The 127074-nt window shown below is 44.2% G+C and overlaps 1 protein-coding gene across 2 annotated transcripts; it reads left to right on the top strand.

Moving 5' to 3' along the window:
* The first annotated feature begins 6778 nt into the window (after window positions 1-6778).
* On the top strand, window positions 6779-112662 carry CYBC1 (cytochrome b-245 chaperone 1). Of its 2 annotated transcripts, none has more exons than XM_069200290.1 (7): window positions 6779-6914; window positions 39209-39313; window positions 60564-60605; window positions 63784-63857; window positions 102155-102251; window positions 103967-104111; window positions 107649-112662. In XM_069200290.1, exons 2-7 carry the CDS (start codon window positions 39229-39231, stop codon window positions 107776-107778), a joined length of 573 nt encoding a protein of 190 aa, XP_069056391.1. In that variant the 5' UTR covers window positions 6779-6914; window positions 39209-39228; the 3' UTR covers window positions 107779-112662. The 2 variants fall into 2 exon arrangements, with proteins under 2 accessions (XP_069056391.1, XP_069056393.1); XM_069200292.1 differs by lacking the exon at window positions 6779-6914 and adding an exon at window positions 35557-35643 and having other exon boundaries at window positions 107649-107913.
* The last annotated feature ends 14412 nt before the right edge of the window (window positions 112663-127074 follow it).

Raw genomic sequence — 127074 nt, 5'->3', positions numbered from 1 at the left:
TAAGATGAATATTAATAAACCAGGTAATGACAGTTCCACACATTAACATTTGTGTGGTGTATGTTTTTATCAGTAAAACGGTATGTCTTTGCAAATGTAATGTTCATTTCAGTTGAAGATGTGTTGCCTGTAATGCAGTGTGCTACCACACTATTCATACTCCACTTGATGTCACTCCACTCTACTCTGGATCACTCTATGCCACTGCAATCTACTCTGTACCATTCCATTCTGCACCTCTCTACTCTATACCACTCTGCTCTATGCCAATGCACTCTACCCCACTCTAATCTAGGCCACTCCACTCTGCACCACTGTAGACTATGTCAATGCACTCTATACCACTCTACTATACACCACTGTACTTTACTGCAGCACTCTACTCTATGCCACTCTATTCTACTCTGCACCGCTGCACTCAACACCACTACTTTCTACATCACTCTACACCACTGCACTCTATGACCTCCCTTTGCACTGCAACACTGCACATTACACCACTCTATTCTACTCTGCACCACTGTACTCTATGCCACTCTATGTGACTGCACTCTACGACAATGCACTCTACTCTACACCACTGCCCTTTATGACACTCTACTCTGCAACAGTGCACACTTTGCCAGTGAACTCTACACCACTGTACTCTGCACCACTGCACTCTACTCACCACCGCTCAACTCTGTGCCACTATACTGCACTCTTCACCAATGCACTCTATGTCATTTCGCTCCACACCCCTCTATGCTGCATCACTGCACTCTATGCCACTCTATCTTGCAGCACTCCACTCTACCATGCACCACATCATCCTACGACACAGCACTCTGCACCACTGCACTCTGTACCACTGTAATCTATGCTGTACCACTCAACTCTGTGGCTGTAATCTTCACCACTAGAGTAGTGCACTCTACTCTAAAACAGTGCACTCTACACCAATGCACTCTACCCCACTTTACTTAAAAACAATGCACTCTATGCCAATCTACTCTGCACCACTGTACTCTGCACCACTTCACTCTAGATCACTCTATGACATTTCACTCTACGACATTACACTCCATAATACTCAGTTTCGACACTCTACTCCATTAAACTTTACTCCACTCTGTGCCACTATACAACACTTTGTGACTATCTACACAATTGCCTCTACAGCGCCCCATGCCACTTTACTCCACACTATTCTATGACATACTACTCCACTCTATGCCACTCCATGACATTCTATTCCACTTCAATCTATGATACTCTACTCCACTCCACTCTGACTCTCCATGCAACTGCACTATACCACAATGTACTATGCTCAATGACACCCTATTCAGCTCTCTCTATGGCACTCCACATTACTTTACTCCACTCTATGCCACTCCACTCTTCTTTTTCACATGGAGGAGCAGTGGAATGTGCACCATAAGTGTGCATGATGGTTTAGCCAGCCGTCTTGGGCCGGCCAAACAGACATGCGCACTTAGTATTTCCCCATCCAGCTGTATTGCACAGCCAGGTGGAGAACATGAACAGGCTCACACTCCCTGTCTGAGTGCCCTACTCAAGATACTCAGACCAATCACGATGCTGCTGTCACACTGGTGACAGCAGCATTTTGATTGGCTTAGGGGCGTCTGGAAACCTGTGTGCTTCCGTGCTGCCATGACTCAGGAAGAGAATAGGACGGAGGAGAGACTGCAGCCATACACAGATAAAGGGTTCTTTTTTTTTTCATCCCTGTAGGAAAGTACCATCTTGCCTGGCATGTTACCCCCATTTTTCACTGTATATATGTTGTTTTAGTTGTATGTGTCACTGGGACCCTGTTCACCAGGGCCCCAGTGCTCATAAGTGTGCCTGAATGTGTTACCTGTGTAGTGACTAACTGTCTCACTGAGGCTCTGCTAATCAGAACCTCAGTGGTTATGCTCTCTCATTTCTTTCAAATTGTCACTGACAGGCTAGTGACCAATTTTTCCAATTTACATTGGCTTACTGGAACACCCTTATAATTCCCTAGTATATGGTACTGAGGTACCCAGGGTATTGGGGTTCCAGGAGATCCCTATGGGCTGCAGCATTTCTTTTGCCACCCATAGGGAGCTCTGACAAATCTTACACAGGCCTGCCACTGCAGCCTGAGTGAAATAACATCCACGTTATTTCACAGCCATTTTACACTGCACTTAAGTAACTTATAAGTCACCTATATGTCTAACCTTTACCTAGTAAAGGTTGGGTGCTAAGTTACTTAGTGTGAGGGCACCCTGGCACTAGCCAAGGTGCCCCCACATTGTTCAGGGCCAATTCCCCGGACTTTGTGAGTGCGGGGACACCATTACACGCGTGCACTACATATAGGTCACTACCTATATGTAGCTTCACAATGGTAACTCCGAATATGGCCATGTAATATGTCTATGATCATGGAATTGCCCCCTCTATACCATCCTGGCATAGTTGGCACAATCCCATGATCCCAGTGGTCTGTAGCACAGACCCTGGTACTGCCAAACTGCTTTTCCCGGGGTTTCACTGCAGCTGCTGCTGCTGCCAACCCCTCAGACAGGCAGCTGCCCTCCAGGGGTCCAGCCAGACCTGGCCCAGGATGGCAGAACAAAGGACTTCCTCTGAGAGAGGGTGTGACACCCTCTCCCTTTGGAAAATGGTGTGAAGGCAGGGGAGGAGTAGCCTCCCCAGCCTCTGGAAATGCTTTCTTGGGCACAGATGTGCCCAATTCTGCATAAGCCAGTCTACACCGGTTCAGGGACCCCTTAGCCCTGCTCTGGCGCGAAACTGGACAAAGGAAAGGGGAGTGACCACTCCCCTGACCTGTACCTCCCCTGGGAGGTGCCCAGAGCTCCTCCAGTGTGCTCCAGACCTCTGCCATCTTGGAAACAGAGGTGCTGCTGGCACACTGGACTGCTCTGAGTGGCCAGTGCCCCCAGGTGACGTCAGAGACTCCTTGTGATAGGCTCCTTCAGGTGTTGCTAGCCTATCCTCTCTCCTAGGTAGTCAAACCCTCTTTTCTGGCTATTTAGGGTCTCTGTCTCTTGGGATTCCTTAGATAACGAATGCAAGAGCTCATCCGAGTTCCTCTGCATCTCTCTCTTCACCTTCTGCCAAGGAATCGACTGCTGACCGCGCTGGAAGCCTGCAAACCTGCAACATAGTAGCAAAGACGACTACTGCAACTCTGTAACGCTGATCCTGCCGCCTTCTCGACTGTTTTCCTGGTGGTGCATGCTGTGGGGGTAGTCTGCCTCCTCTCTGCACTAGAAGCTCCGAAGAAATCTCCCGTGGGTCGACGGAATCTTCCCCCTGCAACCGCAGGCACCAAAAAGCTGCATTACCGGTCCCTTGGGTCTCCTCTCAGCACGACGAGCGAGGTCCCTTGAATCCAGCAACTCTGTCCAAGTGACTCCCACAGTCCAGTGACTGTTCAGTCCAAGTTTGGTGGAGGTAAGTCCTTGCCTCACCTCGCTAGACTGCATTGCTGGGAACCGCGACTTTTGCAGCTACTCCGGCCCCTGTGCACTTCCGGCGGAAATCCTTCGTGCACAGCCAAGCCTGGGTCCACGGCACTCTAACCTGCATTGCACAACTTTCTAAGTTGGTCTCCGGCGACGTGGGACTCCTTTGTGCGACTTCGGGTAAGCACCGTTTCACGCATCCTCGTAGTGCCTGTTTCTGGCACTTCTCCGGGTGCTACCTGCTGCTAAGAGGGCTCCTTGTCTTGCTCGACGTCCCCTCTACCTTCTGGTCCAATTTGCGACCTCCTGGTCCCTCCTGGGCCGCAGCAGGTTTGCAGCTAGCAAGGCTTGTTGGCGTTCTTTCGGCGGGAAAACACTTCTGCACGACTCTACAAGGCGAGAGGGATCCGTCCTCCAAAGGGGAAGTCTCTAGCCCTTTGCGTTCCTGCAGAAACCGCAGCTTCTTCAGTCCAGTCAAAGCTTCTTTGCACCCGCAGCTGGCATTTCCAGGGCATCTGCCCATCTCCGACTTGCTTGTGACTTTTGGACTTGGTCCCCTTGTTCCACAGGTACCCCAGATTGGAAATCCAGCGTTGTTGCATTGTTGGTTTGTGTCTTTCCTGCCTTATTCCCCTATCACGACTTCTTTGTCCTTTGGGGAACTTTAGTGCACTTTGCACTCACTTTTCAGGGTCTTGGGGTGGGCTATTTTTCTAACCCTCACTATTTTCTAATAGTCCCAGCGACCCTCTACAAGGTCACATAGGTTTGGGGTCCATTCGTGGTTCGCATTCCACTTCTGGAGTATATGGTTTGTGTTGCCCCTATCCCTATGTGTCTCCATTGCATCCTATTGTAACTATACATTGTTTGCACTGTTTTCTAAGACTATACTGCATATTTCTGGTATTGTGTATATATATCTTGTGTATATTTCCTATCCTCTCACTGAGGGTACACTCTGAGATACTTTGGCATATTGTCATAAAAATAAAGTACCTTTATTTTTAGTATAACTGTGTATTGTGTTTTCTTATGATATTGTGCATATGACACTAAGTGGTACTGTAGTAGCTTCACACGTCTCCTAGTTCAGCCTAAGCTGCTCTGCTAAGCTACCATTATCTATCAGCCTAAGCTGCTAGACACCCTATACACTAATAAGGGATAACTGGGCCTGGTGCAAGGTGCAAGTACCCCTAGGTACTCACTACAAGCCAGTCCAGCCTCCTACAATCCCCCTGCCTCACCACCCCCATTTCTTAGCAGTCACCAGTGGCTTTCGGGCAAAAATAAAAGCATCAAGATAACTCTGGTGATTAATGTACCTGTGGGAGAGAGGTAGGGGTTTTGTCTTGTGGCAGTTTTGACTCATCTAAGGTAGCACAGATGGTTAATATGCCTGCTGCAAAGAATGTGTATCATGCAAAGAACAGTATTTTATGTGCCTAGCACAGTGGGTTACTACTTTTGTCACAGAGATTCCTTTGTTACTGTGCAGGTCATAAGTTACAATCAAAATCTGGCACAGTGAGCTATGAACTGCCATCAGAGAGCTCCATGCAAACTGCATGGCACAAATTAGAAAGTTATTTTTAGTTTTCCCAGTCTTTCATGTTTCTTTTGCTGTTAATAAAGGTTTGCTTGTGTAGAAATATATTCTTATTATTAAAGTCAAAGCTAACCATTGTGTTACGTTCTGAATGCCGAGTTTGTGCTTCTCCTCCACACCAAGCACTCTCAGAAAATGCCCACCAGTGTGGATGACATGTGAATCCTATACCTTGTAGTCTCCTGTAAAGTGCTCCAACACCTTACACTGATATAAGAGGTGCTATTAAATAAATGAATTATATGTGACAGAGAGGCTTTTGAGAGATGAGAGGCCCTCATGGTTTACTTCCTCCCCCAACACATATTTATGTGAAAAAGCCTTTTCAGATCTTACGTACCTAAAAAATAAATACAAAAATCGCTTGGGAAATGTAGAATCTGACCTGAGGATTCAGCTTTCCTAAATAAGACCAAACATTGAAAAGTTAGTCACCTGAGATTCAGCGCCAACCTTCCCATTAAACGTTTTCGATTCTTGGATATTTTTTCAATATAAAATAATTAGATCTTTAGTAATTTGAGTATTTGTGTGGTGTGAACTTGCATGTGTATTTTTTGTGAATTACTGTTTTAATGTTTGAAATTTAAATTATACAAATAGCTTGGGGGTCCCCAGCTTCCTATAGTGATTCAGTGGAGGTCCTCAGGAGTCACAAGGTTGGGAATCACTGACTTAGTGTGAGCATTCTGTAATTTTAAGGTATTAAAATAAAGCAGAGCAAAGAAAAGCAATGTTCCATTTGTTGCTTTAAACAGCTCCTTTAATTATGTTCCATGTCCTGACCTGCCTTTCACCTTGGCTGCTGTCTCTCACAGAAGGCAAGTCAAAACTGAACTGTAATAACCTTATAATAGTTGCGTTCTGACGTATTTTCTTTACAATCAGTGACTTGATGCATCAGAAGTAGCCGATTGTATAGAAATTAATGACTGCTGTTTATACAGGGATCACAGAATCCCATGTATTAAATAGTCTGTAACACCAAGAGCTTCTTCAGTGTAAATGCTCCCAGTTTTGACTGATGTGGAGCTGACTTGCCCAACTTTGCAGAGGAGCATAAGTGTTATTAGAACTACAGTTCCAGAGCACAGTTTACTATTATTGTGCCTGATTGCTTTTGATATCTCTAGTGTGGTTTCAGTTTGCATGAGGTCAGAAGCATGATCAGTGGGGGCACAAAAGGTATGTTCTTCCTTTTCTCCCTCCTACCGTTATTTGCTTGGTGCATGAAGATGTAACGTTATCAACATGTTTTTTACACATTTGGTCTAAATACTTTGTGAATGTAAATGACAATAAAACATACTTTCAAACTAACAACATGCTTTTCTCCCTATTTCAAGTCCAAACTATATGATTGGGTACATTTATCGGAGCCTGCATTTCGCAAACAATTGTCGCTTTGTTAGGGTCAATTGAGAAGTCCCCAAGGTTGTCACTGTCCACCCTACTCCCCCCAAATGTACTGTCTCCTACGCCCCTGCTTGTCGGGTGTATCTGTCCAGTGAACCTCTACAATCTAGTCATCACAGGGTGCACGCCTTTTTCAGCTCATTTAATTTCTGGTTATTGTGTTATTTTAGAGACATTCGCTTCTTTCGAGCGACGAGTATAGAGGTGGAGAGTGTTCAGTCTTTCTTCTCTCTCTCTCTCTCTCTGTTGTACTCATGCAACAGACGCTCTAGCTTCCTGCAGTCTCGATGGTGTGAGAAGAGGAAGTCATTCACTTGAGGCATCATTCCTCCATCACTAGAGCATTACTCCTGGCAAACTGTGGGTGTGCATACTGTATTTGCAGAGAAAAGAGTTGGAGTCTTCCCGGGAAACAGGTACAGTGATTTAGTCCCACTTCACCCCGACACGGAGCGCATCCTCATGCATAACCGAATACCCACTTCCGCAGGTAAAGGTTCCCCCCAAAATTTGTCAGGAAGGCTTTGGGTTATGCTTTTCTTAGCTGCTTTTTTTTTTAACTTCTCAAACACAGCAGCCAAAAAAAAAGCTAGAATTGTTTTAGTCTCTCCAACTCAGCACAGCTCCCTAATCTCTAAACATCGCTTCTGTGACGCCCAGGACATTCCAGCCACATCCATTTTTTTGTTTCATTCATCGTCAGCACATCCTCCTAAACCTCAGCAAAGCTCATTCCGGACTTTTTAAAGGCCCTTGTCTCCTAGCACAGCCGGTATCATCAACATATTATTGGTTTTATCCAGAACAGCCAACTCCAGCAGCCACATTTGGCATATTTTCCAGCCCTCCCACCCCCCTTTTTAGCTTTCTAACCATCCGAGTTAATCTCCGCTTCAACCTGGCAGTCTCTCCCAACACCCCTCGCCCCATACCGCCCCCTCCTCCTCTGGATTTCGGTTAGAGCAACGCCCAGCCGCCCTCGGCTCTTGCTGTGCATCTGGAAGCTGATGCGGCGCTTCCGCATTTTGAGTCGATCAACTGAGAGGAAATGTGACCTCCACTACGTACTCCTCATCAACTACGCTGGGTAATAAGAGGTGAAGCTGGGGCAGTAGTGTAAGAAATGGTGCCTCACGTATTGTGAAGAAACAGCCTTTATTGCAGGAGAAACGACCCCAGCGATGAACAAAAAGTCAAGCCCATCTGTCTCATCGCCACGCCTGCTCTCCCCCCTCTCTCAACATGCCACCCCAGCCCGTTTATCCCCGCTCTCTTGCGACAACAGTCCCCGCATTCTACATTGCCCGTCACGACAAGTAGTACCTTATTTTTTATAGCTTGAAACGTAGTTTTCAGCCTGCTAACGCTTAATATGCAGTCTGCCATTTTTTTGTGATATGCCTTGCGAAAATTGGAGATGATCGCCTTCCTTTTGTACAATGAATGTTATAAATAAAGGAGCGATACAGAACAGGGAAGTATTCCTGCCCTCTGTGATGCAGTAACAGGGAAGAATTATTCGCAGGAAATGTGCACTATAATATACACGAAAGGCCGATGCAGAGTTATAACATTTGTTACGGGCATTTGTTTCGAGCGTTTCTATTACTTGCCCTGTTACGCAGCACATTTGAAATGTGGGGACCCGTTACTCGTTGAACGGTTTCAAAGCTGTATATGTGCAATACGTGTGGTTGCATTGAATGTGTGTTTTTTAATAGGAATTAATCGCATTTGAACGCCTCATCAGGGGTAGTAAGCGCTGTATACATTCTTTGTATAATGGATGGCCAGTTTAGGACTGACTTTTGCATTGTTTGATGTGGCCGATACTAAGTAGCTTCTCCCATAGATCTACGCAAGTTGTCTGTAGTTATGCGTTTGCAAAATAACACAGCAATTCGTTTCGTTCTGCTGACGTGTATGGTTCTACGGTACTCGGCTGTGGCGCTCGCTGAAGGATCCTCGCTAGCCTATTTGTGACTTTGATGTAATGTTGTGGATTTGGTATTGTAACATTAACTTTTGCTGAATTATTGGTAGCTTGTTAAGGAGGGGATATCGGTCTGCTGTTGAGGGTGCTATGCTTAGCCTACTCTGTGGCGTGGATCTGTGTTTTATGTGTGTCTAATGTGGAAAAATTAGGAATACATATGTGGGTTTGATAAATAGCCTTTTGAGAGGGTATGGGGTGTGATGTTGAGGTGGCAACACTTAGCCAACTACATGCAAGCAGTATAGTAGAGTTATGCTTTACGGGAAACATTTTCTTAAAATATGGGTTTATCACACTAGCAAAAAATACACCACGAGCTCCATATTGTGCAGATTTCTACTTAAATTGTTTCTAGCTCAAAAGGACTAAAAGTTACTACAAAAACCGCCACATATGGTCCCATCCAGTGAAAGACAATTTACTAAGGTTAGCTGGTCACATTTTCTTATAATTGCTGTCGTCAGGTGTTAAACTTGTAGTAATGAGGTAAACCTCTCATCTAGACAGCATTAATGTTTATTAAAATTACACAATAGCCAAATGTACTGCATTATACCATTTAGTTTGTTATTTCTTGTTACATTAATGACTCCACCCTGCATAATGTGGCTCTCCATTGCTGCATAATTTTTCTGGCTCGAGCTGTTTAGCTTGGAGCTGTAATGTGAATGTCCTAGGAAGGGTGTGTCCAGGACCACTGCAAATATGGGATGCTGATGCCGCAGCGTTTCCTCATCCATCACCTGCCTCATCATCCATCACCTGCTGTTTAACATTGCTTCTTGAGTTGTCGTGCAGTGGCAGGCCCTTTGCAAAAGCTAAGTGACAACCATTCAGTTGATTATTTCTATATTCAGGGTTTAAACTGATACTTATGAGGTGAAACCGTTTCCCAGATATGTCTAAAAATGACAAAAAAATAACTAATACTGCAACAAAATGTGCTGCATTGGCCTGCATAATCTGCCTTTTCTTGCTGCATAATAGTCAACTCTGCCACATAACACGGTCACTCCTGTAACAAAATTCCAGAGCCCCCGGGTGTAGCTAATCTGTTTTGTTGGGGTAGGGCAAAGCACACATTTTTCTTTATGTGATGTGCAGCTGAACTAGAGGGTTTAGCCAGCCATAAAGTGTATGAGACCCTTGGCTTTGTTAATATTTGTCTGTTTAGTAGGTCAATCAGACGTTGTTGGCAAATTCAAAAGTGCGTGGTAAGGTGAGTGAAAGGTTTTCGACTGAGATCTGGTGAGTCCCTTGTGCACCAGGACAGACCCACTGATCAGTTGAGAGTAAAATTTGCAGGTCAAATTTTGCTTGCGAATTAGGGGAACTGAGAAAGAAGGAGTAGCTATTAGAGCAAAAGCCGTCAGTAAAAAATCAGTACAGTTTCTGAAGCGACTGTGTTACCCTACAAACTGACAAATTAGGTTTTGGATTTTGTTGAAGCGCTCTCTTTAATTTTGCATTAGTTTTGTGTAAGTCTGAGTTTAGGAGGACAAGCCGCAAGACTTTGTCAGCCACTGTACGTGTGAGTTTGACGTCATTGGAGCCGCGCTGGGCTAGGTTGGTTAGTGAGAAGGGTCGCACCTGGATTGGCTGAAAACCGTGAGGCGCAATTGGTTGAGAAGGTAGACAAAGAGGATTTTGGGATTAAAAGTCTCATCCTGATTTATTGAAAACTAGCATAACTTTGCAAAGATGACATTTTTCAACGCTTTAAAGAATGCCCTAAAAGGAGAGGCGTATATTCCAGCGACAATAGGAGAAGCCACTCTACCAGAAGGTACACCTGTCTTTGTTGTATTCAAAGAGCAGGGTGCTGCATCATGCCTTTGGTTAAAACAGTGGTGCAAAGCGACAAGAAAAAGATGGGAGTTTAGCGTTTCCTACCCATGGGATATTTAATTTGAGAATTTTGGAGAACTTGAGGATGGTAATGTACGATTTGAAACCCCTCCCTAGCCCAGCACCGCTTGAAGCATTAGCAGTTTGGGAACTACTAGCTTGACAGCAACAGCAGTTAAAATTTGTGAGACGAAAGAGAAAGGCTGAAAAGACTCAAGCGGAGGCTATTTGGGATTGTGACCAGAAATTCTGGATGTCTGAGACTCAACAGCGAATCAAACTGTTTCTTGCAATCACAGAAGATAATGAAAACAGGGAAAGGAAAGCTACCAGAAATCAGGACCCAGGCCCTTCCAAGGGTAAGGAGCAGAAATCAGCAGAAACCAGAAAGTCTTTGATTCTCAATGAGGACTCTGATGAGTTCATTTTACAGTTATTGAGGAATCCTCCTCCACCACATGAGAAGGGTTCAAGCACTAATATAAACCCTTCAGCACCAACACCAGGTGAGCCAACCCAGAGTCAGATACAGAGTCGAGCACTCCCAGAAATTACCCAGATGTACCCATTGTAGATACTGCAACAAACTTAATAGTGCCAACATGACAGGTTTACCCAAACCCAGCATTGGTTCAGACAGAACAAACTCCTCAATTAGTTCCTTCAGTGCAGAGACAAACGATTCAAAGGTATACTCCCATAACAGGAACGTAGACAGATATATCTGTGCTGATGAGCCAGAATACGGGAATGATGCACCCACGAGAACCAAATGTCAGACCAAGTCCAGATGGAGTGTCAGTACCCGTTACTATTGGTCCAGTCATACCAGTTTGCCCAGGGAAATAGCGAGACTAGGAGTCAGAGAGTAATAAGCAAGAACCTAACAGGAGAAAGACTGGATGTGAATACTGGATAAGTGTCCCACATGAGACTGACCCTTGATGGAGCAGGACCTTTAATAGACTTAAGTCTTTACAGAGCTCCCCCAAATACTGAGGCAGGGTCATACATACGTTCTAATTTGAGCTTAGTGACACCAAAGACTCCTAACCTTACAACAGTTGCCAAATGTTAAGCCCAACCACATTTCATTGCAAGGTTTGACAGCCCAACAATTAGCTGAATGGCAGGAAAAGCTGAGTAGCACTCAAGGTGCTTCTGGAGGAGAGAATTGCTGAAACAGTATAGACTTTTGATGGAAGATGAGGAATTAATTGAAGGAACAATGGGAGCAAATAGACTTGAGTCATATACAGAGGACGAGCTGCGTTACTTGTGCCCAATAGTTACAAACAGAGCCGGAATAGTACACCAAAAATTGGTAGACATAGCAGATAAATATGATATGGATCTGGAGAAAATTAAACATTTGAAGAGAAGCTACAGGCTAGAATATGATGCAAAGGACTATGAACACAGGAGAACCTCAGGAATGAAAACGCACCTTAAAGAATTTCTTCAAAGCATTCAGACATGGGGAGCGTTAGACAAATGGTAAGGCAGATGGGTCAAAAAAAGAGGGATAAAAGGAAAAGAGACTCTGAAACTTCCCCTGCAAACATGCAGCAGTCTGAGGAGGCAGTAAAAATATTACCAATGGGAGAAATTACAGGAGGGAACTTTGTACATGTCCCTTGGAGCAGAAGTGACATTTTGTCATTTATTAATGACTACCCAGATTGAGAGAGAAACCTGTAGAATGGTACCCACAAATGGATAGGTTCGTAAAGCTTGCAAAGTGCCTATGCGAAGACTTAAACAATTTGTTAGAGATAGCAGTCCCTGCAGACTTGTGAGTTTTTGAAGCAACATCACAAAACAAAATAAAATGATGGGCGGAGTGTTGAAACTTTTCAAACACTCACTCCCAGTCACAGATCTGGGTTTAATCCATCGTTATTTTGCTCGCCACATCACCCCAGTTTGGACCAAGCCATATGCAAATCAGTCTTGACCCTGTTCCCCAGGGGAACAGTCCAGCCCGAACTGCTAGTCCAGATCCTCCCTGGACAGGAAACAAGCATCCTGGGACCGGTTTCAGGATATCACCCTTCATCAGCCAGGCTAGCTTGAATCCAGTGGCGCAGCGAGCAAGGGACCCAGGTCTGGGCATACCCCTGCCACTTAGGGCGCACAAAGCCACATCACAAAACAAAATAAAGTTGAGTTTTTGAAAACAAGGATTTCACCCAAAAACATTGATTGGAAGCGCAAGGGGAGGATAGCCCAGGAAGCCAAGGAGGCTATACGTGCGTACTACGAGAGATTGTTGGAGGTGTTTGAACATTACAGTTGTACAGAAACAGTTAAGCAGAAAGACATGATTCATTTTGTATTCAAATTTGTCGAAGGACTGAGACCTGAAATTAGTCAGATGATTAAGAGCCATTTGATTTTTTGGCAAGCAAAACCGATTGATGACATGTTGCAGTATGCAAAATACTGTAGTGATGTAATTGAGTTGAAGCAGAGAAAGTTCAAAGTAAAGGCAATGGTGATGCAAATTAAAGTGACACAGACAGGGTTACAGGGAATTTTTCTGCTTCAGCAGCAACAAGGAAACATACCATTTCAAAACCAGGGCAGAGGTAGAGGTCATGATAGAATGGGAAGTGTGAATCGTGGTCCTGATTTATACACAGTAGTAGTGCAAGGCAAGGTGCAGGGAATTAAAAGAATGTTGCCATTTCACGTTTGCGGGGGCCTCGGGCATTGGAAACGGGAGTGCCCGATGGTAAGTCAGGGAGGTGTTGTTCAGCAAATGAATGATGTCGATTCTTTCCAAAACATGAGAGGGCCAAGGATGAGAAGCCAAAATCAAAATTTTCAAACCACTGTGAATCCGATGCAAGGTTTTCAGCCTATGTTTTGAAGTCTTCCGTTTCAGCGCTGGGAGGCCTTCGGGTAGCCATGCGCTATATAAGACCTAATGACATAACATAACATATGCAGCCCATGCATCTACCACAATTTAAGATGCCCCAGACACAGCAGATGCAACCTCAAGTTGAAATGGTGCCTCGACAACAAATTCAAATACCTCAAGCCACTATGGAGCAGCAGCAAGTAATGCTTTCTCACCTGGCCATAGGTCAAAAGGTTAAACCAGAGTAATAATACTGTACACCAATTCCCCCTACACAGTGAGAATGGAATAAACGATGAGTGGATGAGTGAGAGTTCGGATGAGGAGGAATGCGTGTTGGCTGCCTCACTAGAGGTAGATCAGAAAGGTCCCCAATGTTAAAGAAAAAGTGTTAGGTCACAAAGTCTCATTTTTGGTTGACACTGGAGCTTCATGTTCTACAGTGAGGTCAGCAGACGTCCCAAATCTACCTCTTTGAAGGAAAACAGTTCAGATTGTAGGAGTTGCAAAAATTGGCATTTTCAGGGGATTGCACACATTTGTAGTCTGTGACTTGAGCCCTCTGTCCCTACTGGGAAGGGATTTGTTATGCAAAACAAAATGTTCAATTACTTGCTCAAATGATGGCACTGAGATTCAGGCAAACAGTTATTATGAAGATGACCCAATTCCTGAAATAAATTGTGACACCGTGAATGAAGAATATTCTCTGATCAGCTTTTTTTCTAGTTTTCACTGTGAGAGATCTTCCTTCCGATTTATAGGGAACTGTTATGACAAAGGTGTGGGATTTTTCAGGAAAAGACATTGGTCTGATTAAAGGGATTGAGCCAGTTAGTTTCAATCAAGCCAAATGAAGTTTTCCCCCATATTCCGCAGTACCCCATGACAAAAGAGACAATTGAAGGTTTGGCACCACTAATTGCAGAATGTTTAGATAAATGAGTTTTGAAAGAAGTGCTGAGCAGTCCATGTAACTCGCCGATAATGGGATTGTGTAAACCATGTGGAAACTTTTGAATTGTTCAAGATTTAAAAAAAGTAAATGACATCATGGTTAAATGTTGTCCAGTGGTATCCAATCCCGCAGTAATCATGTTTCAGATCCCATGCGATGCTGAATGGTTCACTGTGGTGGACCTGTCACAAGCATTCATTTCTGTTCTCTTCATGTGGATAGACAATTCCTCTTCTGTTTCAAATTCTTAAATCTAGTCTACTATTGGTGTAGGATCCCACAAGGGTTCTCAGAGTCACCTTCCGTTTTCAATCAGATCCTGAAAAATAATTTTGAGTCACTGGAAATGCCTTGCCAATCGACACTGGTGCAGTACATTGATGATTTGCTTATCGCATCCAAAACAAAGGAGGGGTGCAAGTACAACACAATTGCCTTACTGAATCACTATGGGGAAAATGGTCACAAAGTGTTCCCAGCAAAATTACAGTACTGCCAGAAAGAGGGTAAGTATTTGGGTCACCTTATCGAAAAAGGAATTCGGAAAACATCCAGAGAAAGGGCTGCATATTACAGATGAATCCCCCAACTACTAAGAGAGATGTTAGGATGTTCTTGGGAATGGTGAGCTACTGTCGCCAATGGATCCCACATTTTTCAGTTATTTCAAAGCCATTACAGACTCTGACTCACAAAAAGGTCACTGATCCTCTAATGTTAGACTAAGGCTGTATGAAGGCCTTTAAAGATTTGAGAGAGAGCCTGTGTCGAGCCCCAGATTTGGGTATGTCTGATTACACAAAACCCTTCATGTTGTTTTGTCATGAGCATGATGCATGTTCTTTGTCTATCTTGACTCAAACACATTGCGGTATAAATCGCCCAGTAGCGTATTTTTCAGCTACTTTGGACCCAGTTGCATCAACATTACCAGGCTGTCTGAGGTCTGTAGCATCAGTTGAACAGAGCCTCACTCAGAGTGAGAGCATTGTGATTGGAAATCCATTAACAATTAGGTTCCCACACTCCATTGAAGTATGAGACCGCGATCCTGGGGTCTCCAAATGTATCAATCAAAATATGTACAGTGCTTAACCCAGCAACATTGCTTCCAAATGAAGAAATTGATAAAATGAATGATATTGAACATGACTGTTTAGAAGTAACTGAATTGTGCACAAAATCACGACCCAACATTAGAGATACTTGTTTGGAAGAGAATTATCAGATTGTCTTTGTTGATGGTTCCTGCCTGAGAGATAACATGGACGTATTGAGAGCAGGATATGCTATATGTATTATCTCTGGTATAGTGGCATTGCTGGTAGCTCTTACTAGAGTGTTCCATGTTTCCGCACAGCTTAAGGTCATCATTTATACGGACAGTCAATACGGATTCGGAATAATCCACGACTTCGGCCAATTGTGGTCACAGAGAGGTTTCCTGACCTCTTCTGGTTCATCATTGAGAAATGAGAGAATTCTTGATCTGATGCAAGCCCTCCAGTTACCCGAAAAGATTGCTGTGGTGAAATGCAGTGCACATCTGAGATCGCAAGATTTTGTTTCAATGGGAAATGGATATGCGGATCGATTAACAAGGTTTCGCTCATTGAACTGTATATCGTTACAAGAAAAATGGGAACTGCTATCTGATGTCAATGAAATTTACACAAATTAAGCATTGCATGTTATAGGCACTATGGATGAATTAAAAACATTACAGGACAATGCGTCTAGGGATGAGAGTCGGGAATGGCTCAAGATGAAATGTGTTCAGAGGGAAGACAGTGTTTGGGTATCATGAGAGGGAAAGGTGGTCCTGCAAAATAGTTTGCTGACTCAAATAGCTAGATATTTTCAATGGCAAGCACTTGGCAAGGGATGCTACAGTCCGTACTTTTAAGCAGTTTTGGTTCAATCTGAAGTTTAGACAAGTTGCCAAACCAATTTGCCACAGGTGTGGTGTTTGCCAGCAGATGAATGTAGGAAAAGGAACAGTAGTCAATATGGTCCACATTGGAAAAGCTGGAGGTCCGTTAAGCAGAATGCAGATGATTTCATTGAGATGCCTGCGTGTGGAGGATTGTGATATGGTGACTCTGTGTATCTTTAGTCATTGGATTGAAGCTTATCCTACATGAAGAAATGACAGCCTCACATTAGCATAATTACTGCTTAGGGACTTGATACCATGTTTTGGGTTTTCGGTCTCTTTAGAATCCGATAGAGGAAGTCACTTCAACAATTAAGTAATCAAATTGCTATGTTCAGCTTTAAACATTGAGCAAAAACTGCACTATCCACATGTGTTAAAATGACGTAGCAAAAAATAAGCTACAGAACGTGCTGCAGAGAGAGCTACATAATACTGCATAACTGGCCTTTCCTGCTACACAATTTAGTAAACATTGTGGATAATTATCCACTACCACAAAATTCAACTGATCCGGGTTATGGGGATCTTCATCCACCAGTACTTCCAACTAAATAGCCTTTCGCTCCGTTTCACTCAGAACCCTCCGTTTCGCTCAGAACCCACTGAGATCATCTGCGGCGTACCTCAAGGCTCATCACTCAGCCCGACACTCTTCAATGTCTACATGAACCCCCTCGCTAACATCGTACGCAAGCACGACATCATCATCACCTCCTACGCCGACGACACCCAACTTATACTCTCCCTCACCAAGGACCCCGCCAGCGCCAAGACCAACCTACAAGAGGGTATGAAGGACGTCGCAGATTGGATGAGGCTCAGCCGCCTAAAGCTGAACTCTGAAAAAACTGAAGTCCTCATCCTCGGCAACACCCCGTCCGCCTGGGACGACTCCTGGTGGCCCACGGCCCTCGGCACCGCACCGACCCCCGCAGACCACGCCCGCAACCTCGGCTTCATCTTGGACCCCCTTCTCACCATGACCAAGCAAGTCAACGCCGTGTCCTCCGCCTGCTTCCTCACCCTCCGCTTGCTCCGCAAGATCTTCCGCTGGATCCCCGCCGACACCAGAAAAACCGTGACCCACGCCCTCATCACGAGCCGCCTGGACTACGGCAACACCCTCTACGCTGGGACCACCGCCAAACTCCAAAATCGCCTGCAACGCATTCAAAACGCCTCAGCCCGCCTCATCCTCGACGTACCCCGCAACAGCCACATCTCCGCACACCTGAGACACCTGCATTGGCTCCCAGTCAGCAAAAGGATCACCTTCCGACTTCTCACCCACGCACACAAAGCCCTCCACGACAAGGGACCGGAATACCTCAACAGACGGCTCAACTTCTACGTCCCCACCCGCCCCCTCCGCTCCTCTGGCCTCGCACTCGCCGCCGTCCCTCGCATCCGACGCTCCACGGCGGATGGGAGATCTTTCTCCTTCCTGGCGGCCAAGACCTGGAACTCCCTCCCCACCAGCCTCAGGACCACCCAGGACCACTCCGCTTTCCGGAGACTCCTAAAGACCTGGCTGTTCGAGCAGCGATAACCACCCCCTTTGTCCCTAGCGCCTTGAGACCCGCACGGGTGAGTAGCGCGCTTTATAAATGCTAATGATTTGATTTGATTTGATTTCCGCATGTGGCCAATGTCCCATTAAAGTAGCTAACTTTGCTGTGTTGGGTATCTGATTTGGCACAAAATCGGCATTCAAGCCACGTGTGAAAGCACAAATCAAAATAAACAAAAAAATACAAGCTCTCTGTGCCAGGGTTAGTTCCAAAGTAAAGACACAAAAAAAATACTAAGAAAGAGTAGAAGAAAAAATATTGCTTAGAATGGGTAATTACATACATTTAGGCAATACCGAGTCTGTGACATTCCTAGTGGACTATATATGAGTGGGTTCAGCACCTGCTCCAGAGAGGTGCACATAAACCGCAAAGACGGAGGATTCAAATCCTGATCAGATCAAACATCCTTTAATTACACTCCTCGAGACAATTCAGTTTGTAGTCCGAGGTATGAAAAATGGTCAATGACAATATTTTATAAACATCACCATCCTGTGAGCTAGACTGACAATACAGAAGGATTTGTCATTTGTTACGCGAAAGCTTCAGTTGTCTGACCACACATATTTAAGTACCTATACTGGTCCATTATTTGTCAAATGGGAACTATGGTTTTCTATAGGTTTTTGGACTCTGTAGTTTTTTGAAGTAGTGCTCAGTAATGCATTCTCTGTCCGGCCCCATGGACTTCAAGTGTAAATATTTCCGGGCACCCCATTTCAGGCGTTTTAAGAGCATATAAAGATGTGTTGGAAAATAAGCTAGGCCGCATCAGAAATAGAGACACCAAGTTCAGCTCACAAGGAAATAAAGCTGTGCTACATATGCAGACTGTGCTGAAATATCAAAATAAAATTCAAGTACAAGACTTTAATTTCACCATTCCCCGAACTGGATATAAAAGAACACTACACACACATCAAAACAATACAAGGTATGTGCAAAAAATCACGACGAAATAAAAGAAGTTCCTCAATACAGATTCAAATGAAATCAAGTTTCCGCACATTCCGGATTTTCTGAATTATTCTCTCACATCCACATTTCTCTCTAAAGTGCAGATTAATGCGATACCAATGAAATTTTGTTCTTCGAGATGGCGCATTAACGTTCTAAGGATTTACAGTTTTATGTTATGCAAATTTATATGGCACAAGATTCACTAATCCTATGTCATCTTGGTGCTGTTGGGAGTGTTGGAGAGCCGACTAAAGTCCCCAATTTGAGTGTTTTCTCAACTGAGCATGGGGGCAGGGAGGATCTTCCATCTTTCACCAAATACTTTCCAGTACAAAGTAGGTCATTTTTGGCCTTTGGGTTGTACTACAGAGGACTGGGGTACGTTACTGCTCTTCCAGCCCATGGACATCAATTCACCAAAATGCCAGGGGTAGCAGCAGTGACATCACATACCCTTTGACCTCTATGACATCATAGTAAGAGACACCAGATGACTTTTGATCTAAAACTTCCTAGGAATAGAGGTCACTTGACCTTAAGCCTGATGACAATAATTGATATTGCTGCAGCTCCACAATGACCACATTTTCACTATAACACTGCAAAAACAAATGTCTGTTTTAGACACCAACTATACTAGGGTGCTGGCATGATATGGCAGGGGAACTTTACATGATTCTCTTAGCTTTAAATGAAATATGTGTTAGTCTGAAGAGTATATAGCACCAGAAAACAAAGACCACCACTAAGAACCTAAATTATTTATACCACAAAAAGTTATGATTTAATAGTTCACCTAATACATACTTAATAATAACTATGTTATCGTCATAAAAGATTCCTTATTGTTAATACATTTTGATTTATGATCATTTGCAAGGCGTCACTCATGCAAAGTACAGATGTGACTGTTTTATTCAACAATTTTTTCATGTATTCATAGTACAGAAACATGAGAAGAAATTAAATTTTATAAAACATATTTTAGTCCTTCTTTAATTAGAACAGTTTGCATTGCATTTCTGAATTTTATTTACAAAACAAAGTGTAATGTCCCTGTGTATCCTACAGACTGTAAATAGTGTGCATCGAAACACTGTTTACTTTCTGTTCTTGCAGTGATGGCTGATGATCTTTGAAGTGGTTGGGCATAACACTTTCCCTGAAAGAGTTGTGAGAGAGCAAAGCAAGTAAGTCACACCTCTTCTATATTCAAATAGTACATCTTAAATCAGAACTTTCACATGCATTTGCTAAAAAGCAAGGCCATATGATCCGCATCCTCTCAAAGTGCACTTATTAAATATTCAAGCCCTTTCACGGTGTGACAGGCCTATGCAACCTGATGCTCTCCGTGACTTGATCCATTTTTAACACACGGGGACACTCAAAGCACATTAAAACAAATTTGTTTCATTGTGCTAGGACCAGCATTTCGCCATGGGTGCCCCCTATGGCCAAAAATGACAAATGTGGTAGTGCCACACTTTTGCCATTAGTGGCATCCATGTACCACGGGTGACCCTAAAGTAATAAATTACCCCTAGCATGTTAGAGCGAGTATTTTGTCACGATTGTTCTCCTTTATGATAAAAATGAACTCCAACCTACCATCCCCGGCCAGCATTGTGCTAAGGTTGTCCCTATGCAAAGATTTCCCTCCAGTATGCCAGTATTTTCCCACAGGTACCTCATGTCAAGTATTACAGTGGCAGTGTTTTGTCACAGGTGCCTGCTAATGCCTCTAGTATGGCAGCACCATCATTTTGCCATGGGTGCCTTTATCAACCAAGAATTGCATGTTAGGGCTAAAAGTAGACTCACAGGCTGAACATCACATTCTCACTCAATCACACAAACTCACAGTAACACATTTAGACTTGTGGAGACTTCATTGCACTCCATAACGGTGTTCTGCAAAGGTGGAGTTTTTCCCATACCTCAATAAATCGTCCTAGTGTGAGTGGATCTCAACCCTGGAACTACAGTTATGGTCTTTAAGTTTCAGTGTTATGTGCAGCTGGCTTTTCTTTTAATAATGCAGTGAGAGTATATAGAGAGTTCTACAGTTTCATGTGCTGGGGGTTGGATTACAGTACACGTGCAGGCCCAGAGGAGCCTTAAATGCAGTGTTGGGACAAAAAGTGCATCCCAGTTTGACAAGCATGTTCAGCAAACTGGTATACAAACAACTCGACAAAGAGGCTGAGGGGCGCCAATATGGAAACCTTTGACAAGATGAATGGTGGGTACGCAAGGAGCTCACAGTGCTGTGCCAGGTGTTGGGGGTGTAGGGTCCTTTACACAAAAGCATGATCAGAAGATTTTACACAATGATTGTTTAAAGCTGCTGGATTCACACACATTCTTTTAAAGTAAAGGGCTGCAGTGTGCAGGCTGAAAGAGGGGGATGAGAATTCTGGTGCAGTGCTGGGTGAGGCTAGTACCCCTGTGGGAGTCCCAGCAAGACACCCCCTGAATTTAATTGCAAGCATGTTTTATTGTCTACCTATTTACATAGCCTTGGTATTTTTGCAATGTCTTAGCATTTGCATGTAGATATATACATAGATCATGGCAAAAAAGCATTGCCTGGCGCCTTATTCGGGCTATTCTGAATTCTATAAATTATGTCTCCTTTTTCGGAAGTAGGTGGTTCTGTGTTCTCTGTGTGGTGCAAATCTGCAAGCATACAGTTTGAGAGGGTGGAAGAGCTCCAGCGTGTCAGGCCTTGTTTATTTTCAGGTCTAAACGTGTTACTGTGAGTTTATTTTCTTCAGGCTCATTTAGTAAGCGGACGCGCTAAGGGGTCGATGGACCTTTTGACTCCGTTAAGATGTTTACGCCCTAAGCCAATACATTACATCAATATCATAAAATAAACAGTAGAAATTCTTTGGAGTCAGTAAATTTCACACAGCATGACCCATTTGGTCACAAATAACGACACCTTTAGTATCAGTTAGAAATGTTATTTCCCTAGATTAACAATGCTAGTATCACATAAATCATGCTCAAAACAAGATGATAAATATATAAGAACAACACTGGTTGACCGAATCTTCTAAATAATCTCAATTTAACTAATGCATTGATAACTAAGTCTTCTAAAGCCAAAGTACAAATACAATACAATAACATGCATTTGATTTCTGCAATTCAATGACATAAGAAAGCAATGTAGGGGAGTAGAGGAAAACCTCACTAACTCCAGATTAACATCAGCATGTTGGGCTTCATGCAAAAAGGTTTCAGGTAACACAAATTTGGAAAACATCTATCTATAGGTCTATCAAAAAGCAGTAGTTGGTACCTAGAAACAAAAGACAAAACAACAACAAAGACATTTGCAAATATCAGTATACCTTTCCTTATGGATCAGCAAGCTGTGTTGGCCTTGGTCTGTCTAACATCAGCATCAGGGCATGAAAGGGGACGGGTAAAGGTTCAAAATCAGAGACTCTAAGCTCTCCAAACCATTAGAAAGAAATATCTAGGACAGACAGCAAAAAGGCGCTGCTAGCTCTAAGCATTGAGCGCAAAGGTGAGCACCAGCATGGAGCATAAGAAAAGTGAACTATGATGGCAAATACCAGAATGACTGGCAAGTGTCAAAAGAATGAAGTGTCAAAGACTAACTGAGAACTCCAAAAGCAGTGCGGTTAAGTTAAAGTTGTCCCACATTGTCACTGGTCAAAGAATCGTGCAATAGCCTTTAGTCCAATAAAAATTATTTTCCAAACATAATATATCACTAAACAGTCTTTCACAGGTTGATGATTGGCTCCTTTTCTTTTACGTACATCGTTCGACATATCAAGAATCAATTTTTACATCCTTCCGTCTGTGCATCCATTGTTAGTTCCTAAGAACACTGCTTTCCCATACGCTTTGAGTTAACATTTGTAACAATTTGAGAATATTCAGGTTTACACACAAGAACCCGGTCAACCTTCAGTTAGAACAATACATCTTTATTATTCAGCAAACATGAGATCATTCTTATACTGACATTACATTTTTCAGGGTGAGGCCGTGCATTATCAAGGCCTAGACCTCAGTAACTTGAGGCCTACAGTTAAAATAAGCAAATACATAGCATTTATTCATAAGTATGATACATTACTGCATTTTAACCTTCATATAAGCTCAGAATAAACATTAATACGTTTTTAATAAAACATTTTCATATTATATAGTGGCCATTCAAGTGGGTACATTTCAAGTTGCATGTTATTTTCTATTTTAAATCTTTTTCTATGCAAAGTCAAAATACATAAGTACATGAAATGATTTCAGCGCTCACAATCCCTCCTCTGATGACTAAATATGTCATCACACTTGCATTTTCCCCAAATACATTTATTTATTTTACTATGTAATTGTTTAACTTCTGTTTCTTTTACATGTTTATTTGTCCCTTTTTCCTTAACCAATCTTTTCATTCTAATTTCTTCCCTCTTCCGATTCTTTTTCATTCTTTTCATTTTAATCACATTATACAATTTACGTATTCCCCATATTCAAATTACGCAAATCACAATAATTAAAATCACTTGTATTATTTTCAATATCATCCCTTTGCCCAGGTTGCCAAGCCGATTTCTCACAGAAGCAATGCCTTTGTCAACATTTTCCCATAAAGTTGGTTCAGTTAGTTCTTTTAAGTCAGCTTTTTCTTTGGTTAGATTGTTATTAAAACCTCTAATTTCTTTACTATTATCTTGTATATACAAGCAACAATGTTGCGGACTAAGCAATTTACAAACACCGCCCTCTTTTGCTAAAAGGATGTCTAACGCAAGGCGGTTCTGAAGAGTCGTAGCTTTTGACGCAGCCATCTCTGTATCCACTAGGATAATGGCTCATGAAAAATCTGTCAGCATGTTATCCACAACAGCAGACATCTTTAAAATTTTAATAGAATTCAGAACAACTGCCACTAAAGGAATTATTGCTCCAAACATGTCTCCATCAATGCCAGAAACTGATTCTCGCTTTTGTCTTTCATGATCTAACTCAGTAATTTTAGGTAATTTGTTCAAGTCTTCGAGTTGGTACATTTTTGGGTAAACTATCCCTAAGTAACATGTGCCATACCATCCTCTAGGAAGACGGTAATAGGCATTTGGCCCACAGATGTAATAAACTCCTGGTACTGCAAGATCCTGTCTAACATGAATGTCCATTTATATTGAAACAGAAACACATGCATACATTCACTCGTTCCCACAAACACTTTGTCAACTCTTGATTGAGGCAAATATATACACAAAGCTTTCCTACATGTTGCACATCTTCAGCTAATTTCCCTTGTTTTGTTATGTAACTAAATGCATGATCATTTCCTGGTGTTCTTAAAACTAACCCTTTATCTACCTTCGCCTTTAATGCCCTTCTTTTATCTTCTGTGTGATCTAAGAAGCTCGTTTCTACTGGTGTCAGCAAGCATGTTAAATTATTACAGTGGGCAAATGCAGTCTCAAAGGTTAATGTAGGTTCAAAGACGTCTCTAACTATTACTATGTTATTGTCCTTAGCTATTTTATTCAGATCCCTAATTATGGGAACAAACAAAAACACAACATCGTAGTTGGAGTAGAAATACTGGATTGTACTCCTGGTTATAAAATCTAGTTAATAACAAAATACAACTTATGCCATATGTGAGAGGCAAGCTATGATAGGTTACTCCTTCCTCGATAGAGGCAGGAATGTGCGTGCAAACACAATCTCTCTCATCCATCGTCTTAACATACTCAATAACCAATAGAAAACATTAGAGGAAAGTTCTCCTTGTGTGTCATCTGCCTGTAAATATTTCTCATCTAACTTAAACTTATCTATTTCTGTGAGTACAGTAGTTGTTTATAAAGCTGAAGTACGGTTGGCCTCACTTATCAAAAACAACCAAACCTTCAATCAATATCAAACATAATATCATGCATACTGTGGCCAAACCAATACCCATATATTTACAGCACCTATTCTTCCTACTCTGCTGGTTGTGGTTACTCATGTTCTGTAAAGAATTAGAAAGTAGAAGCAAAGACAAATTTACAGTTATGCAGCAAAACTCAAAAAACAAAGAAAAATCTTCAGAAACTTTGGTAATTATTTACAGTTTTCAAACTTTCTTCCAAGACCCTCGGCAAAAAATAATAATCAGTAATGTTCGTCAAAACTGGTTTAGTAGCTTTTCAAATCAGGTTATCCAAAGTCTTCTCCGGTAAATTTCAACAGTCTCTTTTTCTCCTTTTCTCAGAGTTATAGGAATTTTCAACAGTTCAGTTTCATTGGGTTCCTTCAAGTGTCAAAATATCACGATCACAACAAAAATTATTTCTGCCACTCACTGGTAGTTACATATGCCCATTCAGGACCTCCATACCTTTGATTTGCAACTCTTTATTTTCCGCTTTCGATCACCACTTAATTCTCCATCGCTCAAGTCCTCTTTTCTAGTGGTGTCAACTTCTTCGATAGTTGTCACTGTGATTGCTTTCTTTACTTTTGGCTGTGAATCTGGCCACTTGTCTCCTTTCAATGGCCTTCTTGTCAATGCTCTTTTTAGTATCTGTCTTGCAAAATCTTCTTTTGACATTCCCGCAACCAGTTCCGGAGGAGTCAAATAGTTTTGGCTTTGATCTGCCTCAACTCCTTCCCGGCTGGGGTTAGTCGTTTGTTGAGTCAGACTTTCAAGACCATCTGCTTCTGAGAGGGCCCTCTTCTGACCAGACTTTCTTATTCCCTCAGTTGAGGTGGGTTCATATTCACTCTCCCGTATCACTTCCACTTCGTCTCTTGCAGGAGTGGGTATGCTGGATATGGGTTGCTCAGGCACCGTCTCTAATTTGTTTTCTCCTCTCTCCAACCCTGGAGTGCAGTTGGACGTTGTTGATATTCTCAACAACTCTTTTTTGTGGTCTGAAGGACTTGGTACTTTCTGAGTGTGGCTGGCGTGGATCCAGTTCAGAAGTCCAGCACACTTTACAGCTGTCATTGTGATCAACACTATTTGGTAGGGGCCTTTCCACCGAGAATCCAAGCACAACTTCCTCACGTGCCTTCTGATCACAACCCAGCCACCTGCTCTCAGGTTGTGTCCTTGGTCTTGGACGGTTGCAGTGTGGTAGCTTCCACCTGATGAGAGAAAGAGCGAACCACAATGCTATGCAAAAACACGTATTTCTCGAGGAATAAACGTTTACAGGTCCCACTGAAAATCAATGAAAGATTTTCATCTTGCATTGGGCCCATATAATCCATTTTATTACCAGCGGCGGCTGGTGTGTGGGGGGTGGGATGGGTGAGGCCCCACCATTCAGGAGATGTGAGGAGGAAGGTGGGAGGACGTGAGCAACTTAGTTAAATGATGACTGCTCTGCTCTGCTCCATATCAAAAGATACAGAAGAGTTTCTGTTTCCTGGAGTGTAACTGGGCATGCAGGCGTGAGTGTTTCCCTCACCCTTGATAGATAACCGAGGGCAATTACATGGGGGTCAGGGCGTGGCTTATTTTTTTTACGTCACATGATTTTGGCTGTCACTGAGCGCTGACACTGTGGCCCAGAGGGCGTAGTGACGCTGTCACAAAGCGCATGAGGGGTCATAGAGAGCAGGGAGCTAACAGTATTAAGGTGGGTGTGGCTGGAATTCGTAGGCTGCATATGGGTGTTGTCGCCTCCCTTCATTATGTATTACTCAAATATTGGAATTGCGATGGGCTTGAGAGGATTGTTAGGTAAAACTCACATAGAGAGTTTCCTAATCTTCTTCTTTATTAAATATGTTTCTATCAAGTAAAGGCTACCACAACTGCTCTCTAACTGGCAACGAACCTCCTCTCAAAGTCAGAACATTCTAACCAGCGAGTAACCTTCCCTGTTACCTCATTCAATCCTACATGACACAGTAACCTTATAATTACAGTTATGCATTTTAGTTATAGTCATAACAAGGATTCATTGCCACTCTCGACTTTCATGGTGTACTTCAATCACTAGGTTGGCTAATGCTCAGTTGGTGAGTGTTTTCTGTTCTTCGTATGTGCCTGCTTTCATTTTTTTTATTTTTTATTATAAACCCTTGGCTTGAGGATTACCGGACCATTAACATTTGCTTCAAACTCTCTGCGCTGCAAGATAGCCGTGCAAATCATGGTAATGCATGCCAGTCAGCCCTCCACTGCTGCAGGGAGCACGATGCGAGGGGGGAAACTCTGCTCTGTGACTCGCAGTGGGTAATGCAGTAGTTTCACCCGATGTTTTGTGCTCTATGCACTATGAAGTTAGAGAGACGAGAGCCTGCTTTACAACGGAATGCTTGAAAGAAGCAGAAGAGGGCCCAAAGGCATTCCACTAATTGTGGTCAATGTGGGAAATTAAAGTAGAGCCGAGCACTAGCTGAGCCCTGAAGTGTGTTTACAGTCTAGAAAAACTGGATTTAGTAGGCGTGCACAATTCAACAAACACAGGACTGGTGTTGTGCGTAAATGCTTAAACATATTTGTTTTCCTGAACCCCACTACAATGTTATTAGGATAAGGGTGGTTCGGGACTGCATGCCCTGGTTACATATTACACCCATGTCAGACAACAGCAAATTACAATGAAAAAATATAGCCTGATTTTTGTGGAGTTTTCTGTACAAAACGCTACTTCTCGTACACACACACACACTTAGAAATCCTCGTTAAAAATGATAGTTCTTAAACATTCCTGCGCCCATGCCCCAACAACAATGCTTTTACTGATTTAAGAGGTAAGGCCACCGTGTCCAACACGTCCATGTGGCCTAGTTTCTTTTGAAACATGACACAACATTATTTTAATTAAGTATAAGATGCTCCTGTTAAAAGCATATCTTGACCTTGTGTGTATTAAGGTGCACTCTTATGTGATAATGACCAAAAAGGAAACTTGCTGAAATTAAATATTTGCCTGGCATGGCACAGTTTGGTCAAGCAAGGAAGCCGGGATTTGTTTCAGGATTTATGCTTTCATATTCTGCAGTTAGACCTTGGGACCATATGGTTGTCCGACTCATACTGTGAAAGTTGGAAATAACTTTTATGCCCCACCACTTTAAAAAAAATCATCAGACTCCACTGCTTATTACCACTGTTCGTAACAACCTTGAAAGTAAATAGTTTGTATAAAAATACAGTCTTGCACTCTGCATAAATCCAGTCGACATTGCCCACTCCATGTGATGCCTCTTTTATTATGCTTATACCAGTTATGTTTTAAAATTGGCCTACCGTTTTCTTACTGCCTTCTAACTACACGATTCACCTTTTTGAAATTCATCCTTCCTTTAAAAATCTGCCTTGCAGAACAGTATTTTACACTAGGCATCTGACTTGTAGACACTGTAAGATTCAAGATGTCAGACCCTTAAAAAGAGAAGTATCTCCCAGCTGTAAAAACGTTTTGTTTTTTAAGAATGGGATTTTAGCTGTTTTTTTCAATGCTATTTATTATATTACACGGTTTTACAGATTAATAACAATATATTCAGTCAACAAAAAAAATATAAAATGTTTAGGATTTTCTGTATTTTCAGTTTTTTAGTGCCACGCCCACAGCTTTAATTGTCTCGTGGGCTTGCCTTTTAAAATCCTCTTGCTTTTATAAGCGAAAGGCATGCATATCATGCCTTTTCCGGTGTTCAGCCCTCTTCGAGCGCACTGGCCAACTACTGAAAGGTTACGAGGTGAGATGTTTTCAGTCTGGTTTCTGCACTAATTTATCTTTTTAAGTTCCACCCAGTGCAGTCGTGCTGTTTTACATTGCGCAATCACGCTCGTTTTTTGTTTTCATTTTCAGCGTGTTCGCGCTACGTTTTACATAGCACGATCACACACTTTTTTTTTTTTTCATTTTTCTTTCAATTTGTGTGGCAAGAAAAGTCTAGTTAGGAGTTTACAACACATAGCTCTAACTCGAGCAAATGCGAGACCCTTTGCATTGCAATTGCTTGTTATTAACGGCTGCTTTGAGTACAACGTCAGTGAGATTACATCAATTTGCATGAACAATGAGGCAACACATTTTCAGCACAAAGAAGCTACTGATATTTCCATCCTGTTATATTTACATGTTCAAATGTGGGATTTTTGTATGCAGCAGACAAAAACCAGTGTACATTCATGAATTGTTAGCACTAGCACTGCCTGGGCAAAGATGCAGCTCCTATAATTCAAGTTTAATACATGAATACAGCACACAGTATCTGCAAGGTAACAAGCTGCAGTGTCAACCACTCTGCACAGTGTGTGACAGGTTTTGTAGCAATTTGGTCCATTTGAGCTGGGAATATAATTATTTTGTTGAATTCTGTAAATGATGCACTAGAGGTTGGATTTTGTGGCAAGGGCAGTAAATAATATTCTTTCAGAAAATGCCGCGGCTGCACAAACACAGTTTTCCATTGGCCTGATTCACACCCTGGAGTAACTAATAGCTTAGCGTCCACATTAGGATGGTTGTGACCCGTGAAGTGGTCAATTGCAGTAATAGATTTAGGAATTCTTCAAGTGAGAGTGTGTCTGTATTGGCCCGTAAGGTGGCTACTGTTCTTGGTAGCAGCAGCACGAGTGTTTTATCTCATGGGCACGGTGGTCTTGTCAATGAACATCATGGAACTTGTGACGGGGGAGCATCAGGGAGTTGGGAAGAGGGAAGGATGGAAGTGCCCAACCCAGTGTTGGTAACTTTGTCATATAATTGTCAAAAAAGCACACAGATTTATGTGACAACTGTGTCTGTCTTTCCTCACTCACCGTTCCTCCTGTATTCTCCTTACTTCATTCCCATTCTCAGGCCTGCCACCACTTCCGCTTACTATCTGATCTGTCCAGCCCCAGTCCTAAATTGAGCAGACCGCCGGCAATATTCCGGGCCTTGCCATTCACCAAAGAACTCTTCAACCATTCCTTGATCCTATCCACCCTTCTTCATGTTGAATGTAGTCTCCTTCATTGCTACCATTAGCAGATCCTTCGTCTCCGGCCAACTCTTGCTCATATTGCTATTCTTCAAAATACCTGCTCCCTCTTCTTTCTGAATTAGCTTAATAATGAACAACATCTTTCAACACTGTGGCTCTTTCTGTGCTGTTTTTAATTTGCCATTGTGGGTTTTGAACCTGGCATGTTCTCCTGTGCACCTGCTTCTCCGTATTCTGGTGTCTAGCTGAACCTTCTCTTTAACTTTACCTGTGACGTCCCTCAACTCTCATCCGCAGTTCCCTCCTCTTCAGACTCTGCTCCATCTCTTTGTTTCTTTTCTCCCATTACGGCTGTGCTGACGACACACACATCTTGTATTTCTTGCCCTAGTTTCACCATTTATCCTCTGTTTCACACCTCAGGCTACCTTACAACTATCTGTCACTTGTTGGTTTTCTGTTCTCTCATACCAAGCACCCCCAACACGTAGGTCACCCCAGGCTGCTGTACAACTATATGTAACTTGTTGGTTTTCTGTCTCTCACATCAAGCACCCACAAAACGGAAGTCTTGTACATTCCTGCATCTTCAGCCTCTTCCATCTTGCCTGGCCTATTTCTCTCTCCTCCCAATATGGTCTCCCTATCTCACATGGCCAGAAACTTTGAATGCGGGGCACTTTCTTACCAGCAAAGCATGTGCGGATCTCCCTTTTGCACCCTAAAACTGTATGACCTCACTGGGAGCTCACGTGTAGCATCCTGTGCCTCTTATTTGTTCCAACAAGCTGTGTATGAAACTCTCTCTAGTTCTTTGTGTTTTATGACTTGTGTAAGTTTATCCTCTCCATGGTGGCCGACTCAGTTTTGTACTTGTGTGACTTGTTACTGTGAGCCCATGCACATCTTGATACTATGAGCTTGCCTTTTTAAAAAAATATATGTATTTATTTATTTATTCTTTGTCCTCATCGCCTTTAAAAAGCTAGATACTAGGCCTTAAAGTCGGCCAAGCTTATCCTAAGCCTATCTGAGTTGGCTTCCCTCTAGCCATATCTCTCTTAGTGTATGCAAAAAAGCCCCTTAGGGCAATCAGAGAAGGTCTTCCAGATGGGTCACAGGAGGAACTCTATCAGCCTCCAAATGGTGTAATCATTGGACCCCCCTGCTTTTCATGGAAGATCTAAACTCTACCAAGACTTGCTGCATCTATTATAGGTTGCCCAAATGTAGACTTTTTTCAACAAAGCATAGCTTGTCACATCCACTAGTTTTCTTCACCAGGAAGCACACTCACACACTTTTAGGGGGAGCACATCCGTCCATTTTTTTTTTTTTACTTATTATATGTGTTGCCAAAACCATCAAATAGAAAACTCGTTTCTTCAGATTTTGCCCTCTTTCTGCACCACTCTTCACACCATAAAGAATAGTGAAGGGGCTTACCTAAATCTCAATGCACAATGCTACAGTGATTACTCGCACCCTCCTAGAAACCCTTCAAAGCTTGGCAGAGTACAAGCATGTGCAGATCGTTTGCATTTATAAGGCCACACTTCTGACATGCATGCTACCGGGTTTCAGCCTATTTTGACACCTTCTTGGGTGTCCAGTAAGCTCTGAGTAATGTTAAAAAGATGGTTCCATTTGATCAAGGCCGGGGTGACAGTGACATGTAACAGCTCGAAATAATGCGTGCCATAATGACCCCCCACATCCTCCTTTAGCAAGCTATTCGCCCATTTCATCCAGGCAGGGGTAACTCCCTTATCCCCTGCCTCGTGTAGCAGCTTGTACCACTTTGTCACTTCTTTCCTTAGTATCCTGCTACTATGCAGGTCCCTTTACAACCTGGGTTTATAAAGATTTCATCCTGCCTTAATGAAGTATTCCATGAAACAAGCTGCATGCAATTTTGATAGCCTGCCCCATTATTCTGCCCCTAGGCTCACTCCATGATTTTAAGCCAACCTGATCAGTTATTCCAACAAACACAGTGGGGTACTTAAGGCATTGTTTAGACAACGAGAGGTGCCTGGTGACTTCCATATTGGTGCCTTGCCAGAATAGTATGCAATTGACCTTTTTTTCTGATCCTGATCTAAAGCCTTGCTCCACTATTTAGAACTTTCAGCCTTACCTTTTAAAGGATTTTGTGGCACCAAACTTACATAAGAAGTCATTAGGACTATTTAGCTCATTGTTATTGTCAGAAACAGCTGCCCCACATTAACGTCCTCTGGAGTCCCAAGTAGCACCCTAAAGGTTTTTAACTGTGCTGCTTAGCAGTATAGTTGGAAATCTGTGACATGAAGCCCTCCCTTCTTCAGCTTGTGTCTCAACTTTTTCACAAGCTATCCTCACTCATTTTCCATCCCAGTTGAAGCTAGTAATATCCCCTTGGGCTTTCCGTAGTGACCCTGGATCAAACCATAATGGGATATCACTAAATATAAACATTAACTTGGGAAGAATGCACAGCTCATAACCTGCAAAGGACTCAAAATAACTAACTGAATCTTGAAAGATACAGATCACACCCTCTGGCTGGGAAGTAAAAAAGACTAAATTGTCCGTATATAATGCAACTTTTTTCTGATATTTACCATATACTAAGGGAGCTATATTTTTTCAGACGAAACAGCCTTTAACAGGGCTCAGCAAACGGATAAAAAATGACAGGGAATAGGGTCCATCCTTGCCTTATACCTCTCTTAATTATTACTTTTTCTGTAAGCATATTGATTAATACCCTGGCACAGGGGGTCTTCTACAGGGCCTTGATTGCTCCAGTGCCGTTTTTGGGAGCCCATATTTCTTTAAACAAGCTCATAGGTATTCCCTAGTAACTTGGTCAAAAGCTTTGGCTGCATCCCAAGTTATCAGAGCCAGCGGAACTTTATATGTAGTGGCCAGGTCGATAGCGTCAGTATCCTGGAGGACTAAATGGCTCAATTGTCTTCCAGCTACTAAACCCTTCTGGTCATCAGCAACCAATTCCCCCAATATCTCGGCAAGCTGTTTAGACCATTTTGAAGCAATGATTTTATAGTTTGAATTTAATAATGAATTTGGGCGATGTGACTCAGCTGTTGGGAGATTTATTTGGTTTAAAATACATTACTATTGTAGCTAAGGCTCGTGACAGGGGTAGGTCCTGCTGCATATGCAATATGCCGTTAAACATTTCACACCAAGCTAAGATCTTCCCACACCTCTCGCCATATTCGGAATTGTGAAGGCTTCTAGTTTTCCATCTCTCCTGCACCTTCCACTCCATTAACAATTGTTAGCATTATTTACACTCTTCTAGTTCAGCTGTAAGATTCGACTGGTCCACTGCTGAACCTAACTCACTTTTTTGAGCCGCCAGCTCTTCCATTCTGCACAACAACAAACGCTGCTCAGGCCGTTTAAGAAAATGAGTAACTAGTTCATAATAACCCCGCATATAAATGCTTTGTATGCATTCTATACAATATTTATTGGCGCACTCCCAGGTTAGTATTCATGAAAAAGATCGTACGTTCTTTCAGTCTCTGTACCGCAGTGGGGTTAACCAAAAACCTCCTTTGCATTGTTCACATCTGTTTCCTAACCTTTCCCCATCTAACTCCAATTTCACTAATTCATGAACAGACAAAAACAATTCAATATAATTGGCTATTTTCAATTTAGTAACTATAACCCCATCCACCAGGTCCAAGCCGAAGCTATGCCCTTATTTGTTTTACTGTAAAAAGAAAATGCCCTCCTCTCAGTTTCCAAATATCCACTAAACCAAGATCTTTAACACCAGCCGTTATTTTGGGGGTATTACAAAGTGGGTGCCTAGTTGAATGGCCTAATGTTGTGTTCCAAAGTGTATTAAAATCGCCTCCCAACATACTTGGATCTTTCCTCTCTAGTGTCTTCTCAAACAGCCGCCTGAGGGGACCAATATCATCAACACTGGATCCATAGTAGCCTACACAGTTAATGCTATGCCCCTCCATCTGTGGTGAGGTGATAACCCATCTATATCTACCTCACGAGCAAGCACCTAAATGCTTTACTTTCCTCTAATCACAATAGCAACCATCTTATTGTGAGCTACTGGTGCTGTACAAACTACTTGCTGAACCGATGCCTGCGCCTTAAATAACCTTTTGCAGTCTGACTTCCCCAGATGGTTTTTTTGGAGGATATTGACCTATGCCCACAACCTCTGATATTCCAGAATGCATCTTTGCCTCATCTGAGTCCTCAGTTCCTTCACATTCCATGTGCTAGAACTAACACACATCCTTTCCTTCCCCGACCTGGCAACCAAACAAAAACATTTCAGAAGCCACCCCCTTCGTTGCTTTCCATAGCAGGCTAAGTAAAATAAGACAATCCACATGATGAGGACTTTTTTTTCCCCTTTCATTTTTCCCCACTCCTCCCCCACCCATTTATCACCCTCCCTTGGGAACCCCCACCACCCTTGACTTTGCTTAGCCAACGAGCACTGGTAGACCGTCCAAGACATTCAGCCTGAAGCTACTTCAGTTGGTCGACCCAACACCTTTACTACCAATATCAAAACATCAGTGCTCTTAAAGTAATAAAATAAACAGTGATGCTTCATGTTACGCAGTAAGTAAACATCGTTCACGCCGGTAACCTCCAGCTGTTCGTAGAGAGTATTTATCCTCTAAATTGAACTGACCATTCCCGCTTTAGACTAATTTCTGAACTAGCAGGTGACATTGCCCTTCATCAGCCCAAACCTTAGTTGATTTAAATTTCTGTATCTTTCCACACTCTCTTCATCCCTATCACTATATAATGTGTTATTCCACATCATTAGGTTGAGCCTAGGCAGCGTGCAAGCACTGTCTCTCGACATGTTGTCATTTACATCTGTGGGCTTGCACCACGCCCATCACTTTCATTCGTTCCTTGGCCTACCTCTCAAAATTCCTTTGATTGCTTAGGTAAATGCTTTACGTTTGTCCCACCTTGAGACTGTTTTGTTACCGCCTTGGAGACTGACCCTGTTACATGGATTATTACATGATCGGCCATATACCTTAGTGTGGCACACTACTTTTTTCTTTTATATAGCACAGACTTGATCGGATAAGCGCTTTACACGAGGTCTTGAAGTTTCATATAGCGCAAACTCGATCAGAAGAGCGATTTACATGACTGTGAAGTTTCATATAGCGTGACCTCGATCTGAGGAGCGCTTTACATGAGTACCACTTGCGTAGAAGTTTAGCAGTTGAAAAATATACAAAGTGGAGCTTTTAAAACAGAAAAAAAACAGAAATCCTCAAAGCGGCTCTCCGGGCACAGCAGGAGAACCGATACTGCAATATTCACTGCACTCTGGGGAAACTAGCCCCATACTGCTTTGCAGGGCATTTCTTTTTAAAAACATTTTTGCCCCTAACTCAACCCGTGGTGGTCCTACGACAATGGGACCACCACCAAACCATTCAGCACAACAATCTTTCTGTCTTGGTCATCTTTGGGTCCCCCCACTAGGTTGTGGGGACCCCACAATATTAACCTCTCCCACCATTAAATGTCTTTTTTAAGCTCTCTCATGGCTGGAACTTTTGGTTTACACCTGGGAGTTATTTTTGTTTTAAGGGCCTTGTTTATAATAGTATTGCAGTAGGCCTGCTAGGCCTAGAAATGTGTAAGGCACTACACCCATCTAGGGGCTACATGTATGGTTACACTGCATTACGTTCTGCCATTCTGTTTTCATGTTGTTATACCATCTCGGGCAGTGGTTCCCAACCTGTGGTCCGGGGACTCCTGCGGGTCCACAAAGCTTTCTGTGGTATTCTGTTTGTTGGGGAAACATTTATGTATGCAAAATGTATTTCAAGGTTTAGGTTATTATACCTTGTGTCTTTACCCTTTGTTTATGTTTGTTATGTGAAATGGTATCTTCCTGCTCTCCCTGCTCTTAGAACGGTACTGCCTGGAATATTGATTGGAGGCAGTTGAAGAAGGAGCAGAGCAGGAGTGGCTGGAGTTTTTATTCTTCCAGACTTGAATAAATAAGCAAGTATTTTTACTCTTTTAATTTGTATTTTTCTTCTGGATTTACTTCACTTTCTCAGTGAGTCCACGACTGCTTTGAAAATCTAATATTTTAACAGATTAGGTCCCCAGCTTTCATTAATGACTCAGTAGGGGTTCCCCGGATTCCAATAATGATTCAGTGGGGGTCCCAGAGTTCCAGTATTGATAAAGTGAGGATTCACAGAAGTCAAAAGGTTGGGAACCACTGCTCTAGGGGCTGACAGTATGGTTACATGACCATGTTTCTTACAAATGCTATTTTTACTATGGTGCTCTCTAGGGGCTTTTCTGAGCATTACAGTCAAGATACTACAATATTCGCTGCCCTCGGAAAATCACCCCATAATGCTTTGCAGGGCAATCCTTTTACAAAACATTTTTGCACATAACTCACCGTGTGGTGGTCCTAGGGCAATGGGACCACCATCAAAATGTTCAGCACCGCAGTCTTTCTGCCAAAGCTTATCTAGGTCCCCATACTAGGTTGGGGGGTGCAAAAAATAACCCCTCCCATCAGTCAGTGTCTTTTTAAGTTCTGTCATGGTTGGAACTTTTGTTTTACAGTTGGGAGTAGTTTGTGTTTTCAGGACCTTGTTTGTAATATTATTCTAGTAGGCCTGCCTGACAAGTGTAATGCACTACACCCTCTAGGGCAGAGGTCTTCAAACTGGGGGGCGGGCCCCCCTAGGGGGGCCTGAAGTGATCCCAGGGGGGGCCCCAGACTCTGGCCAAAATAAATATTATACAGATAACACACCTTTGTTTTAAGCAGAAGCATGTTATTGCAGTTTTAAAAAGGTAACAGTACTTAACTGCAATGTTTAAATAGGTTTAGACATATTTAAACATTGCCATGTTTATAAAATAATTGTGAAAAATTCTGAGGGGGGCCCAATGATTTTTATTTTTCAACTGGGGGGGCGCGGCATTAAAAAGTTTGGAGACCTCTGCTCTAGGGGCTAAATATATAGTTACACTGCATTACGTTCTGCCATTATGTCTTCATGTGGTTATGCTTTCTAGGGGCTGACTATATGGTTACATGACAATGTTTCTTACAAATGTTATTTTTATAGTGGTGTCATCTGGGGGCTGTTCTGAGCATTACAGTCAAAATACTAGAATATTCGCTGCACTGGGAAACTCGCCCCATTATGCTTTGCGGGGCATTCCATTTACAATACATTCTTGCCAATAACTCACTGCACAACATCCTCTTTCTGTCTAGATCAGAGGTCTTCAAAGTGGAGGGCAGGCCCCCCTAGGGGGGCCTCAAGTGATCCAAGGGGGGTGCCAGACTGGGCAAAAGAAGCATTATACAGATAACAGGCCTTTGTTTTAAGCATAAACATGTTATTGTATTTTTAAAAAGGTAACTGTACTTAACTGCAATGTTTAAATAGGTCTTGACATATTTAAACATTGCCATCTTTATAAAATAATTGTGAAAAAATCTGAGAAGGGGGCCCCAATGATTTGTATTTTTCAACTGGTGGGGCACGGCATTAAAAAGTTCGGAGACCGCTGGTCTAGATCATCTCTGGGTCCCCATACTAGGTTGGGGGACACACCAAAATAGTAATATAAAAAATAATGGCAATATTTTCATTTTTTGCTGCAGATAGAGGAAGAAGGTAAACAGAAGTGCTTTAGTTATACAGACGGCCACTGGAATTATGTGGCAGAGAGGACCAAATTATGCAGCAGGGTTGACCAAGTTATTTGGCAAGAAAAGTCCAGTTACGCATTTACAACACAAATAACTCTAACTCAGTCGAATGCAAGACCTATTGCTTTGCAAATGCTTGTTTTAGGGTTTCAGCAAATCTCAGCTGGGCCTTCACACCCTGGTCCTTAAGTTCTTGAATCATTATCATCCTCCTTCTCAAATGCCATTGTCTCTCCTCTGTGGCACAGCATATGTCTGCTCTAATCTCACATGTGCACACCTTATACGTGATGTTCCCGCTTTTCAGAGCTGCTGAGAGATCGGCTTCCCTAACCAGTTGTGAACGAAAGTTAACAAGGATCTATCTTGTTTTACTCCTATTAGGGTTTAGTCCTAATGATTCTTTGCGTACCCTCTGTATTTCCATAGCCAGGTCTCCCAACAGAGTATTCTTCTCCTTCATCCTTGGGCCCCCACTTTCAGGGCCCTCCGCTCCTGAAGTAATAATCGTCATTCCAGGTGGGGAAATTATGCTAAAATAAGTCCACAGCAAAGGGGTTGGTTTAAATGTCTTATGCTTTGCAGCACTCTGGAATGGTATTCTCCTGATTACCTTCTCAGCCCCCACTTCTGTCCACTGTTCTGTAATCTGACTCCGGCAAACTCCCCTGCTATTGGCCGGCTTTATTACCTGGAGGTAACGCTAACTCAGATGACCTTAGTTGGTATGTGCTTTGCTTTTTTTAAATTAAGGCCACCTTTGTGATTCTCCCGCTAGGGCCAGCCTGTCCCTCCGCCTGTAGCTTTAACAACATTTTACTGATGTTCTCAGGGGTTACCAGGCTCTTACTAGAGTATACCAGTGCCTCCTTTAGTCCTCCCTTCCTCTCTTCTCACTTCCAGTCGAATAGCCCTCTAGTTAATACCTTCGAGGCAAGCCGCTCCTTCTTGCTCTCCAAGCTGCCTCCTCAAGACATAGGTCAAAGTTGAAGCACAGCTCCCCCACTACTGAGCACACATTCAGCTATAGGGGCGCTGTCTACCCTGCACTCCTCAAAACCTTGGCGGGGTTCCTTCTACCCCTCACTGTGTCCACCAACCTCCCGCTGCGCACAGACTGTAGCGATCAGGCTGCTGCTGCCACTCTTCCTCTTGAAGGAGAATCCTCAAGTAGCCTTCCGCTCCCTTGCGACAGCCTGAGTTGTGCGCGCTCGGCGTGGAGCCTGAAGCAGGGAGCACCCTTTGCCTGCGGAATGCCCGTCATACGCTCCGACGAAGAACAATCCACGGGGCCACAAAGCAAGCAGTAGCTGTAATGTGATAGTATTACATTAATTTTTTTAATTAGAGGAGTTTATCTATCTCGTAAGCAGTGCATATCCGCTTCAAACGGGCGAAGCCTTAAGGTTGGGCCACATTCTTAATACAGCCCAGGAGATAGTCTGGTGCGCTCACTGCAGCAACTCAGCTTGACGCCATGTTCCCCCAGGCACTATCCACTCGAGGTCGACCATGTCTTGCCTCACATTGAGCTTTGTCACCCACAGCCCATGTTTGATGCATTATAGTATATTTCTTGGGAGTCACTTTCTCTCTATTTGCCTCTATGACCAGCTTTATACACACTCTGCAGTGAGTCATGTGCCCTCTTGCCCACTGTGTCTATATGCCTTGATACGCTAATGGAGATTCACCATCCGGTATGCAAGATTGGGTGTACTGGATAACTTGCCTTACTGTAGGGTCTGCAGGGAGCTCTTGTTTAGTCAACGTGCCTCAATTGTTTGTGTAATTTTAAGTTCTGCAGTATAATGGAATATTAGGTTTATGCAAATGTGTGCTCTTCAGACTAAATTGCTTTTGTTCTTTCATCAGGTTCATCTAGCTTGCAGAAGATGTACATGCAGGTGGAGAGCCACACAGGCAGTATCCTGCATCTGAAAAGAGCTCCCAGCATCCGTTCCTGGTCCCTCCTTGTTGGTAAGGCAGGGGTGGTTCTTCTTTTAAGACTTAAAGTAATCGACGGTGAAGAACTGCATCATGCATTAAACCTGTTTCTCTTAACTTTGTGTAAACTGTACTGAAAGCAAGCTACTTGCCTTTAACAGTAGCTGTCCTACCCTTACTAGTCTTCATTTTTAAACTCTACAGATGTAATTAGAGGATTAACCCTTCAGGAAGTCTTAATTTTCCTAACATATATAGTTAGTGCAATTGAAATGGGTTTGATACAAGGCTTTAAAATTGCTCTCCGTTCCAATGTACAGGACGTTGGATATGCGTTGGGCCGCCTCATATGAGAAACCTTACATCAAAAAGAAGTCCAAAAGAGCATTTTTTTTTTTTTTTACATCTACAACTGATTTTCATGAAGCTTATATACAGTTTGTGTAACCTAGCATGTGTGTATGCATATACTGTAAATACATAGGTGTGATATCTACTGTCCTCATCATATTTGTAAAAGCTCACTCGCTTCAGTCCATACTTAACCATGAGTAACAGGGCCTTGGATTCATGTTACCAATTTGTTCTCTTCCTTCAATTTCATAATGCAGAGTGGGCACAACGCTACACCCATTTGCAGCTCTTAAAGATGATTGGGAAACTAAAACATGCTTTGCAAGTTCGGAAAAAATGGGCTGGGGTTTCCGCTTCAAAGTTCTTGTTCTAAATTCTGCAGTATTTAGAGTACAGACCTTCGTAATAACTGTTCTACATCTTTACTAAAATATATTTCTTGGGGTAGTCTAAAAACTCCCCTCTCGTATTACTTTGTGAAAGAAAAACCCAAGTCTTTGGGTGTGGTAGATGCTAAAGAAAGGGATTGGTAGACTGTAATCTATTTTTTATTTGTGATTATGCTCTTTGTATGGCCACTATCAAGTGAAAACATCCAAGGCACATAGACAGGAGCCATTCAGGTACATTTTCAAATAGTTTGGAAACCTCACAGCCCTCTCCCATGACTGCATGCACATGGGTGCAGACCAGTTCATGGCTATGTTCTCTAGTGAGACCAAGGGAGGTACCTCTGCAGGTCTGGATATAAAGCCCTTTCTGAGTCAGGATGTTGTTTCATAATGTAAACAATCCGCCGCTCTTAGACAGCTTATAAAAGGGATGTTTGCAGGACCATGGGGATCATCAAAACATACGCCTTTGGAAAATAATACATTTTATTCTAGAAACATTCTCAGTTCTCGATAGAAGATGTGGGTCTTGGCAGTGCACCCTACACTCCAGTGCCCCAAAGGCATGTAAATAGTTATCGCTGTACAAATGAGTGCAAATGATCCTCTTATGTGCCCCAATTATTTAACCTGATAAGGATAGTATTGTTAGTGTGGTCAGTATTTATTAATGAAGTGTCTAGTGTGAGAGTAAATAACTGACTTCCACCTTTTTGCCTTTATGCAGGGAAAGTTACTGAAAACAGTTGTTCTGGGAATTATCCGTGGATTGGCCACATCTGGATTTTAGTAAATTCTGAGAATATAAAAGCATACAATTGGCATACAGAGATACACTCTTGCGGTTCAGTTTTAGCCCTTTGTTGGCATGTCTGATGGATCATAGCACTTAGTAGTAGGCCTATTCCAAGACCAAATGGAGAAAGTGGGCACCCCTTTCAAAAACACTTTTCTAGTGCAGAGTGAGTGTGGGGGCACCCATTTTCTTCTTACCACTTTCCAATATAAACTGCAAAGACATAGACCCTCCCGCCAAACTCGTACCGCAACTTGACCGTCGTAGCGGCCAGAACACCGCTGGCCCTATTACGAGTTCACTGCAGGGCCTTAACATTGACGGTAGCTTTTAATTGAGCTGGTGGCAATGTTGCGGTGCGGCGGGCGCAGTAGCGCCCGTCGCGCTTTCTACTGCTTGTAATTCGGGCAGTGGTAAGCATGACGGAGCTGTCGATTGGGTGGGGGGGGGGGGTCCCCGGCACCCCCTTTCCACCAGCCTATGCATGGCAGAGCTACTGCCATGCAAAGGCTGGCGGAACGAGGACTCGTAATCCCCAGATTGAGACTGTTGGCACCACCAGGCTGTCTGTAACCTGGCGGTGTCGGCGGTCTGACCATGGCGGCTTTGCCATGGTCGTAATGTGGAGGCCGGACCGCTGCTTTGGCGGCGGTCCGACCTCCACTGAGGCTCTGGCAGTCTCAGGACTCCCAGGGTCCAAATGAGGTCCATAATCCCAATAGTAAGGACTGCAGATGCAAAAAGAGAATGTCAAACACATGTATATTTCCACCCAACCTGAATTTTTCCAGTGAATCTAAAGAAGGCCACTTGAGGAATGTGAATGCTTTATCTTCATCTAATATTGCAGCAACAGAATTCAGATCGAGATTTTCATTTGACCTGAACTGTCACTAAAGGCTGAAGTGGATAGATTGGCCTGGCACCAAACCAGAATTTTTCTTGTTGTCCAGGGTTGAGATCTATGTTGGAAATTCGGTTGTGATAACACTGTCTAAGATCATTCTTATTTAGTTTAAGCAGCAAGGTGAGTACTACTTCCTTTCATGCAGTATGCAGCCATCATCCTGGCTATCCCCTCCCAAAAGATTGCCAGGAGTCAGGGTGCATTGTCAACAATTAGGTCATCATTGAGACATCAGCACAAGTAATAGGTCCAGATTTGTTCCCTTACTGGGAACCAAGTATCACATTGTATCACCTGACTCAATAATGGTAACAAAGTAGAGAAGTTTAACACCTACTCCGAGGAAGTGGTGTGGGGACCTCCTCCTCTGACAGGCAATAGCAACATTCAATAAATCTAGTAAGTGTTGTTTGTTTGAAAAAGGAAAAGTACATTTAGTACAAAAAGTACCCCTAAATACTATGCATTCATTTATTTATATATTTAGATGAAACTACCTTAGGCAATGAGTCCTAGCTGGTCATTCCCCCACCCCATCACAATATCCTGGCCTATGCCATAGGCACTGTTGGATCTCCGCCAATACCCACAGCGCTTTTACAGATTGTTGGTGGTAATCTTGGGACACCTCAAGGAAAGAATCTGTGCAAATAAGCCCTTGCAGGGCATTATAGATCACACTCTCCCTCACCATATGGGTTTGTGCTGACCGTCGGGGGGCTTGGCCTTCCCAGGGTGAAATCCTGAAAGTGGTGGCAGAGGCCCATGCCTCTGTTGCTTGTTGTCAGGAGGTTAAAACGGACAATCTTTCAAGATGTATAACTCTGGCCTCAGTAGCCTGCTTTTCTTTATCCAGGGCTAATTTTGCTCCTGGTGGTGAGCTCTAGCTTCATCATATGTAGCCTGACTGGTCACCTCTTTTCAAGTGGTCAATCCTATTGTTATTGTGTTTCAGTTCACAATACCTCCAAGCTGCTAAGTATTTTAAAGAGGACTTTAAGCAAGGTGGGGAAAGGCAGGACCTCATGCTCTGTCATTTTTTAAATTCAGTTTGGAAAATAAAGATTCTTGCCCCCTCGATGATACAGACCCCACAGACATAGATTTTTAAGGCTTTCCACATTATCCTGTGACTAAACCAGCATTACTATCAAAATACCTTTTGGTTGCTACACTCCTCCCCTCAGGATTTTGCATGTGCTAAGGTGCAATGTTACTGTTTATGAATTGAGCAACAGAATGGGATTCATAGTGTTAACCTCATTGAGGAGTTGTAAGAGAAGTTTTGAAAGGAGCACATAGCACCCTGAAATCCAGCTGACTACCATGTGCAAGAGTAGCAGATAATCTAGTCTTGATCTGCTTTGATGAAACCATACGGAGAAAGCTGTGTTCCCTAGCTAACCAGGGAGGAGGTCTCCTTTGCCAATTAGTTGCCAATACTCCTAATACTTTAGAGGCAGCTCCTCTTGGTATGGACTCAGCTTCGGTTGATCATAAAAGTCTGGCGGGCCAGTTTTATTGCTGTACTTGTCGAAAAAGATATTCTGATGATTAGCCCGAATTAACCCATCTTGGATTCAGAGATGGCATCCATAAATTTGCACTGCGCAGATTTATGTATAAACATGCAAACCCTCTTGATTTAATGGAATAACTATGATAACTCCAAATGCCTGCTAATGGTGTTTCCTAGACATTACGTGTGTTTCTTGTAGCATTACTATTGGTAGCCCATATCAGGCGGCAGATGAAGAACTTACTGGGATCTATCAGGATGTGGACATTCCAAGTTATTACGATCACAAACCTGGTAGCTCATCTTGTATGAGGTGTCATTATTACCTGTCATGCATCTTGCTACTTCATGTGCCTCAAAGATTAGAAACCGGCATAGGAACATATACTTAAGTGTGCTGCAGTGTAGTAGTTCCTACAACTCAGTGGATGGACCCTGCTTTACCATCAATCCAATGTTGAAAACTCATAACTGCCATGGAACTGTCCTCTGAGCGAACCCTCGGACAACATGAGAATGAAACGTGAAAGCAAAGCCAATTGTACAAGGACAACCATAATAGCAGATCATAGGTCATATATGCATATTTTAACCGACCTCACCAGCCATTGTGTCCCTCTAGAGACCTTTAGTTACACTTGAAAGATCTCTCCTCTTATTGCATAGCTAAGCTGAAGATGGGGAAAAAGCATGATTGTGAAAAAGCATGATTGTGACTGAATGTAAAGCAAATGTATCCAGCTTTGTTTGGGCTCCTTCAGTAAGCCAACTGGACTTGGAAATAGCCACAAAAAACCTAATCTGTGTTTTAGGGTAATGGGATATTATTGAAATTGATCATATTTATTGAGACCACGTTTGCCCAAAGGCGTCTTGCTGGTAACGTCTACATGGTTAGAAGCAACAGAAGATTACTAAGGAGGTGGAAAAGGCCAAGATCTAAGTTGTTTCCTGAAACTGGTCAAATTCTGCTGATATTTCAGATGCCCAGGAAGTTTGTCCTAGAATTTGCAAGTGAAATATACAAAATTCTTGCCGCCCCAAGATGTCGTGTCCCATTTGGGAACTATGAATGTTTTGGAAACAACTGAGTGTAAAATTCTACTTGGTGAATGCCATGTCAATTTCTTCCTTAAGTATGCTGGTCCTAGCCCATGAAGAGATTTATGCTCCAGACAGAGTGCTCTAAAGGGCACTCATGTCTTAACAAGGAACTAGTGAGGCTCTGCTAGGGCCTGCAACACTTATTGAAATATAGGTTTTCTCTTACGGAGAAGAGCAGTCCCATTCTGCAGTAGTTGGAGTTTGTATAAAGAGCATTGGTGAATGCCATGGATGAGTCGAACCGTCTTGCAAAAACAATGCACCTACTATTCACAAAAACAACACTACCACATTATTAGACAGGCCATAGGTCCACTCTAAGGGAGTCTGTTCATTGCCAATAGTGCTGGCTAGTCAAAGTGGAACAGCAATGCCCAGCAGCACTGATGTGAAGCACAGCTAGCAGTTCACATGTGTTCTGGGGGAAGCAGGGAGCTGAACAGAAATAGAAAGTTGCAGCTGGGATGCAGTTGGATCCCCTGCACATTAGTGAAACCAATCTGCCATCGAAATTTCAGCTAGTACTTGTGAGAGTTGCTCAGGTCATGCAGGTGTGTCAATGCACTGAGAGCACAGTCCAACTGAAAGCAGGTCGCAGTGTACAGCAGCATTGTCCCTGGGTAATGCCAGAAAGATTTGGAATTCTAGGACGATGGGACCTTAGCTGCTTTAGAACTTGATCGACATGGACTCTCAGGCTGTCTTCGCTCTGGTGAACATCTTCAGTGCAGAGCTTAGGCTAAATATAATGTCAAGCATTTACTAGCATTGTAAGGTAGGAAGGAGTTGGTGAGTTAGGGGCCTTTTTTTAGAAAGTGTACCATGTATTCTTGCCACACCATTGAAAACAATCATGGCCACTAAGGGATTCTTTTCAAGATCAGCATGATACCTAACATTCTCCCATCATCTGGGGGCGGATTGGACCATAGTAGCGACTGATGTGAAATATCTCTTGGAAGAATGTTTTTTAAATTTGTTTCAACAGGTATTCCAGAGGGAAGCACACACCTCTGTAAACAACAGTGAGACCTGTGGATGCACAAAGTTTACATAAATGTGGATGGACATTTAGAAGAGTAGTGTGGTAGAAAATGTTTGATGGCATGTGTAGTGTAGATACACATGCTCTGCATAATTCCTCCACTTGGTGTTGGGTCCGGAAGGTTGCAACTTGTTATTGTTCGTGAGTCTTTCGAATCACGAGGCATAGTGACTCCTCCTCTTGTTTGCAATGCGCATGATCCTGGACTCCATCTTCAGATTGTTTTCTTCCGTTGTTGGGGTCTGGTTGTGTTCTCTTGGAGCTCTGGCCAGAGATCTTCTTAGGCACCTCAGGTTCGGGAAACCTCTCCAAACCCGTCAATATTGTTTCAATTGCGTTATCCCTTTTAACATTGGGTTCCGGGATTGGGTAAAAAAAAAACAATTGTATGAGTAATTTTTTTCGATTGAGGCCCTTTGGGTGGCCATTTTCTCTGTTTAACATAATCGAGAATGAAGAACTGATGGAAAGGATGCCATTCCGTTCAAAGTGTCACTCCAAATTCCCTCAGACTGATCACCATCAGGTCTGTAACCTGTGCCTATCGCAAGAACACTGAGAGGAAGACTGTGCAGCCTGCTAATCGTTCAAGTTGAAGAAAACTCTGAGACTGAAAAGCTCTCCAACACAAAATGAGAGACAGAATTTGGAGAAAAGGCCCGATATTTTCGGCATGCAGGACATCATGTCTGGTATTGAGCAGGAGATTCAAGAGGCATCAGCTGCTGAATAGCATGCGTTTTCAGTCCAAGACTCAGATTCGGAGGCCAAAAAGACTAAGTTTGCACATGGAAGCTGTAGAGTCACCACTGCTTTCTGGCCATGGCAGGCATCGAAAAATTGGTTTGGATGCCCTGCAATCAGGCTCGCACCAAAACATAAATCTAAAACCAAAGCTTCCATTCCAAACCAAATGTCGGTGACTCTGGCACCGAAACCTTCCACGTCACATTTGGTGCCCACCTCTTCGGCACCAAAAAGACTGCCCGCATCAACACCAACATCTTTGGCATTGAAAGTTAAAATCTCTACAGTTCCAAAAAAACTTGATCTGAAATCTACTTCGGACCCGAAAAAAGTCCTGGAACCGATTCTTTAGAAGTTTAAGCAACAGCTCCAGGGGAAGCAGTCCCAACTGCATATCCAGCCTTATACTGGAAGGGTATTGGTAAAAACTACTCCTAGAAAAAGGTGGCACACTTTTGAAGAGGTTTTGGACAAAAATGAACCTGCACCCAATAAAAAAAAAAGTGGACAAGGAGCCACAGGAGATTCATCCACCTTTCCCTGCATCCCCTTCACCACCAAAACCCCATCTCCACAGCACTCTATAGAAGACGCATTAGAAATATCTCCACAAGGGTCTCCTCATTCAGGTAAAGATATCTGTGAGATGAGTAATGATACATCACATATCCAGGAGGACATAGATCCATGGTCACGGTATGATGTGGACACACATATCAATCCTAATGTAGCAATCTACCTAGTTAGGCCTTCACCACCTGAAGACACTGAATCTTTTCAAGAGTTAGTAGGTAGGGCTGATACATATCAAGTACCCCTCCACAAAGATCCTATAGAAAATTACTTTATTTTTGAAACACTAACAGCTTCTCATAAAGGTACACAATATCTCCTTATGCTGAGAGGAATACTCAGACATGCGTATGATATTTTCCAGGATCCAGCATCCAGCTAAGGCTTGCATTCTTACTCCAAGAGTGGAGAAAAAATACAAAGCTTCTCCCTCAGATCCCACATACATCAAGAGTCAAATATAGCCAGCTCTTTGGTGGTACCTAATGCTAGGAAAAGAGCAAATTCACAAGCCTCTCAGGATGCATCACCTCCTGACAAAGAAAGTAAACTTATTGATGCATCTGGTAAGCGTGTTGCTGCTCAAGCAGCAAATCATTGGGGAATTGCCAATACACAAGTACTTCTAGCCAGATACGACCGGGCCCACTGGTAAGAAATGGAGCAGTTACTCCAATATCTTCCTGAGGAGCATAGGAAAAAGGGACAAGAAATTGTTAATGAGGGACAGCTTATTTCTAATAATGCTATTCGCTGTGCCTTAGACTCAAGTGATACAGCAGCTAGGGGCATTAATACTAGTACTTTACTACGCTGACATGCTTGGCTCTGTATCTCAGGGTTCAAGCAAGAAGTACCACAGAAATTATTACATGTTCCATTCGACAAGGACCACCTTTTCGGGCCACCAGTAGATCAGGCTTTGGAAAAAATGAAAAAAGACAACTAGGTGGCTAAATCTATAGGAGCACTTCAACTCACTTGCTCTTGTGGTTCTTTTCGTAAACCCACATTATAAACCACCCTCCAAACCTTCCTCATATAATAAAGAACAATCACATGCATCCTCCAACAGAGGATCTTACACGGGGAATGGCTTCTGAGGTAGAGGCAAAACATCTTCCCCTGGAGCATCTGCCACTGTCCCCAAACAGTGAGACTCTGCAGCTTCCAGCAAAACATTTAACAACAGTAGGAGGACGACTAGCGTCCTTCCTACAAAACTGGCAAAAAAATACAACAGATCAATGGGTGTTGGATATTATCCAATATGGTTATTGCCTGGAGCTCATTTCCCTGCCTCCAAACATACCACATAGTTCTCCTACAACAAGGGGTACAGTCTTTGCTTCTCAAAGGAGCAATAGAACCAGTTCCCTTTCAACAACAAGGAACGGGAGTGTACACCCTTTATTTTCCCATTCGCAAAAAGGATGGCTCACTAAGACCCATATTAGATATCAGACCCTTAAACCATTACATACTGTGTGATCATTTTCATATGGTCTCTTAACAGGATGTGCTGCCTCTGATACAACAAGGCGACTTTCTATCAGTACTAGATCTAAAGGACGCCTACTTTCATATTCCTATACATCCAGTGCATCGCAAATACCTCAGATTTGTTATTCTAGGACAGCATTATCAGTTCAAAGTGCTTCCATTCAGGGTAACCACAGCACAAAGAGTGCTCACAAAATGCCTAGCAGTATTAGCAGCTCATCTTTGCAGGCAAAACATTCACGTATACTCCTATCTAGTTGACTGGCTCATCAAGGCCAGCTCTTGCCCAAAATGTCTCAACCACGTTCAAGCCACAATAGATCTGCTTCACCAGTTGGGGTTCACAATCATTTTCCAGAAGTCCCATCTCACCCCACTACAGCTTCAACCTTACCTCGGGCTATTATCAATACTTGCATTGGAGTAGCTTATCCAAATGCAGCAAGGATACAGAACTTCCAAACACAAATTCTTCACTTTTGCCCCAATCAGCAGGTTACAGTGAGGGTGGGTATGAAACGTTTGGGAATGATGGCTTCTTGCATCGCAATTGTCCCACATTCACAACTACAGATGCGTCTGTTGCAAAAATGCCTCTCGCGCCAAGGATCTCAAGCACAGGGTCATTTGGAGGATCTAGTGCTGGTAGACAGCCGCACCTCTCGCGTTCTTCAGTGGTGGAATAAAACCAATCTTTCCAAAAGGGAGGCCATTTTTAGACCCGGTTCCCAAAGTCATTCTCACAACGGACGCTTTGCATGTGGGATGGGGTGCTCATCGCCACAGCCTCACAATCCAAGGTCTTTGGAATCATGTAAACAATGTTTTTCACATCAACTATTTGAAGATGCTAGCAGTTCATCTAGCTCCCAAAGCCTTTGTATCACACCTCAAATACAAAGTAGTCCTCATATGCACTGACAACTTAATGATGTTTTATCTGCAGAAACGGGGCTTGGGAGGGGAGGGACACATTCACTTTAGTTGTCCTGCACCTTTCACAGACAATTTGGCACTGGGCCATTCGTCACAACATCTGCATAATGGTGGAACTCCTGGGGACACACAACACCTTTGCCGACCTCAGCAAGTCCACATTCTCAAGGAAGAATGCAAACCAACCATTAGAGCTTGTTATGTGCCAATTGGAAGTGTTTTGTTCATTACTGTATTTCTCAAAACTGAAATACTTTTCAAGTCTGTACACAGAACATTATTTTGTACATTCGCCATTTGCAAAAACACATTTAGCATATACCTCTATAAGGTTAAATTTAGCAGCTATAGCTGCTTATTTACAAAACAGACCGTGTTCTTCTCTTTTTAAAATCCCTGACATAAAGGCTTTAATGGAACGTTAAAAGAGTAATACCACCAAGACTACCTCCAGTCCCTTCCTTGAACCTGATAGAGTACTCACCAGGCTTATGGGACCACCTTTGAAGCAATGCACTCATGTCTTCTATAATTTCTATTGTGGAAGGTTGCCTTTATAGTTGCGGTTACTTCCCTCAGACTTATAGGTGAGCTTCAGGCCTTTAACATTACAAGAACCATTTTTTCAGGTACATGAGGATAATGTGGTTCTTCATACTAATCCTACTTTTCCACCTAAGGTTGTGTCTCAGTTTCATATAACTGAGACTATTGAATTGCCAGTTCTTCCCCCCCAAAACCTGATTCAGTTGCTGAGAGAGCCCTACACTCCTTAGATGTGAAAAGAGTGAGAATGTGGGATAAGTTGGCATTGGACATCATGGGACCTTTTAATTATCCCTCATGGAATGGAAGGTACACGATTGTTTTAATTGATTACCATTCTCATTGGATAGTAACTAGGATAGTGCACTTTGTAACAGCTAAAACTGTGATTGACTTTCTTATGGATATGCTTTGCGCTAGGAGCATTCCAGGCACCTTAATAACTGACAGTGAAGTGCAATTTAGATCTGATGAGATGAAGGAGTTCCTTAACAAACTATCCATTAAGCACCTCACAACTGCATTGTATTGCCCCAGAGCCGATGGGCTTATGGAGCGGACCAATAGAATGATCAAAGTGTGCTCACAGTTGGTCACACGATCAGAGCAATAATTTGGAAATTCATTGAGAGATATACTTTGGTCCTACCTCACGATCCTAATGTTGTCACGGGGATTTCTCCATCCATGTCATTCAAAGGCAGAGGACCAGGTACAAAATTGGCATCTAATTGATTAGAAGGAGGTAAACCAGTGCGAGTACAGAGAGAGGCAGTAGGGACATGTATTAAATGCCACCAAGAAAACTACAAGGCCCAGTATGATACTAGACATAGAGTGTCTAAGAAAAACTGGAATGTTGGGGAAATAGTAGTAGTAAACCTCCCTATTAACCGCAGGAACAAACACAGCCACTACTGTGCTCCAAGAAGAATAAGACAGGTATGGAAAAACGTGGTATGTTGGATGATGGGAAACATGGAGTATAAAATAATGATCTTACGCCATTAGTCACTGGTCAATGAAGAGTCTTATTTATTATTGATCAAACAGTATTATGTGCTTTACTAAACCTCATATGTATGTTTTTCCTTCATAAAAAGGGACATACGTTAATTCTAACATATTATATGGTAATGCAACATCTCATGTAATTGGAGATGGTATCTGTAGGAAGCTGGCTCTGTATATACTATCACAAAGTGAGAGATAGTGTGCAGAGTCCAGGGGTTCCCCAATAGGCTTGACAGAGGCAATAGGAGATAATACTAATGCTCTATTTGTGGTAGTGTGGTCGAGCAGTTAAGCTTATCAGAGGGTAGTGTTAAGCATTTGTTGTACACACACACACACACACACACACGCACGCAATACATGAGAACACACACTCAATGACTTAACTCCAGGCCAATAGGTTTTTACATATAAAAATATTATTTTCTTAATTTATTTTAGAACCACAGGATTCAAATTGCAGGTAAGTACATTAAATGTAAGGTACTTTGCATAGATATAGATAAGACTTTGACTCACAACAGTAATGCACCAGTTTACAGGGGTGTGGAATTTATTAAAATATCTACTTGTCCAGGGGACAGGTTGCTTCTCAAATCTACTTGTCCTGTAAAAAGATCTACTTGTCCCTTTGGTGCCATGTAGTGTGGCGACAAATTATGGCAGCAATTAATAGCCTCTCTGATTATGCCAGGGCTACTACCATAGTAGGGCTTGAATACTTGGAGTTTCAATCCCTACTGTAGCAATTTCCTTATTTTGCCACCTTTCTGCAGATCTGCATACTGGGGCTGAAGGAAGCAGTAAGCAATAGTTCCAGGGCTGGAATGCCTTTGAGTCTGCAAACCTACTAACCTGCATGTTTTAAAGATTTTTACCAGCTTCTCTCTAATATTTTCCCATAATAAGAAAGGTTGGACATTTACTCCTGACAATGGCAGAATTAGAACTTCTTCCAGGGTTGGGAAGAAAGTGGCTGGAGGGAAAATGAACTTGCAGATGCTCAATAGATTTTCACATGAGCAAATCTACACATCGTATTTACCCACGCTAAAATACAGTTCACAAATATTTGATAGGGGTACGACATATACCATGGGTGCACTTTTGTGACTTTCTTTAAGAATTTGGGGCCACAAGTAGGTAGGTTCAGATTTGTGACCTGCAAATTGCGAGTCGCAAATCCGAATGTAGGATGGTGTCCTTGACACCATCTGTGATTCGCAAGGGCTTCGCAAATGCCCACATCATGAATAATCATGAGGTGGGTCGCAATTTGCGACCCCCTCACGAATGGTGGCCTGCTGGAGACCGCAGACCACCATGTCTGTGACTGCTTTTCAATAAAGCAGGTTTTTTTGTAATGCAGCCCGTTTTCCTTAAAGGAAAACGAGATGCATAACAAAAACGAAAAATGAAACGTTTTCGTTTCATTTTTTAGGAGCAGGACCACTGCCTGCTCTGAAAAAATGTTTACAGTGACATTCACAATGGGGAAGGGGTCCCATGGGGATCCCTTCCCTTTTGCGAAAGTGTTAGCACCCATTTGAAATGGGTGCAAACTGCGATTGGTTTGCGCCCGCGTTCGCGGTCACAAAACAATCCTACATTGCACTGCGAGTTGCAATTAGGAAGGGAACACCCTTACTAATTGCGAGTCGCAAACCTGTTTTGTGATTCGGTAACCAGGTTACTGAATCGCAAAACTGGGTTTTGCATCGCAATGTGCTTTTTGCATGTCGCAAACAGCGAAAGTCGCTGTTTGCGACATGCAAAAAGCTACCTACATGTGGGTCTTGGTCCCTAATTAGGTCTGGTGTTAACAAAGACATTTTGTTTTTATTAAACTTCTATTTCTCTCTCTTTCGGCTGGCTTTACTGTGAGTGATCGCATTCTGCTCTTCCACAAGGAGCATATTGCCACACAAAGTAGTTTTGTTCAGTGTCAGGAACTACAGTGGCAATCAGTGACGTAACGAAACTGGAGGGTGCCCCTTTGCAAAGAACATGGAGGAGCCCCTTCTCCAGACTGGCTCAGGGCAGGTGCTGTGCTGACGGGGCCCCCTGGAGGGCGGCTGCGGGGCCTTTGTTATGCCGCTGGTGGCAACGTGTGCTTTAAGAGTTCAAAAACTTTTTGGGGGGGTTTTGCCAATGTTTGTTACAATGTTGAGGGCCTGGTAGCTCCCACAACAATAAAGTGTTACAAAAGCCATGTCAAAACAAGACACGCATTGATGAAACTAAAAGACTTATAAAAATATGTCAGATCAGTTGGCTTTGTCAGTGTTTGTTTATTTTCATGCTTCCCATAAATCATGTTGAAAATGGTTACACTGATTTTCCATTAGAAATATTTTTGGGAAATGCTAGCATGCATCAACACATTTTACTAAATGACACTTCATTTGCATATAATCAGAGAGCATTCTGGGAGCATTATACTTAGCCTCTTAGCCTAAACTTTTCAAACATGTGTGTACGCGTTTTTTTTTTTTGTACTGGAACCAACGTCAGTAGTGAAGTGTGACCTTAAAACATTTATTTACAGCACGCACCCTAATAATGAAGGCTTTCAAATAATGAACCATAAATACAAGTTCGAACAGCATTATCTTTTGGAAACACATTACCTCAACTGCAGAGAGTTCAACTCTCTGTAAACAGGCAGCCAAAGGGTTTGTGCTGCAGGGGGTTGGGCCTACTTGTCCCAAGGACAAAGTAAACATAAAAACTTGTTGCCCTTGACCCCAAACAAGATGTCCCGGGCGTCGGGCGATAGGAATTCCACATCCCTGCAGTTTAGCATAAAATGGCAATAAGCTATTTTAAAAGTGGACACTGCAAAATTCAACAGTTCCTGGGGGAGGTAAGTACAAGTTGATTAGTACGGTAAGTAAAGCACTTACAAGTTCAGTCCCCAGGGCATAGGCAGCCCACCGTTGGGGGTTCAAGTCAACCCCAAACACCCAGCACCAGCAACACAGGGCCGGTCAGGTGCAGAGGTCAAAGAGGGGCCCAAATACCATGAGCGCCTATGGAGAAAAGGGGTGCTCCGGTTCCAGTCTGCTAGCAGGTAAGTACCTGCGTCCTCGGGGAGCAGACAAGGGGCATTTTGCAGAGCACTGGGGGTAGGCACACAAAGTACACCCTCAGTGGCACAGGGGCCGCCTGGAGCTGTGGGCAAACAAGGCATCAGGTTTGTAAAAGAAATCAATGGAGGGACCCGGGGGTCTCTTAGAAGTTGCAGGCAGGGCACAGGGGGGCTTCTCTGGCCAGCCAACGACTAGGCAAGGGTGAGGGCTGCCTGCTGGTCACTGCTGTACCAGTGGTTGGTTCTTCACGAGCCTGGGGGCTACGGGTGTAGTGGTTTTTCCAGGCGTTGGGTTTCTTCTTTCCGGACAGTCTCTGTCAGGGGTGGGGGGCTTAGGATTCCCTCTTCAGGCATCGTCATGGGGGTGCAGAGAGGTTAGCCCAGGGTGGACACGTCATCGGAGTCGCTTGGGGATCCTCTCTGGGTTGTTGGTTTCTCTGGTCAAAAAAAGGAGGGGGGCAGGGAGATTAATAAAGGTCCAGTGTACGGCCTCCCCAAATAATGAATTATTGTTTGTTTCTCGGGACATGGGCCAGGGTCGTCGGGTGCAGAGTGATGGGGACTCACGCTTCTGGAGTGGGATGAGAGTCCCTTTAAAGATGGCTTCTTCTTGCTTGAGATGGACGGTTCCGCTGTACTCAGGAGTTCTTGGTCTTTTTTTAGTTGCAGGGCAGTCCTCCGAGTTGGCAGACGTCGCTGGGCCCACAGAATACATCACTGGTGCAGGTTCTTTGAATCAGGAGACAGGCCGATAGGGCTGGGGCCAAAGCAGTTGTCGTCTTCCTTCTTCTCTGCGGGGTTTTCAGGTCAGCAGTCCTTCTTTGTAGGTCGTCAGGAATCTGATTTCCTGGGTTCAGGGTCGCCCCTAAATGCTAAATTTAGGGGTGCGTTGGGGCCGGAGGGCAGTAGCCACTGTCCCTGAGGTTGGCTCCACCCTCCTTGGGCCTCCTCCCTTTGGGATTTTGTAAGGAGGGGGGTCACATCAACTCTGGTCACCTTAGAGGTGGACCTGGCTGGAGGGGTGACTCCTCCTTGTTTTTCTCATTATCTCCCCAGACTTGCCACCAAAAGTAGGGCTTGTGTCCAGGGGGTAGGCATCTCCACTAGCTGGAGTGCCCTCAGGTGTTGTAACACCAGGCTTGAGCCTTTGAGGCTCATCGCAAGGTGTTAGTTCCTGCAGTGAGAGGTGTGAAGCACCTCATCCCAGGACAGGCTTAGCTCCTCGTCACAGAGTGCACAAAGGCACTCCATGTGGCCAGAAACTGGTCTGGAAGTGGCAGGCTGGCAGAGACCGGTCAGCCTAGCACTAGCGGTTGGACTGGCCTGCAGGGGGGCATCTCTAAGGCCCTCTGTGTGCATTTCTCAATAAATCTCACACTGGCATAAGTGTGGGTTTATTGTGCTGAGATGTTTGATACAAAACTTCCCAGTATTCAGTGTAGCCATTATAGAACTGTGGAGTTCTTGTTTGACTAACTCCCTGACCATATACTTTTTATGGCTACCCTGCACTTAAACTGTCCAAGAATTAGCTTAGCCACTGTAGGGGCATAGTGCTCATGCAGCTATGCCCTCACATGTGGTATAGTGCACCCTGCATTAGGGCTGTAAGGCCTGCTAGAGGGGTGACTTACCTATGCTACAGGTTGTGGGCAGTGCCATGTCAACATAGTCTTTTTCTCCCCACCAGCACACACAAGCTGTGAGGCAGTGTGCATGTACTAAGTGAGGGGTCCCCAGCGTGGCGTAATACATGCTGCAGCCCTAAGAGACTTTCCCTGGCCAAAGGGCCCTTGTTACCAGGGGTACCTTTTACAAGGGATTTATCTGTGTGCCAGGGCTGTGCCAATTGTGGAGACAAAGGTACATTTTTAGGGAAAGAACTCTGGTGCTGGGGTCTGGTTAGCAGGGTCCCAGCACACTTTCAATCAAAGCTGGCATCAACAAAAGGCAAAATGTTGGGGGGGTAACCATGCTAACAGTGGCATTTTCCTACAGTATCATATATTATTGGTTTGTTCCTCCCGCCCTTGATTCTCTCTAGTTTGTCCCCCTGCCCCCTGTTCTTTGTTATAATGGTTGGTCCAGGCAGCTGCTTTAGAATGTTCGTGGCAAGCTGCTTTAGAATGTTGGTTAAAGGCTTGGTGAGTGAAGTGACTTGGAGGTGACAAGAAGCAAATAAAAAAACTTTAATTTAATGAAACTGCCTCATCGTTAATTTCATCACAAGCGGAATGGAGAAGATGGTCCATGGTTCTTTTCTGTAATCCACAACGCTGAGGTGAATGGGGCCAATGCTCTTGGAATGTGCGAGGAACAAGAGCTTGTCTTCTTCCTTGATGTGGGGATTTCAAGAATTAATTAGTTTGTATGAAGCACAGTACAAGAGCACCGACTGTTTTTTTTTGTTTTTTTAAACAAGTCAGTTTTTTTCTCACATGTAATGCTTTGTATCTAATGCTTAAGAATTTTAATTTGATATTGACTTGCGGGGGAGCCAGTGGTGGTCTCTGATGGTTAGGACAATGAGGCTCTGTGCAAAGCGGCATCCAGGGGCAAGTGTGTAGTATCTGGGAGTCTTGTCAGGAGAGCATTGTCTTGCATTGTTGAGCCAGATGCTTTCTGAGGAGGCAAAGAAGGGTTTAATTCTGTGCAGGAAGCTGAACGAATATCACACCATGTAGGATATATTTTTAGCACTTTTCAGGTCTTGGCCAGACAGCACTTGTGCTGTCTTTTCAAGACATGTTGTTTACAGTCAGTGGGTTTCAGACGTGAAGCTTACCACTTGTTCGCTCCAACGGTGCTCCTGTATCCCGTGTACCTGGTTGTCCTTGGCATGCATGCGTCGTGCCTCTTGATGAGTTCGGCCCTCCCCCATAGCATGGACTCAGTATATGTCTCTATCCACTGCTCCCGTTTTAGGAGCTACTTTTTTCTGTCATTAAGCTCTCCACATGAGTGCTCGTGTTTTAATTCACTCGGTCTCCTCCCACCCGCACCCATCTCAGTTGCCTCTTTCCCTCCGCAGATTGAGTTTCTTTATTCACCCCCCCCCCCCCCCCCCCCCCCCCACCCGCCCGTCCTCACGCCATTTCTGGACAGGAAACCGAAGTTAGTTTCTTGTTTTAATGGCTGCAGATGCTCATAATTTTAAGGATGTCGCTGCAGACATGCTCACAATTTTAAGGACCACACTGCAGACACATTGCTGCTGCCATGTTTTAGCGGGAGGAATAGAATAACTTGATTACTGCCCCTCATGCCGATGCACGTTTACAATAAACGTGCTGCCAGAGAAAAGAGCTGCGGAAATGCTGTTGGCTCATTAAGTAAATGCAAAGGACTCAGTCAGCAGCCTTTAATCACCATGCCCTCCTCTCCTAGCAGAGCCCGCGTTTAAACTTCAAAGCGGTGAGGAATCCTACCGCCCATAACCAAAAGTAATCTCAGGACTCGAGTTCTGACAGGGGAAGCATCAACAGCTGCTGGATGGCATTCGCACCGTTTTAGTCCATTTCAGGCCTCCCACGAAAGTGGTTCCATCAGCACTGCAGTAGATATATGTGGGGCTTAGATTGCTGCAGGCAGCATATCATTGGACAGTATAGCCAACAAATGCAGACTGCCCTACACTCATCTGGACCGTGAAGACAACAAGTATTCAAATCCACATAATTCTACACACCATACAATTAAGTGCCACACAATTCCACAACACACAAATCCACACTGCATAATTCCAATACACGCAATACATTTCAACATCTCAAAATTCCTCACCAAGCAATTCCACATAATTCCACTCCATGCCACATAATTAGAATCCAGCACATTCAATTTCACATATTTCCACTCAGCTTTATGCCACATAGTTCCACTTCACATATTACCTCCTGCAACACAATTCCAATCCATTCCAAACCACATAAATCCACCCCACGCCACATAGCAACACCCCACATATGCGCCACACCATGCAACACAATTCCACTAAACATAATTTCACTCAATGCCACATAATTCCACACCATGCAATTCAGTGCTGTTCAGTTCCGCCCCAGCCAACATAATTACATTCTACAGACCCCTCAACACCATATAATTCAACTCCACATAATCACACCCCACTCCATACCACATAAATACACTCCACATAAATCCCCTTAGCCACACCATGTATGCTCCACGCCATGCCACATAATTCCACTAACCGCAATGTCACTTAATGCCAGACAGTTCTAGACCACATAATTCAACTCCACACAAGTCCATTCCATACCACATAATTCCACACCAAACCAAATAATTACACTCCACTACACATAATTCCACTATACATCACAAACATCCAATCCACACTATAGAATCCCACATCAATTCATATAGTTCAACCCTCACACCACATAATTCCACTCCACTTTATGCCACAACACACAATACCACTCCATATTATTACACTCCATGACAAAATACCACCCCACATTATTCCACTGCACTTATTACCACATAATTACTAGCCACCCAGTTCCACTGCACAGTATGCCATATAATTCCCCTACATATAACTCCACTCAGCGCCACATGATTCCAAGCCACACACTCCTACAAACAATTCCACTCCAACATAATTTCACTCCATTATGCCACATAATTAACTCCACTACATGCCAGACAATGCTTTCCCACATAAATCCACTCTGCACCATGCCATCCCACATAAATCCACTCTGCACCATGCCACATAATTTCACTCCGCACCCTCCCACATGCTTCCACACAATGGTGTCGCTGGCAGGTGGTCTTTATGTATTGCTCGCAGACAGTAAGACAATAGGAAGCTGATTGTTGGCTGGATGAGCCACTCTGAGTTAACGAGCTGGAGGAGGTGTCCCCTACCATACTTGTAAATCACAAAGGCTCTACCTGAGCAGTCTCTCAAAGGGTTTGATGCTGGTCTTTTGTGACCTTAGACAAGCTGGGGCCAGGGCAGGGAGGAAGTGGATTCCTGATGTCTCAGGGGTGTGGAAAACCTCTAGAAGCTTACTTAGCCTCAAAGTTGCCACCAGGTATAAACTGCTGCTCTGAAGGACTGCTACCCTACTGTGATGACGTGCTGCCGTCTTACCTGGGTTAGAAGGACTGGACCTGCATCACTAAACCCAGGACCCCAGAGAGTTTCCAAGGGCTAGTTGACTGGCCTGTTGATAAGAAGCCTCGGGGACAGAACAAGCTTTCAACAACCTTAAACCCAGCACCTGGACTCGGTCATCTGTGAGTCCTGTCCACCTAAGTAGGGCCACCCCTGTCCTGGACCCTTGGAAGTGGACCTAAAAGTGCTCTGCCAGCCCATCTGTGGACTCAGCAGAACGATGCATCTCCACTATGGTGCATCTCTTGCACAGCTGGCGTTTCACCTTTGCTGCTTGAAGCATAGCCCTCAGAACCAATGCATTGACGATGCTGCACAGATTGCCTATCGCAGCCCAAAAGAGCCATCACTGTACAACGCATCTCCATGCTAGACAATGCCTTGCCTAATGCAGCCCATCGGACTTCCGGCATCGTGACGCATCTCCATGCACTTTGCAGCTCCTCAGAACCACCACTCCTTGTCCGGACCTTGCCACGCCTTTGCTGAGTGATGCATGTTTAACACCGGACCCTGCATCTCTTTGCAGCAATTATTAGGTTACTGTGTTCCAAGGGCCTAACTGGGTCACTGTACCCAGCACACGCTGCATCATGGTTGGCCTGAACTAGTGACTTTGTCCTGGTCAGGCGTGGCCAGATTACCACAGTTTGCACTTTGTGCTTTTTGGAGCAAATTTCACTGAAATCTTTAAACTTGCATATCTCCAGTTCTACTGATTGGATTTTTGTCATTTCGGTCTTGATTTATTTATAAAAATGTACTAAATTTTTTCTTAATTGGTGTGGGTTGAGATCAAGTTAATTTGGGGTTTGCTTGTGACTTCAGCTGACAAGGATTGTGGTTGCTGCTTCAGTAGAGTTTCACCCCCTCAACCAGTAACCCAGTTTCTAAAAGCTCTATAGCTTTAAGCTGGGTACATCAACATTTCCCTATGTTCTCAACAAACTGCCCAGTATAAATGCTAACTTGGCCTCAATGAGCCAAACAAGAGGAGGGCAGCTTCTCAGTTAGAGATGTTTAGTTTGAGATGACTGTTGGCAAGAAAACTAATGAACCTGAATATATGGAAATTACATTGGGTATAGAAGGAAGATGATTTAGAAGAGATGCTGTATCATTTTTGAAATGTATTTGTGTTTTAATCCCCAAAAAGGTTTTTATTTAAATGAGTTTCAAAGTTATGGTGGCTCAGAAAGTGGCATTTGTGCAGGGCCCAAAAAGAGCAGCCATAATTTAGTGAACAAACCATGTAGCTTTCCCCGATATTAAGTAGACCTCTGTACCCAACTGGATCAGAAGCTTTATTGAAAATCGCTGAGAAACAGATTTGTGTACTGCTTGGTGGTCATAAGTGGGAGCCCAGCAGATCCATTCAATTGTTTTACATTGATGATATGGGTGTAAGGGGGGTACCATTGTGATACGTAAAAGTAACCCTTATTTGCAATGTCTCTAATCTGCTAGCGTTTTCCTTTTTGTGTTGCATAGAAAAAGTTGCTCTGTTATCGCCTGCTGCGTTTAGATGCAGTCAGCTTCTGAATGTGGCAGTGCTACTTTGATACCCTTGAAGCTTAAACCTTTTGCTTTTCTTCCTGTTGCAGGCATCACATCAGTTGGGCTTGCTGCTGCAGTCTACAGCTCAGGTGAGGAATCGCCTCTTTTCCCTCACACATGTTGCTACTGCATTGAACCATAAAGTTCAAGAGTAGGTATAATCACATGTAATTCTGCTCCAGAGGCTGGTGCACCCCTAAGGAAACTGAAAGGCTTCAGGACTAGGCCTCACAGATGATTTGTCTTTGATCCTATATCTGCCAGCCTTCCAGAAGGAGTGGTCTGTTGAGGCAACCTCTTGGTTCCTCTGCAGGATTTTCTTCTGTTCTTTGATTCTTTATAGTACAAGATCAACACATGCATTAAGTTGAATTTTACCTACTAGTTACAACACCCCCTCAATAACCCCACTTGAAAGAGATCAAACAATCCTCTGCTAAATTTGTATTTTATCTTGTTTCTTGTCGCTGTCAGAAAAGAGGGGCAGAAAGAATGCACCCCCTCTTCTCACATTCATTTAGACGTTGTGCTAATATAGAAGACATTTATGTACCCAACATTCCTTCCAACCCATCAGTTTACCAGCTTTCCTGATCGTCTGTTCATTGAGCTCTTTCTGCCATAGGCTTGGCAGAGAAGTCTTTCCTTCAGTTCAGGAAGACCACATCTAATGCTCACCAAAAGCCAACTTCAATTTGTTGGATTGTAAATTTCACTATGCTTTTTGTCTTTGCTACAGTGATTTATAACTCGATAAGATTGTTTCTTATGTTGCAGAGTAGAAAAAGCAGCACATTTGTCAAGTGAATAATGACCAGTATACTCAGTAAATCCAGTTGACGACCTCTACTTTTCCTGCAGCATACAATTTTATTGGAAGTGTGCCCCATCTCTATAGTATAGGCCTTTGTGTAGTGTGGGAAATAATCTTAGTGGGTGACAGAGAACAGAAGCCCGTGTCCTCTATTTTAGAAGTACCGAGACAAGGTCCTGAAAAGTTAACCACCTTGTTTTGTTTTCCCTGTGTATTGGAAAACCATGTGTGTCTTCTTTGTATAGCTGCAATGTGCCAAAATTGTTAAGGCGATTGGCTCTGTGTTTAAGGGTCATGGTTCGTGTGTGTTGAGAATGGAAATGTGTTGCAGTAGCTGCTCATAGGGATCAATCAAGCTAACAGTCCTCTTCGTCCAAGAGTGGGGCTTCTCGAAGGGAGAGATTCAACTATGCAGCACATCTCTATCTTAGAGAGGTGACATACCCGATGTGGGACATACCCAAATGAGCACCTCTATTTCAAGAGCAATCGCATAGATTGATGCAGTGACAGAGCCAACTATTCATCCTCTTTTTTTGTCTACAATAGAGGCTTGTTGTAGGCAATTGAATGAAATAATGCCTCGTTCTCACAAAAACATAACTAACTGATGGGGGTGTGTTACTGAGACATACAGGTCCATAGACCAGCTCCTCATTCCAACGAAAGGTAATTTATCCAGGAGATTGTGTCGCTAGGTCCAGATTCAATCATACAGCATCAGTCTATGGTTCTTCATGAGAACTGCTATATTTGTCCGAGTTCTTACATTAAAATTATGAAATTGTTGCTGACGTGCTGATACTGTTAAGTTGAAAGTATTTCTGCTTTTTTTGAGACATCTCTGCTTTGTCGAAGATCAACTACTAAACATCAGCTGAATTTTGCAGATACTTTCCATTGTAAAAAATGCAGCGCTTTAAAAACCTCCTCAATAAATTAGCCTTTCACATTTAGGAGTGTTAAGTCACTGATATCAGTTAAGCTTTATGGTTACACTCAGTTTTGTACAGCTGAGCCATCTTTCATAATAGGCCACTGTTCTTGCAAGCACAGTGGTAGTTACATAAAAGAGGCAATTGGCATGCATCTGGCTCTGAACCTGGCATACTGGCATCTTAAAAGGTCAGCAGGATTGGGAAATTGTCAGGCACGGGTGGCTTCAAATTTGTGAAGCAATCTATGCTGCCCACGAGTGTGCATCAGTTCTATAAATAGTTGGAGTGCACGCTATTTAAACAAGTGCTGAATTATGCCATTAAGACATAGCAGCCCCTCTGAGAAATGCTGGGACTTAAATGTATGACTGAGAAATTACATTACTTTCCCATTCAGTACGTAGTCCCCCTGATGAGAAGGGCTATTAGCTTCTTACATTATCCTCCAGTGTTCCTTGTGTGTGCAGTGTAATTGCTCTCACCAGCTGCAAATTAAGTCTTGCTTCTCTGCTGAGCCTGTCTACCAACCATACATTTCTTTTATTATGCTGCTTAGTGCTCGGGTCACTTCAGTGTGTGGGTATAATGTGCTTTGCTTACGCGTAGAAGCAAATAAAGAAGAATGAGCTTATGGTGTTGTGAACTGTTTGGTCTTGAGCAGCTTCCAAACCAGCTCTCCAGTGATCTTGCTTCGTGGCATGGTCTACATGCTTGCCCCATGTGAGGCCATCACTAATACCAGTGTACTCTTGTGCATTGATGCCCGATAGCCTTCCTCACAATTATGCAAAAGTGTATAGATCAAACCTATTTATTCTCAGTAATTGTAGGCTTAGATATGTAGAGCGTTAGTGAGTGTAGAAATCATAACTAGAACTCCTCTGCTACAAAGTTTTCCCCTTAAGTCACACCTACCTCCTTTGTAGTGCAAATTCCTGCATCATATGTTAATTAAAACAAGTGTTCCTCTGTTGTAATGTATGTTACACTGGTGGGTTGGGAACCATGCAGAGCCAGTGTAGGTTTCTATACTGCAGTTCAGGTACTAGCTTACATGTAGAAGCCCCACTAGGAACTGGATGTACGGTATCTTGCGCAACCTCCATGTCCCCATTCTCTGGACTTGGATACACTGGTCGAACCAAAGGAAAAGGAACATTGCACTGACATCTTACACTCCATCACACCTCCCGTCCTTGGATGAATTACACATAATTTTAGGTGTCCAGTTATCTTTGTGCTCTGTCTTCTCTAGAGTGGAAAAGCATCCATCCAAGTCCATTGAGCAGCGATGCATCTTAACCTCCTTAGTGTCCATAGACATATGCCCCTTGTACATTACCACTTACACTTGTAACATGCATCTTAGCCATGTCTGATGCAAATGGGCTGCAGAATCAATTGCCCACCAGTTTCAAAATCTTTATCTGCCAATTGTTGAGCGCCACCCATAGCCTTTATGTTTGTAACATGGTGCCACACATTAAACATTCCCCTTTCATCTTCATTTTACAGACAGCTGGGCCTGGAAGCTCTTCTATATATCGGGGTGCCTCTTTGTTGCCATCCAGAACCTCGAGGAGTGGGAGGTAAGTGTGTCACAGGAGCACAAACATATTCAGTTGTCTATAGCTCTAATGCTCTGAGGATCTATCTGTCTATCTGTCTGTCTGTCTATCTATCTATCTAAATAAATATATAATTTCATAAATGAATAAATCTAGTGTTCAACCATTTTACCAAGAAACAATTCGTTCATATCATTTTATTTAGATTTCTTTCCATTGCTTTTTTGTTTTGTCTAGTAAACATGCTGAACCCACCTTCTGTCTCCTCCATACAGCTCTGTAAGCCACGTTTGATCCACTTCCCCATGCCTCACAAACCAAAAGAAATTCATGGTTTTGGTTTTCTTGGTAATTCGTTCGAAAACATGGGTTTCCTGGCTATAAGCTAATATTTTCACATAAAGCTGTGCTGACAGGGTGACACCAAGATCAGTGTGTAATAAAGATCGTAATTTTGACCTGGTATCCGAGTTGGCTCTAGGAATGTTGGATGCAGCAGGAAATCAGTGCATGCAATGCCAATTGCTGGTGCTTGTGAATACTTTTGGAGTGTATGTTTATTGCAGATAAAGGAAAGTGAGTTGTGGTACTGAATTACAAACCAGGTACGTTGGACCTGCAGGGATGTGGAATTCCTGGAATTCCTATCGCCCAACGCCCGGGACATCTTGTTTGGGGTCAAGGGCAACAAGTTTTTATGTTTACTTTGTCCTTGGGACAAGTAGGCCCAACCCTCTGCAGCACAAACCCTTTGGCTGCCTGTTTACAGAGAGTGGAACTCTCTGCAGTTGAGGGAATATGTTTCCAAAAGATAATGCTGTTCGAACTTGTATTTATGGTTCATTATTTGAAATCCTTCATTATTAGGGTGAGTGCTGTAAATAAATGTTTTAAGGTCACACTTCACTACTGACGTTGGTTCCAGTGCAAAAAAAAAAAAAACGTGTATGCACATGTTTGAAAAGTTTAGGCTATGAGGCTAAGTATAATGCTCCCAGAATGCTCTCTGATTAGATGCAAATGAAGTGTCATTTAGTAAAATGTGTTGGTGCGTGCTAGTATTTCCCAAAAATATTTCTAATGGAGAATCAGTGTAATCATTTTCAACACGATTATGGGAAGCATGAAAATAAACAAACACTGACAAAGCCAACTGATCTGACATATTTTTATAAGTCTTTTAGTTTCATCAATGCGTGTCTTGTTTTGACATGGCTTTTGTAACACTTTATTGTTGTGGGAGCTATCAGGCCCTCAACACTGTAACAAACACTGGCAAAAAAAAAACCAAAACATTTTTGAACTCTAAAAGCACACGTTGCCACCAGTGGCATAACAAAGCCCCCGCAGCCGCCCTCCTGGGGGCCCCTTCAGCACCTGGCCTGAGTGAGTCTGGAGAGGGGGCTCCTCCATGTTCTTTTCAAAGGGGCACCCTCCAGTTTCGTTACGTCACTGATTGCCACTGTAGTTCCTGACACTGAACAAAACTACTTTGTGTGCCAATATGCTCCTTGTGGAAGAGCAGAATGCGATCGCTCACAGTAAAGCCAGCCGAAAGAGAGAGAAATAGAAGTTTAATAAAAAACAAAATGTTTTGTTAACACCAGACCTAATTAGGGACCAAGACCCACATGTAGGTAGCTTTTTGCATGTGGCAAACAGCGACTTTCGCTGTTTGCGACGTGCAAAAAGCACATTGCGATGCACAAACCCAGTTTTGCGATTCGGTAACCTGGTTACCGAATCGCAAAACAGGTTTGCGACTCGCAATTAGGAAGGGGTGTTCCCTTCCTAATTGCGACTCGCAGTGCAATGTAGGATTGTTTTGTGACCGCGAACGCGGGCGCAAACCAATCGCAGTTTGCACCCATTTCAAATGGGTGCTAACACTTTCGCTAAAGGGAAGGGGTCCCCAAGGGACCCCTTCCCCATTGTGAATGTCACTGTAAACATTTTTTCAGAGCAGGCAGTGGGCCTGCGGAACACTGCCTGCTCTGAAAAAATGAAACGAAAACGTTTCATTTTTCGTTTTTGTAATGCATCTCGTTTTCCTTTAAGGAAAACGGACTGCATTACAAAAAAAACAAAAAAACTGCTTTATTAAAAAGCAGTCACAGACATGGTGGTCTGCTGTCTCCAGCAGGCCACCATCCCTGTGAGGGCCGCCATTCGCAAGGGGGTCGCAAATTGCGACCCACCTCATGATTATTCATGAGGTGGGCATTTGCGAAGCCCTTGCTAATCACAGATGGTGTCAGGGACACCATCCTACATTCGGATTTGCGACTCGCAAATTGCGAGTCTCTCTGACTCGCAATTTGCGGGTCGCAAATCTGAACCTACTGACATGTGGCCCCAAATTCTTAAAGAAAGTCACAAAAGTGCACCCATGGTATATGTCGTACCCCTATAAAATATTTGTGAACTGTATTTTAGCATGGGTAAATACGATGTGTAGATTTGCTCATGTGAAAATCTATTGAGCATTTGCAAGTTAATTTTCCCTCCAGCCACTTTCTTCCCAACCCTGGAAGAAGTTCTAATTCTGCCATTGTCAGGAGTAAATGTCCAACCTTTCTTATTATGGGAAAATATTAGAGAGAAGCTGGTGAAAATCTTTAAAACATGCAGGTTAGTAGGTTTGCAGACTCAAAGGCATTCCAGCCCTGGAACTATTGCTTACTGCTTCCTCCAGCCCCAGTATGCAGATCTGCAGAATGGTGGAAAAATAAGGAAATTGCTACAGTAGGGATTGAAACTGCAAGTATTCAAGCCCTACTAAGGTAGTAGCCCTGGCATAATCAGAGACGCTATTATCAGAGCTCTTACATAATGAGATTGCTGCCATAAATTGTCGCCACACTACATGGCACCAAAGGGACAAGTAGATCTTTTTACAGGACAAGTAGATTTGAGAAGCAACCTGTCCCCTGGACAAGTAGATATTTTAATAAATTCCACACCCCTGACCTGTATCCACGTCACTTGGAGACATTTAAAGGTGATATAGTTACGTAGCAGATGATGGACATACATTTAGTTGGCGGTGAGCTAAAGTAAGCTGATAAATGGAGTACTGGTTTAATGTAACAGAAAATTACAGTTGTAAATACTAATGTAGTAACTCTTGCTACTACATAAAGGTTTGGTCTTGGTAGAAGGAGGTGAGTTTTCATAGCAGTCAAGTCTGTGCTTTGAAGCTAGCAAGTTTAAGTTGTGGAATCTGGATATAGTGTGGGTGGTTGTTGGTTGCTTGCGGATGGCTAAGCAAAAATTGTATGGTGATTTGTTACGCGAGAGAAATTGTAAGGTGTGGCCCTGCATATGGTCTTGAACACTAATTTTAGTAGTTTAACTGGGGCACTGCTATTTGCTGCTAGCAATCTGGGCTACTGCTGGGTATGTCTAGGTAGATTAAAAATAATTGGGGTACAGTTGATCCCCTTATTCTGTGCGCAAGAAAGTGCTAAAGTAGTGGGTTTTGTTGTAGGAGATTTTGAATATGTTTAGTGGCTGGTTTCGTATCTATGGAAATCGAGGTTTCTGTGTTTCTTCATGTGTTGCAGAAAACTCAAATATTGCTAGGAGTTTGAGAGGAGGTATGGATGTCAGGTGGAAATAATATGGGACTAGGTAAAGAATAAGGTCCTGTGGTAGCAGGGAAGGAACGTAAATTGAGGGAAGGCAATCCAGTGATTTGTAGCTGTCGGGTAGAAAATTGCATTAAAGATCTGCAGCCTGGCCACTATCTGCTGTGGTCATCTTCATGTAGCGGGATAGGGTAGAGTTCCTCTTGGCCTTCTAGAGCTCATGTCTGCACTTTTATTTCAATCTACCAGAAGGCTTTGACCGAGAAGAGGGAGCATCTTCAAGACCACGATTTGCAGCGGAAATGGGATTTCTTTTTCAACCACAGCCCCTTCTTATTTTCAAAGAAGAGCGTCACCTCCCACTCCCAAATCACAAGGGCACACTTAACGCACACTTAGTTGTGGTTGAACCCTAGCATTGCAAACAATCCTTAGACAAATCTGTAACAGATATCTGCTTCTTGCTGTCTCAGTACAATCTGAATCATGGCTTTTTCGTTGGGGTCATTGTTCCCTATCACACCAGATTAGAAGTTGCCGCAAGACTGATGAAGTTGGGATCAGAGCTCTGGATCAGAGTGTGCAAAAAGAAAAGAACTGACTACAGATAGCAAAGGTGCCGCTTATATGCAGTGCGCTCCGTCACTTATGTGGCGGTATGGAGTCACATTGTACCCACTTGGCACGACCTACCTGCACGATCTTCCTTAAGTTTCTCATTTTAGATACCGTTTTTATCGCCTCTGTCTAAGATCCGCAAAGGTTTTCACATTTTTATTTATCTTGATACTCTAATCCAACATTTATGGCTATCATAGACGGTCCTGCAATACAGACAAAATGGTTACTTTCTTGTAGTCCTGGTTCTGCATAGTAGTAATCTTCTTTAAAATCATAAACTAGCCTCCCCCCTTCCATCTAGTATAAACATATCCAGAATGTAATCTCTTCTCCATTATTTGCTTAAATATGAACTGACTTTGAGACAACTAGCAGTATAAGGCATTATGGATAGTGGAAACCCTGAATCTTTAAAGTGAGAGGATGCTTTTTGTTTTCTCAAACTGTTTTTGATTTTCTGGGCACAAAACATACGTAGTGCAAATTGACGAGGCAAATGGACGTCATTCAGCTATCAATTCCAAATGTCGGTACAGTCTGAAACATATAGGTCAGCTAGTAAACAGATATGCAGTTTGGATATCCAGTTACAATAGCGTCACCGAGGCATATTCCAATAGACACCATCAGTGCCTATTAAAACTCCCACCGCTCAACATCCCCTCACCAGAGGGAAAAAACAAGGGAATTAAACTATATGCATGTTCAGTGCAATCAAAGTGGTTGCAAACCTGCAATAGGTGTGCATGGGTACGTTGGGAGATTCCAACAGGCTGCTTAGGGGATCCAGCATGGAGGCACCCCAGGAACAGTCGAGCCTCAGGTCTGGAAAAGGTGTAGCGCCCTCGTGCCTGTGGGACAGGAGAGGAGGGGGAGGCCGACAGAAACTGTACCAGAGGTCCCCCCCCAACACAATCAAAACCTTTCTGGGAGTCCTTTAAAATATCCGTCATGCGTTCCATTGTGAAACCCAGCTATAATCAGGCATGCCACTGTGGCATTGAAGGGGCTGAAGGTTTCTTCCAGGCAGCCGCCAATGCCATATTAGCCACCCTCAAACCAAGCCACACAATGGATTGATCTCCCACAGTTTGATGTTTAAGGGATGGGTCACGCAGCCCTAGCAATACAAATTCAAGCATGTGGGGAAGGGGGTATCCCAGAATCTCCCTCATCTGTGCTAAAAATCTCAGACCAATAAGGTCTTATTGTAGACAGTCCCACCAGACATGGCAGAAATTGCCCAAAAGACCACAACCTTTCCAACATTTATCTGAAGTCTGTGGGTATATTTTATGGCCCACAAGCAGTTAGGCTTAACTTAGGAGACAGGTATGTATAGCATTTAATATCAACCTACAATAAAAGTCTACCCCCAATTTATAATAATGGGAAATATTTTTATCTTTACAAAGACACCAAAACGAAAAAAATTCAATGTAGGGATTCATTTTTAAGGATTGAAAGTAAATCTAGCGCTTAGAAACAAATAGCACTCAAAGGGTTAAATAAAGGTTGCACTGGACAGGGCCAAAGTCAGGAGTTCAGGCCTCCCATGATGTAGTACAGTTACACTTAATTTCAGAAGTGTTTTTTCGTGATTCAGGAAAGTGGTCCACAGCACCAGCCAAGGGTTTAGAGGCTCTGGTTTGCCTCTTGGGGTCTGGGGCTACAACTCCCACAATGCACCTCTTCAAATTAGGGAGCCTTTTTTTAGCAGTTGCTCCAAACGGATCCAAACTACTTGAAGTGCCAACAGCTTGATCCATGGTTCCAGAAGCTCTGAGTTGCTCCTTGGGAGTTGGGACTACAAGTCCCAGAATGCACCTGGTCAGAATCCTCAAATGGTCACTGGACGCTGGTCAGCTGGACTATTCTTGTAGGACTTGATGCAAGGGTCTCTGGTCAGCTCCTTTGTACCTGTAGCTTACAGGGAGTCCACTCCTGGAGTTGCAGAAGCAAGGCAAAGTCCTTTTCTTGGTGAAGCCCAAAGTGTGCAGCTAGTGCAGCCCTTGTGAGTGCAGTTCTCCAGTTGCAGGCTAGGGGTCCAACAGAGCAGTCCTTCTCCACTATCTTATTCCAGCAGGGATCTGAATTGTTGGGCAGCTCTGCTATATTTATCCTTGCTCCTGGGGGTGGAAAGTAGGAGGTGCTCATGTCCAGTGGGAGGTGCAGTCCAGCACCCTCTGGGGTGACCACTTCCTGTGAAGTGTGGCAAAAATCAGTCCCAGAAAGCAACATTCTTTAAAACTCCAACATTAAGAAAATCTCTTCTGGAAGGTTACATCTGGCTGGCTGAGCCCACCCTCTGCTGTTGTCAAGTTTCCCTACCACATCTCATCCAGCCCCCCCCCTCAATCTAACCAGTGGGGCTCCTAGCTGTCTGGGGTGCAGACAATTCTGCCCCAAGTGGCTTCCCTCCTTTGAAGGCCAGTTTGGTTACTCTTTCCTTGTCTTGCTCTGCCATCTGCTGTAGCAGTTCTCAGTTGCCCAGATGCTTCCCTTGTGTCAGCCCAGGCCACTTCACACCTCCTAAAGGCAGCCTGGATTGGGCTGCTAAAGGCTGGCCAATCAGGAAAGCCCACTAGAGGGCTGAATTTGGTAACTTTCAGAAAGAGTTCTAAAACTCTTTACCTGTGCTAATTATAGTAAATTAAATTTTGGCAAGTTGTTGGATTTATTATAACATTTACTTTGGTACCAAACGTGCATATTTAGCTAATCTCTATTGAAAATGAGACTTTGTTATTTTAAAATAAAGTCTCCAATGTTAAGCCTATGGGGCCCATTGACTACAATGGGGAAAACAAATTTGGCTTTTTCTCTCTCACCAGGGTTTATAAAACATTTTTTATTAAGTCCCTGCTTATATTTACACTACACCCAACCCTAGGGGCGCTTAGGGCAGACCTTTATGTAAAAATAAGGTAGTTTAGGACTTTGGAAGTACTTTTAATTCCAAAGTCGATTTTGGGGTTAACTTTAACTTAATAGCAGCCAGCAATGCAGGCCTGCCTTTGAAATTACACCAGGGACCACCGTCGTGCATCCAGGGGTGCCCTATATACCCTGGGGTCCTTAAACCTACTGCCTACCATATACTAGGGACTTATAGGCAGGTTGTCGTAGCCAATTAAAATTATGCCTTATTTGCATATACAATTTTACTTTCAGCACAGGCCCTGGGACTGGTTAGCATTGCCCAGGGCTCAGTCCGAGTCAGAAAACCCCATTATTGGGTACAAATGGGGCAAAAAGTGAGGGGACTTCTGCAACCACCCCAGTTTTCCCACAGCCACCTTACAGTAAAGGGGAACATTTAGAAGAGCAAATCCCACCCCCTACTCCCCACCTCCTTAGGGAGTACTAATACTCTCTGTGGTAGCTGGGCTCTACAATTCTGCCATATAAAGGCAGTAAGCATAGATCGAAGCGTGGTGAGAAAGGTCCAATCGACATCAGTGGGTAAACCTTGAAAAAGATAAAGAATGCTCATGCTAATACTGTTATGTTTATGGCATTTATACAACCAACCCATGTCAAGTAGAGCAAGCCCAGTTTGAGGTCTTGCTGTAGTTGCTGGAAGAGTGGGAGGTAGTTACGTTGGTGGAGATCAGCAACTCTAGGAGTGATCTTGATGCAAAGATACAGGAGTTTCTTCTTGGCTGGTTGGAAGGGAGTAGAGGAAGCTAGCTCCTCCATCTCACCTGCTGGAACTGTCAAATTAAGCAGAAATGATTTGTTGAGATTGACCTTAAAACCGGCTATGGGTTCGGAGGCCCTAAGATCCTCCTGAAGGGCCCTCAAAGACGTTCGAGGTGAAGTAATAGTTAAGATGATGTTGTATGGAAACATGGATATCCTATGATGTATTGATCCAAAGGGGAGACCTTGGATACGGGGGAGGCACATATTCTGGCTGCTAGTGACTCAATACTCAGAACAAAAGGACCCCTGCCTTGTACCCTGTTCCAGTGAGAAAAAGGGAGAAGTGAATCTATTCACCAAGGCTCTAGCCCAGTGGTTAGCATGATTGGCTTGGACTAATGAAAGAAATCTGTCTCCAAAACCAAAGTGACGGAGCACGTGAAGAGGATAGGTCCAGTCCATCCAGTCAAAAGCCTTCTTCGAGTCTAGTGCTGGGAGCTCTGTAGGTATCTGTTCCTTGCTGGCTTTCTCCACCAGGTGGACCACCTGTCTTAGATTGTCATTAGTTTGTTGGGCTGGAATAAAGCCGGATTGATCTGGATTAATCAATTCGGACATAACCTTTTCCAGTCTATTTAGCTAAAATTTTGGTGTACAGTTTTGCTTCCAGGTTAAGCAGAGCACTCGGCCGGTAGGCCGAACACTTGCTTGGGTCTTTCCCCTGTTTTGGGATAATGGATATGAGAGCCTTGAGGTATCAAGTCTGAACTGAATGTCCTATTGAACTGGGCAGTGAACTCATCAGGCCCAGGGAATATATGCTATTTAAGAGAATCAATGGCTTTCTGGACTTCCTCTTCACTAATAAGGTCTTCCAGAAGATCACTTTGGTCAGGGGAGTTCCTGGTAGGCCCCCCTCTGCCAAATATGCCAATTGGGCAGGAATGTTTACAGTGTCTGCCGTACTAAGAGTTTTTTTTTTTTTTTTTTTTTTTTTTTAAAGGCATGGAAGGCCTGAGCCTTTTTCTCCTCCGTAAGGGCCTGTTTCCCATCTAAACCCTGAATGGGACCTACTTAGTCCTTTTCCTGCTTGGCTCGGAGTTGGCTGGCCAGCCGAGTGCCAACCTTATTTCCCCTTTCGTAAGTGGTCTGTTTAAGACGAAGTAGGGTACGTTCTGCCCTCTTGGCACATATGGCATTAATCTCCCCCCTCAATGCTGTGGGGTTTTCTTTATGGGTCCTTTCGGCTTGTAGGAGCTCTTTCTCCACCTCCAATTTGTGTGAGGGTGGACGTCAAAGATAGACATTTCTCCCTAATCACAGCTTTGAAAGCATCCCAGGTGGTAGAATAAATAGTGTCCGGAGGGTCATTCATCTGATAATAATTCGTAATAGGTTTATGGATTTTGTCCTTAAAGAGACGAATAAACCATCTGTGAAAAGAAGGCTTTGGAGCTGGCCAATCAAAAGAGACCTCTTCCAGAGCATGATTGGAGATCGTGATGGGGAAAATGGAGGCACCAGTGACTTTAAGTTGCAGGGTTTGACTAATAAAGATATGATCGAGCCTGGAGTCGGACCGATAGCAGTGCAAAAAAATGGTGTAATCTTTTGTCAGTGGATTAAGTATGCACCAGGTACCAAGGAAGCCAAGCTGCTGTATTTCGCGCTTCACAGACTGTGTAAAAGTTCCCACATGAGTTCTGTGTGGGTGGGTGGGTACTGTCTAAGCTAGGGTCCCATATAAGGTTGAAGTCTCCTATCACCAGGATTTTCCCTTCTGCAAAACCGCCCAGCTGGGAGAGGAAGTCCGCCTGGCCCGAGTTTGGGGTGTAAGTCATGGCAATGGTGCACTAGGACGCGCGCTGGTGGGGTATGTTTATTTGCCTACTATCAAGAACCTGAAAATCTTAGTTTCTGTCACTGGCCAGCGATTCTTTTGGGCTCTATCCTGAAATTAGGGATGGGCTACCTTTGCATTAACAAGTAGGACTGAGTAAGTGACTTAGTTTTTTACACACTTGTTGATATTTATACCCTTTGGAGAAGGTTTTTGTCCTGATGAAGCGTCGCTGAATCCGGCTGGACTGCTTAGACGCGAAACATGTAGACTTTTGAGTGTGAGGAACCATAATTGGCTATAACCTCCCCATTTTTTGAATAGGTGAGCATCAATAATCACCCATTACTCCTCATTTAGTTTTTAATCTTGGTTACCATCGGATTCACTACTGATTAAAACGATGAATTATTGCCAATTGATGGTAAATCAATTTTAAATTTCGATTCTCTCCAATAGCTGCTCGGGTACTTAAAATTAGGTATCCCAGTGATAACTATTACTTTTTTGTCACAACTACGATCTGAGCCAAATGGTTAAGAGCACCCCGTTTAGGGGAGCCCATCAGGCATTGCAGTACCAGCCTGATGAGGAGCTTTCCCAATGATGATGCTAGACATCCATTGTGATGCATGAGGGTTTTGCTCCTGTCAAATTGGGTGGCCTATGTGAATTTTTCTATGTATTGGAACAGTGTACCTATTTTTGTGTAAGGAATGGTGCAGTAGCGTCCTCTGAGGAGGCACTTAACCATATGGGTCCTCCCTGCTTTGTCATCTTTAATATCCATAATGTAAAATCTCAGGGAAGTGTGTAACTGTAGGGACACCCCATTATGTTTGGTACTTGCAGATGATTTATAAATAAGTGGGTTTGACTTGTGCTTCAACCTATGGTCCTCACTGCTTTTAAGTTTTCCTGCAGAGCAGTTACATCAAAGTGGCGGTCCATTACACATTTCTGAAATGTACACCTCTGAGCTGTAGCATTAAGGCGCTTAATGTTCCCGGAGCTAATATTTAAAGCCATGAGAGCTGTCGGTATGAATACTTTGCTCTAGGTCTGACTCACCGGGAATTGTGTGTGGATAGTGTACAGCTATCAAGGCCCCTCCGGCTCTCCACCGCTCCAGTTCCCGACCACCCTGCCCCACCCATCCTCATGTGACCCTGGAAATGCAAATAAACACAAACAATATAGAACAAAAAAACTAAACTGAAAAAACATCCTGGGAGACAAGGCTCCCATAGGAAACACAACTTATCTTGAATCACATATAAACTGGGATCGTTGGTCCGTGTCCGCTAATTCACCCTGCAAGGTCATTCAGTTCATCAAAAGTAGCAATGCCCAATTGACCAGTCGAGGTTTTTCAAACGTCGCTTGCAGAGTTCCCCCCTTTAACACAGACCTGTGCCAGGCCAGACCTCGGATTCTTATTTTGCCGATGTCGAGAAATACACTGAAAGTCTATGCAGGCAGCCTACCCAGGCCTGAGCCATTGAATACCCAGGTTATAAGACTCCTCCCTAGGCTCCAGATCAGAGGACCAGCAGACCCTTTCAAATACAAGTAATTTGGCGGCACGTCTCCCTCTGCATTGCATCTGCCAGTGACTGCTAGGCTTGGGATGCGCATGAATCCTGGGAGAGTCTCCCAAATTACTTGCTTCTCTCTGGGACAATGTCACATCTAGGCCAAGTAAATCTGCAGCTCCTTCCAGGTCGGTGAAATTATGTTGTTTGTTCTAGTATTCAAAAGCTTTTCCAAAAGGGTATGTCCATCAATTCTTGACGTGTTCTTTGCGTAGGTGATTGGCGACTGGCTTGAGTTGCAGACGTCTCAACAGGGAGGCCAGAGCAATATCTTGAAACAAGGAGCACATAGCACCTTGGAACTACACCGAATCCTGCCTCCGGGTCGCCTACTGAATCAGATCCTTAGTTTTAAAGGAATGCAACTTGGTGACGTTTCCCCTCTCCAGCCGCCTGCACGCCAACCCTATGGACCCCTTTCTGCCTCACCTCAGCGTGATCGTCTCCCTGGAGACTAGAGAACATACGATGTCCCATCTAGAGCGATTTACCAGACCTTCACATTCATGGAGGACCGCTTGCAGCTGTGTCTCCATCTGGGCCGTCTCAGACTCTAATGGGGTCCAACCGCTGGGTGAGCTTGTGTTGTTTTGTTTCAAGATCAAGCATGCGGGTACCCATACAGTGGGTCAGGTTGCAGTGAGGAGATCTGGGACTTAATATCTGCCCTCTGGGACTCCAAGGAAGTGGTTAGATCTGCTCTTAGTTCATCCCTGAGTTATTTCTTAAAGTCTCTAAGGGAGGACAATAGGTCCTCTTTTGTCAAGGCCATTTCTCCTCCTACGTCCAAGGCAGCGAGCAGAGCCCTTGCTGACGCCTGTGAAAAGTAGTAGGAGACCCTATTGGTTTGTGATTTCCTTGGCAGCAAATAGACTGTTGAGTTGCAGGCCCCGAGCTACACACACAGGTGTCCAATGATCAACTAGGGAGTAAGTTGAACAAAAGGTTCAGAGGGAACCTAAGCAAAGGCCCCAACCATGGGTTTTAGGGCCTGCTGAGTGGGGAAGAACAGTCTGGCCCAGTTTCAATCATATCAAGGTAGCAATCTCTCAATCTAGACTTACTCTGGAGGCCAAAACCGATAGGGGAGTAAGGCCTTTAGTAGAGAGGGTGTGGGCATCCAATCAAGTGACATGGGGCCTATGGAAAGCCGAAGGCCCAACACTTAAGGGGGCACAGGCCCCTGCATCCATAAACTCGGGGCCTACCCACTGTCTGCGAGGTCACCAGTCAGTTTTTCCGAGGTCTCCGGAGCAAAGCAGGCTGGAGGCATTGGAAGTGGGTCTCCCTAGACTGTCCAGGCAATGCAGGGAGAGTGCTCCAGTGTCTGAGTAGGGAGCGGTTTGCACACAATCAACCAGACAGGAGATTGCCATGTGTGGCGCAGCAGGGAGGTCTTGGGCATGCAACATGCAGGAATGGGGATCGTAGCTTCACGCCAGTGGCAGAGATGGTTCACCTCATTCCAACATCAAGGAGGGACCAGCTGCTGCCACTGGTAAGATCAGGAGCGTTGCAGACGCCATTTTAAAGTGAGGCAGTCTGTCGAGCAAGCAGGCTGTCTGCTGAGCAGCGTCCCGGGTGGCTGCAAAACGGTCCTCTAGACCAGTGTTCCCCAACCCCCGGGCCGCGGACCGGTGCCGGTCCGTGGATCAATCGGCACCGGGCCGCCCCACTGTGGTGGGCGGTAAATGTTTGATCATTTTTCCGTGGCCCGCTTGTCACACAATGGGACAAGCGGGCCACGGAAAAATTATCAAACATTTACCGGTCCGCGGCGGTAAAAAGGTTGGACAACACTGCTCTAGACCTCTAAGGCGGCCCCCAGTGCTTTAGCAGCCACACAGGTGCTCCTGAGTCTGCAATGGAGTGCACTCACTCCCACTGTGCAGCGGTGGGCGCAATGTCAGTCCGGAAACTTCCATCTTGCTGCTATGCTGTTGGAGCTGCCGATGAGATCCAGGCTCACATCTGGTTAAAGGCAGCGGTCGGCGAGATCGGAGCCGCCTCGAGGCAATCCGGTCCTCCCTCCGCTGCATACAGGGTTTTTCCAGGGCATTAGCATCACGCCCACGTGGTTGTAATGGAAAGCCTCTGTGGATTACGTCCACACAGCCATAACGGTTGCCCACGCCCTCAAGAGGGTGCTTTTTAACTCATACATGTAAGCCTATCGGGCTGCATTTTTCCTCCCTATTAGACTGCATTTTAACTGCTTTTAAAATGCATTTTTAAGTATTTTTAATCATACATTAAAAAGTTAAATAAGCAAAGCAAACCATAACTTACCTTTACTCACCTTGTTCAGTAATTGTTTTACTCATATAGCACAAACAACAGTTCCCTTTCCTATTGTGCATTGTCTGGCTTTGCGCCGAACCCAATATGGTTGTGCATGCCCTGCAGCATGGATGTTCAGTCATGCTCAAGTAGAATTTGCCCAGAAAGCCTTGACTGCAGTCAGTCACTGCATCCAACCCAGCATAGGTGGCTAGCTGCCACTGTCCATGGCCTTTGGTCGTGGGCCACAGGATTGGACTTTTCACATGACCTATGGCCAGACCCCGTTTGTTTTTTATTTCTGTATTTTGTTAAAAACGTTTTCGAAGGGTTAACATACCTTATTTTGGAGTTTGGAGCACCTCACAAACAGTTGTTTTCTAGTAGGACATCCCATGAGCTTCACAGACCCTATCCAAGTTCTGGGAACCTAGCGACATGTCCAACAAATGTCCAGGAGGCCATTTCCTGATTTTGCAATCCCCTGCGTGCCGCAAACCTAGCCTTGGAGTTTGCCAACTCCATCAACATTAGTATTTTTCATTTTAAACTCCCTTCCTGAGATAGAGAATTGAGGGTTACCCCCGTTGCCACCTTATGCCTTTTTTCAGGATGCAATGATCAAATCCCCACATCCTTTAATGTTGGCTGCACAAATCGTCTTCGCGGTGCTGCCAGCTAATCGGAGAACCTTGGAGCTGTGATCCTGTGTTTAAGCAGTGAACCTGAAATGGACAACAGGAGAAAAAGTTCCCTTATCCAAGCATACTTGTTTTTTGTTTTTGTTTTTTTAAGAATTTGGGTCTGTGGATGGTCCAGATTATCTCTGTTTTGTGGCTCAAGTTGAGGCCTACAAAAATCCAACTGTTCACGCTAACTTAGAATTCTATCACAACCCCCGTAATAAATATCACAAGGCATCTATACACTGAATAGCGAAAGCTTCCACTTTGTATGATCTTGTGAAGAAAATAAAAACCTTGAATTATTTGGTAGTCAAGCTGTTCCATATTGGAGCACATGCAGTTTATTATTTATGGAATTCTCTACCACTTTTTGGCAGATACATGAATGATAGCTGCACTTTGAGCCGCGTCTCACTAGCGATGTTCTCATGCCAAACCTGCAACAGAAGCCAGATAAAAAAGTACCGACTTTGATTTTCCTGATTGCAGAGTTAGACGAGAACTCAGCACCTCTCCTAGATCTTACAAAATCTGTATGGGATATCGTATTGCTGTGTAAATTCTATATATACATGGGCCCCTGGATCCGAGACACTTGGGATTACATAGATTGTTTACACATAAATATTTATTAGAATGGGTATCGATGAAGGACTTTTTGTCTCCTAAAAAATCTATAGCTTTGGAACCAATGGCAACCATAAAGGCGTGGTATTCCAAAACATTTAAGCTATCTTCTCCTTTGTTCCAGTGCATCAACTGCAAAACATGATACAAACTGATTGCTGAAGACTGTATGCATAGGTATGAGCTGTGAGGCACAAAAGAAGTGCAAAGAAATATCAAGCACTGGCAAAATCAATAGGTTTCACCTATGCAAGAGCTATTGGCTTTGCCAATGTGTTGTAGCCATATTATTCTCCAGTGTGGCTGCTGTTCAGCATGCTTAAAAGTTAGTGGCATAAAGGAGAGTGGCGCAGGGTGGAATGGAGAAGAGTGTTGTACATGAGAGCAGCAGAAAGTGGAGTGACATGTTGTAGAGCTGCGTGGAGTGGGATAGAGTAGAGTGGACTGGTGTAGATTGCGTTGATTTAGAGCAGTTGTAGGAAGTTGGCTCTGTATGTGCTATTTCAAAGTAAGGAATAGCATGCACAGAGTCCAAGGGTTCCCCTTAGAGGTAGAATAGTGGTAAAAATAGATAATACTAATGCTCTATTTTGTGGTAGTGTGGTCGAGCAGTAGGCTTATCCAAGGAGTAGTGTTAAGCATTTGTTGTACATACACATAGACAATAAATGAGGTACACACACTCAGAGACAAATCCAGCCAATAGGTTTTGTTATAGAAAAATATCTTTTCTTAGTTTATTTTAAGAACCACAGGTTCAAATTCTACATGTAATATCTCATTCGAAAGGTATTGCAGGTAAGTACTTTAGGAACTTCAAATCATCAAAATTGCATGCATACTTTTCAAGTTATTCACAAATAGCTGTTTTAAAAGTGGACACAGTGCAATTTTCACAGTTCCTAGGGGAGGTAAGTATTTGTTAGGTTAACCAGGTAAGTAAGACACTTACAGGGCTTAGTTCTTGGTCCAAGGTAGCCCACCGTTGGGGGTTCAGAGCAACCCCAAAGTCACCACCCCAGCAGCTCAGGGCCGGTCAGGTGCAGAGTTCAAAGTGGTGCCCAAAACACATAGGCTAGAATGGAGAGAAGGGGGTGCCCCGGTTCCGGTCTGCTTGCAGGTAAGTACCCGCGTCTTCGGAGGGCAGACCAGGGGGGTTTTGTAGGGCACCGGGGGGGACACAAGCCCACACAGAAATTTCACCCTCAGCGGCGCGGGGGCGGCCGGGTGCAGTGTAGAAACAAGCGTCGGGTTCGCAGTGTTAGTCTATGAGAGATCTCGGGATCTCTTCAGCGCTGCAGGCAGGCAAGGGGGGGGTTCCTCGGGGAAACCTCCACTTGATCAAGGGAGAGGGACTCCTGGGGGTCACTCCTCCAGTGAAAGTCCGGTCCTTCAGGTCCTGGGGGCTGCGGGTGCAGGGTCTCTCCCAGGTGTCGGGACTTTGGATTCAAAGAGTCGCGGTCAGGGGAAGCCTCGGGATTCCCTCTGCAGGCGGCGCTGTGGGGGCTCAGGGGGGACAGGTTTTTGTACTCACAGTCTTAGAGTAGTCCTGGGGTCCCTCCTGAGGTGTTGGATCGCCACCAGCCGAGTCGGGGTCGCCGGGTGCAGTGTTGCAAGTCTCACGCTTCTTGCGGGGAGCTTGCAGGGATCTTTAAAGCTGCTGGAAACAAAGTTGCAGCTTTTCTTGGAGCAGGTCCGCTGTCCTCTGGAGTTTCTTGTCTTTTCGAAGCAGGGGCAGTCCTCAGAGGATGTCGAGGTCGCTGGTCCCTTTGGAAGGCGTCGCTGGAGCAGGATCTTTGGAAGGCAGGAGACAGGCCGGTGAGTTTCTGGAGCCAAGGCAGTTGTCGTCTTCTGGTCTTCCGCTGCAGGGGTTTTCAGCTAGGCAGTCCTTCTTCTTGTAGTTGCAGGAATCTAATTTTCTAGGGTTCAGGGTAGCCCTTAAATACTAAATTTAAGGGCGTGTTTAGGTCTGGGGGGTTAGTAGCCAATGGCTACTAGCCCTGAGGGTGGGTACACCCTCTTTGTGCCTCCTCCCAAGGGGAGGGGGTCACAATCCTAACCCTATTGGGGGAATCCTCCATCTGCAAGATGGAGGATTTCTAAAAGTCAGAGTCACCTCAGCTCAGGACACCTTAGGGGCTGTCCTGACTGGCCAGTGACTCCTCCTTGTTGCTTTCTTTGTTCCCTCCAGCCTTGCCGCCAAAAGTGGGGGCCGTGGCCGGAGGGGGCGGGCAACTCCACTAAGCTGGAGTGCCCTGCTGGGCTGTGACAAAGGGGTGAGCCTTTGAGGCTCACCGCCAGGTGTTACAGCTCCTGCCTGGGGGAGGTGTTAGCATCTCCACCCAGTGCAGGCTTTGTTACTGGCCTTAGAGTGACAAAGGCACTCTCCCCATGGGGCCAGCAACATGTCTCTGGTGTGGCAGGCTGCTGGAACTAGTCAGCCTACACAGACAGTCGGTTAAGTTTCAGGGGGCACCTCTAAGGTGCCCTCTGGGGTGTATTTTACAATAAAATGTACACTGGCATCAGTGTGCATTTATTGTGCTGAGAAGTTTGATACCAAACTTCTCAGTTTTCAGTGTAGCCATTATGGTGCTGTGGAGTTCGTGTAAAACAGACTCCCAGACCATATACTCTTATGGCTACCCTGCACTTACAATGTCTAAGGTTTTGCTTAGACACTGTAGGGGCACAGTGCTCATGCACTGGTACCCTCACCTATGGTATAGTGCACCCTGCCTTAGGGCTGTAAGGCCTGCTAGAGGGGTGTCTTACCTATACTGCATAGGCAGTGAGAGGCTGGCATGGCACCCTGAGGGGAGTGCCATGTCGACTTACTCATTTTGTTCTCACTAGCACACACAAGCTGGTAAGCAGTGTGTCTGTGCTGAGTGAGGGGTCTCTAGGGTGGCATAAGACATGCTGCATCCCTTAGAGACCTTCCTTGGCATCAGGGCCCTTGGTACTAGTAGTACCAGTTACATGGGACTTATCTGAAGGCCAGGGTGTGCCAATTGTGGATACAATGGTACATTTTAGGTGAAGGAACACTGGTGCTGGGGCCTGGTTAGCAGGGTCCCAGCACATTTCTCAGTCAAGTCAGCATCAGTATCAGGCAAAAAGTGGGGGGTAACTGCAACAGGGAGCCATTTCTTTACACAAGCCCCCCCCAGCCCACAGGCCAGGAGACTCAGCCCAAGCTGGGAGAGTCTTCCTAGTCTGTCAGGCGAGGAAGAGTAGGAGAAATAGGCTGGTTAGTTGCAGGGCCTACTCTGCCTTACATCCTTCTGTTCAGGTCATTCCCTTTGGGGAACTGACCCACTTCCACAGTGATAGGACCTAGTCTGAATTGCCTCTTGTCTGCATCTTCAATGTCTCCACCCATTCTTTCTATTCTGGTTTTAGAGGTATCCACCTCTGCTAACCTTATCTTGGCCAGGGTTACCCCTAGCTTACCCAAAGAGGTTACCCAGAGCTGGAGTAACCCCACCATGACCAATAGGGTCAGGGGGCCTAACTTGCTATTTGGCATGGGGTCAGACCACCATGCTAAGGATAGTGCAGCCATAAAGGCTAACACCCAGCAGAGGCCACTGACAGCTGTCAGTGCCCAGAACCACACCTTTAGCTCTTCACCTAAAAGGGAAGGGGCTAAGTTACAGGCTTCTTTGGGTTCAGGTTGCCTGTCTGCTGTATTAGAGTGGGGGGTTACCACATCTGGTAGTAAACACCCTTCTTCCACTCTTTCTTCTGTTAGCTGAGGAGCCACCCACTCAGGTTTAACAGTTGCCTGACTAGCCAGGACTTCTTGTGGGTCAGGTTGGACTTTATCAGGGCCATTTTTGGAGTTCTCCCCTACTGGAGCAGAATCTCCTTGGCTTGCTGTAACCTTGGCTAAAGGTTGTCCACCCTTCCTACTCTGTTTTCTTTTCTTCTTCTTCTGGGGCCTGCTTGCATTTACTGCAGAGGCAGGACTTCCAGAATCCTTGGGAGAGGACTGGCACTGGACCAGTTCCTCTCTTGGGCTCTGACTAACCTCTGGGTAGTCATTTCCAAGGAGACAATCAAGGGGGAGGTCTGTACTGACTACTACCCTTCTCCAGCTAAGAGTGCCACCCACTTCTATGGGCACTAAAGCCACAGGCCTCTTAGTGACCCTGTCTAGGCTAACTCTTACCCTGGCAGTCTCACCTGGGATGTACTGGTTTGAGAGCACCAGCCTGTCATGCACAATAGTGTGACTGGCACAAGTGTCTCTCAAGGCAGTGGTTGGGATTCCATTCACCAGTAGGTGGTGGAAGTGTCTACTTCCCTCTGGAATCTCCAACTCACCTGTTGGGCCCTGTTTCCAGTTGAAGGCTAGGAAGACCTCCTCATCTGAGGAGTCATCTCCCATGGCTACACTGGTTACCCCTGGAATTTTGTTCTGGGGTTTGTTTTTGGGACAAGAAGTGTCCTTGGTGTGGTGCCCAGACTGTTTACAGTTGTGGCACCATGCCTTAGTGGCATCCCAGTTCTTACCCTGGTACCCACCTTTGTTTTGGGTTGTGTCTTGGGGCCCACCCACCTGTTCTGGTTTTTGGGGGCCTACAGAGGACACTTTTTCTTTGTTTCTAGTGTCACCCACTTTCTCCTGGGGAGTTTTTGTAACCCCTTTCTTTTGGTCACCCCCAGTGGAAGTTTTGGTTACCCTAGTCTTGACCCAGTGGTCTGCCTTCTTTCCCACTTCTTGGGGAGAAATTGGACCTAGGTCTACCAGATACTGATGCAACTTTTCATTGAAGCAGTTACTTAAAATGTGTTCTTTCATAAACAAATTATAAAGCCCAACATAGTCACACACTTCATTTCCAGTTAACCAACCATCCAGTGTTTTTACTGAGTAGTCTACAAAATCAACCCAGGTCTGGCTCGAGGATTTTTGAGCCCCCCTGAATCTAATTCTATACTCCTCAGTGGAGAATCCAAAGCCCTCAATCAGGGTACCCTTCATGAGGTCATAAGATTCTGCATCTTTTCCAGAGAGTGTGAGGAGTCTATCCCTACACTTTCCAGTGAACATTTCCCAAAGGAGAGCACCCCAGTGAGATCTGTTCACTTTTCTGGTTACACAAGCCCTCTCAAAAGCTGTGAACCATTTGGTGATGTCATCACCATCTTCATATTTTGTTACAATCCCTTTGGGGATTTTTAGGATGTCAGGAGAATCTCTGACCCTATTTAAGTTGCTGCCACCATTGATGGGACCTAGGCCCATCTCTTTTCTTTCCCTTTCTATGGCTAGGAGCTGCTTTTCCAAAGCCAATCTTTTGACCATCCTGGCTAACAGGGGGTCATCTTCACTGAGAGCATCCTCAGTGATTTCAGAAATGCTGGACCCTCCTGTGAGGGAAGCAACATTTCTGACTATCATTTTTGGAGACAGGGCTTGAGAGGCCCTGGTCTCCCTATTTAGGACTGGGAGGGGGGAATTGCCCTCCAAGTCACTAATTTCTTCCTCTGTGAAGTCATCCTCAGAGGGGTTGGCTTTTTCATACTCTGCCAACAGCTCCTGGAGCTGAATTTTGGTAGGTCTGGAGCCAATGGTTATTTTCTTTATATTACAGAGAGACCTTAGCTCCCTCATCTTAAGATGGAGGTAAGGTGTGGTGTCGAGTTCCACCACATTCATCTCTGTATCAGACATTATTTTGCTAAAAGTTGGAAGACTTTTTAAAGAATCTAAAACTGTTTCTAGAATCTAATTTCAAACTTTTAACAAACTTTTAAACTCTAAAAGACAATGCTAAACAGGGACTTAACACACAAGGCCCTAGCAGGACTTTTAAGAATTTAGAAAAATTTCAAATTGCAAAAATCAATTTCTAATGACAATTTTGGAATTTGTCGTGTGATCAGGTATTGGCTGAGTAGTCCAGCAAATGCAAAGTCTTGTACCCCACCGCTGATCCACCAATGTAGGAAGTTGGCTCTGTATGTGCTATTTCAAAGTAAGGAATAGCATGCACAGAGTCCAAGGGTTCCCCTTAGAGGTAGAATAGTGGTAAAAATAGATAATACTAATGCTCTATTTTGTGGTAGTGTGGTCGAGCAGTAGGCTTATCCAAGGAGTAGTGTTAAGCATTTGTTGTACATACACATAGACAATAAATGAGGTACACACACTCAGAGACAAATCCAGCCAATAGGTTTTGTTATAGAAAAATATCTTTTCTTAGTTTATTTTAAGAACCACAGGTTCAAATTCTACATGTAATATCTCATTCGAAAGGTATTGCAGGTAAGTACTTTAGGAACTTCAAATCATCAAAATTGCATGTATACTTTTCAAGTTATTCACAAATAGCTGTTTTAAAAGTGGACACAGTGCAATTTTCACAGTTCCTAGGGGAGGTAAGTATTTGTTAGGTTAACCAGGTAAGTAAGACACTTACAGGGCTTAGTTCTTGGTCCAAGGTAGCCCACCGTTGGGGGTTCAGAGCAACCCCAAAGTCACCACCCCAGCAGCTCAGGGCCGGTCAGGTGCAGAGTTCAAAGTGGTGCCCAAAACACATAGGCTAGAATGGAGAGAAGGGGGTGCCCCGGTTCCGGTCTGCTTGCAGGTAAGTACCCGCGTCTTCGGAGGGCAGACCAGGGGGGTTTTGTAGGGCACCGGGGGGGACACAAGCCCACACAGAAATTTCACCCTCAGCGGCGCGGGGGCGGCCGGGTGCAGTGTAGAAACAAGCGTCGGGTTCGCAGTGTTAGTCTATGAGAGATCTCGGGATCTCTTCAGCGCTGCAGGCAGGCAAGGGGGGGGTTCCTCGGGGAAACCTCCACTTGATCAAGGGAGAGGGACTCCTGGGGGTCACTCCTCCAGTGAAAGTCCGGTCCTTCAGGTCCTGGGGGCTGCGGGTGCAGGGTCTCTCCCAGGTGTCGGGACTTTGGATTCAAAGAGTCGCGGTCAGGGGAAGCCTCGGGATTCCCTCTGCAGGCGGCGCTGTGGGGGCTCAGGGGGGACAGGTTTTTGTACTCACAGTCTTAGAGTAGTCCTGGGGTCCCTCCTGAGGTGTTGGATCGCCACCAGCCGAGTCGGGGTCGCCGGGTGCAGTGTTGCAAGTCTCACGCTTCTTGCGGGGAGCTTGCAGGGATCTTTAAAGCTGCTGGAAACAAAGTTGCAGCTTTTCTTGGAGCAGGTCCGCTGTCCTCTGGAGTTTCTTGTCTTTTCGAAGCAGGGGCAGTCCTCAGAGGATGTCGAGGTCGCTGGTCCCTTTGGAAGGCGTCGCTGGAGCAGGATCTTTGGAAGGCAGGAGACAGGCCGGTGAGTTTCTGGAGCCAAGGCAGTTGTCGTCTTCTGGTCTTCCGCTGCAGGGGTTTTCAGCTAGGCAGTCCTTCTTCTTGTAGTTGCAGGAATCTAATTTTCTAGGGTTCAGGGTAGCCCTTAAATACTAAATTTAAGGGCGTGTTTAGGTCTGGGGGGTTAGTAGCCAATGGCTACTAGCCCTGAGGGTGGGTACACCCTCTTTGTGCCTCCTCCCAAGGGGAGGGGGTCACAATCCTAACCCTATTGGGGGAATCCTCCATCTGCAAGATGGAGGATTTCTAAAAGTCAGAGTCACCTCAGCTCAGGACACCTTAGGGGCTGTCCTGACTGGCCAGTGACTCCTCCTTGTTGCTTTCTTTGTTCCCTCCAGCCTTGCCGCCAAAAGTGGGGGCCGTGGCCGGAGGGGGCGGGCAACTCCACTAAGCTGGAGTGCCCTGCTGGGCTGTGACAAAGGGGTGAGCCTTTGAGGCTCACCGCCAGGTGTCACAGCTCCTGCCTGGGGGAGGTGTTAGCATCTCCACCCAGTGCAGGCTTTGTTACTGGCCTTAGAGTGACAAAGGCACTCTCCCCATGGGGCCAGCAACATGTCTCTGGTGTGGCAGGCTGCTGGAACTAGTCAGCCTACACAGACAGTCGGTTAAGTTTCAGGGGGCACCTCTAAGGTGCCCTCTGGGGTGTATTTTACAATAAAATGTACACTGGCATCAGTGTGCATTTATTGTGCTGAGAAGTTTGATACCAAACTTCTCAGTTTTCAGTGTAGCCATTATGGTGCTGTGGAGTTCGTGTAAAACAGACTCCCAGACCATATACTCTTATGGCTACCCTGCACTTACAATGTCTAAGGTTTTGCTTAGACACTGTAGGGGCACAGTGCTCATGCACTGGTACCCTCACCTATGGTATAGTGCACCCTGCCTTAGGGCTGTAAGGCCTGCTAGAGGGGTGTCTTACCTATACTGCATAGGCAGTGAGAGGCTGGCATGGCACCCTGAGGGGAGTGCCATGTCGACTTACTCATTTTGTTCTCACTAGCACACACAAGCTGGTAAGCAGTGTGTCTGTGCTGAGTGAGGGGTCTCTAGGGTGGCATAAGACATGCTGCATCCCTTAGAGACCTTCCTTGGCATCAGGGCCCTTGGTACTAGTAGTACCAGTTACATGGGACTTATCTGAAGGCCAGGGTGTGCCAATTGTGGATACAATGGTACATTTTAGGTGAAGGAACACTGGTGCTGGGGCCTGGTTAGCAGGGTCCCAGCACATTTCTCAGTCAAGTCAGCATCAGTATCAGGCAAAAAGTGGGGGGTAACTGCAACAGGGAGCCATTTCTTTACACAAGCCCCCCCCAGCCCACAGGCCAGGAGACTCAGCCCAAGCTGGGAGAGTCTTCCTAGTCTGTCAGGCGAGGAAGAGTAGGAGAAATAGGCTGGTTAGTTGCAGGGCCTACTCTGCCTTACATCCTTCTGTTCAGGTCATTCCCTTTGGGGAACTGACCCACTTCCACAGTGATAGGACCTAGTCTGAATTGCCTCTTGTCTGCATCTTCAATGTCTCCACCCATTCTTTCTATTCTGGTTTTAGAGGTATCCACCTCTGCTAACCTTATCTTGGCCAGGGTTACCCCTAGCTTACCCAAAGAGGTTACCCAGAGCTGGAGTAACCCCACCATGACCAATAGGGTCAGGGGGCCTAACTTGCTATTTGGCATGGGGTCAGACCACCATGCTAAGGATAGTGCAGCCATAAAGGCTAACACCCAGCAGAGGCCACTGACAGCTGTCAGTGCCCAGAACCACACCTTTAGCTCTTCACCTAAAAGGGAAGGGGCTAAGTTACAGGCTTCTTTGGGTTCAGGTTGCCTGTCTGCTGTATTAGAGTGGGGGGTTACCACATCTGGTAGTAAACACCCTTCTTCCACCCTTTCTTCTGTTAGCTGAGGAGCCACCCACTCAGGTTTAACAGTTGCCTGACTAGCCAGGACTTCTTGTGGGTCAGGTTGGACTTTATCAGGGCCATTTTTGGAGTTCTCCCCTACTGGAGCAGAATCTCCTTGGCTTGCTGTAACCTTGGCTAAAGGTTGTCCACCCTTCCTACTCTGTTTTCTTTTCTTCTTCTTCTGGGGCCTGCTTGCATTTACTGCAGAGGCAGGACTTCCAGAATCCTTGGGAGAGGACTGGCACTGGACCAGTTCCTCTCTTGGGCTCTGACTAACCTCTGGGTAGTCATTTCCAAGGAGACAATCAAGGGGGAGGTCTGTACTGACTACTACCCTTCTCCAGCTAAGAGTGCCACCCACTTCTATGGGCACTAAAGCCACAGGCCTCTTAGTGACCCTGTCTAGGCTAACTCTTACCCTGGCAGTCTCACCTGGGATGTACTGGTTTGAGAGCACCAGCCTGTCATGCACAATAGTGTGACTGGCACAAGTGTCTCTCAGGGCAGTGGTTGGGATTCCATTCACCAGTAGGTGGTGGAAGTGTCTACTTCCCTCTGGAATCTCCAACTCACCTGTTGGGCCCTGTTTCCAGTTGAAGGCTAGGAAGACCTCCTCATCTGAGGAGTCATCTCCCATGGCTACACTGGTTACCCCTGGAATTTTGTTCTGGGGTTTGTTTTTGGGACAAGAAGTGTCCTTGGTGTGGTGCCCAGACTGTTTACAGTTGTGGCACCATGCCTTAGTGGCATCCCAGTTCTTACCCTGGTACCCACCTTTGTTTTGGGTTGTGTCTTGGGGCCCACCCACCTGTTCTGGTTTTTGGGGGCCTACAGAGGACACTTTTTCTTTGTTTCTAGTGTCACCCACTTTCTCCTGGGGAGTTTTTGTAACCCCTTTCTTTTGGTCACCCCCAGTGGAAGTTTTGGTTACCCTAGTCTTGACCCAGTGGTCTGCCTTCTTTCCCACTTCTTGGGGAGAAATTGGACCTAGGTCTACCAGATACTGATGCAACTTTTCATTGAAGCAGTTACTTAAAATGTGTTCTTTCATAAACAAATTATAAAGCCCAACATAGTCACACACTTCATTTCCAGTTAACCAACCATCCAGTGTTTTTACTGAGTAGTCTACAAAATCAACCCAGGTCTGGCTCGAGGATTTTTGAGCCCCCCTGAATCTAATTCTATACTCCTCAGTGGAGAATCCAAAGCCCTCAATCAGGGTACCCTTCATGAGGTCATAAGATTCTGCATCTTTTCCAGAGAGTGTGAGGAGTCTATCCCTACACTTTCCAGTGAACATTTCCCAAAGGAGAGCACCCCAGTGAGATCTGTTCACTTTTCTGGTTACACAAGCCCTCTCAAAAGCTGTGAACCATTTGGTGATGTCATCACCATCTTCATATTTTGTTACAATCCCTTTGGGGATTTTTAGGATGTCAGGAGAATCTCTGACCCTATTTAAGTTGCTGCCACCATTGATGGGACCTAGGCCCATCTCTTTTCTTTCCCTTTCTATGGCTAGGAGCTGCTTTTCCAAAGCCAATCTTTTGACCATCCTGGCTAACAGGGGGTCATCTTCACTGAGAGCATCCTCAGTGATTTCAGAAATGCTGGACCCTCCTGTGAGGGAAGCAACATTTCTGACTATCATTTTTGGAGACAGGGCTTGAGAGGCCCTGGTCTCCCTATTTAGGACTGGGAGGGGGGAATTGCCCTCCAAGTCACTAATTTCTTCCTCTGTGAAGTCATCCTCAGAGGGGTTGGCTTTTTCATACTCTGCCAACAGCTCCTGGAGCTGAATTTTGGTAGGTCTGGAGCCAATGGTTATTTTCTTTATATTACAGAGAGACCTTAGCTCCCTCATCTTAAGATGGAGGTAAGGTGTGGTGTCGAGTTCCACCACATTCATCTCTGTATCAGACATTATTTTGCTAAAAGTTGGAAGACTTTTTAAAGAATCTAAAACTGTTTCTAGAATCTAATTTCAAACTTTTAACAAACTTTTAAACTCTAAAAGACAATGCTAAACAGGGACTTAACACACAAGGCCCTAGCAGGACTTTTAAGAATTTAGAAAAATTTCAAATTGCAAAAATCAATTTCTAATGACAATTTTGGAATTTGTCGTGTGATCAGGTATTGGCTGAGTAGTCCAGCAAATGCAAAGTCTTGTACCCCACCGCTGATCCACCAATGTAGGAAGTTGGCTCTGTATGTGCTATTTCAAAGTAAGGAATAGCATGCACAGAGTCCAAGGGTTCCCCTTAGAGGTAGAATAGTGGTAAAAATAGATAATACTAATGCTCTATTTTGTGGTAGTGTGGTCGAGCAGTAGGCTTATCCAAGGAGTAGTGTTAAGCATTTGTTGTACATACACATAGACAATAAATGAGGTACACACACTCAGAGACAAATCCAGCCAATAGGTTTTGTTATAGAAAAATATCTTTTCTTAGTTTATTTTAAGAACCACAGGTTCAAATTCTACATGTAATATCTCATTCGAAAGGTATTGCAGGTAAGTACTTTAGGAACTTCAAATCATCAAAATTGCATGTATACTTTTCAAGTTATTCACAAATAGCTGTTTTAAAAGTGGACACAGTGCAATTTTCACAGTTCCTAGGGGAGGTAAGTATTTGTTAGGTTAACCAGGTAAGTAAGACACTTACAGGGCTTAGTTCTTGGTCCAAGGTAGCCCACCGTTGGGGGTTCAGAGCAACCCCAAAGTCACCACCCCAGCAGCTCAGGGCCGGTCAGGTGCAGAGTTCAAAGTGGTGCCCAAAACACATAGGCTAGAATGGAGAGAAGGGGGTGCCCCGGTTCCGGTCTGCTTGCAGGTAAGTACCCGCGTCTTCGGAGGGCAGACCAGGGGGGTTTTGTAGGGCACCGGGGGGGACACAAGCCCACACAGAAATTTCACCCTCAGCGGCGCGGGGGCGGCCGGGTGCAGTGTAGAAACAAGCGTCGGGTTCGCAGTGTTAGTCTATGAGAGATCTCGGGATCTCTTCAGCGCTGCAGGCAGGCAAGGGGGGGGTTCCTCGGGGAAACCTCCACTTGATCAAGGGAGAGGGACTCCTGGGGGTCACTCCTCCAGTGAAAGTCCGGTCCTTCAGGTCCTGGGGGCTGCGGGTGCAGGGTCTCTCCCAGGTGTCGGGACTTTGGATTCAAAGAGTCGCGGTCAGGGGAAGCCTCGGGATTCCCTCTGCAGGCGGCGCTGTGGGGGCTCAGGGGGGACAGGTTTTTGTACTCACAGTCTTAGAGTAGTCCTGGGGTCCCTCCTGAGGTGTTGGATCGCCACCAGCCGAGTCGGGGTCGCCGGGTGCAGTGTTGCAAGTCTCACGCTTCTTGCGGGGAGCTTGCAGGGATCTTTAAAGCTGCTGGAAACAAAGTTGCAGCTTTTCTTGGAGCAGGTCCGCTGTCCTCTGGAGTTTCTTGTCTTTTCGAAGCAGGGGCAGTCCTCAGAGGATGTCGAGGTCGCTGGTCCCTTTGGAAGGCGTCGCTGGAGCAGGATCTTTGGAAGGCAGGAGACAGGCCGGTGAGTTTCTGGAGCCAAGGCAGTTGTCGTCTTCTGGTCTTCCGCTGCAGGGGTTTTCAGCTAGGCAGTCCTTCTTCTTGTAGTTGCAGGAATCTAATTTTCTAGGGTTCAGGGTAGCCCTTAAATACTAAATTTAAGGGCGTGTTTAGGTCTGGGGGGTTAGTAGCCAATGGCTACTAGCCCTGAGGGTGGGTACACCCTCTTTGTGCCTCCTCCCAAGGGGAGGGGGTCACAATCCTAACCCTATTGGGGGAATCCTCCATCTGCAAGATGGAGGATTTCTAAAAGTCAGAGTCACCTCAGCTCAGGACACCTTAGGGGCTGTCCTGACTGGCCAGTGACTCCTCCTTGTTGCTTTCTTTGTTCCCTCCAGCCTTGCCGCCAAAAGTGGGGGCCGTGGCCGGAGGGGGCGGGCAACTCCACTAAGCTGGAGTGCCCTGCTGGGCTGTGACAAAGGGGTGAGCCTTTGAGGCTCACCGCCAGGTGTTACAGCTCCTGCCTGGGGGAGGTGTTAGCATCTCCACCCAGTGCAGGCTTTGTTACTGGCCTTAGAGTGACAAAGGCACTCTCCCCATGGGGCCAGCAACATGTCTCTGGTGTGGCAGGCTGCTGGAACTAGTCAGCCTACACAGACAGTCGGTTAAGTTTCAGGGGGCACCTCTAAGGTGCCCTCTGGGGTGTATTTTACAATAAAATGTACACTGGCATCAGTGTGCATTTATTGTGCTGAGAAGTTTGATACCAAACTTCTCAGTTTTCAGTGTAGCCATTATGGTGCTGTGGAGTTCGTGTAAAACAGACTCCCAGACCATATACTCTTATGGCTACCCTGCACTTACAATGTCTAAGGTTTTGCTTAGACACTGTAGGGGCACAGTGCTCATGCACTGGTACCCTCACCTATGGTATAGTGCACCCTGCCTTAGGGCTGTAAGGCCTGCTAGAGGGGTGTCTTACCTATACTGCATAGGCAGTGAGAGGCTGGCATGGCACCCTGAGGGGAGTGCCATGTCGACTTACTCATTTTGTTCTCACTAGCACACACAAGCTGGTAAGCAGTGTGTCTGTGCTGAGTGAGGGGTCTCTAGGGTGGCATAAGACATGCTGCATCCCTTAGAGACCTTCCTTGGCATCAGGGCCCTTGGTACTAGTAGTACCAGTTACATGGGACTTATCTGAAGGCCAGGGTGTGCCAATTGTGGATACAATGGTACATTTTAGGTGAAGGAACACTGGTGCTGGGGCCTGGTTAGCAGGGTCCCAGCACATTTCTCAGTCAAGTCAGCATCAGTATCAGGCAAAAAGTGGGGGGTAACTGCAACAGGGAGCCATTTCTTTACAGCAGTGGTTCACTAACTATGTGCTGCTGCATCCCTGCGCGCCATCAAACCTATCCAGGGGCACTGTGAACAAATGCGCTTTATCAAACAAGTATGTACTGAGGGTTCCAATTAATTCTATTACCTTACAGGAAATCAAGTTTTAAAACTGTAAAGTGATATGGTAATTAAACTTTTTGTTCATTCCTCTGTTACTGGATCACATTGTACAACAGTCACACAATTAAATCATACATACAAATACCAAAGACCAATTTGGGATTTTCATTGAAGTCTACGCTAGTCACACACAGAGTGTTTCACAGGTTTTGACGTCACCTGCTGGACAGAGATTGAATAATTTTCACCCAAAACCACTTCCGTTTTTTTCTGTACGATATACATAAAATGGGGACACATGTATGTACCTTTTGTCTTGTCGCAAACGTCCCGATTCACAGAATTGGGCCTTTTGCAACAAGAAAAAAGCATTTTGGTAAGTTCAGACCCATTTTTGCGATTCGGTAATCTATTTACCAAATCCCAATAAGGGTTTGCGAGTCGCAATTAGGAAGGGGCGTTCCCTTCCTAATTGCGAGTCGCAATCCAATGTATGATTGTTTTGTGACCGCGAATGCGAAAAATCACAGTTGGCACCTGTCTCAAATTGGTGCTAACCCATTCGCAAAAGGCAATGCCTGCTCTGAAAAAATGAAAAGAGAACTTCAATTTTGTTTTCGAAATGCATTCCGTTTTCCTCTTAAGGATGGGCTGAATTAAAAAAAAAAAAATAATAATAATACTACTTTATTTAAAAGTAGTCACAGGCATGATGGTCTGCTGACCCCAGCAGGCCACCATCCCTGTGAGTGCCGCCATTCCCAATGGGGTCTCAAATTGCGACCTACCTTATGAATATTCATGAGGTAGTTCATTTGCGACCCCACTGGGAATCACACACAGTGTGAAGTACATATTGTTTTGTGACTTGCAATTTGCTACTCGCAAATGAGCCGCAAATTGCGCATCGCAAAACTCTGGGTCATACATATGGCCCATGGTTATTTATTACCTAATGTCCTCGTGTTTTCCAATGCTCATCATGTGGGCTACCTGCTGGTTGGAGGGGAACTACTCAAGTAGATTAAATATAGAGTGTTGCCTGGTGGCACTGTTAGTATCTTTATTTTTCATTGCACAAGCTTATTTCTGCATGCACTGTGTCAGTTGCCTTTTTTCTGCACATCGTTGTGGATAAGAATCTGCTTTTCTCATCACAGGAAAAAAAACTCTTTCATAGTCTAGCCACTACTCTTACGCCCTAATTGGGTCTACTATTTTGCTTATTTTCCCCTCTATTTTTCCTTCATATTGGCCAATTAACGCCACAGCACTCTGGCTTCAAGAGATGCATGTAATGCTACCACCTGCTTACAGCTGCTTACTTATAATCATCGAATATTTGTGTTTGAAGATTACACATCCCAGACACAGCTGCATTCTGTGTGAGTCACTATCGGTGTGTAGACTTATTGGAACAGCCTAGCTTGCCTATAGAGTTGCACTGATCTGGAAAAAGGTTTAGATTGCTTCATTATTGGTGTGCATAAGGTTTAATATGCAAATTTAACCTCACTTTGATCTATATTAATGGGCTATCTGTAGTATGCATGGTTTCCCATTTTTCTCGTGACTATAATGATTATGTAATTTTTTCTTGTCAAACTTGACTTTGAGCAGAAATGTCATGCAAGAATATGTCCCATGTTTTTTTTTTACTCACTGCAACTCAATTATAGGTGCCTCCCAAATGTTTTGTATGTGAATACATGCTCAACTGTAGAGATCTTGTATAGAATCCATAGTCTTCAGAACATTTATTTTTTAAAGAAAGTTTGACCTGCAATAAGCAGCCCATATCAGATATATTGGAGCCTTACTACTACTCCTGATTTTGCTTCCATGTGCAGAACAGTGATAAAACCGGGCCTAACTACCTGGCTCGTACATAGAATCAAATAGACACAGAAAGAGGCGCTCCTTTGGAGGTTCATGGAGTTTGTTGCAGTGCTACCTGCCTCTCAAGCTGTACTTCTGTGAACTGAAAATGGGTCGTAGATCCTGTTGAGGCTTTAGTTTTAGCTTGCAAGCTTTTTTGCTTGAGCTCAGATGCAAGACCTGATCAGCTGTTGTCTGCTGCGGACCAGATCAAAAAGACTGTCTTCAAGTGCTCACAGGTTAGCGTAAAACTGGTGTAGCTATCAGTAGCCCGTAGCACTGTTTTGGGATCAACATTTTGCTTTGTTAAATTTGTATGTGTTGTTTGTACGATTTGTTTGATAGTCACCAACTTGTACAAAGATTGTGACTTTCACATTGTATAGATGTCTCTGTACTTCCACTTGTCATTTTCCAGAAATCTTCATCACCATTCTTCAGAGCTGAAAGGTGGTCAAAGTGTATGCATTATCATTGCACTCTAAAAAACTGTGTAATCAATCGTATTTCTCCTCAACCTCTAAGGCTGTCCTTTAAGTTTTATTTTGTTGACAGTAGTCTTGTCAATTTCTGTGTATATTCTCAATCTTGTTTAAAAGCCTCTACTTATGTAACCTGCATGACTGCAGCCTTAGTTCTTTCACTCTCATATATCAAAAGTGGCTCATTAACAACTAAAATGACCGGCAGGAGAGCTCCCTATGCAATCTTGCTAAAGGTGCCAATGATTATTATTTCTTTTGGGCCCACGCCATCTCCCCCTCCACTTGGTTTGCAGGATTGAGCCCCTAGCCTAGAGGCACTTTTTTAATCAAAAAGTAGTTAAAAAAAATTAAATGTGCACACCCCACTGCTGAAGAATATTGTTTCTGACTTACAATTAAAGGTTTTTTTTATTAGACAACTGATTTTTAATTTGTTACATCTGTGATTACAGTACCTTCATTGCCTTCACCACAGTTATTTTCTGGGAGAAAAATTGAAGTACTCCCAAGGCTGGGCTTACATCCTCCCATCTGCCAAAAAAACCCAAAAGTAACGTAAAGAAGAGCCACGGCCAGTAGGTCAAGGGAGTCGCAGGCCAAAAAAGTTTGGAAACAACTGGTTTAGAGTGTTGCAGAGTGCAGTGGTATAGAGAGCAGTGGAATTTAATTCAGTGGCATACAATGCAGCGTCATAGAATTTAGTGCCATAGATTAGAGTGACGCATAGCAGAGTGGAGTAATGCAGAGGGCAGTGGCACAGAGTAGATTCTAGTGACATAGAGTGCAGTGGTGTAGTGTTGTATAGTAGAGTGTCAGAGCAGTGATATAGAGTGCAGTGACAGTGCAGTTGTGTAGAGTGCATTGACATAGGGTGCAGTGGTTAATAGTAGTGTGGCTTAGAGTGCAGGGGCATATAGTGTAGTGATGCAGCATGGCATAGAGTGCAGTGACATAGAGTAGATTCTTTCAGAGTAGAATGAAGTGGCATAGAGTGGAAGGGTACAGAGTCGAGTACAGTTGCATAGAGGGGCTTAGAGTGCAGTGGTGTAGAGTAGATTAGAGTGGCATGCAGTAGATTAGCATGGAGTGTAGGGGCATAGAGTTGAGTGTTACAGAGTAAAGTGCATTGGGGTAGAGTGGAGTTGTGCAGAGTAGATTAGTTTGGCCTAGACTGGAGTTGTGTGGAATGCAGTGGTAAAGAGTGCAGTGGTGTTGTATAGAGTGACGAAAAGTTCATTGGCATAGAATAGAGTGGTACAGGGTAGAGTAAAGAGACGTAGCATGAAGTGGTGCAGAATGTAGTGGCGTGGAGTATTCACAGTGTGGTAGCGCACTGCCATTTCAGACAACACATTTTCAATTGAATTGTCCATTACATTTGCACAGACATAGTTTTCCTAACAAAACTATACAGTCGCCAGACGAAAAACGTGTGGAAATTGCATCACCTAGTTTAATGATTATATAAAAGTATTTGTTTCCAACACACTTCAGAAATAACAAAACATACGCTTCATTTGCACGTTCTGATATATTTTGAAATACAGACACAGTTGATTTAAACGTTGTTCTATGCTAAAAGAAAAACAAAAAAACTCTTTACTACCTCCAATATCTAGCAAGATTGTCACATGATTCCTTTCACTTTGATGTCAGACAAACAAAAGTAAACAAGTGCCCTTGGAAGACAGCACCTGATATTTAACCCTGGTCTTTGGATGCTTAAATGTTATGAGATGATAACAAGATTTAAAGGCCTGTTAACAGAAAGCGAGTTTGTGGAAGGATACAGAAAACAAGGTTTAGGCAACAGGGAAGGACATACTGAACTTGGTGAGCCTAAAGCAAATAAAGCCAGCAAATAGAAAGCCAGAAATTGTGACTTACTAACCACAAAACCAATGGTAATAAATGAGTGAAATGCATTCCTAGGTCAACTTTCTTAAAGTCCCCAAGATGTCTTTAGCATCTGGTAGGCTGCGACCTAAAAAGGGCCTAAGGAGTAAGGGTGGCTGAATTTCCAAAAATATAGGAATTTCACTTTATATAGAATGGTTAAATAAAAACAAAGCTGATGCGTATCTGAATAAACAGAGTGAAAAACATCACAGATGTTGGAGAACCTAGCACAAATGGTCAGTTTATAATGCCTTGAAATAAAAAAAATTTAAAGTACAAAGTCGAAATGGAGTACATAGCAGGATAATATAAGTAGACAAGGTTCGTAGGTTAATAATGTGAATATATGAGCAGTGTATAAACATAGGGAATTCAAAGGTAGAAAGTATATAAACAGAGTGTTATTCATTGCTAAATTTTAACTCTAACCCCACAGGATAATATGTTTTGTACAACTATGTCAGGACCTAAAAAAACAAAAATACACTGATTACATGCTGGATCGGTCTAAGTCCAGGAATCTTTCTAATAATAAATGTAAGTTAATACAGTTAAAATAAGTGCAGGCAGTAAGAGGAGGCTGAAAGGAGTTTGATTGTATTATAGTTGCATTTATAGGCTTTGATATTCCAGGTGCAATGCCCAAGTGCATTTGTGGACGAGTAGCACGTTCTCATTTGAATTCTTTGAATAGAATAGTGCCCGTCTGTGAGACAGCATATATGTATAGTGTTTTTAGGCCATGCATGAAGGACTGGGTTTTGCTCTTGTTGTGCGTTGACGCCAGTAGTAAATGGCCAATATATACCAATTAAAAAAAAAAAACACTAGAAAACATGCACAGAGCAAACGTCAACACCAGTCATGAGAGACTGACGCATTTCAGAGGCCAGCTATAAGTTATAAGGGCAGGGCTACAGTTTGCAGTTAATACAAACTATTACATTGCATCTTAATCTTCAATTGAAATAGTGCAAACTCACTCGATGGGGCCTCCGAGCATGCGAGGTTACGGTTTTGTGGCAAATGGTCCCCTTGACGCACAGGGCTGAAACGCTAGGTCTCCAAGGAAGGGTAAGCCAGGTGTCTCACTGATGCCATTGACGTCAAAGGGAGATATGTCATGTTCGAGCGCTGGTACACTCAGTTGGCTAGCCGCTTGTGCTTTAAATCCGTCATTCATTCATAAATGCTTTAAAACTAAATAAGGGTTTCTTTAATATTGTGTTTTTAACATTAGTTTGCATCACTGCATTGATTATATTATTACAAATCAAAGTTTCTGAGCATTAATTTAGAATCCTTCATGAACACACTCCCACCCATTTAGATGACTCCATGAGTCAGCCGAGTGAATTGGTAGTCAAGTGGCCATTACATATTACCAATACTTTTGTTAGGAATGAAGCAACATTATAGTATATTGAAACCTTTAAGGAAGGGTTTCTTTATAGTGCACATTCTGAGCTGAATTACTTCAGGATGCTCAAAATATGACAATGAAAATGACAATAAAGTTAATTGATTTGACTAACGTCCAACAATTTGGTCAAGCATAGTAGCCAAGATTTGAACTCAGCGTTTCAGGTTCTACTCTGTGCAGTGTGGGATCTTCTCTGTTCTGTTCAAATCTGTCAGGAGCTAAAACGTGCATCGATCGCATATAGGATCAGTCTTTTCTGAGGCCAGAAATGTTTCTAATAATACATTTAAGTTGATATTCATAAATAAAGGGCAGGCAGGACACAATTTGTTTGTTATTTTCACTTTTCCAAACACTGACCGAGAAGTCATTTTGATTAAACAAAAAAGGGAACGTTCGATCCACATATTTCTTGCAATAATACTGTGTTAAAACCATTTCTGCACATCATGTATTCAATCACGTGAAATGCTTGCAGGAAGGCATGAGTGCGTCTACTTTGCTTGTCTCCACGTGCTTGTTTTCTTCCTTGGAGCATAGACCAAGTACTGATTTATTTCTTGATCAGTGTTCTTCCATGCTTCTTGTGTTCAGATTGTGTTACTGTTTTTTATGTTGCTTGCAAGACAACTTGAGGCCATCAGAATTGAAGCTTACTCTTCCTGATATTACCAAGAACAGAACGCAAACAACTAGAAGTAACTAAACTTTGTGGCATGCTACCAATTTCCGAAACGTACATTTCAGTTGTCCGTCGCTTTTATTGATGATGTAGCTGTAAACATGCTACCTTTATACTTTATACTGTTGCCACACTTTGTGTTTTTCTGAATTAACGTTTGTCGTTGTCGCTATGTCAAATGTACTTATTTGTTGATTACTTCTTTTATAATGTATTCACCAGCAAACATGCAGTGGTTTCAAAAGGTTCATGTTTCACCTTCACATCAACCCACACTTAACCCCTAAAATCACCCCTTCCTCCCTTTGCCTTAACCCAACCCTGAACTCTGAAATCACCCTTACCTCTACCTACCCCTGAACCCTGAATTTGACCTCACCTTCCTTTATCTCTATCTACCCCTAAACCCACAAGTGATCCTCACCTACCTTTATCTTTATCCATCCTAAACCCTCACATCTCCCTTGCCTCCTTTTACTTCCACTCACCCGTAAGCCCTTAAGTCACCCTTGTCTACCTCTACCCACCCCTGAACCCTAAATGTTTTAAATAACATTAAAAAGTATGTTATTTAAAACAAAAAATACCTAACTGCATGGTAATGTGCTGCATGGCAAGGTTACAACTACCTAATTGTGTGGTAAAGACTGTGTGGTAATGGATGCATGGTAAAGGCTATCTGCCTTCAAGCTGGACACATCTGTGCCCCTTCCTTAAACACTCTCGTATCCCTAAATATTTTGGGGGTACTGTTAGTTCTTTTATGCCCTTCAGAATTTTTAGGGGACACCTTCGCATCATTAACAGTACGCCTCCTCTCCCACACACTATACTTTGTCATGCCTGAGACAATGAATGCGCCGTCACTTACAAGGTATTTTGTATACAGCCTTCCCACTGCTTACCATTGGTTGGCTTTATAGTCATTTTCATTTCCTTGCTTCTCTTTGGTCAGCAAGTGGCGGCTTCACTTCCTCTTCATGTTTGTCCGTACCTTGGAGCATGGCCCAGGTACTGCTTCCCTTGCCCAGTGCCCTTCCACTACTTGCTGCTTTCAGAGACATTTTTTCCTTCTACTCGTGCCCTCTTCCTCCCCTCCCACATCGGTTCTTCCCCTGCTCCTCCCCACTCGCCCCCCTTCCCGCATTGCTGCTTTTTTGGTCTTCCTCTGCTCATCTGTTGTTGTTTCTTACACTGTTCACTCACTTCACTCCCCCTTTCTCCTGCACTGCTGTATAACATGGCTAAAAGAAAAAGCTAGTAGCTTGGAAATGTTTTGTTTTAAGGTTTATAGCCCTGGTTGGATAGTGAAATGGCAGAGGAGATCTGCTGGGATGGACTTTGTTACTATCATCCGTGTCTGATTTTCATTGTGCGATGTAAAGAAGTGATCATAGTATGTAGCTAGTTGGGACCTGCAGTGGCAAACTAGATTAGAGTCTTCTGATGGGCCAGCAGTATGTGTCAGATATTCTTCAGGTATTCCATGCCAGTTCATTTGGTGATTCCTGGTTTGTGGGCTGGTACAGCACTGGGCGATAGACGACTTGTAGCAAATATGTCTTATGTGAGTGTAAGAGGATTAAGTAACATAGGAATTCATAATGCAGTGTGCAGGAAGTACGGTCGGCTGTCCACCACTGATTGTTATGGTATTCGTATTAATGTGGAGCAGAAGGGTTATGAATGAATTGATTTTACAGTATAATAACCTGGCTACGCCTAGGTCAGTCCAGATTGTAGCTTCTGATGATGTTTGCAAGCGTCACCATGCACACACTGTAAAACATGAATTACAGTGTAGAGCTTTGTCTGCCTCAACAGGAAACTTTGAAGTGAAATGGTAATTTGATGGGGGAGACCTGCTGCTCATAAAGGGGACAAACCAGTAGAAGAAGATTGTTGTCCAACACTGCAAATAGATGCGAACCAGTTGAAGTGAAGTGAGATTGAGCAGGATCGGAGCGTAGACACAGCCCTGGGCTAGTCGAATGAACATGACTCTTTATTTAAGAGGTTGCACTCTTATAATTGCTTTGTTGTGCTTATTCCTGCTCGTAAGTACAGTGAGCTTTTCCCAAGTTAACCCCATTTGTCATGGACCATAATCAAAACAAAAAACAGTTGAGGACCAAAGACTTTAAAAACAATTAAAATGAAGTATAGTGCATTATACTAAAAATACATTTTAGAAGAGTGCTGTTCCGTTTTCCCTTTTTTGTTTTTTTATTGAAACTAGTGGATAACCAGTTTGAAAGACTCAATTGACACATGTGACTGCTCCTAACCTATCAATAACATTTATATTGTCTGCTTTTTTTTCTGATCAATAGTGGTAATATGCGGAAAAACACTTCATCCAGACCTTGCTTAAAAAATTAATCTGATTGGCTCAACTGAGAAAGAAGAGAGTGGTAGGAAACAAAGACCTTAGGTTTCAAAGCTTCCTCCAACTTTTGGATACTATAAGGAAAATATATCTAGTGGAGACACGTGTGACTTGTCTTCGGTAAGGTTCACCATTGTCTACATTCGTGACATCTCTAGGGGAGAAATTCTTAACTACTCCTAGAGGCGCCTCCTCTAAGTATAGCAAGAGTAAGGAAAAAGTTACAGTTAAGTATATAATCCAGTAATGGTACAGGATTTGAGTGTAATTACAGTTCCGTGGCATGGGTTCTGTGGAAAACCGAGGCCCCCCACACACCGTAATCACAGGCGATGAGAAAACTGCCTTAACAAAACCTCACGGCTTTGTTTACTTTCCAGATGAAACGGAACTAGACGGAACAAGTATGTGATTTTCTACGTATGCTCCATAATTCTGTGGTTGTCTGTTACAGGAGGTAATATTCGACAAGAAAAGTGGGAAAGTCACATTGAAGAATTTTAACCTATATAAAAAGCTCCTTACCATGTGGCGTGGTGGGCAGGAGACAGGTAGGTTGTGCACTTAAGTAAAAGTACAGGACTTTCTTTCTGCCACGATTATTTTAACCTGTTTTACTGCACTATTTACATTGTTGGTTTTACTAATGAAAAGCAGAATGTACTCATTTTGATTTTGAAGAGCAATACTTTTGTTAGAATTCTCATATCGGAAGGCATATATCAACCTACGAGTGAGTGGGTGAGGTGTGCTGGGCCCTGTGGGCCCCCCTCAGACACAGCAATCTACTAGAGAGAAAGGGGTGACATGGTACAGAGATAGTAGGGGAAGAAGCTTAAGTTCGCCACGCATAAAGGTCACCAATGGGTTCACCCAACCCTGTGAGTGCATCAGGTGCAGGTACAGACCTCTGCCTCTTTTTTCCGGCTTTGTGCTGTCCTATGTGGAAAGCAAAATAATCCAATTTCAGTAATAGTTTGTGATCCCTATATTAGCTTCTCTAATAATGTGGCGGGAGGGGAGTGGTCTGCACATCCAGTCCTGCGGAACTTTTCCTTGCCACTAGCTAGTGTGTGTGCTGCAGGCGAGGATAATGCATAGAGATCCCAGCCGGGCCGTTAATTAGGAGAATCAATTATTAATACTTGGTTCCCAGTACCCTGTACCTCATGTGTTGGTGCCATTGCATGAGTGGAACTGTCATTCTGCTTGTGACTGCAATTGTAGCTCTAGACCTACCTTTACCTAGGCACAGTTGTATGGACCTCAACCTCCATAGAAGCATCCCATTAACATTTACTTTGGTAGGATTGCGGTGCACACATACAGCAATAACTTCTCATAATAAAAGATAGCTGGCAACGAGTTGTGGTACCTCGGGTGTGCTGGGGGAGCGAAGATGTATCCTAAGTACCAGTAATAACAAAGTACGATGTACAACATCGGTACTGTAGGGATCTCTTTTTTAAGAGGCTACACTGTACCCTGAGTGCGAGTTATTGTTCCACTCCTTGTAGAACAAAACAGGTTGCTTCACATTTCCTCAATCCTAAGGGGATACGGAATAACCTTGCCCCATGAACCTCATTCTAAATTTTGAGGAGTAATTGGAGGGTAACCCTAAGGCACCTAGAGCCACATTTTAAAGACACTTATTGAAGTACCGAAGACAAACTCCTATGGTTTTGTTTTTGGTGGAAGATGACTAACGCCTCACCCTCCCATGGGTCCACATTTTCTCTAAGTACATACTTGCCTATTACAAAGCTTCAGTCAACAAACTACCTGGTGTTGTGTCCCAGACAGTGGGACTACCTGTACCAAGTGTGTGATTCACTGTAATAAGGGGGGCATTTATTACCTGTCCCAAAGTCGCTGTTTGAGGTATCAGAGCTGGACGTCTTGGAAAAAAGTGACTTCATTAACAGAGTGCCTCGATTAGAAAAATAAAAAAAATGATGGATGAAATGCTTTCATTAATCTCAGACACTGGTAAATTACTCAGGTCGCAGTCCAGTCCATTTTTTTGTGCCAGCTGCTTAACTTATTATTTTTGACAGGTGCTTTGTTAATTATGCAGCTGATTGGGATGGTATGTCTTTAGTAAAAATGCAGTGACGTCTATTGTCTTGTTTGGCATGTGTTCCTCAGCCAGGGCTAATTATTTGGATTATTGTGTGAGTTCTTTTGAACTGTTTGAATTCATTGCTTTTATCACTCGACCAGAGGTGATTCTCATACTGTTGTGCAATATGTCTCTTTGCAGCTGTGGTCCGTCTCAGTGAGATACGTGCTGTGAATGTAGAGGAGGAGAAGGTGCGCTACTTTGGAAAGGGATACGTGATCGTCCTGCGATTTGTAACCGGCTTCTCGCATCCCCTGACCCAGAGTGCAGTGCTTGGTGGCCGAAGGTACCAGATACCGCTTTTATAAACGTAGCAAGTATTCTGTATTTTGGATCATGTATTTTATTAAGTTTCTTCTTCCTCATAGCACCCTAGCCCCTTTCCTGCCCAAGATAGAGGTCTCTCAATAGGCTCTTTTCCTGTAATCCTATTAACCATACTGCCTTTTGTTTGGAAGAGAAATACTGCTGACAACCAGTAAATGTAATTGTATTTATATAGCGCTTACTATCCCTGATGAGGTGCTGAAGTGCTTTTTGGCAGGTAGCACCCTACTCTGGAACCCAAAAAGGATTAGTGGAGGGTTAGTATAGGAAAATATGAGTTAATTTGAGTGATGGACCCGTGAGTCGGTATGTTGAATTGAAATAGTATAATGAATGGATAGAAGAGGCAAGAGTCTAGAAAGTGTTATGTGGGAGAGCGTAGTCGCAAGATGATGTTTGGGAAGAGTAAAAGGAGAGATGGAGGAGGGAAGGGTCCCTAGAAGTGGATTAGGGAGATCATAGTAGTAAATTGAGGTTTTGGGATGAGTCAAAGGAGGGATACATGAGGGAAGAATTTAGAAAGGGTTGTTTGGGGAAATCATAGTTGTCATATGAGGTCTGGGTTGATCCAAGGAGGGGAGAGTCTAAAAGGGTTGTTTTGGGTATCATAGTAGTAGAATGAGGTTTTGGATGAGTTAGTGAGGAGGTAGAGGATATATTGAGAGAGGTAAAGAAAGGGTGAGATATATAGTAGTGCATTGATGGGAGTCAAAGGATTTTTTCTTCTACACTAGGAGTAATGTAATAAGTATATAGATACAGAGAGAGAGTGTATACATGTTTAAGGAGATAGGATATAGAAATTTAAAGTTGTATTTTATAAACTCAGACTTTCAAGTGTTGCTGTACTTTAAGCTAATTTATTTTTGTATATGTGTACTATTATGTTTTTTTTTAATTGTTATGTTCCTCAACATTTTAATAGTGAAGCACTATGTGGGTGGAAAGGGTTTGATTACCCCTGGTAGTCTGTTTTTTTTTTTTCAGTACAACAACCATCCCCATCAGCCTTTGATTATGACCCCATAGAGATCATGTGGCCAGGGTCAAGATGTTGTATGGTGAACCCAAAGAGTGATGCTTATCGTTTGTGGGTATTGTTATGCTCTGCAGGTCCTCTGTGGTTAGATCCTGGGATGGGGATATATATCATAGATTACAGGAACGTTATAGTTAGGCTCACATTTGAAGCGTACCAAACCATAGAAATTCACCTGTTGTAGTTAGTTATCGTAAGTAACTATCACCTGTGCCCTAAGGTAACTATAACTCGGGCACCCGCCATGCATAGTTTTTTCATCACAGATTTTACTGCAGATATGACATTGATATTATCAATGATATATTCTTTTTTAAAATTTTATGAGTGTCGTAGTTTGTTCGGTAATTAGCATTGCATGGTGAGGGCACGAGTTATAGTTACCTTAGGGCACGAGTTATAGTTACTTGAGATAACTCTAAAAGGTGAATTTCTCTGGTTTGATACGCTTAAAATGTGAGCCTAACTGTATAACCATGTAACCTTTGTTTTTTTTTAGTGAATTTCTATTTTTTTTAATTCTGTTTCCCAACTATAACATTTCAGTAACTTTTGGTTTCTTTCTCAGTGAATTTCTATGTTTTTTTTTTGTTTTTTTTAAACGTAAAGTGATTTTCATTACTTATACGTTAATCCAACCACCACGGGCATGGTGGGAGTTGGCTGCAGGGCCTGGCCTGCAGATAGTCCCTGTGGCCAACCCCGCATTGCGCATGGCCTTTAGCCATGCGCAATGGCGATTGGGCGCTGGGCCTGGCCTGACGCCAGGCCCTTCGGCCAACCCTCATACCCACCCAACCCCACGCTGCACATGGCCTCTGGCTGGGTGCAACGGAGGTTGTCCACACGGCCACCTACACATATTTTATCCATTGTCCACGGTTGGTGGCGGTTCCCAGGATTGTGGGGGGCCACGCACCTGCCCCGCATTAGAAACAGAGATGAGCCCTGGGGAGGTGCCGGTCACTGGGGCTGTGGGAGGCTGCTGCACACATTATTTTTTTTAGCCCATCAGAGGTGGTGGTCCTCTTGGCAGCAGGGGGTGGGGGCGTGGGCAGCCCCCTGCATTAAAATGGGAATGCCTCTGGGACTTGGCCCACCAAGGGGCTTCATTTAAAAAAAAATGTTTTCGCAGATCCACCACGATTTCTGCCAAAATTGTGGGGGTTTTTGGGGTTGTGTTTTTTTTTAATGCTTTTTTGTTCTGGGGTAGGAGCTAAGGGGTGAGATAACTCTAACTATAACTGGTGAATTTCTAATGCTTTGTATATTTAAAATTTGTTCAAGGCCACTCATTCCCTACATTCCTTAGATCATGTTTTTTTTTTAACATTACAGATTGCCCCCCTTTGATCACAAACCTAAGATCTACAGATGTATGCATTGCCTCAGGATTCAGGGTTTTGTCTCTCCTACCCTGTAGTCCAGTTGCACCCATACCTGTCCACTTTAGATCAGCAGTCTGTCTCGGAATTATGACATAATCCCATCCAGAACTCCTGGGTACATATACGTTCCTGCCATAATCACCCTGTAACGTCCACCAGCAGTCCTTGTCCGAAATACTGGTTTCAGTACCTGCCAACCAGTGAACTTCGACCCTCTGCTAAGGCTTCAGTTCATATTTTGGGATGTCCATTCCATGTCAACAGTTGAGAACTCAATTCACTTTCTGAAAGTCTAAATGATTTTATGTTGTAAATCATGGAGGTAAATTAATTCCATGGCAGATAAAAAGGTTGTCGGTGTCGGGCAGAGTCGTCCAAACTTGAGTTCAATATCCCGAGATCAAAACAGACGGCACCTAATGGAATATAGGGCCCCCAAAATAACAAGGTGGAGGGAGGGAAACATCGAATGAGTAACACCATTACAGCCGAAACAAGTAAATTAAGAAATCAGATTTTAATGACTATAAAGCATTTCCTGGTTTTTCGTTGTTTTTGAAGGCTTTTGACTTTACAAATTCAATAGAGCTAAACTAAGCAAGCGCTCTTAACTGTATTTCGGTTTCGGATAATCAGCAAATAGAGACATAAAAGGTCTCCGGTAACATATGAATTGTTAGAGCATTTTCAGCAGCAGCCAGATCAGACATACTTGAAATGTTTGGAGTGTCCGCTATTAAGTAGGAAAAACGTTGTTTCTGGAAAGCCTTCAAAAGCAAATGGTTCGAGATGTGGGGTTCTACAGGCACAGCTATTAGTTTACGGAAATGTTTGTAATGGTGGGTAAGGGGAACAAATGTCAGATAATCTTATAAGTGGAGCTTTATTTCCAAACCCATCTCCGTAGAGCCTCGTATCTTAGGCCTGCTAGAACTGGGAAACGTGTCTGGGTGGAAGTGTCTTCAGGGCTTGTGCTGGGGCAGCAAGACATAGATCATGTATTAGTGATGTCATCAAACCCTCCCCGAGTCTGATTTTCTTGTCCATTCTTTTCTCATTTGCATTTTAGTGACGTGGAACCTATTGCCAAACTCATCTGTAGCTTCCTGGAGTTGGACCTGTCAGTCAAGTGCGACCCGCAGCCCTCACAGGACAGTGAGGACAGTGACGACTCTGAACTGAGGCCCTCGGAGGAGTAGAGCGCACCTTCTCTGATGTGACCCCCTTTACATTCCAATCCCCCCGGAAAAGGCAGACTCCGGATCATCTTCGTATTTGCAACATGTTTAAGCTTCTGAATGTTTACGCTTCTGAATTCTCTTTACAATCAGAAGAACTCCTTTGCACTGAGGGCAACGTGAACTGCAGGGAAATCCATGCGCCTCTTAACCTTCCAGCAGCTCCACCATGTCAAAACATCTTCCGTTTTCCTGCGCTCTCCGGCCTCGTGATGGCTTACAACTTACTTACAGCATGATTGTTTTTATGTATATTGACCTATCCTTGGCTCTCATGCTGGTGAAGAGAGAGAGCCTTTCTGAAGCGGTCTCCATATCTTAGTCAAAACAGCACAGTATTCCCCGTCTCTGTTTTCCGGCGTTTACTGAAACAGGCTGCAAAACATGTTATTTCCCCAGAGCAGCCGGCAGCATTCACATCATGTGTGAAATGAGCTATTCTCCTGAGTTGTGAGTCTAACAGGATGACTTGTAATACCGTTCTTCCTAGGTCCAGGGGTTAGGAGAATTTGTAATCATTTTTGGGAGTTATACTTAAAATGTCTGAAAGGGTTGCCTTTGAAGCTCCAGTCCCCAACACTAGTGAAATTATGGTTGTGTAGATGAGGCATTTCAGTATTTGTGTATAGCACATCTATGCATGGCTACCTGACACGCGTCATTTGTAGCGGCCCGAAGTACATATTTTGAGAAAACTGTGTGACCGGGATGTGACCGTGTCTAGTGGGTAAAGATGGGCTAGTGTTGCTATCATCCATACGTCGAGCAGGCAAGTGTTTTTCAGTTTCTTTCTTTTTCATTTAAACACCCTAAGACTAGAATTGCCATACAGGTCACAGTAAAAAACCTGAAGCATTTTCAGCTTATCCAGGCCTGAAAACAAAGTTGTGGGTTAAGCACCCGCCTTTTTACAGGCACATATATGATTTTCGCAGTAGATAATTAGTGCTCCTATATTCTCTGCCAGCCCCTGAAGTACTAAACTATTTCATAAGTAGCATTTAGTAACTGCCTTCTTGGAGGGTGGCCACGGGGTGAATAGCAGATCAGACTCTAATCCAATTTCCCCGGCAAAACCCTCCTAGAGAAGAAAAAAAACCTGCTCATACGATGTGCACTGGTGAGCTAGTATTGAAACATTTACCAGGGCAGCTCCCAATGCAGACATGCTTGCATGTCTTTCTTAAAAGGGTCTGAATTTACAGTACTCATTTCCCATCATGTTATTCTATCGTGTGTGCGTAAAGGCCATGAAGTTTCTCCAGGCAAGAGAAAGTGCATGGAGAGAATGGAAGTATGCCACTGATTGCTATTTATTATCACAGTGAAGCATACAAAAGACACTTCTTGTTCTGAGGATGAATCAACACAGGGATTAAAGGTCTTTTGCTAGGTCTACAGTGTTTAGTTGTCTACCCTATAGAAACTCTCGCGGTGAGAATAATTTTTACTGCATTAGGAAGTGGTGCAGGGTGTAGGGCCCAACATACCAACACTGTAGTTGACAACATCTAATAAAACACATTATTCTTGGTGCAGACCATCTGCTGCCCGAGTCCAATCAAATTATGGCAGGGTCTACTCAGTTCTGTTGTGGATTAGTTCTGCACCATTTCTTTTTTTATCAGTGTATTTTCTAAATTTTGCAGTGTCAGCTATGCCATGCCAGAGTCTATATGCTCTTCGTGATCTTAAAAAGTGGGTTTAAGTCTACAAATGACTTTCCCATAAAATTCGCTTTAAATGATGTTAGGCTGTTGTTGGTAAAATTTGGTACTTGAAACGATTTCCAGTTCAATCTGATCTACTCCTTAGAGTGATATGTGCACTGGTCTCCCATCTAAATAGATCCCCCCCTAAAAATGCAGGCCTGTTGTGTGCAATCGGTGGTTCTCTGAACTGGGCTAAAGTACTTTAAAAAAAGTTTACAAAATACACTTGAAAGAGACCTTTGAAGTAATTAAACCTTGGCCAAGTTGGCATCCAACTTGAAGGACAGAGGGCTTCTTCTGGGCTAGCTTTTGTAGTTCAGTATCAGGTATTCAGATACCATGCGTTGCGTAGGCTGCCTTCTAAAACAGTTGGGTGGTTTTCCTAGTCTTTGTCTCTTTTAAACTTCTCCCAAGCTTTATTTTTCTAGTGACCATTTCTTCACTAGTTTAAGTGCCCTGAAACTAGTTACTGATGTCTGGTGTGTTGTAGATTGTGGTGTCAGGTGGCTTCATGCTACTCCTTGACCAGTCTTTTTTACTGAATAACACATACCCTTGCGTGACTTGTAGTTTTGCTTGCTACCTTATGAATATGTACCCATGAGTCTCAGTATTTAAATTGTTGTGGGCTAAAAGGCCACATGCCATGTCCTTTTCCTTTCCAGGCATGCAATTTAAATACATTCTCGTCCACATTTTCAGTGTTTGTGGTTCATAAGGGCCACTAAGCAACGAAGATGGACACCAAAGAGGAAGTAAGCATGCTGAGCAGGAAGGTCGGGTGAACACACCGATTTTTCCTTGTAAAATACATGCCTTTCAATCCGATGTGTACTTTTTTTATAAGAAATGAATAATGTAATATTAAGGTAAATGGGGTTGTTTTTATTGTTACAGGTTTGTAGTGCCCTATTTTGAATTTAACTTTGATTGGCTTATTGTTATAACATTAGCCCTAATCTGTTTTAGTCTGTTGCATGTCAAGTACTTGTGCATTTTTTTTTTTTTTTAGCACAGCTGCTCCTCACATAATGCTCAAACCTTTCTTGTGATCATGGTCACTTGTCCAAATAAATCTCCAATTTTTTTTTTTTTAGAAATAAAGGGGCGAATTCATACCATTTTGAAGCAATGTTCAGAAAGAGACTAATCCTTGATTTATCTTAAAAGGATCATGCATACGACCAATGGATGACTCTCCTTTGGGGGGGAGAACACTGTACTTTTCTGCACTGTCTAAAGGTGTCCTTTCTTTTGGATTCTGTGCCAGTGTGGACGAAGGGTTTGTACAGTAAATCTTTGTGCAGCACGTGCCGATACAGAGTGCTGTACTAGGTTCTATTGTGAAATCTAAGGAGACTATAATTTAGCCAGTTTAGGTCCCATTGTTGTATTCTTTTGGTACGTACAGTATTATACTCTGGTACGTCATAATGGATTTTTGGTACCTTATTGCTAAGCTCAGTTATTTATTTATATTTTAGCACTTTAGTTCCCACAACAGCATTCAAGAAAACTTTGGAAAGTTCACTGTTCTACAAAAAGTGTCCTCTATTCCTCAATTTCCTCCTCCCATGTTCTATCCACAAGTACCATAAAATTCTAACACAATATTTCTGGAGAACTGAATGTCATTGAAAAGTTACATCGAAATTTGTTTAGACCATAAGTCTTCGCAGTCTCTGCCCACTGCCTTTGTAACTCTCTCTTAGAAACTTCTAGAGACAAGTGCGATCTTGCCATCTTCCATAAACTACCTGCAAGTTGCTGTTGGTGTAAAAACTACACTGGTAAAATTGTTCTTGCCTTGTATTCAAAACACTTTCAACATGCCCTCCTTGGAGTCGGATTAGCACACAAGTCTAATTTTCGCTGAGAAATGTATTATGTTTTTTTTTTTTTTTTTTTTTTTAGTCCTAAATTACATGATGTGCTTTTTCCTTTGAGCAAACCTTACGATTGGGGCACAGTTTGGCATTTATTAGTTCTTGATTGCTTTCTAACTTGACACAAGATTAGAGGGTCGTCCACCACAGTCCAGATCAGATGTAGCCTGTTAGCGATCAGTATCTATTCCTATTGTTTGGACTAAAAGCAACACATTGGTGTTCGTTTTCTGCCTGTTTCTTACATTAGGGTGTCTAACGTTTTACCAACACTCAGTCAGTTCCTCACCTACCTTGCCCAAAATACCAGGGGTAGCGGAAGTGACATCACATGCCCTGGGACCTCCACTTTCCTTCACACACATACTTAAACATAAACACAAATTCACTTACACACACTCTTTCGCATCAACACACTCTCACCCACAAGCAAGCACGCACACAAAACACATTTAAAAGCACTTTTACTTAGCCACGGAAGGGCATATTCCAGCTAATTGTACGCCATTGTTATTTCACTGAGAGTGAATAATATGCTATTATTCACTTTTAGTGTCATACACAAATGATAGACAACAAAGAGAGGGGAGCCCCAGCTGACGTCTACTGTGTTCCTGGCACTGAATTTGCGACCCCCGAATGACGTCCATGCCCATCACCTTTCACATAGTCGCATGTTTTCCAGAGAGCCTAGTGCTCTTTTTCATTTTTCGCTTCTTTAGGCAACAGTGAAAACTGTGCCCTCTTATTCAATTTACATTTTTTTGCAATCCTTTCTTACACGACCAAAAGAGAAATAACCATGCTTCAGAAAAGATGTGATCTATAAAGACTCAACCAAGCAACCCACACCTTGTTATGACATGGCTACTCAATCGAGAACACCTAAGTGCAAGAGTAATATGTTTTTATTTCTTCAGCCAATTGGACTATGCTTGTTATTTTGTCCAGAGATGATCAAACCCATAGTACAGTTCGCATTAAGTAAACACGTGTAAAACTGTACACCTTTTGTTTTCCAAAAGTAGTTGTGGTGAAAGGAGCAGATTGAGTGAGTGTGCCTGTCAGTCAGCCTTAATATTCTGTGTTGGATGCACTGCCAGCTTCTGCTGTGTCTAAATAGATCACCTCAAACCATGGTACGACTGCTTTTAACAACATTTGTTGTTTGTGTAGTCTTATAATTTATACTGTTTTTATATTTTGTATATTAGCTTTGATACTTATAATAAAAATTATTAACAAAACCAATTAGTTTCGTTTTTTCCCCCTAGGGTGAGCTTTTCACAGATGCTGAATGAATGAATGCCAGTACTGTGCTGGATGGTCAGTGACAACAATAATTCAGAATTTCTCTGCTTTGCAGGTTATTAGGGTAGATTATAAAAGTGGTTGTGGGTAAAGTCAAGATTTTAACAAGTACCAAATAGGGAATGCTGGTGGGTGGGTAGCCAAGCTTTTATATTTCTGTGGAACACCATGTCTCTTGGTGCAAACATACAAACTGGATGTAAGTAAGTGGTTCTTAACCTTTTGACCTCTGTGGACCCCGACTTAATCATTACTGGGATCCAGGGACACCCCTGCTGAATAATTATTGGAATCTGGTGACCCCACCACTGACTCATTACTGGAAGCGAGGGACCCCAGCCTAAGCAATCTTGATGACTTGAACTATAAAACAATACACACATGTTGAAATATTTAATTTAATTCACAAACACTTGAAAAAAACAGTTTTATTCTTAATGGGAGCGTTGCTGTTTTTCTAAATTCAGTTAAGGAAACCCATCGTCCATATTATATTCTGCTTGACGCGCTTGCGCTGTCCTACAAATCAATCTAAGAATACCAACTGAATTTTTAGCCTCCAGTTTAAAATTCCTTCACAATGACAAAACGTTTTAAAATATTAAATGTTTACTTAGTTATATACACTGTCTTAATATATTAATAATATTTGAATGTCTAAGCAGTCTTGGACTCCCTGAGTGGGCTTTGTGAACCACGAATGGTCCCCAGACCACATGTTGAGAACCGCTGATCTGCGACATCTGCCATTTTCCTCTACTTCCGCCCACATCCTCAGAATTAGAGCAATTTGAAGCAATCTAGCTGTGCCAGCACTCGTAAATAAAATAAAAATTAAATTGGCATATTGCAAAGTTAAAATGGTGGCACAAAAAGGGCTTAATTTATTCCACGATTCCACCAGATCTACCCACATTATTATCAAGGAGTTCATCCCCACTAGATAGTGGGGCAATATATTGTCCAAGTATACATTCGGAAGGTGCTGCATCATTATCATTACATCGTACCCAACTGCACAGTGCTGCAGATGTTTGTCCTCCCTCGACAGGACTATCAGCCTTGCCCTGCTTGCTTGTGAAAATGAAACGGGCCTGTCTTACTGTCTGTTTTCACGAGTGTCTCCTTATCGCAACATTGCGGGAAAGGCATGCATAATCAATAGGTGGCCCTGAAATTCTAAATATTCATATGACACAATGCCTCATGAGGAGAACAGATGCCCTGGTTCAAGAGGTTTCCCAGGTTAGCTCTCCCACTTGCCAGTGAGGTATCCATGACCACGGTCACCGGATGACATGCCTGTGCTAAGGGTCACTCGTTCCTGGGATTCGCCACATCCATCCACTAAGACTGGGACGGAAGCACACTGGAGATGAGGATGACGTCTTCCCAATGGCCCATCACTTATTCCCACTGCAACTAAAGACATTCCTGGGGCGGCACCTGATACGTTCTGCGTTTTTTTTTAATGTTCTTGTGTCACACAATCCCATACAGTTCCTTGGTCACTTTCACTCTACCTTCGAAATTAAATACCTCACTGATGATGTCAGAGCATGCTTAGAATGTTATGTTTTGTTGTTAATGAAGTTAGTATAGTTGCTGTGCTTTATGGAATAAGCAATAACCAACAGCTGTATCTTGGGCTTGATTTCATCTTTGTAAAATTGGCAACAAGTTGAACAGGGAGCGTGCATTACCAGAGGCAGGCAAAAGGGGTTTAAGACTTCTGGTTAACCAACGTCCAGGGTACTGCTTAATGGTTTTTCTGTGTGTGTGCAAACCAAGTGACTTGGTACACTTATCCTTAGTCTACAGTTAGAAGGAAGGAGTTTCTCTTATTGACAACAATTGCTTTTGAAGAAGGTCGCAAGTGTATTTCAACCATTAAAGCTAATAAATGGATTTAATGGCTGAGAGCCTCTTTTCTGGGGTTCAAGAAGCGCCTGCGCCAACATGGGCTCGCCTACTCCCTACTACACCTAGCAAATCTTAAAGTGCTAGTAAATCAGACCAACTACTTCTTTACCGAGCCTACGGATGCCTGGGACTGGGTAGAGCAGCGTAGCTACGAATCCTCCACTCCGCCAACTCCAGAGCGGAACTCTGGCGCGGGGATGGGTGGCGGCATTGACGGCGGTGATGAGGCCACGATGATGTGACTTCATGAGCAGAGGGGACACCCTCTCCAGCACAGGCGAGAGGCCAACAGTAACACACTGACAGCGATCACCCGCCTGGCCTCGGAGCGCCACTCCTCCCCTTCACTGCCCCTCAGAGGACTCCCATTCGGACTCCCATTCGGACTCTGGCTCGATTGCTTTGCTGCAGTTAGTCTTCCATGATCCTTCCACAAGACACCCCCAGACAGCGAACATCTTTGCTTGAAACTTGCTGTATGTTACCGACGGTGCGCACATTTCCCCCATTAGGAACACTTGTTCCATACACGCCTTCCCCAACAGTAGCTGTGCTCACTAGGGGCCATTCATTTATCCACTCATTTGTATTGGCCTGCACCTTCAAAGAACGCCTGCATATCTTAACGGGTCGATCGGGGCTTGGGAAACATGCCCAAGTTAAGAGCTACATACTAAAGAGCTCAACTGAACATAGGTTTGCGCTGTAGGTCACAGTCACCCCACTGGACAGTCGTTCCTTGTTAGTTCGAGTCTCACACGCGACCCTGCTGATAGAATTCCCCTAGTATGGGTCTGTTCACTGTTTGGATATTCGCTGTTCCTGCCCTTATCCTGGGAAGGGAGTTGGGGTTACGTTAATTTTGCTTCTGGTTACATGTCATGTCACTAATGCTGCTGGTATTGGTTGAATGTACCCCCTGCCCCCCGCAACATGTGACATGATTAAAATGCAATTACTAACCTGGAATGTACACAGAATGGAGATGGCGCCAGCAGCACTTAACCCAGCAGTATATACGCCGGCGCAGCACTCGTAGTACAGTCCTTTAGGAGACACGTGACTGTGGTTGAAGATCTGCGCTTACGCAAGGGGCGGTGCGGACAGTGCTACTGCACTACATACTCTGGTTTTGCTCTGGGGGCTTTAGTCTGCGTACGTTCCTACTGTCCCCATCAAATGTATTACCATGGAAATAGATTCCGAAGGTAGATACGTTTTTGTGGAATGCCAGTTGGACAGCTGTCCACTTCTGTTGGGCATTATTTATGCACATAATGTGGCGCAGCAAGCCTTTCTAGCTCGCTTTTTGGTGATCCTTATGAAATGGGAACATATTCCATGGCTGCTTGGTGGGGACTCCAGTAGCGTCCTTGACCCTGCTCTTGACTGCTCACAGTCCCCGCTGGCGACCTCCCCAGTAGTAGCGACTGCAACAAACGTAACACAGTGGATCGCCCATTGGTCACTTATTGGCAGCTGGCACGCGTTGTACCCCAATGTTAGAGGCTACTTCTACTACTCCCCGCCTCATGATGTGGAACTGGACCGGAAACTATGTCATCCAGTCATACACACGAAAGTAGAAATTGGGGAATATCTCGGCTGGAACTTTTCCGACCAGAACCCGCTGCAGTTCTACCTGAACTTGGGAACTCCTCGACTGCCTGTCCCCACCTGGCGTTTTCAATCTGTGCTCCTAGATGACAGTGTGTTTCGCAAATCCACTCGAGGAGTCCTGACCTGGTATGTGTCAGAAAACTGTGGCACGGCACCAACCAGGCCCATAGAATGGAAGGCAATAAAGGTGGTACCGAGGCCACTGCATAAATGCAGTGGTGTGGGTGCAGGCAGAAATAAATAATTAACCCTCAAAAATCCCTAGCCACGCTGGAGGCAGATTACTGCACCAGCCCTGCAGGTAGAGGCGCATGCTTATGACTGCCAGGGAGTGTCATGCTCAATAACCCAGCTGCGTAGTTATAATTTCCGTGCCAAGATGCACGCTGAGGGTGACCAATCTGGCCGCCTACTTGCCTGGTTACTCTGTAGCGCATACCCTGTCACGCTGCTCACTATGATTCACCAAACCCTGACCTGCACGGTCCCTAGCCAACAGGCCTTCTTTGGCAACATGGAGCTGCCCACAGTAGCTCAGTTAGCTTGATAGAAGCTGCAGTTTCCCCTCACAGAGCAGGAAGGGTGCCCATTGGAGAGTCAGCTACAGGTAAAACTCCAGGCCTAAATGGCCTCCCAGTAGAGTTTTATAATGCCTATGATAACATCTTAATACCCAAACTGTGGAACTATATCAGGTGGCCCTCACGGAGGGAAGACTGTCCCCCACGTTCTGTGAGTCCCTCAGTGTGTCCTTACTGAAGCCGGATAAGGACCCGCTGGAGGTGACATCGTATCGTCCACTGTCTGTGTTGGCCACGTGCTATAAAATACTCGGTAAGACCCCAGTTGGCCGCCTGGTGGGGCATATGCCACAACTAGTACACGTTGATCAAAATAGTTTTATTCCTGTCGCTCCACTACAATAAACATCTGTAGACTTCATTGAGTACTAGAGCAGGCCCTGTCCATTCTGCCATATGCTGCCTGTTTAGTGATAGACATGGAGCAGGCATTTGACAGTGGCCTGGGACTATACGTATACAGTGCTCTCATGCTTTGGACTACCATGACGTGTACTGGCTCATTCACTTACTTTACACTGTCCCCATGGCCCGGATTAGGATCGGACATCTCATTGGTGCCGCTGCTGTTTGCGATGGCAATGGAGCCATTAGCCCAAGGCTTGAGGTGTGATGGCAAAACTTGGGGCATTCGGCTGGGGGATGAAGTACATGTTGTTTTCCTAAATGCCGAGGATGTCCTCATATGTATTTGTGACGTCCGACAAGGGCTAGGCAATATAGAAATGATTGTGACAGATTTTTGTGCGGCCTCTGGATTGGGTGTGAATTGGGCTAAGACATGTCTATTTCCCATCCATCCAGCCTACCCACAGCACCACCTTATGGTAGGCCCCCAGGTAGTGAAGTGAGAACCATAAACATGTTGCTACCTTGGCATTAGTATATACCATGACCCTGGAGACTTGATCAATGGCAACCTCACCCGAGCAATAGCCTCCCTGAGACCACAATTGATGTTCTGGGGCACCCTCCCACTCACAGTACAGGATGGAGAAGCGCTATCCAAAATGGTGATGCTCCCTTGACTCCTATATTACTTCAAAGATGTACTGATACACGTACCAAGTTCCACCTTGCTACATGAGCTGTTACTGCCTCCAGGGAAGCTCCCGCTACAATCCAATTGCCTTCTATCCAATGCATACCATAGTTACAGCAGAAGTCTTTGACTTACCCCAGCACTTAACCTGTTCTCTCCTGAAATCCACTTTAGCCTGAGCCCTTTAGGGAACTCCTTGGGATAGAGGGGATGGAATTTTGGGAGATAGAGGGGGTGAACATCTTGAGCACACTATTTCAAGACACTATCCTCATACCATTTGAGCAACTTAGCGCCAATCATAATCTACAACGAGGGCATTTCTTAGCATACTTTACCCTACTAGCCGAGCTGCTGTGGAACTGGCAGATTGTTGTCACAGAATCCAATACACATCCCTTTGTCTACGCATTTCATGTGATGGGTAGTGGCAAGCTCATGGTTACATGGTTTACACACGAGCTAGCACAAAAATCGCACAACATTCTACAACCCCCTAGTCAATACTGGTAGTATGACATTGGTCGTGCCTTCGCACAGAAGGAACGCGTATAGTCTCACACAATGCTAAATTTCAGTGTATACAGCCTAACATTTTGCATAGGGCGTACCTCACACCTGCACACTTGCACATACTATATGGTAGTCTGTCCAACTGCCTGTGATGCAACATCCAAACAGCTGATATGACGCACATGTTTTGGACACGTCCAGAGGTCCAATCATTATGGACAGCAGTTATGGTCACCCTGACAGCTATCACAGGACAAGAGAATCTGTATAGCATAGAAACTGACCTTCTGGGATTATTTAAACGTAATAAATCGGGCCTGCCATTAACAGATTCATAGACTTAGCCCTACTTATAGTTAGGAGAACCATCGCCATGAGGTCTCCTAGACATAGCATACTGGACTGCAACTACACTGAAATGGGGCAAACCAGAGTAAGTAGCCTTATGGAGAGAGGAGGATAGAGGGTTACGCAAGATCCCCATTGCATTGGAATCTGACACACTCCTACACAAATTATAAATTCTCTCCAAGGGCAACTAGACTTCTGTTTCCCTCCCAATGAGCGTGCCCCTTCAGCCCCCCTGTGGTTGCTTTTTTACCACTAGGAGTAGGACACAGCCGCTTCGAGTACACACTCCCCATTAATTGTCTCCCCTTTTCTGAGATGTGAGACCCCACCTACTTACCCGCTGCACTCTGCCACTGTTCATCTACTCTCCCCCAACTGGTGCAGAGTAGCCTGGAGCTTCAACACTTTGAGCTACCTTACACATTTGCACATTCTGACCTGCTAGTTCTGTATGTTTTGTACCCTGTTAGTTGATTGTGATACTATGAACCAATATCTACGGCTACGCCATACTATTTAATTTAATGTTATGAGACCCCTTGAGATTATACACCTGGATACTGGAAATTCATGTAGAACCAAGCTATGTCCAGTCTTTGTACCGCTTAAACTGATGTAAAATTAATGAAAATTGGTTAAAAAAAAAAAGCTCATAAACGGATCATATTTTCATCCCAGCAGTAGCTTATTGGGATCAGATTATTGGTTGTTTTACTGTGAATAGTAAGGATGCACAGCTCTTCAACTGTGATATGCCCACACTCAAGTAATACTTGTGATATGCACACAATGAAAGTATGTGCATGATGCTATATCTGTGATATCTGTAGGAAAGTGCCTGTTTTGGCATGGTTACCCTCCACTATTTGCCTGATGCTAACTTGACTGAGTATGTGCTGCAATTCTGCTAACCAGAACCCAGCACCAGTGTTCTGTCCACAAACAGTACCATTGTGTCCACAATTGGCACACCCCTGGCTCACAGCTAAGTCCCCTGTAAAAGGTACCAGTGGTATCAAGGATCCTGTGACCAGGGAGGGTCCCTAAAGGCTGCAGCATGTATTATGCCACCCTAAGGGACCCATCACCAAGCCCATGCACACTGCCCTTGCAGCTTGTGTATGCTGGTAGGGAGAAAAAGGTAAAGTCAACATGGCATTCCTCTGTGGGAGGCATGCCCAGAAACCACTGCCTGTGTTATAGCTAAGTCACCCCTCTAGCAGGCCTTTAAGCCCTAAGACAGGATGCACTATACCACAGTTGAGGTCATAACTGCATGAGCAATATGCCCCTACAGTGTCTAAGTCCATTCTTAGACATTGTAAGTGCAGTGTGGCCATATTGAGTACATGGGCTGGGAGTTTGGCATTATGAACTCCACAGCTCCATGATGGCTTCACTGAAGACTGGGAAGTTGGGTATCAAACTTCTCAGCTCAATAAACCCACACTGATGATAGTGTTGGATTTATTGGCAAATGCACACAGAGGGAATCTTAGAGATGCCCCCTGTATTTCATCCAACCCTCTAGTATAAGGCTGACCTGTCTGTGCCATCCTGCCACTAACTGACAAGTTTCTGACCCCATGGGGAGAGAGCCTTTGTGCTTTCCGGGGTCAGGAACAAAGCCTGCTCTGGGTGGTTGTGCATCATACCACCTCCCCCCTGCAGGAACTGCAACACCTAGGGTAAGCCTCAAAGGCCCCTGCCTCATTTTACACTGCCCCAGGGCACTACAGCTAGTGAAAGATGCCCGCCCCCTGGACCAAGCCCCACTTTTGGCGGCAGGTCCAGCGGGAAAATGAATACACACTAGGAGATGTGGCCCCCCTAGCTAGGACCACCCCTAAGGTCCCCAGAGCTGAGGTGAACCCCTCCTGGCAGAATCCTCAATCTTGCTGTGGAGGATATTAGCCTACAGGTTAGGGATGTGCCCCCCCTCACCAAGGGGAGTGGACACGAGAAGGGTGTAGCCACCCTCAGGGACAGTCACCATTTGCCATCTGACCTCTGTAACACCCCTAAATTGAGAATTCAGGGGCACCCCTGAACCTTATTCTTCAGATTCCAGGCGACCTAACAAGAAGGACTGAAGCAGCAGAGAAGACTCCAGACAACAACTGACTTGGCCCCAGCTATACCGGCCGGTCTGCAGCTTCAAGAATCCTGCTACAAGTAGACAACTTGTCCTGCAGGACCAGCGACCTCTACAAACCCCCAGAGGACTGTCTGCCTACCCAAGGACAAAGATCTCCCGAGGACAGCAGCCCTGTCCACAAAGAAACCTCCAAGAAGGACTCCAAAACCACCCTGGATCTGCAAGTCCTGCCCACTCGACGCTCATGGCCTTTGTCCAGGTGGCCCACTGGTCCAGAAAAGGTCCCCAGGCAATTCCGACCTCCAGTCCATCCTGGTTTGACCCCTCCTGACCAACACGATGACGTCTGCAGCCTAATTCCAGCAGACCCCCCTGACCGCGGCCGGCTCCGGTGAAGATTTCCCGACACCAAAAGGTACCCCTGCACCGCAGCCCACTGGCCTTGGGGAACCCAACGAATGTCCAGCAATGTCCAGTTGGCTCTCTACTTACCTGTCAGATAGTAGTTTTTTTTTCTTTCAGTCGACTCCCTGGACAACAGCTGCCGCGTCTTTGTGACCCTTGGGGTTCCCTCATTGAAAAGCATTGGGTGCCAGATGCTGTGCTTGCATCCTGCACCCGGCCACCCCGTGCCGTTGAGGGTGTGTGTTTGGTGCTGATCTGTGCCCCCCCCTTATCTATGCCCTCCAGGTCTGTGCACTCAAACCACGGGTTATTACCTGCAAGCTGTTTCTTTCTGAGTGACCCCTGACTCAATAGGATTCCATTGGGCGCCCAGCACCAACTTTGACCTCTGGGCCCGGCCAGCCTGTGTTGCTGGTGGTGCACCCTTGATGTCTTTCCAAACTTTGCCCTGTGGGCACCTTAACACCTAGAGACTGCAACTGGAAGTTGAGTACTTACCTGCAAACTGTGTTGTTACTTTTTCCTCCCCTAGGACTGGATTGCTTTGTATGGTATTGCACTACATTTCTATTTTTGAAATTGAAAAGTATTAATCACCTGCAAACTGTTTTACCTGTGAATTCTAAACAAAGTGAATTTGATACATTCTTGAAACTGCAGCAAAGATATGTTTGGTTCTAGAAATAAAGTAACAAAGTATACTTTTGATACAGAAAACATTGGCCTGCAGTTATGTATTGAGTGTGTGCCTCATTTCTTGACTGAGTGCGTACAGCACTACCCTCTGCTAAGCCTAACTGCTCAACCATACTACCACAAAAGAGAGCATTAGTATTATCTAATTTAACCTCTGTAAAGCCTCTGGGAACCACTGACTCAGTGCACCCTATAACTCATTTTGGTATAGTATATACAGAGCCAGCTTCCTACAATATCTATTTCTGTGCTCCTGTTGTGGAGAGTGGGTGCCTATGGCTTTGACAGGACCGCTACAGTAGTGTGCACAATGAAAAGTACCCCCACAGAAATTATCATACAGTTCTTGCCAGTGATCAAAGCAATCAGTCAATTGAGTATTAATTAGATCTTTTTGAAAGAAAATTCACATGCCTGAACCCTATTCAGAGGGCCAAGGAGGTGTTACTGGGCCCAACCATGGGGTTGACGCCTTTTCCTACCGGTGTCCTGGGGCCCCACCTACTATGGATCCTGAGCAGCTGTCAAAGTACCTGTCGGTAGTAGCAAGGATCGAGCAGTCCAAGGCTTTTCGCTGGTTAGAGGGGAGTAGATACAGGAGGGTTAACAAAGGTTCACAATTCAAAATATATATATATTTTTTTTGGTAGGCATTTCCCTGAGTCCCACTCCCTCCCTTCTCTAGCGGTAGTGATTATTCCCCATTCACCATAGTCAACATTCTGGTGAAACTCCACCAGTAGTCTGAATCTCAGGAATCCCACTCCAACTGGCAAGCATGTTTCCTGGGGGCACAGTGTCCTGAAATCAGTCTTCTCCAGTATTGTATCTTTTATAGATTCACATGTTTGAATCTTCCCTGTCGTCATGGTGGAGTCCCACGGTAACAGTAATAAAAGCAGTGGTAAAGCATTAGCATTAAACTCCAATGAAAAACAATATTAGTTAGTATCCAATCCACATTGATATAGTACACCCAAACTTCAGCCAATCAAAGCCACGACCCTGAAGCACTCATCCCTGCAGAGCCACCATTCCTCAGACTTCATACCGCACATCGGGTGTTAGGGAATCTCCCTGAGCTCTGCTCAGTTACAGTGTGTCACTGTTAACCTTTTGACCTGCAGTCTCCAGTTCATTTCTTCAGCTACCACCATAATCTGAGGTACTGTTTGGAAGAGTGGCTGTGTTTTTACGCAGAATGTCTGAGTCTAAAAAAGGGCTGTTTGGGCCCTGCAAGACTTGTGAAAAATCTAGGGTATATATTCGGAGGATCCACTCAAAGAATGCATGTACTGTCTTTATCCTAAACATCAGCCCAAGGAATGCAAGTACTGTTGTACTTTTTCTGCGAAAACCTTTAAAGACTGTGAGGGAAGACTACTTCTGTAGCTACAGAAGAACAAGGCTGTCTCTGACCTGGGTTCGGTGTGTGAGGAAAAGTCTCATACCATTTCCAAAAAGAGGGAGAATTATCGTCCTCTCAAAGAGATGCTAAAAAACCTAGCTCTCACAATAGAGAGACTAGTGAGGAAAAAAGACCAAAGAAGGACCCAGCTGTTTCTTCTTCTTCCCATCGGAGGTCAGATTCAGCACCTCCATCTGCTCCTCGTACTCCTTTCATGGAAACCTCTTCAGGAAAAAATTGCCTGTCGACAGCACAGTCGACTAAGTTCTTACCGTCAATGGCATCCATGTCACCAACAGCTGCCCCATTGATGGCGTCAATGGTGACTTCCTCCACATCGACAATTAAAATGACAATGGCAGTTGCTTCCTCGCCGAAATCTTTGGCAACGGCATCAACATTGATGTAATCAAGACTTTCCCCGATGACAAAGATTTAATCGTTGAACACCCCGATGATGGGGGATGCGTCCACGGCTACACTGTTGATGAAGATTCCTGTTACTGCTTCCATGTGTTCACCATGACAAATTGCCTGTTCTTACAACTTCATCAATGCCTCAGGATTTTTCTGAAATTTCCCCACTACTACCAGCTCATCTCCTTTAGTATCAGGAGTCAAAGTATGAGGGTATGTTTGGCCCTGCTTACAGTCCTTCATAGTTAAGGGTAAGATGTAAAGAGGAAGAAGAAGCAGAAGGTGAGCTCTCAGCTTACATGGAGGGCCACTATTCTTTTTCTGATAGGGGACCTTCTTCTTAACAATTGGATAAGTTCCAGGAACATTATCCTTATGAGGAGCAAGAACAGGAGCAACATCATATTCGGGAGCCTTCTGTCAATATTTCTATTGTGCTGGTCACAGACATAAGCATGATGACGAAATGAATATTCTAAAAGATTTACGGGCGTCAACCCAACTCAGCCACACCCACCGAGACAGGAAGCACTTACCACAACTCTTGTTACACAAAGCACACCTAGGCCTAAAAAAGACAAACCTATACCGCCACCAATAACAATCTCTGACACTTTCCATGACAGCGATGATCAGCAAATGGAAGAGGTAGAAATACTATTGAATCCCACTGATGATGATGATGAGAGGGATGAGTGTGTTGCACCAATGCCAGACTCTTCTATCCCACCAGCTGCCAATTCACCGCTTGCGGATATTGGCAGTTTCCAATATTTACTGGACAGGGCATCTAAATGCTTCAACCTTCCTATGCCAGCGAAGCAAACAGTGTTTCTTTGAGGATTTTAAAGCAGGAACACAACGCACTACTCGAGCCATTCCTATCGTAGACTTTATTTGTCAGGAAGGCTTAAAATTAATGAAGACACCAGCATCTGTGGCGGCTGTCATTTTGAAGCTAGACAAAAAATACAAGTCTTCAGAGAGTTCCCCTACTTGTGTTATTGGCCATCCCCAACCAGAATCGGTCATCATGCAAGCGGCTCAGAGGAGAGCAAAAAAATCCTGCATCACCATGGACAGCTCCTCCGGATAAGGAAGGCTGCCGGCTGGACAATATAGGCAGGAGGTTTGCCGTGATGGCTGCTACTTCGTTCAGAGCCTCCAATGCCATGGCTATCCTGGAGAGACACCACTGGCAGATCTGGTCTGACATCTTCTCGCTGCTGGATTATCTTCCAGAGGATAAGAAAAAAAAGAGTAAAAAGAGATCCTGGCCGAAGGCGAAGAGGCCTCTTCCGAGATAATAGGTGTGGTAATGGACATTTCTTCTACAGCCTTCAGGCAAATGACTGGAGCATCTGTGTTAAGGAGCCAATGTTGGCTTAAAGCCACTTCTTTCCATCCGGAGGTTCAGGCCAAAAATATTGAACGTGCCATTCGACTGAGAGTACCTGTTTGGGAAACATGTTGACGATGCATTGCAGTCAATGAAATCGGACACGGAATCAGATAAGTTGCTGGCAAACTTGCAACAGAGAAGGTTCCAGCCCTTTCGAGGCAGAGGTAGAGGGCAGTATACCTCTTGAATGCAATTCCAACAGCGGTTTCAGCCCTACTCACAACAGGATTTATCAATCCCAGTATTTGGCGCAGTCCTGCAGGTAGAAAACAGCGACCACATATTCTAGGCAGCTAAGCTGTTGACGTCCTTCAGCAGGAGAAAAACCTCAAGATATCAGCAGAAGACATTGTAGTACTGCAGACCACTGGTCCCACGTCAATTCGGCTACAAATTCTCCAAATCTTTCAATCGATGGAAGCTCATATCTTCCGACAAATGGGAGTTGGATGTAACATCCTAGAAATTTTTCACAAACCTCAAATGTTTCCTCCACAGAAGACAATCCATCATCATCTTTCAGTTCTCAAAAAAGAAATCAGATTACTCCTCTCAAAGCAAGGAATCAAGGAGGTGCTGCACAACCAGCACAAACTAGGTTTTTATTCTCACTTCTTTCTGATCAAAAAGCAGTCTGGAAAGAGGTGGCAGGTAATGGATCTCAGGTTATTGAACAAGTTCATCAAAAAGCAACCTTTAAGAATGCTATCTCCTCAAAAGATTTTGCAGCTGATGGAATCAGGGAACTATCTCACTTCCCTGGATCTAATGGATGCATATTTCCACATACCAATACATCCAAAGCGCAGAAGGTTTCTCAGGTTCGAGGTGGCGGGGTGCTGTTATCAGTTCAAGGTGCTTAAGATCAGCCCCCAGAGTATTCAGCAAGTGTAACCAATAGTCCGGTCACCAGGTATTTCTCTACCTGGACGATTGGTTAATCAAGGGTCCCTCTTTTCAGTCGGCAAAGAAGTCCACAGAGGCCTGCCTACATCTGTTTCAATCCTTAGGCCTCAAGCTTAACAGCGAAAAATCATCCATCACCCCCTCCAGATTGCTGGTGTTTCTAGGAGCAGTCCTAGATACCAAGCTTTCGAAGGCCTTTCCCACCGAAGAAAGAATTACCCGATTACAGACACTAACATAATCACTTTCTTCAAAAAGGTCAGTTTCTGTACGGACATTCAAATCCGTGCTGGGAATTAATTCATCCTGCATCCCGTTAATTTCCAATTGCCGTCTGTGCATGAGACCTCTTCAAGAACAGCTCGAAGCGCAGTGGACACAATCTCGGGGTTCCTTCAAGGACATAATTACAATAACCCCAGAAATGCGGTCAGCGATGTGCTGGTGGCTGGTAAAAAAGAACATCTCTCAGAGTCTATCCTTCCTGCATGTGGCACCTCAAATAGTGATGACAAGGGATGCATCCCTGGAGGAATGGGGGGGAGGAGGGCACACCTACAGGATCTGGAGGAACAATTATGTCACATAAATCTACTGGAATTATAGGTGGTTTTTCAAGGTCTTCTGGCATTTCTTCCAAGGGTAAGAGGTTTGTCAGTTCTAGTCAGAACAGACAACACTATCACCATGTTTTATCTGCAAAAACAAGGGGGTGACAAGATCTCAAGTTCTCTCCCTCCAGGCACATACTAATCCATTCATCCCTAAGGTGCCTACAACATTTCATCTCAATAAACAAGCCATTTTGTCTTCTTTTTTTCTCTAATTCCTCTTCGCCTCTGGAGATAGCCTTGCATTCGCTAGACATTGAGTTGTTTGAAGTTCTACTTGCAAAGGACAAGAACTTTCAGGAAATCAAATCAATTGCTCATTTCTTTCTCTGCTCCAAGAAAGGGTTAAGCCTTGATGCGGGCTAGCATTTCTCG

This window comes from Pleurodeles waltl, chromosome 7, assembly GCF_031143425.1.
Source record: "Pleurodeles waltl isolate 20211129_DDA chromosome 7, aPleWal1.hap1.20221129, whole genome shotgun sequence".
In the NCBI taxonomy this organism is placed as follows: Eukaryota; Metazoa; Chordata; class Amphibia; order Caudata; family Salamandridae; genus Pleurodeles; species Pleurodeles waltl.
Note: the sequence above shows the minus strand (reverse complement) of the source record. Positions and strands in the feature narration are given on the sequence as shown.

Bases quoted from the DNA above. Each gene is read 5' to 3' on its own strand.
- CYBC1 (XM_069200290.1), top strand. From the start codon at position 39,229: ATGTACATGCAGGTGGAGAGCCACACAGGCAGTATCCTGCATCTGAAA. The intron at 39,314-60,563 runs GTAAGGCAGGGG...TTCCTGTTGCAG, and splicing joins TTCCTGGTCCCTCCTTGTTG to GCATCACATCAGTTGGGCTT. The intron at 104,112-107,648 runs GTACCAGATACC...TTTGCATTTTAG, and splicing joins GCAGTGCTTGGTGGCCGAAG to TGACGTGGAACCTATTGCCA.